Here is a 144,179-nt window from a genome sequence, read left to right on the forward strand (position 1 = left end):
GAATAGTAGAAATACTCACCTGAACCTAGTTACCAATCAGCTGCCTCCCCTGCGCCGCGTCACTTTTTCACTGGTGACGTCACCTCTGGAACTCCGCCGCTGGTCTCAGCGAGGGTCTCAGTGTAGGCCTCTCTGCTTTTAAACTTGGCGCCACTCTGGTGCTCCTCCCAGGTCCCCTCCCCGCCGGTTTTGGGGGCCTCTCCGCTTTTAAACTTGGCACCGCTCTGGTGCTCCTCCGAGGTCCGCTCCCCGCCAGTTCTGAATCTTAAACGTCTTTACATCTTTTTTGATCTCTTCTTCTAATGTCATGCCCACCATATTAGTCTCCCTGGTAAATACTGAGGTGAAGTAATTATTCAATATTTCTGCCATTTTGCTGTCATTGGCTGTGAGTTTATCTTGTGCATCCCTTAGTGGCCCTACCCTATCCTGATTTTTCTTTTTGTTTTTTATGGGCTCATTTTTATGGGGCAGTTGGGGGCATTGCAGAAATCCCTTTCAAGTTCGGAAACTGGCTCCAACCCGCTGACTTCCGAGTTTTCCAGGGACCCACCTGTGCGTGCGGGTGACCCGAAAACGGAAGTCCCGCCAGCAATTAAAGCCGGTGGGATGACAGTTAAAGAGCCAAATGTACCTCACTGAGGTACTTAAGGCACTTTACCTGTGACAGAGTAAGTGATTAGAACGATTTTTAACTTACCTGGGCAGCTTGCCCACCGCTTCTGATTCACGACTGGTGAAACCAGGTATGAATGGCCGGATCGGGAAAAAGAAACTAAAAAAAATTAAATAGAAGGAAGTTAAAACACAAAATGAACCCACGTTTGCACCTTGCTCCGATGTCCCCCTCTTCACCCCCCACAATGTCCCCCTCCAGCATCCCCCCGTGTCCCTCTCTTCACCCCCCCGATGTCTCACTCTTCACCCCCCCCAATGTACCCCTCTTCACCCCCCCTGATGTACCCCACTTCACCCCCCCGATGTACCCCACTTCACCCCCCCTGATGTTCCTCTCTTCACCCCCCCATGTCCCACTCTTAACCCCCCGCAATGTCCTCCCGATGTCCCCCTCACCTCCCCCCCCCCGATCTTCCCCTCTCCCCCACACCCCCCCGATCTTCCACTCTCCCCCCCCCACCCCAGTCTTCCATTCCAGCGCTGGATGACGCCTCGCTCTCTCTTTCTCTTCCCCCACCTCGTGTTGCATCTCCTGACCGCAGCCAGCCTGTCAATCAGGCTGGCTGCTGGGCGCGAAACCCAGAGAGGACATTAAGCATCAGCAATCAACATGCGATCGCGTCGGAAACGGTAAGTTTTGTTCATGCAGGCTTGCCACGCGCACCTTCACCACCCCCCCCCCCCCAACCGCTGCCAACGCGCCACCATGGCAAAATCGAGCCCTATGTGTATTTAGAATACTTTAGTTTTTTTTTATATTCCTTTATAATTTCATGGTTTCTTTTTGCCTTCTTAATTTTCTTTGACTTCCTAACCTTTTCATATTCCCTTTTCTCATCCTCTCCTTTGTTGTCGACATACTTAGTGTATGCCTTTTTCTTTAATTTTAATTATGCCTTTATTTCTTTACTCATCCATGGTGTGTCATTACTGGATAGTTTGTTCTTGCTTTTTAGTGGATATATTTCTCCTGGACTCTATTGATCAATGTTTTAAATGTTTCCCACTGCTGTTCTATTTTGTTGTGTCAGTAAATTTTTCCAGTTTATTTCCCTAGTTACATTCTCATTCCCTCAAAATCAGCTTTTTTCCAATTTATTACTTTGGTCTTTGTCTTACTTATGTCCTTCTCAATCTTTATCTTAAACCTTATTATGTTGTGATTGCTATTGCCTAGATGTTCCCCTATGCTTACTTCTCTTACTATTTACACTAGTAATATCAGTTCAATCCAGGCAGAATAGGCTGAACCAGCACAAAAGATCAGGGAATTTTAAATGTAAGTGAGATACACCCAAAAAACACTTATGTTCATGTTTTCTGCAATCTTTTAAAGCACCATAAAAAATGACTTTGTTCCTTGCAGTGCCAGAAAATCTGGTTGTAATTTGAAAAGACCCTCTGAGTAAATGTAATTGCAGGAAACCCACGTTTTTTTTTTATTCGTTCACGGGATGTGGGCGTCGCTGGTGAGGCCAGCATTTATTGCCCATCCCGAATTGCCCTTGAGAAGGTGGTGGTGAGCCGCCTTCTTGAACCGCTGCAGTCCGTGTGGTGACGGTTCTCCCACAGTGCTGTTAGGAAGGGAGTTCCAGGATTTTGACCCAGCGACAATGAAGGAACGGCGATATATTTCCAAGTCGGGATGGTGTGTGACTTGGAGGGGAACGTGCAAGTGGTGTTGTTCCCATGTGCCTGCTGCTCTTGTCCTTCGAGATGGTAGAGGTCGCGGGTTTGGGAGGTGCTGTCGAAGAAGCCTTGGCGAGTTGCTGCAGTGCATCCTGTGGATGGTACACACTGCAGCCACAGTGTGCCGGTGGTGAAGGGAGTGAATCTTTAGGGTGGTGGATGGGGTGCCAATCAAGCGGGCTGCTTTATCTTGGATGGTGTCGAGCTTCTTGAGTGTTGTTGGAGCTGCACTCATCCAAGCAAGTGGAGAGTATTCCATCACACTCCTGACTTGTGCCTTGTAGATGGTGGAAAGGCTTTGGGGAGTCAGGAGGTGAGTCACTCACCGCAGAATACCCAGCCTCTGACCTGCTCTCGTAGCCATAGTATTTATATGGCTGGTCCAGTTAAGTTTCTGGTCAATGGTGACCCCCAGGATGTTGATCGTGGGGGATTCGGCGATGGTAATGCCGTTGAATGTCAAGGGGAGGTGGTTAGACTCTCTCTTGTTGGAGATGGTCATTGCCTGGCACTTATCTGGCACGAATGTTACTTGCCACTTATGAGCCCAAGCCTGGATGTTGTCCAGGTCTTGCTGCATGCGGGCTCGGACTGCTTCATTATTTGAGGGGTTGCGAATGGAACTGAACACTGTGCAGTCATCAGCGAACATCCCCATTAATGACCTTATGATGGAGGGAAGGTCATTGATGAAGCAGCTGAAGATGGTTGGGCCTAGGACACTGCCCTGAGGAACTCCTGCAGCAATGTCCTGGAGCTGAGATGATTGGCCTCCAACAACCACTACCATCTTCCTTTGTGCTAGGTATGACTCCAGCCACTGGAGAGTTTTCCCCCTGATTCCCATTGACTTCAATTTTACTAGGGCTCCTTGGTGCCACGCTCGGTCAAATGCTGCCTTGATGTTAAGGGCAGTCACTCTCACCTCACCTCTGGAATTCAGCTCCTTTGTCCATGTTTGGACCAAGGCTGTAATGAGGTCTGGAGCCGAGTGGTCCTGGCAGAACCCAAACTGAGCATCGGTGAGCAGGTTATTGGTGAGTAAGTGCCGCTTGATAGCACTGTCGATGACACCTTCCATCACTTTGCTGATGATTGAGAGTAGACTGATGGGGCGGTAATTGGCCGGATTGGATTTGTCCTGCTTTTTGTGGACAGGACATACCTGGGCAATTTTCCACATTGTCGGGTAGATGCCAGTGTTGTAGCTGTACTGGAACAGCTTGGCGAGAGGCGCAGCCAGTTCTGGAGCACAAGTCTTCAGCACTACAGCTGGGATGTTGTCAGGGCCCATGGCCTTTGCTGTATCCAGTGCACTCAACCGTTTCTTGTTATCACGTGGAGTGAATCGAATTGACCGAAGACTGGCTTCCGTGATGGTGGGGATATCGGGAGGAGGCCGAGATGGATCATCCACTCGGCACTTCTGGCTGAAGATGGTTGCAAACGCTTCAGCCTTGTCTTTTGCACACACGTACTGGACTCCGCCGTCATTGAGGATGGGGATGTTTGCAGAGCCTCCTCCTCCCGTTAGTTGTTTAATTGTCCACCACCATTCACAACTGGATGTGGCAGGACTGCAGAGCTTTGATCTGATCCGTTGGTTGTGGAATCGCTTAGCTCTATCTATAACATGTTGCTTCCGCTGTTTAGCATGCATGTAGTCCTGAGTTGTAGCTTCACCAGGTTGGCACCTCATTTTTAGCTACGCCTGGTGCTGCTCCTGGCATGCTCTTCTACACTCCTCATTGAACCAGGGTTGATCCCCTGGCTTGTTGGTAATGGTAGAGTGAGGAATATGCCGGGCCATGAGGTTACAGATTGTGCTGGAATACAATTCTGCTGCTGCTGATGGCCCACAGCGCCTCATGGATGCCCAGTTTTGAGCTGCTAGATCTGTTCTGAATCTATCCCATTTAGCACGGTGGTAGTGCCACACAACACGTTGGGTGGTGTCCTCAGTGCGAAGACGGGACTTCATCTCCACGAGGACTGTGCGGTGGTCACTCCTACCAATAATGTCATGGACAGATGCATTTGCAACAGGTAGATTGGTGAGGACGCAGTCAAGTCAGTTTTTCCCTCGTGTTAGTTCGCTCACCACCTGCCGCAGGCCCAGTCTGGCAGCTATGTCCTTCAGGACTCGGCCAGCTCGGTCAGTACTGGTGCTACCGAGCCACTCTTGGTGATGGACATTGAAGTCCCCCACCCAGAGTACATTTTGTGCCCTTGCTACCCTCAGCGCTTCCTCCAAGTGGTGCTCAACATGGAGGAGGACTGATTCATCAGCCGAGGGAGGGCGGTAGGTGGTTATCAGCAGGAGGTTTCCTTGCCCATGTTTGACCTGATGCCATGAGATATCATGGGGTCCAGAGTCAATGTTGAGGACTCCCAGGGCCACTCCCTCCTGACTGTATATCACTGTACCGCCACCTCTGGTCGGTCTGTCCTGCCGGTGGGACAGGACATACCCAGGGATGGCGATGGAAGAGTCTGGGACATTGGCTGAAAGGTATGATTCTGTGAGTATGGCGATGTCAGGCTATTGCTTGACTCGTTTGTGGGACAGCTCTCCCAATTTTGGCACAAGTCCCCAGATGTTAGTAAGGAGGACCTCGCAGGGTTGACTGGGCTTGGTTTGCCGTTGTCGTGTCCGGTGCCTAGTGGTCCGATGCCGGGTGGTCCGTCCGGTTTTATTCTTATGACTTTTCGTAGCAAGATTTTACAACTGAGTGGCTTGCTAGACTCTTTAATTTGGGAGCGGGGCCATTAGAAAAGAGAAGGCTGAGGGGTGACCTAATGTGGAACTTGCTACCACAAGGAGCAGTTGAGGCGAATAGCACAGATGCATTTTAGGGGAAGCTAGATAAGCATATAAGGGAGAAAGGAACAGCAACAATAGCAACAACATGAACAACAATTTACACCAAGCCATATAAGGAATACTAGGCCAGGTGTCCAAAAGCTTGGTCAAAGAGGTAGGTTTTAATGAGCGTCTTAAAGGAAGAGAGAGGTAGAGAGGTGAAGAGCAGGTTATGATGAAAGGGTTAGATGAAGTAGGGTGGGATGAGGCTAGCGTGGAGCATAAACTCCGACACAGACCAGTTGGGCCGAGTGGTCTGTTTCTGTGCTGCAAATTCAATGTAATTGTTATGGTGGAAGCATTGGCTGAGTTTTGGGCATACCGTACTTAAGGGAAAGCTGGATAAGTACATTACGGTTACAGTAGCATCGTGGTAATGTTACTGGGCTTGTAATCCAGGGGCCTGGACTAATAATCCAGAGACATGAGTTCGAATCTTGCCACGGCAGCTGGGGAATTTAAATTCAGTTAATTAAAATAAAATCTGGAATAAAAAGCTAATTTCAGTAATGGTGACCACGAAACTACCGGATTGCCGTAAAAACCCATCTGGTTTACTAATATCCTTTAGGGAAGGAAACCTGCCGTCCTTACCTGGTCTGGCCTGTACGTGACTCCAGACCCACAGCAATGTGGTTGATTCTTAACTGCCCTCTGAAATGGCCTTGCAAGCCACTCAGTTATACAATCCCACTACAAAAAGTCACAATAAGAATGAAACCGACGGACCACCCGGCATCAGACACGACAAAGGCAAACCAAGCCCAGTCGACCCTGCAAAGTCCTCCTCACTAACATCTGGGGAATTGTGCCAAAATTGGGACTTGACCCCCAGACTAGTCAAGCAACAGCCTGACATAGTCACAGAATCATACTTTTCAGTCAACATCCCAGACTCCTCCATCACCATCCCTGGGTATGTCTTGTCCCACCGGCAGGACAGACCCACCAGAGGTGGCAACACAGAGTATCGAGTCACAAAGGAGTGGCCCTGGGAATCCTCAACATTGACTCGGGACCCTATGAAGTCTCATGGCATCAGGTCAAACATGGGCAAGAAAATCACCTGCTGATTACCACCTACCGTCTTCCCTCAGCTGATGAATTAATACTTCTCCATATTGAGCACCACTTGGAGGAAGCACTGAGAGTAGCAAGGGCACAGAATGTACTCTGAGTGGAGGACTTCAATGTTCATCACCAAGAATGGCTCGGTAGCACCACTACTGACCAAGCTGGCCGAGTCCTGGAGGATATAGCTGCCAGATTGGGCCTGCGGCAAGTGGTGAGCGAACCATCACGAGGGAAAAAATTACTTGACCTCGTCCTCACCAATCCACCTGTCGTAGATGTATCTGTCCATGACAGCATTGTTAGGAGTGACCGTCTCCACAAGGACTGTGCAGTGAAGTCCCGTCTTCACATTGAGGACACCACCGTGTTAATTGGATAGGTTTACAACAGATCTAGCAGCTCAAAACTGGGCATCCATGAGGCGCTGTGGGCCATCAGCAGGAGCAGAATTGTATTCCACCATAATCTATACCCTTATGGCCCGGAATATCCCTTATTCTACCATTACCATCAAGCCAGGGGATCAACCCTGGTTCAATGAGGAGTGTGGAAGAGCATGCCAGGAACAGCACCAGGCGTACCTAAAAATGAGGTGCCAACCTGGTGAAGCTACAACACAGGACTACACAGATGCTATAAACAGCAGAGGCAGCATGCTATAGACAGAGCTAAGCGATCCCACAACCAACGGATCAGATCAAAGCTCTGCAGTCCTGCCACATACAGTCATGAATGGTGGTGAACAATTAAACAAGGCATAGTGGTCTTAATGGGAGACTTTAACCTTCACATAGATTGGGAAAAGCAGACTAGCAACTGTCAGAAAGGTAGTGAATTTCTTGAGTGTGTCCGGGATAGTTTTCTACAGCAGTATGTCCTAGAGGCAACAAGGGGGCAAGCCATACTAGATTTAGTAATGAACCAGATTTAGTTAACAGCTTAACTGTGCATGAACATCTATCCAATAGCGATCATAACATGATCGAGTTCAATGTAGTGTTTGAAAGGGGAAAAAGTGAGTCAGCTGCTAAGATTCTAGACTTGGGTAAGGCCGACTTCAATGGGATGAGACAGAGACTGTCCACAGTAAACTGGGCAAATCTGTTAATGGGTAAAACGACTGATGATCAGTGGGAAATGTTTAAAGAAACATTTAACGAGATACAGAACTGGTTTATACCCGAGGGGCAAGAACTCTACTTGCCAAAAAAAACAGCCATGGACAACTAAAGAGGTGAGGGACAGTATAAAACGTAAGGAAAGGGCATACGAAAAGGCAAAAAATAGCACAGATTCTGGTGAATGGGAAAGATACAAAGATCAACAAAGGGTCACAAAACAGATAGTAAGAGCTACAAAAAGAGAGTATGAAAAGAAACTTGCAAGGGATATCAAAACCAATACAAAGAACTTTTATAGTTATATTAGGAAAAAGAGGGTGGTCAAGAGCAGTGTTGGCCCCTTAAAAACTGAAAGTGGGGATATTGTCATTGACAATGGGGAAATGGCGAACATGTTGAATAATTACTTTGCGTCAGTATTTACAGTAGAAAAAGAGGATAGCATGCCAGAAATCCCAAGAAAACTAATATCGAATCGGGGACAGGGACTCGATAAAATTAACATAAGTAAAGCAACAGTAATGAAGAAAATAATAACACTAAAGAGTGACAAATCCCCAGGAGCAGATGGTTTCCATCCCAGGGTTTTAAAGGAAGTTGGTGAGCAGATTGCAAATGCCCTAAGTATAATCTTTCAAAGTTCTCTAGATTCAGGAACAGTCCCTCTAGATTGGAAAATTGCACATGTCACTCCGCTTTTTAAGAAAGGAGAGAGAGGGAAACCGGGGAATTATAGACCAGTTAGCCTAACATCTGTTGTGGGGAAATTGCTGGAGTCTATAATTAAGGATAGGGTGACTGAACACCTCGAGAATTTTCAGTTAATCAGGGAGAGCCAGCATGGATTTGTGAAAGGTAGGTCGTGCCTGACAAACCGGATTGAATTTTTTGAAGAAGTGACTAAAGTAGTGGACAGGGGAATGTCAATGGACATTATTTATATGGATTTCCAGAAGGCATTTGATAAGGTCCCACATAAGAGACTATTAGCTAAGTTTGAAGCCCATGGAATCGAGGGAAAAGTATGGACTTGGTTAGGAAGTTGGCTGGGCGAAAGGCGACAGAGAGTAGAGTAAGTATTCACATTGGCAGGATGTGACTAGTGGAGTCCCGCAGGGATCTGTCTTGGGGCCTCAATTATTCACAATATTTATTAACGACTTAGATGAAGGCACAGTAAGTCTCATATCTAAGTTTGCCAATGACACAAAGATTGGTGGCATTGTCAGTAGTGCAGATGAAAACATAAAATTACAAAGGGATATTGATAGATTCGGTGAAAGGGCAAAATTGTGGCAAATGGAATTCAATGTTCCACTTTGGATCAAAAAAGGATAGAACAGGGTACTTTCTAAATGGTAAAAAGTTAAAAACTGTGGATGTCCAAAGGGACTTTGGGGTTCAGGTGCATAGATCATTGAAGTGTCATGAACAGGTGCAGAAAATAATCAAGAAGGCTAATGGAATGCTGGCCTTTATATCTAGAGGACTAGAGTTCAAGGGGGCAGAAGTTATGCTGCAGCTATACAAAACCCTGGTTAGACCACACCTGGAGTACTGTGAGCAGTTCTGGGCACCGCACCTTCGGAAAGACATACTGGCCTTGGAGGGAGTGCAGCGGAGGTTTACTGGAATGATACCCGGACTTCAAGGGTTAAGTTATGCGGAGTGATTACACAAATTGGGGTTGTATTCTCTGGAGTTTAGAAGGTTAAGGGGTGATCTGATCGAAGTTTATAAGATATTAAGGGGAACGGATAGGATGGATAGAGAGAAACTATTTCCGCTGGTTGGGGATTCTAGGAGTAGGGGGCACAGTCTCAAAATTAGAGCCAGACCTTTCAGGAGCGAGATTAGAAAACATTTCTACACACAAAGGGTGGTAGAAGTTTGGAACTCTCTTCCGCAAACGGCAATTGATACTAGCTCAATTGCTAAATTTAAATGTGAGATAGATAGCTTTTTGGCAACCAAAGGTATTAAGGGATATGGGCCAAAGGCAGGTATATAGAGCTAGATCACAGATCAGCCATGATCTTATCAAATGGCGGAGCAGGCACGAGAGGCTGAATGGTCTACTCCTGTTCCTATGTTCCTGTGTAACTAACGGGAAGAGGAGGCTCTGTGAGCATCCCCATCCTCAATGATGGCAGTGTCCAGCACATGAGTACAAAAGACAAGGCCGAAGCATTTGCGACCATCTTCAGCCAGAAGTGCCGAGTGAATGATCCATTTCGGCCTCCTCCCAATATCCCCACCATCACAGAAGCCAGTCTTCAGCCAATTTGATTCACTCCAGGTGATATCAAGAAATGGCAGAGTGCACTGGATACAGCAAAGGCTATGGGCCCCAACAACATCCCGGCTGTAGTGCTGAAGTCTTGTGCTCCAGAACTAACCGCACCTCTAGCCAAGATGTTCCAGTATAGCTACAACACTGGCATGTATCCTAGAAAGTGGAAAATTGCCCAGATATGTCCGATCCATAAAAAGCCGGACAAATCCAATCTGGCCAATTACCCCCAATCAGTCTACTCTCAATCATCAGCAAAGTGATGGAAGGTGTCGTGGACAGTGCTATCAAGCAGCACTTACTCACCAATAACCTGCTCACCAATGCTCAGTTTGGGTTCCGCCAGGATCACTCGGCTCCAGACCCCATCACAGTCTTGGTACAAACATGGACAAAAGAGCTGAATTCCAGGGGTGAGGTGAGAGTGACTGCCCCTGTCATCAAGGCAGCATTTGACCGAGTGTAGCATCGGTCAGGCTGAATATGCTGTAAATTCTACGTAATTATTATGGGCGGAGGGATGGACAGAATTGCACTTACAAAATTCCGCAATATTTTTGGCAGCGTATTTGATTTGCGCCCAGATTGCCAGTATCTCCGGGTGCAAATAGGCAGGAAATTCAAAGGCCATCGATATTTTTTACCCTGTCGACCCAGTCCAATAGCAAACATTATCCGTCAGAGGGCTCCCTACCGCATACGCTCCTTCGGGTTTCTGACAATGGTATTTTACACGGGCTCTCCTCTGGAAATACCGTAGTCCTTTGCACATTTGCCTGAGGAAGGAGAAAATCTCCGAAAGCTTGTGAATTTAAAATAAAATTGCTGGACTATAACTTGGTGTTGTAAAATTGTTTACTTTTGAGTCTAGTGTTACTCCCTGTGTAACAAGAGCCCGGTTGCTTTGTCTAAATATCGTTAATACTTGTGTCCCTATGTTGCAGATTTTTAAAACACAATTTTTAAATTACTATTGTGTTTACTCCGCGGACGGGCGTCAGTAACAAAGCTCAGATCATTCTCTGGGGTGGAGCGGACCCCCAACAACAACAAAAATAATAATCCTGCACCACACATCGCCAGACTCGAGCCGCTGTCACCCGGTAACACGAGCGAGGCGACAGGCTCCCTAAAGCAACCCATTCAGCCCCGGGGGATGAGGCTGGAGCCGCCGCTATAGTGACGGCCGACGTCGCATTCTAGCCGCCGCCTAGCAACGGTTCACCCGGCGTTCTACTCAAGTCGCCCCGCTTTCCACGCGCGGGTTTACTCTCCCCCACTCTCTCTCTCCATATATCGATGGTGTCTTGGGTTTCATTGGCCGAAGCTGCACCAAGCGCAGCGTGAGGGAGGGCTGGCGATGTTGGCAGTGACGCAGCCGGCAGCTGATGGAGTGCAGCCGGTGCCACCTTTGTAGACAATATAGAGAGAAATAAAAGGACGAGGGTCCCGAGTCTGGGTAAAAGAGACGGGAGAGAAAAAAAAACCACAGCCGCGATCTCGGACAGCTGAAGGCGAGTTTCTGCCTGGATAGGTTTTTACAACTGAACACTAACCAGAGACAAAGGTGGGTCCTGCGTGTCATTTTTTTTTAAAGTGAACCCTTTGTGCGTGTTGGGGTGATGAGCTCGGATGGGAATCTGAAGTAATCCACGGTTCGGATCCGCTCTGATTGCCCTTCATGCAATCAGCAACTTTAGAGTCGAAGCGGTCTGAAATGTGGCATCATTTTCACCACGGGGGCAGTAACGAATTAATATACCTAATGCATTGTATCCCCCCCCCCCCCCCCACTGGGACTTCGTCCAGCCGGTCGGAGCTGTCTTTGTAACACGTTAGTTCCTTTCATAGTATCGATACTTAGTTAATATTACTGTTAGAGGAACGTAGGCGAATTGGGCACAAAGGAAATGCTGCCCAAGATTTTAGCAGCAACCTTTTTTTTCAGTGTCCATTATTGTCTAACATTGGGAACTGCATCTCAATTGTAAGGTCTGCCGAATGACGGGTGGCGTGCATCAATGGTAACCCGATTATTTAATAAATTTCTCTTTAGGAGGGCTACATATTTCTGTTAAACAAATAAAACATTGCACTGAGTGGTCATATGCGGAAATGACTTTCCATTTTAAAATTGATTCAATTTTCAACCTTGCATTGCACGCAAAAATCAAGGTGCTTGGTGGTAAATCCTTGTTAAAATCAAGCCTTTAGATGGCATACTTGGTAGGTTTTGTCTCCGTTATCCTAATCGTAGGCGTTAGAGAAAATTGCTTTGCTAACTAATGCGTTTTTGATGTTTTCTTATTTCTGCTTAAACAAATGAATGAGTGAATCATGGAAAATATCGTGTCCTGTCGCTTCCTTTTTTGTGCAGACTACTAAATTATTGTATATGACTTGCAGATCATGGTGTATCTTGAGCTTAGAACAGTATCTACCGGGTATGTCTTTACAATTTAATACTGGCAAACCCATTTGCATAGAAGAAATGTGCATTTGGGAATATAGTTTGTAGTATTAAGCAAAATTTGCTTTTCAAGGAGAGGTAATTAATATTGACCACTGTTGCTATTTAATGGGCTGCAAATTGGTGTGAATTTTAATGCATAAATTCCCCAGAAAATCAATATAATACTTTATTTGCATTATTGCCATGCAAGTCTCACTTTTAGAAACAAAATCCCCAAAATGAACTGAATCATGCTGGGTTATGGTTCAACAGGCAGTGGCTATTGCTCTTCAGGTATGAGCCCAGACAGTAACAGCTTGCTTTTATGTATTTCCTTCAATGTAAAAAAAATCCCAATGTGTTTTGTAAATGGAAATATAGAAGAAACTCATTCATGGAGGGAAAAGTTAGAATGAGTGAAGGTGTGGTCAAAAAGATGGATTTTGAGAAGATTTTTGAAGTGGTGAGAGAAGTGGAAAGACTGCAGGGGTTCAGGTTGGGAGTTTGAGAGTAGGACCAAGGCTGAAGAAGGTTCTGCCACTGATGCTTGGGTGATTGCACAAGAGGCCAGAGTCAGAAAACTGAAAGGTGTGGGAAGAGATACAAAACTGGAGGAGTGTGGTGAGACTGTGGAGGGATTTGAAGTTGAGAATTTTAAATTTAACCGAATGGAAACAAACAACCAATGTAGATCAGTGAGTTCTGGAGCGATGGGCGAGTGGAACTTAGTGTGGGACAGGATATGTGCAGCTGATTTTGAATAGGTGAAATAGCCTGTTAATACTAAATGTAGCAGATTATTCAACAATGAGGGCAGCGTTACTTTCTATTTTCACTCAACACCCAGATATGAGGTATTTAGAAGGGTCATTGGGTGGTAATTAGCAGTGGCAATCTAGTATGATTTTTATTTTCCTTTCTTCCCCCTTCCATCCCCCCCCCCCCCCCAGTTCAGGAACTCTGAATTTTAGCATCCTCACTACAGCCCTGATTCAGATCAAGGATCAGCCCTGGGACTACTTCAGGCAGTGCTTCTGTCCATTGAGCTGTTAGATGAGTTGTCGAAGTCAAATATCTTTTAACCCCACATTTAGAGTTCTCCGATCGGGTTTGGTGTTACAAATTGCAGGATAATCCCATTTCTGACATTACCTTTTCATGGGATTGAAGGGTCAGTGGCTGCGTGGATATGTAATTGGCTAAGGGACAGAAAACAAGAGTTGTGGTGAGCAGTTGTTTTTCAGACTGGAGTCAAGTGCACAGTGGTGTCCCCCAGGGGTCAGTGTTGGGACCACTGCTCTTTTTGATATATATTCATGACCTGGACTTGGGTACAAAGGGCATAATTTCAAAGATCCACATGAAACTTGGAAATGAAGTAAACAGTAAGGAGGATAGTAACAGACTCCAGGAGGACATAGACAGACTGGTGAAATGGGCAGACACATGGCAGATGAAATTTAATACAGAGAAGAGTGAAGTGATGCATTTTGGTAGGAAGAATGAGAGGCAATATAAAATAAATGCTACAATTTTAAAGTGGGTGCAGGAACAGAGAGACCTGTGGGTATATGTGCACAAGTCTTTGAAAGTGGCAGGACAAGTTGAGAAGGTTGTTAAAAGGCATATGTGATCCTTTGCTTATAAATAGAGCACACAAGCAAGGAAGTTTATAAAACACTGGTTAGGCCCCAGTTGGAGTATTGTGGCCAATTCTGGGCAACACAGTTTAGGAAGGGTGTCAAGGCCTTTGAGAGGGTGCAGAGGAGATTTACTAGAATGGTACCAGGGTTGAAAGACTTCAATTACGTGAAGAGACTTGAGAAACTGCGGTTGTTCTCCTTAGAGCAGAGAAGGTTAAGGGGAGATTTGATAGAGGTGTTCAAAATGATGAAGGGTTTTGACAGAGTAAATAAGGAGAAACCGTTTCTCGGGGCAGAAAAGTTGGTAACCAGAGGACATCGATTTAAGGTGATTGGAGGGGGGAGAAAGCAGAGGCGACATGAGGGAAAAGATTTTTACACAGCGAGTTGTTATGATCTGGCTGAAAGGGTGGTGGAAGCAGATTCAATAATAACTTTCAAAAGGGAATGGGATAAAGACTTGAAGGGGGGAATTTGCAGGGCTATGGGGAATGTGCCGGGGAGTGGGACTAATTGGATAGCTCTTTCAAAGAGCCGGCACAGGCATGATGGATGGAATGGCCTCCTTCTGTTGTATCATTCTATGATTCTAATCTAAATTGTATTTTTGAATGTTGTAGTTTTCTAAGGATATCAAAGTTTTATCTAGTGTTTATATCTACTTACTTTACATCCACAGATAGATACTTGATGCTCAAATCTGGGTGGACTTTCCTTGTATGCATTTGATTCCCAAGTTGTATAAAATCACAATTATTTTCACTCCTAAAACTATTTGGCAGATCATAATTGTCATGCATCCTTTTGGAGTGACCTCTGTGTCTCCTACAAGTTCAGTGATGTAAGAAAATACTACCCATGATGTGGAGATGCCGGTGATGGATTGGGGTGGACAAATGTAAGGAATCTTACAACACCAGGTTATAGTCCAACAGTTTCATTTGAAAAGCTTGTGATTTTCAAATAAAACTGTTGGACTATAACCTGGTGTTGTAAGATTCCTTACATAAGAAAATACTGGTTGTGACAAGTGGGAGGATTTTGAACAGGTTTCAATTTCTTAGTGAGGTACCAGGTCAGTTACTATCTTGTAGATGCTAATACCCTTGTTAGTATTAGCTAGCATAGTAAAGTGTATTGAGTAATGCTCCCTCGATCGTGCCAAACAAGGATTTTCAGACTATACACAATCAGGTGCTCTGACTGATTTTGAAGCTCAGAGCACCACTCTGCTTTCACTAACAAATATGTCATGCATTATTAATTTGCAGTGGTGCTCTGAATTTTAGAGGAAGCCTGTGCAACTATTATAATTTGGCTATGCAAATATTATACCTAGCTACTGTCGCATTATTCAGTGAGCCTAACACTCGGAATTGTGCTGCTCGGAAGGTGTAAATGGCAACTTAAGTGAGCTCGTTGAGTTGTGTGGGATGTTGTTTGTACCAGGTGGCAGACTAGAGTTGGGCTGAATTGGTCTCAGTGGGCTCAACACTACCATTTAGATTTGGTGGTTCTGCAATGGCACTTTCTTGCTGCATTTACAGTGTTGTGATTGTAAACGTTGCCTGAAAATCCTAATATAACAAGAATGCAAACTGGATTGTAAAGCACCTTTACGTTATAAATTGTCTGAGATTTAAAATGTTGGGTCCCCGTCCCCAATTCAAAATTAGTTTCCTTGGGGTGTCTGGTGAGCTATCCTCTTCACTGTAAATACTGATGCAAAGTAATTTTTTAACATGTCTGTCATTTCCTTATTTTCATTTCATTTACAGTAACACCATTATCAGTTTTTAAGGGGCCCACCTTGCTCTTGACCACCCTTTTCTTTCCCAAATATAATTGTAAAAAAGTAGAGCTATTGCTTCTTAGGGGTATATGGGTTCTGTATCAAGTTAAATTCTTTTTTGAACACCTCCCCCTGATCTTCTGTCATTTTACCCATTAACAGATTTGCCCAGTTTACTGTGGACAGTCTCTGTCTCATCCCATTGAAGTCAGCTTTACCTAAATTTAGAATCTTAGTAGCTGATCAGGGTTTCTCCCTTTCAAACAGACCGTTGAACTCATCATATTATGATCGCTATTAGATAAATGTTCACGCACCATTAGGCTGTTTAACTAAATCTGGCTCATTACTCATTATTAAATCTAATATGGCCTTCCCCTTGTTGGTTCTAGGACATATTGTTGCAGAAAGCTATCCTGAGCACATTCGAACTTTGCTACCTTTCTGACACGAGCTCGTCTGCTTATCCCATTCAATATGAAAGTTAAAATCCCCCATTAAAACCACTCTGTCTTTGCTACATGCTTGTCTAATCTCTGCATTTATATATTCTGCCACTTCATAGCTGCTACCAGGGGGCCTATACACAACTCCCACTACAATCTTAAATCCTTTCCTATTTCTTAATTCTACCCATAAAGTTTCCTCTGTCTGCTTACCTCTATATATCCTCACATATAATTGGAGTAATTTCATCCTTAATCACTAAGGCTACTCCTCTACCAGTTTCCCTATCCTTTCTGTAGACCTTATAACCTGGTACATTCAGTTCCCAGTTCTGACCGTCTTGCAGCCATGTCTCATTAATATCTACTATGTCGTACCCTCTAAATTGAATTTATGCCTGCAATTCGTTCCATTTATTCCTTATATTCTGTGCGTTTGTATAAAGAATGTTTATTTGGGCCACAAACCCTAACCTGTCCTCCTGCTCTAATGTTGTTTTTCTAACATTTCTCTTTCCTAATGAATTGCTTTGCATCTTTTAGTTGTCCCTTTACCTGAAGCATAATTTCTGACTATCACTCCACTTTTTTGTTTGCTTTTAAAATTATTATTTATACTATCTTTTCCACCTGAGCCCTCTTCTCTCCCCGCCCCCGCCCCCACTCCAGTAATTTAAAGTCCTTGTCCCCACCCTATTTATCCTTTCCGCTAGGATCCTGGCCCCAGCCTGGTTGAGGTGGAGCCTATCCCAACGGTACAGTTCCTTCCTGTCCCGGTACTGGTGCCAGTCTCCCATGAAATGGAACCCCTCTTCCCCCACACCAATCCTTCAGCCATGTGTTCACCTCCCTAATCTGTTTATCCCTATACCAATTTGCATGTGGCTCAGGTAATAATCCAGAGATTATAACCCTTGAGGTCCTGTTTTTTAAAATTTAGCTCCTGGTACTCTCTGATCAGGACCTTTTGCCTACTCTTTCCTATGTTGTTGATCCCATCATGTACCGCAATGACTGTACCCTCCCCCTCCCTCAAATATCTTTTCAAGCCAGTTTGAGATGTCCTTCACCCTGGCACCAGGTAGGCAACATACCATGTGGGCCTCTCGATCCTGCTTACAAAGGATGCTATCTGTCCCCCTAATTATTGAATCCCCTACAACTGCCACATTACACTTCGCCTCATTCTCCTCCCTTTGGAAAGTCTCCTGCTCCAGGGTGCCATGGTCAGCATTCTGGCTGTCCTTCCGACAGTCTTTATCCTTATCTTCACAGGTAGCAAGTTCATTGTACATGTTGGATCGGATCAGTTTCTGCGGATCCTCGTCCTCTATCTCACCTGGGTTCCCCTTACTGTGTACATTATCTGTCACACCAACCCTGTTCTGATCCTGTACCTCTCTACGAGGTGTGACCGAGGTCTGGAGAAAACTGTCCAGATACTCCTCCCTCTCCCTTACATGTCGGAGTGTCTCCAACGCGCACCCCAGCCTAATGTCTGAGTTGGAGAGATTTGCAGATGTGTTCGCTCAGGACATTTTCAATATCCACAATCTCCCACATACTGCAGTCCAGACACACAACCTGCTCTGCCATATCTTAGTCTATATTTATTTATAGATAATTACTTTTTAGTCTGTTTTGGTGTTTTTTTTCACTTCTAAATTTAGCGCCAAGTTCTCAAGTTCCCACTCAGTTCATAATCCACTCTGTGCTTCAGCAGATAACCTTCTCTTAATACATCTTTTGAGAACAGCAGTAACAACTGCTGAATCAGCTTCCAGCTCACAGTAATTACCCTCTATTCAGGCAAATGCTTACAGCTATTAACTGCTACTGACTTGTAGTTTCTGTTAACTAACTTGCAGTTTCTTTTAAAGTTCTAAGTTAAATTTTAAACTAAATTTCAATTCACCCACTACTTTACCAGAGTCCCGCTCTCACCAGATTCTCAAGTTCCCGCTCAGTTCACGATCCATTCTCTTTGCAATGCCTGCTCTGTGCTTCAGCAGATAACCTTCTCTGATTTTTCAATCTCAGAATTTTAAAGCTGAGATTGATAGATTTTTGTTAAGCAAAGGTATTACGAGTATGGGGCTAAGGCGGGTGTACGGAGTGAGGTCAAAGATCAGCCATGATCTCATTGAATGGCGTAACAGGCTCGAGGGGCTAAATGGCCTACTCCTGTTCCTTTTAATGGAGTCTCAGGAGAGGGGCATTCAAGCAGACCTCTTGTGTATCATGCTCTCCTGTTCACATTAGCCACTGTAGCCATGTCAAATTAAAGCTTGTTGGAAACCATTTTTTTTAACAGACCCTCGTATCTGCAGTTTTTAAAGCTGTATGTATGAGGTGGTGTGGGGGGAGGTTGTGTCTATCTCGCAATACATTTAGTTTTGATATATTATCATAGAGAACAAATTATTGCTCCATTACACTTGGCCCATCCATATTCTCTTCAATTTTAACATCATTTGGTTTGTATCACTGAGTAATGCCACAGGAGATCGGCTAATATTATGTACTTCAGTTTTAAATAAACTGCATTATAACACAATTGAACATCATGACACCGTCCGCTGATGTGCCAAACTCACTTAGCACATTTAGTAGGCTAGGGACCAAGGTCAGACCACCAGCAGCAGAGCCTGAGCCCTAGGAAATTTTGGATCTTTACTGACATAGGCTGAACAGAGGCAAATAATTTATATTCTGAAGTGCATCGACTGTGCAAGACTTGTGCATCTGGAGTTGACACCAGCGCAACAATGTAAAAAGGCCTTCTATCTCTTGTATTGCCAACAGGACTGGCCTTCAGAGAGATGAAACAGGATGTCCGTGGGCTACTGTAATCCAATCAAAATGCTGAAAGGCACCAAAGTAGAAATGCAGTAGTATGTTAAATTCTTCTTCTTTCTCTTTCTCTTTTTCTCTTCTCTTCGCCCGCCACCACCCCCCCCCCCCCCCACCCCACCAGGATTTTGGTGATAGTGTGGATTGTTCTGCATTCTTTTTTCTTTACATATTGCACTAAATGGCATTTACAAATTGTATACATTAAGATATGTGCAGTAAATAGGGCCTGGTGCAACAGTAATTTTGCTGTTCAGTGGAACGTTTTTCTTCATTCATTGTGCATATGGAGAAAATTCCATCCCATGAACATAAAATGTGTTGCTTGTCAAATGTTAACGTATTTGTGTTTTGGCACTGTTCAGAATTTCTGTAACGTACCTAATTAGGGAGTAGAGTGTGCTGGAGTGTGTATGCAGGTGTGAGGGGGTTGACCAAGACAAGTGATTATTTTGACACAAGCCATAGCAGAGTATTTGGTACTTGAAAGTTAATACTTGACGTGACTACCTTTTACATGCCTTTGAGTTAATTATTGGAAATTGCAGGGTTTAAAAATTATTCTTGCACAGTAATGTTATATGAATGCAAGTGAAATAAATATTACCTCAAAACTTTCCCATTGGCATGATAGCAGCTCAGCTGAACTTTAAACAAAAGGGCGCATTAGGATCAGCGGGAGTATGAAACAAATTTCATTGAAAAGGAGTGCTAAGGCATTGAGCATTTCCGATGGGATATACCGAGGTCAGTATTCTGCTGTTTTAGCCATTCTCAGCGCTGAGACGGATCATCTAATTTGTCTTCCAGTTTTTCGAGCTTGTGGTGTTTTTGTACACCAGTTAATGTCTTAACCTTTCTTTGGTCTGTTCTCTCTTACTCACTTTCATTCCATATCTATTGTATTTTCTGTCTCTTTCTCTTAAACAAGAGGGGAAATAGAAATGTTTAATTAGGAAAAATGAAAAGTAACCTGGCCATTCTCCCCAGCCCCAAAATTGAGTGAGTGGAGGTTTTGAGTTTCAGATTCTCTTGCTATGGCCCTAACATAGTGATGCTTAATGTCCACTCTTTCCGGAGCTGGACTGTCCTCTTCCTAATAGGTTAAATACATATTGATGTGTACTAGTTGAATTTCATTTATTACCATCGTAATGTGAGCATAATGTATCAAAGGTCACCATGCATGTGACTGTATGAGTTTCTTTAATGAGTTGTACATGTACAAAGTCAAAATTGAATTAAGGGAATAAGAACATAAGAAATAGGAGCAGGAGTAGGCCAATCGGCCCCTCGAGCCTGCTCCGCCATTCAACAAGATCATGGCTGATCTGATCCTAACCTCAAATTTAAATTCATGTCCAATTTCCTGCCCGCTTCCCGTAACCCCTAATTCCTTCTTAATGTATCATTTAAAGGGTACTTAGAATTGTTTTGAAGCCACAGGTTTTATGTTATATTCCTTGGCACAATACTTCAAACCTGCTGAAATAGCTTTTGGTGCCTCAACTGAGGTTCTTGCAGACCTTAAATCCTACTCTGGCACAGTTTATACGTACCCTGTGACATCCTATAAAGCTACATTTTACCCCCCACCGCCCATTGTCCCACAATTATTTTGACTGAAACCAATATAACTGTCTGAAATAAAGTGCTGCTACAAAATTAGTGAATTAAACAGGTTTTGGTTTGAGATATCAAAATCCAATATTTAAATGTTCTCCTCCCTACACAGGCTGAATTGCAAGCACCAAAAACATACTAAATGTAATCTATTAATGTACTCGTGCTTCAGTGAAATGAAGAGACCTGACAATTGAACTAGGCAATTGGGATTGGTCTTGAGTTTTGCAAGAATTTGCATTTTAGGATCACGGAAGCTAAAAGTTACAGTTACTTATGTACAGGACTCTTGTCCCACAGTTAAAAATCTTATTACTGTTTGATCCTAAAACTTGTGCAAACCATCATCTGACACTTAATGCAGTGCTCCCCTATCATGATCGGACACTTTCTCCCTGCATTTTTGCTGTATTTCCTGTATGTACATGAACGCAAATACACACTGTGAAACTGTTTCCATTCTTTATTTTTGCTCATGTGCATACATGTTTAAATAGCCTAACATTTGTATAACTGACTGTTTCTGGATATATTCCTTCTCTCGCCTCTGCTTCTCTCAATACCTGCTTTTGCTAACTTTTTCTCCTGGTCTCTGTTTTTCTTTCTTTTTTGGCTTTTATCATGCTGTTTTTCTCTTTTTCCTGCTATTGTTTCCCTCCCAATCTTCACCTTGTTCTTACTTCCTGACTGCCCACTACCCTGAACCCCAAGGGAACTGGCATGCACTGCAATCCAGAGATTTTCTGACAACATACCCAGTCTTGTATATGTTCTGAGGATTTTGACAGCTGTTTTCTTAGGAGCCAGGAAAGATAGGGTAATCCTGTGTCTGTATTGCCAACAGGAATACAGTAAAATACAGGAATGCCCATTAGGATGGCAGCATTACTAATGTGTAAGAGATGTTGAACAGAACCAAAATACAGAAATCAAAGAACACCATTCAACTTATTGGAAAGACAAAAACTGATGTGCGGAAGGTAACACCAACCACAACAACTTGCGTTTGTATTAAACCTTTTAAGGTAGTAAAACGTCGCAAGGCGCTTCACAGAAGCGATTATCAGACAAAATTTGACACCGAGCCACATAAGGAGATAATAGGACAGGAAGAGGTAGGTTTTAACGAACGCCTTAAAGGAGGAGAGAGGGGCGGAGAGGTTTAGGGAGGGAATTCCAGAGCTTAAAGTCCAGGCAGCTGAATTAATAAAGGTAAATTAATAGAAGTCTGAAATTACGGCTTCTAGACAATTCACTAACATAACCAGCATGTGCTAAATGCCACTGCTTTCCAGTAAAACAACACCAGTCAACAAAAATACAAAACTGATAACAGGAAAGGGAATCCGTTCATGTAAAGCTGGAGGATATTGCTGAGACAGGAAGGGATAGGTAAGCATAAGGGTTTTTAAGTGAGAATAGGGATTTTGAATGTAAAGCTGAAATTATATTGCATCGAATCAAAAAAAAAACCTTGTATCTTGGGTAATAAAAATAGAAAATGCTGGAAACGCTCAGCAGGTCAGGCGGCATCTGTGGAGAGAGAAACAGTTAACATTTCAGGACGATTACCTTTCATCAGAAATGGAAAATATGAAAGATGAACAGCTTTTAGCAAATACAGAGGAAGGGGGAAGAGGAAAAGAACAAAAGGGAAAGGTCAGTGATAGGGTGGAAGGCAGGAGTGACTAAATGATGAAAGGGATGATCGTGCTAAAGGAAGTGATAATGAGACAACTATGGAAACAAAGTACAGGCCCAAAGGAGGTATAAATGGTTACAGCAAATATCTTGTATCTTGGGCTTGGCTCTGATGACCCCACAGTTAAACAGCCTAACACCATTTAGGCACATACATATAAGGGAGGTACCAGAGAGCTGCTACCATCCACGGACCATACCCCAGCAACAGCCGGTACCTTCAGGTGAGGAGGGGAGAAAGTAGTGGTGGGGAAATTGAGTACCTTTGCCATCAGCAGTAATGTTAAGTTTTCAGTCTGCACTCTTGTTCAATAAGTACGTTTTATTCCACATGGAACAAATTCTCTCCGTAACGCTACGGTTCTTGTGTTGCCTTGACCAAGAGTATTGTCATCTGTGGAATGAAACTGGTCAGAGTTGAATGATGTATTGTAAACAATTTTACAACACCAAGTTATAGTCCAGCAATTTTATTTTAAATTCACAAGCTTGTGAATTTAAAATAAAATTGCTGGACTATAACTTGGTGTTGTAAAATTGTTTACAATTGTCAACCCCAGTCCATCACCGGCATCTCCACATCTTGAATGATGTAGATTGATATCCTGAAGTTTTGTTACATTTACTTTAAAAGGAAGATTTGAGGGCTTTATTTTGCCTGTGGTTATTAATTTTCCTTACTCTTGCCTCAGGTCAAGTAAATTAGTTGAAGTCTAGCAACCCATCTGTTAAAAGAGAGGGTTAGTAAACCAAATGGCATTCTCATTCCATGCTTAAGTTCTTGTGTGTCTCTGAATGCTGTGTTTCACAGTCACTGACTCACCTGAGAGGAATTGTTTCAGTTTAGTCCTCTGATCTCAAATGCACCACTCAAGAAGACCCACTAATGGGGTGGGGTGGGGTGGTAAGAGACAGTATAATTTTCTGTTAGGACAGCAGTTACTGTAAAATATTTTGTATAAACTGCAGCTTCATGCACAGGCATGATGGGCTAAATGGCCTCCTTTTGTGCTATATCATTCTGTGATTCTATGTTTGATGGCCCCTGAATAGAGGTAGAAATTAAGATTTTTTTTTTCCTTTACTGCAATAGCAAAAATAAAATAGTAGAGTGAGAGGATACACTGAATGTCCAACAGTCATGACTGAAGACTGTGCATGATTTCAGTCAATGCTGCTGAGTTTCTGAATTTGGGGAGGAATGAAATCAAGCAACCCAAGCTTGAACTGAGGCCTATTAGCAAATTCATCTCCTCGGAGAGGGCTTTAGGATCGCTACTTCTTGCAAGCACAAAAGCAGAATTTGGTAACGACCCCAACTTCAGCTTCTCTATTAATGGCAAACTTATAAGAAGCTGCTGGAGATAAAAAATGTGTAGCAAGGAGCCTGAAAATTTCAAATCAGTGGCTGCCAATTGCAAACTGCGCCACCATAGGCTTTTGAGCGATCAGCAGCTTCTTTATCCTTACATACGCTGACACAAAGCTAAATGATGCTGGAACCAAAGATGCTCTGATTACATATAAATTATTCCTTAAAGTTACATAACAATTTTGCACACTGGTTTGAAACTGGATTGTTGACAACCTTGTACAGTCTGAGCACTTAAAAAACTAAAGTGTTTCTTACTAAAGTGAGTATGGGCTATCCTTAAAGAAGGGAGTGGGAATTGTCCACTGTTTGAGGGTTTACGTAATCTGGTGTGTGTATTACTGGACAAACTAACTTGTCCGTTCTGCAGGATGGATAGTCTCTCTTGCTTTTTTGTTAAATATATAAAAAAACTATTGTTCTGGGTCTAGCAGACACTCTATAGTTACAGACTATGATTAAGGCCAATATTTGATGCAGAGAAATTAAATATTGAATGACCCCAAAAAAAGGATAATGGGCCAGAATTTGCTGAAAAGATAATAGTGTGTGGACGTTGCACGCCGCTGTTAATGCACAGATCAGCCAGCAATTTGTAGGGAGGAAGAGATACCCTATGAATTGCAAATCGCCACAAGTTGCTGGCCAATTTGTGCCGCTCTGCTTTTAGCTTTGCCAAAACGGCATCTAGCACTTAACCTCTGTGATTTTCATGAAGTTGCTGCATTTGCACATTAATTGCCCATTAAACTTGCCACAGAAAGTTAAGTCTAGTAATTAACAGTGTAAGTACCCTTTTAACAACATGATAATTGTTCATTACTGCTAATCAATCTCTCTGGCACTGAAAATAAACTATTAAAAGTGTGGAGTCTCATTCCTTCAGTTATTAATTGTTAGAGATTTTAAAAATGTCATTTTAAATTTTACATTTTTTAAACTTTTTTTTTCTTTTTTATTTCTCTTAATCCAATCCCTCTTTCCCTCTTTCTCTTTCTGTAACTGATTTGACATTGAATTCACCCACTGTAATCCACCCTCTTTCTCAGTCCTTCCTCTTTATTCCTCAATCCTTAAATTTAATTGGTTAAAGAGATACATGGTTTGACCCCGTTGTTCACCAGGTCCCAGGTAACCTGTGACCTTTGCCGTGCCGTTATCAGCTCACACATCCGGCAACTTTGTGGGCAAAAATTTTTAAAACCTAAACATGCACGAACAAATCTAACTAACTAATGGGGCATGCCGTGAGATGCTCCGCTCCAGCAAAATCTGGCCCAATGTCACTGTTATGCAAAGGTGTCCTTTTGAAGGCCAAAATGAAAGCATACAATGTTATCTGAAGATTCCATTTAACACTTCAACTAAAAGTATCAATTCCAGACGTTCTGGATCCAAGCCAACATTTCCATATCTTTCTGCATATGGTGTTGTGGGTGAAGTTTTCATAAGCAGACCACAATAACTATCCTTTGAATTTGCCTTGATGATGAATATATGGATGGAGGGATTAGATTATGAGCATCGCTTATGTAAATTGGGCATGTTCTCACTAGAAAAGAGAATGTTGAGAGGTGATATGATTGCTGTTTTTAGGATTCTAAAGGGACTAGATCATTTAGACCATGACAAGCTATATTACCTTGGCCAGAACAGAAGAACCAGAGGACGTGGCCTGCGCTTGAAAAGGGCTAATTCAAAACTAAACTGCGGAAACAATATTTCAGTGAGCAAGTAGTCAATCTATGGAACAATCCCTAGGGAGACGATGGAAGCAGTTAGTGTTGATTCACCCAAATGCAAATTAGATACTTTCTGGAACAAAATCTAACGTTTTGGGATACAGTACATGAGTCATTTGAGACATGGCAAATGTAGCATGCGTGGGAGGAACAGATGACTTTGGTCCTACGGCTCCCAAAGCTCTCCACCATTGGTGGTTTCCTCATGTCATGTCTGGGTCTGTTGTAGACTAATTGATCGAGATTGATTGCTATGATTAGTCAACAAATCTTATCGGTGTATCATGTGACTTCCAGGATGGTAGCATATGAACTAGATCGACCTTGGTCTCTTTTCGTCCAGCAATTCCTATGTACATCACTTTGGAGTGCTTGATGCTGACACTGGGTATCTGAACTGGGAACAGTTCCATTTCCCATCACGAACATTCCTCACCTTAATGGGTACAAACATTTTTAAAAGGGGGGTGGGGGGGAAAGAAACATAGTTGTAGTTTGTATAACCATGATCTTTAAAAGTTAGAATGTTTGATGGGAGCTAATCCAAGGTGGGAGCTATGGCAAAAATTGTAACAATGGATAACATTAGAAACATTTGTATGGTGGAGAGATAGTTTATAACCGCACATTCTGTCTGGATGGTGGGATATGGATTCCCACCCATCAATCATGGAGAAATCCTGATCTCAGTCATACTGTCTAGAGTAAGGTGGGCGTGGTGGGGGGTGGGGGGTGGTGAACCAGAGAAAGTATAAATAATGATAGCAAGTTTGCGTATCTTCTAGTGCTTGGCTTGAGTACGTTGGCAGAGGCCTGGGTATAGGTTACTCCCCTCAGCAATTGAATGTTGATGGTAGGTAAGAGGAGAAAGGAACAAAAAGGGCACAAATTTTGTAATAATTAAATATGTAGTACAGTGTCCATAAAAGCATCATCTGGGAAGAGCTAAATTTAACTGGGAAGTTTGAGAACTAGCTGTTAATATTAGCACCTCAAGTAGATAAGCATTTAAAACAAGCCAATGGAATACTGGGTTATATGACAAGAGGTAAACAATATAAAAGTTGAGATGGAATGATGAATCTATATAAACACTTACCAAGGCGACAGTTGGATAACTGTCCAGTTTTGGGCTCCACGTTATAGGAAGGTGTTGAGGCAACAGAGTACAGTGGAGATTCACTAGGATGCTGTCTGTTATGAGGAAGTACAAATACGAAGAAAAACTTGAAAATGGGGTCTTTTTCTTTGTGACAGGACATTATGGGGTGATTTGATCGAGGTGTTTAAAATAATGAAATGATGAGACAGAGTAGAGAGAAACAGAATGCTTCCTGTAATTAAGGGGACATTGGTATAAGATAACATGGAAGAGATTTAGGACAGAGAGCAGGAGAAACAGGATTATGAAGTTGTGGAATGCACTACCAGAGTTAGTAATTGAAGCAGAGACCATGTTAGATATTCTTATCTCAGAATAGGTTAGATAAGTAGTTTAAGGAAAAAGAAACAAAGGGATATGGGAGCAATGCCGGCACATGGGATTAAGACTATTGCTTGTGTGGAGGGTAAACACCAACATGGACTGGTTGGGCTGAATGGCCTGTTTGTGTTTTAATTTCTATGTAGCTACTATATTTCCACTCAACTGAAAGCATAGTAAAGCTTCCCACAATTAAGAATCCTAAAATTTGATGTTTGTTAATTATCCCAGCTACAATCCTAACTTTTGAACATCTAATTGGTGGTTTAAGGGGCATTCAATATATAATTGTTTGTAGAACAGTTGAATAGTTTTTGTTATAACGTGGCAATAGTAATAACATTCTTCATTCACAGGAACTCTTTCTCGTATACCAAAGATTCAGCTATTCCCCCCCTACAGAGTAATACATCTGCAGAGCAAATTCACAGCAATTGCAGTTAATACTGTGTTGATTTATTCATTTTTAAAAAAAAACTGGATTAATATTATTTGGTTAGGTATGGGATTAAAGTACAGACAGATGATTGGATACTGGAATATCGATGGAGTACAATGATTCCTGTACTCCTGGCACTAATTGGCAATCTCATTCAAAGATGTGTCATCTGTGGAAAAGAATGGCCAGGGTTAAGGTATTAAAGAGTGATAGCTCGATGTACTGACATTTTGCTTAATTTATCTTTGGGAGAAATGTTGTAACATATTCTTGAAGGACATTAAGTGGGTTAGAGTCTAAGATAGTGGATCTGGTACATGATGGTCAGGAGTAGGTTTGACAGGCTGAATGGTCTTTTCTTCTCTACTGTATTTTCTTATATTTGTATTTCTCATGCAGCAGTGATTGAAAGATTCGTTTAAATAATTAAACAGTGCGTCAAAGGCTGTGTGAAATGGATCAGCCTGTGGGCCTCAAGCTGTGCGCCTCTGCCATATATTAGAAAGAAGTTATTCAGTAGAGAAATAAGATGGTAATGCTTCTTTTGACTTTTTTTAGCCTTGATTGTGAACTGCAGCGCTCTTCATTCAACGTAATCCACTTTGGATCCTTAGCCAGTTTACAGTGTGACAGTATGGTGACTTGTTTAGTTTAAATACTCTGCATTCTCCTTGTCCTTTGCAGCTTTCAAAATGTAAACATTTTTGATAACCCAGCATTTGTGGAACTGACTTCAGCTTCAATTCTAATAATGAGAATTGACAGAATCCATATGGACAGGTAAATCTTTACTCCCAATATTGAGAGGGAAAAAAAATGAACCTCCCTTTGCTTTTCATTTTGTTGCAGACGCGACTTTGTTTGCTGCAAGTGATTAAATTGCATAAAACTGTTCTAAAGTTGATGACTTTACTTCTATTATGGGTTTATAATTGAACATTCTACTAATAGCCTCTGGTTGCCGTGGACCAGAAAGATGAAATTTCATTATTGAAATCATATCTACAGTTCTTGGGACTCTTTTAAAGGTTAGGTAATTTTAGATCTGATCCTTGTATTAAATTCAAGGTTGGTTTGTCCAGAACAGCTGCCTGAAAATTAGCCTGCAGTTGAACAGCTGGCAAGAAAGTATTTTAAATTAGAGTGGGGGGAAGATATTATTGAAGAGGGAATGCAATGGCTTAATCTGCTTTAATCTGGAAGCATGCATGACTTCTGATTCTGGGCCGGTAAACAGAAGAGAAAGGATATGAAAAGAAAGAATGTGCATTTATTTCGTTCATTTCATGTCCGAAAGTGCTTTACAGCCAATGAATTAGTTTTGAAGAGTAGTCCCTATTGTGTAGGCACGTACTCTTTGTGATCCTTTCTTGATCATTGATTGACTTCAAAGTCTGTCTTTTATCGTATTTTTCCCAAGGGCAATTTATAAGTCAGTGCACATCTCCATCTCAGTTAGCGTATAGTAAGGAAACCCAGTTCATTGTAACTATTGTAGGGTATTTGTTTTACTCTCTTAACTCTTTAGGGTAATCAGAGGTGAGATTAACCAAGACTTTAAACTTTTCTAACTAATTAATTGTTTTATTAACATTAAAACTGTACAGGTTTACAGAGAGATGCACACACCTTTTAAATCAGTAGTACAATTCAAAACTTGAAATGGTCGGTTCTTCTGCTTTGTGTACACTGAAAGTTTAATTCTCTGCTGACATCCTGCGCCGTGTTCTTCTGGTCTGACTTGTGCACTGAGCACTAGTGGGTCTCGTGAACTATCTCTTATACCATTCTTGCTGACAAAAATAACCTCTTTCAGGAATGTTCCATTCTCTCTTTCCCATGGTTACACAGACTGATGCTACCAAACCAGTCCCTGGTGTTTACGGTGGTTTCCCACAATCTCTCAAGGCCTCCTAATCTGTAGCCTTCCCAGCATGCCCTCTTGAATAGTCAGTTTAACAGTTCTTTTAACCAAACTCTGCTTCTTTAGCAAGTAATTTTAATCCAGATAGTCCAAAGATCTTTCAGTTCCTCAAGAGAGTGTGAGAGATCAAACAACTCGCTTTAAGTCATTCTTTGACTCGGAGCTGTACTCGTGACGGATAGGGTGAAGCATAATCACCGTGACATTGTAAGCAAAAATTCTGTCAAATAATAAAAAAACAAACATGCTTAAATGTGTTTCCCTAAATCAACTCTGACTTGACTACATTATTCCCATTTAGACTGCTTCACCCTGTCAAATAGCAACCATCTTCTACTTTCCCAACAGTCTGTACTCCAACCTTCGTAATTCCCTTTTTATCCACTTCAGGGTACAGCGTAACCAGCAAGTAATAATTGGTAAGATTATAACAAGGCCTACCTGAAGAATAACAAAAGCTTTAAATCCGAATTCTGACCATGTTCTCAAATTAGCGTAATCTCTCATGGAGCAGCTCATTCAATCGTTGACCAGCTGTATGCATGTCATTTCTAATAAAAACTAGGTGTTTGTCTTTCCTTGCCAATAACGTATGTAAATCCAGCAAGAGGGGCTGAATAGGTATGTCGAAATTGGGGGTATACTCCCTAGAGTTGATGGGGTCCTCGCTATATGGGATGGTCTCTCTTTCATAGACTGGTATGAGGGTAATGACAACCTCCCTAATCATTACCTTGTGATGTGGTGTGAAACAAAACTTTGGCATTAGCACCAGGCAACTCATAGGGCCGTAGGCATAGGTCTTAACATTGGTTACTGCACAGTATTGCTCTTCCGCATTATAAGTGATCATAACCATTTCCTCTGGACATACTCAAGGTCTGGAGTACATACAACCCATAAGCAGTACAAATGGCAGTAGCTGCTAATTTCTGGTTTCTTGCTCTCTTTCAGTGTTACCTCATTGATTTTATTATGATTCATTGAACAAGTTAGCAATGTCATGCATGTTATACATCGTAAATCATTCTTCCTGTGCTAAGCCACTAATCCCTTGTAATATAGGCCTCGTGGCACTGTCGGCAAGGCCGTTCTCAAAATAGTATTGGTGTCTCTTTATGGTCTGTACGTCTGCCCAGTTCTAGATTGACATCCCTGTGCCAAATAATACCAACACAGCTCTTACTATCCCCGTTATATCCCTCTTCAACTGGTCTGATCTAAACACACACACCCTTGCTGCCCCCCCCCCCCCCCCCCTACTGTTGACCATCTTCCTTGGCCCAAAAGGGGATCCCTGTTTTTCTTGTAACTTCTCAACATATTAGGGACTTTAAATTACAGAAGTAATCCAAGAATATAGTTTCCTTTACTACTTCTCAGCCTTAATCTCCAACAGCCCCTGGTGACCCAGCAAGCGCCACCCCCCACCCCCCCTTGTGAGATCCAGGGGGCCTTATCTAAGCTCCTCAACTTGTTAGCATCACATATGTACCTCGAGCCATTTGATTTTCTAATCTTAAGTTTCATTTGGTTAATATTGCACATTATGATACAGATAAAGAAAATCCCAATATGGTACACTGTAGCTTTCTGAACAATGTATTATCAAGAAATCATGGACTTAAAAGATCCTCCAGCTCTCCTTTTTATCATTATCAATCTTGTGGATACTTCTGGCTAAGTATTATTTATACTTAGTTGTCCCAATTTCATTGTTAAATTCAGGGTTGGGTTCCTTTTGAATTTGGAAATTTAAAACTCTGTCCCTTTTTTACTTTAATTTCAAACCCTCTGCTGGGGACCAGTGTACTGTCCTCTATCCTGATTTATTTCATTTAAAAAGTCAGTTTCTCTGTCAGTGCCTTGATTTAAAATGTTTAAATCAGTAGTGATACAGTATATGTTCTCACTTTCCTGAGCCATTAACTATTTCATGTTGTGCTGTTGTCGATCTGAGGCGTTTTTCAGTGCATCTTCATCATGCATTCCGCATGCTAGTTGCCTCACCCACAACATATCATATTTCCACATACACGTCCCAACATCATGCCACACGTGACATCAGATTCAAGCTATCCCTGCACTTTCCGGTTATCTTATCAAAAGATCGGAGGATGTCTGGAGGTCTTTGCTTATCTCCCCCTGCACGGTCCCAATGTCTTGGTTAGTGGCCAGGTTATCAAATACACCTTTTTCTCATTGTTCAGAATGGACAAGGACACAAACATCTCCAAGGGAAAGCTATCAATTAACTATTTTCAACTACACTTTCCTGACTTTCATTAGATTGTGCATAGATACTGGATCGATATCTATCTTTTGGTGAATTGTGCCCAGGTGATTTATGTTTCTTATGGATTCACAGATCCGTTCCCTAACCCCTTTGATTTTGGTTCCTGAAATTCACCCATAATCACCTAGGGCAATTACCTTAGACCCCATTTAGTGGTGTAATGTTCCTGTTTCAATCTTGCACCCTCAGTCACTTCCTCATGTCCAATTTGCACAGCCCATTATATTATCATCTCATGTCATTCATGAGCCCTGGAGGAACCTTACTTTTCAATAAACTAAAAATAATTTTCCCTTAAAACATAGATTAAAAGTTCCCAACGTGGTCCAATTTATCAATACATTTTTGTTTATTTTACTTAAACTCTTCTTGCACCTTTTTTTTAATATCCTGCTATATTGTGCCTAAGTCCATTTTACCATTTCAAGATTATCCCAATTCCAGAGAGCAGTCCAGTTTGCAAGATGAAGGATGTTAGTTACCTTTAACAGAACAGTCTCCGCACTCCACCCCCCAATCCCACTGGACACCAAGGACAGTTCAGGCTTGTCTGGTATTGTTCAACTGACAGGACTTGTCAACGTTTTAATTTCAATTCCAAAAATAAAAACACTTTCTTTCTTAATGCACAGAATTGCGCAGGTACCACCTAGACCGGACTTTTTTAAAATCTAAAATAAAATTTGATTATCCCCTTAAGCTTTAGGTAAATTTTCCCTTCTCAAGTGCTTGAACAGCAACTCATATCAATATATCTTATCAATTTCAAGAACAATTAATGCCCAGGCTTGGTGGTTTTACATTAAGACAGCAAGGGATTCCACTCCCTCAATGTGCAGCTGGTGTGCGACCACACGCAGCGCATCATGCAGGTCAATGCCTGCTACCCTGGCAGCAGTCATGACACCTTCACTGTGCATCAGTCCAACATCCCAACTATCTTTAATCCGGCTCAGCAAACCAAAGGCGGGCTATTGGGTGACGAGAGCTATCCCCTCATGAGGTGGCTCATGGTTCTGGTCAGGCAGGCACGCATGAGAGCCATGTGACCACGTCATCAAGCACACTATCGGCATCCTAAAGCAACGCTTCCATTGCCTGGACCGTTCTGGTGGAGCCCCGCAGTACTCCACTGAGCAGGTGTCAAGATTTGTTGTTGCATGCTGCACAACCTCTCCCTTATGAGGGAACAGTCCTCGCCACTGCCTATCTGGCAAGACCCTGAGCCAGAGGCAGTGGAGGAAGACACAAGGTGGCAACAGGGTGCACAGACCCTGTGCCAGGGCTCTGTGAGCTCACTTTATTCATGAGTGATATCAGTAACCTCAACGACACCTCCCAAGTCACCATCACTCCCCATCCGCCCTCTCCCACATGACCCTCAAATCGCCCTTTGTATGATTACGCATTGCTTCCTCCTGCAGCTCATCGCATACATTAAAACCACCACCAGCTGCGACTTCAAACACATATTTATAACATAACACATTAACTCAAGTATACAACATTAGATTGTTCACCCTTGTGCATTCCCTTAGTGCCTGTCCTTCGTGTGCCTTTTCCTTTCATCGTGCTCCAATGAGGTGTATCCCCAGTGGCTGAAGCATGGGTGGTGGAAGGCTGGTGGCCTTGGAGGATGACCTCAAGCAGCCCTGAGCCAGGAGGCCCAACTTCAGACTGCACCATCTCGGCATGGGCTGGGGCTGAAGCAGTCTGGCCTGGCTGACAGGCAACAGCAAGGGCACTGGCGGAGTGGCAGGGATGGGAGCAGGAATGCGGTCATCCTGAGAGAGGACAGCAGGTTCAACTGCCATGGCGTCACTGCCACTCTCCTGGGGCGGCACCTCAGCAATCCTGGTGATCAGCTGGAGAATGGAGTGTTGAGACGCCCTGGAAGCCCCGTTCCACAGTGGTGCCCAGAGCCATGTCACCGGCAGTCTGAGCTTCAACTGAAGCATGCAGATCTTTGACAGCTTGTGCTGCAATGGAAGCTGAGACATCGATAATCAGATGCTACATCATGGTGGGTTCCACAGGTGTGCTGATGGAGGTGACCATCCATTCAATGTGGGAAAGGATGGGCTCAACACTTTGCGCAAAGCCCTGAGCCAAGTTGGAGCTGGACTCCTTCATGCCCCTAGTCATTGTGCGCAGGCTTTCCAGTGCACCAAGCATTTGGTGTACGCCCATCAGCCGCCTTCTGTAGCCTAGCCCACCAAAGTCATCATCTGACTCCTCGGCAGCAAAACAATTGTGTGACCTCACTCTCCAGCGAGCTGGCACCTGTGGTATCCATTCCCCCGCCCTGGCTCCTGCGCACTTGTTCCCGGTGTCTCACCACGTGCTGATCCCTCCTCTAACCTAGCCTCTAAAGTACATGCAGTATCCGTCTCTGAGCTGGTGGACACGAGTGTCAGATCAAGTGATTTGTGACTTCAGTGTCTGTGTTTTCCTCCACCTCGGACGGTGCCGGCTGCAGTTCGTGGGTATCTGCAGTGACAAAGGGAGACGGGTTGAGTTGTGAAGCAAGTAAGACGTGCGTGCTGACACCATCTGCAGCACGTAAGTCCGAAAAGATTGTGGGAAACTAGAAGGAGGATTAGGTATGCAGAGGCCCCTGTCTCAGAACCTCCAGCGCCGCCAGTGGCCATGACCTCAGTGATGGCCTGGCCAATGACCATAGAATCATAGAAAGGATACAGCACAGAAGGAGGCCATTTGGCCCATTGAATCCGCGCCGGCTCTATGCAAGAGCAATCCAGCTAGTCCCTCTCTCTGCCCTTTCCCCGTAGCCGTGCAAATTTTTTCCTTTCAAGTACTTATCCAGTTCCCTTTTGAAGGCCATGATTGAATCTGCCTCCAATACTCCCTCGGGCAGTGCATTCCACTCGCCTAATCACCTCCGCAGCACAGTCTTCTGGGGGGTGAGGACGTGTAGGCATGCCTGGCCTCCTGCGCCATCTTCTCCTGCAAGTCAGAGGGGAGGGTGTGAGGGTGTGAGGGTAGTAGGATGTGCCACTTGACACTTGAATTCACTTACCTTAACCACTCGTGTCAAATCATTGAACTTCTTTTGGCACTGCACCCACGTGCGTGGTGCAATACTCCTGCCGTTCATCTCTAGGGCCACTGCCTCTGCAGCTGGAGAGTCTCCTACCACCCTGCAGGTACAGGATGGCTCTCCGTTCGTCCACTCCCTCCAGTGCATTGTCGGAGAACCTCGGCGCACACACTCTTGCCAGTGCAGCCATTCTACCCGTCATCCTCCACTGCTTGCATTGACTGTGCACCTCCTTTTTTAAGAGGTGCTGGCCATACCCCATACTGGGCCTCCAGCTGGTGCGTGCAGCCACTCAACAGCGCGGGTAGCGCTGGCTGCACGTACAAATCATGACCCCAATCCACTCAAATTAAGAAACTTAAAATTTAATAATGCCTGATATATGTTTACATTCAGCAATGCAAAAGTTGTTGCAGAGTTAATCTGATACAATTTTTTTTTAAAACCAGCTACCTGTGGAAGGGGTTACATCGAGTCTATGGCACAGATCTCTGACCCCCCCCCCCAACCCCACGTGACCTCCGGCCCGCTGCCCCCAACCCGGCTGGCCTGTTGGGTGGGAAACCATCAAAAAAAAAGACATTGTTACGTCAAAATCGTAAGGACGTCCAGGAAACCCGTACTTCTGGTGGGTTTCTTGTCAGGAATTCTTTTCCCCCCCCCCGCCCCCGATTAAAATCATGCCCTTTGTGCAAGTTTCACTGTTAAAGACCCAAAGATCCTAACACGATTACATTCTGGCAACTAAATTTTACACAATCCAAAATTTGAGCTCGTGCATCTCATATTAAAAAGAGTAGATTCAAAGCATCCTACGCGCTCTCATCCCACAGACTCCCCACGTGGGAGACTTCTACTGCCTCCCAAAGATACACAAAGCCAACACACCCGGACGTCCTATCGTATCAGGCAACGGAACCCAGTGTGAGAACCTCTCTGGATACATCGAGGGCATCCTGAAACCCATCGTACAGGGAACCCCCAGCTTCTGTCGCGACACTACAGACTTCCTACAAAAACTCAGCACCCACGGACCAGTTGAACCAGGAACACTTCTCACCACGATGGACGTCTTGGCACTCTACACCAGTATCCCCCACAATGACGGCATCGCTGCAACAGCATCAGTACTCAACACCAACAACAGCCAATCTCCAGACGCCATCCTACAACTCATCCGCTTCATCCTGGATCACAATGTCTTCACCTTCCACAACCAGTTCTTTACCCAAACACACAGAACAGACACGGGGACCAAATTCGCACCCCAATACGCCAACATTTTCATGCACAAGTTCAAGCAGGACTTCTTCATTGCACAGGACCTCCAACCAACGCTATACACCAGATACATCGACGACATTTTCTTCCTATGGACCCACGGCGAAGAATCACTGTCTTTCAGCGTCTGTAGGTGTCCACCTGGTGGGTGGATGGTTCATACTCCTGTGACTCGGCCAACGTTGTCTACCTCATACGTTGCAGGAAAGGATGCCCCAGAGCATGGTACATTGGCGAGACCATGCAGACGCTGCGACAACGGATGAACGGACACCGCGCAACAATCGCCAAACAGGAGGGTTCCCTCCCAGTCGGGGAACACTTCAGCAGTCATGGACATTCATCCACCGACCTTCGGGTAAGCGTACTCCAAGGCGGCCTTCGAGACACACGACAACGCAAAATCGTCGAGCAGAAATTGATAGCCAAGTTCCGCACCCATGAGGACGGCCTCAACCGGGATCTTGGGTTCATGTCACGCTACACGTTACCCCACCAGCGAACAAATGTTATCTGTTTTTAATATAACGGGTCAGTTGCTGTCTTTTCTATGTTTCTACCTCTCTATCTCTTTTTTTTGTTTGTTGTTTTTTTTGGTGATTTGTATATTCTGAGACCTGGCAGGTAACACCTGTCTGTCTGCACACTGATTGCCTTGGCAACGGGCAGTTGAAAAAACTGTCTGTAATCACCAAGCATTGTTCTGTGAATTATAAATGCGATTTCATTTCGAGGATTTCATTTTCACATCGTTCACCTGAGGAAGGAGGTAGCCTCTGAAAGCTTGTGAATTTAAAATAAAATTGCTGGACTATAACTTGGTGTTGTAAAATTGTTTACAAGCTGCTGGAAATTTTGGTTTCCGACTCCCTCATTCAGTATTGAATAGGGTTTCCTATAACTTTCCCCCATGGCTTAGATGGTACATTACATAGAATTTACAGCACAGAAACAGGTCATTCGGCCCAGCTGGTCTCTGCTCCACACGAGCCTCCTCCCACCCTACTTCATCTAACCGTATCAGCGTATTCTTTTATTCCTATCTCCCTCATGTACTTATCTAGCTTCTCCTTAAATGCTTCTATGCTATTCACCTCAACTACATGTGGAAGCAAGTTCCACATTCTAAACACTCTCTAGGTGAAGAAGTTTGTCCTGAATTCCTTCTTGGATTTATTAGTGACTATCTTATATTTATGACCTCTAGTTTTGGACTCCCCCAAAAGTGGAAACATCTTCTCTGTCTACTATATCGAACTCCTTCATAATTTTGAAGACCTCTATCAAGTCACCTCTGTCTTCTCTTTTCTATAGAAAAGAGCCCCAGCCTGTACAGTCTTTCCTGACAGATGTACCTTCTCAGTTCTGGGAACATACTTGTAAATCTTTTTTGCACCTTCTCCGGTGCCTCTATGTCCTTTTTGTAACACTTCCTACCCAGCGTCATATACAGCAAATGTCTCAATTAGCACTGAGTTAGCTGATGTCTGTTGATGCACCGATAGGGATCCTACATACAATCGACATCCATGCCTATGGGCTAAAGAGCTTAAAAGCAGTACTGATTCCTAATCACTGTCTAATGACTCCTGTTAGAAAGTGCACTTGTGCATGAGGAAGAATTGGAATCAGTTGTGATGTGCTCCATGGTTGAATAGCCTGCAGCACTCTGTCTAGGTTCACTTGGGTTAGGTATCAGAGGGCTGTTAGTGCCTGTGGCATCTACCCCAGCAGGAGTTAGCATCTCCAGGACACCAGAGAATTAAATTGGGGAGAGGAAATTATAAAATATTGAAAGTGTTATGTTGCTGTTGAGAGTAATGTCTGAAGCACCTCTGAAACACTTTTTTTGTATGCTGACAAGTAGGCAAGAACATGGCCATCTCCTGTCTTGGCAGTTTGCCAGTATTTGCTGACTTTGCCACTTAACTGCTGAAGAAAATTTAAATTTTGAAAAAAAAATATTGCTTTGGATGTGTAACTTTTTTTTTTCTGTGTGCGTGTGGTGGCGGCCACATAGAGACAGGGTTTGCAACCCTCTCTTTTCCCCCCCGCCCCCCACCACCAGCCTATCTGTCCTCATCAAGGTAAACTGGGCAAAAATCAAATAGTATTTGGCCAAGGCAGGGAGGGAACATGTCAGGCTGTGGGATGGTGGCAGGCTCCAGTGGTTATGGTTTTTGGCGTCCAGGGTTCTGGTGTGAAACCTACATACCTTTTTAGTGGCCAGCAAACTTTCAGGAGTGAGAGGAACCACTGAAGCAGGTCTTGAGCAGCTTTTGAGCTTGGGTGTACTGGCTGACATTGGGTAGTTCCGTTTCCCAAAAGGACACTGGATTCACCAGATTAGTGTGCAAGTCTGATATCCTTTTGGAATGCTAAATGCAGCAGGGAGCGCTGTGTAGAAGAAGCTCTGAGAATAGAAGCAGCATTTTGTTTTTTGTGTACTGGAACATGCTTTGTAGTAAAAAAATTGTGGCGGTACAGTTATGTTTAGCAATAGGTGGAAGGAAGCTTCTTGGAAGTAATCCAGAAAATTAGAATCATAGAATGGCAACAGCACAGAAGGAGGCCATTCGGCCCACCGAGTCCATGCCAGCTCTCTGAAAGAGCAATCCAGCTAGTCCCGCTCTTTCCCCGTAGCCCTACAAATTTTTTTCCTTCAAGTACTTATCCAATTCCCTTTTTGAAGGCCACGATTGAATCCGCCTCCTCCACCCCCTCGGGCAGTGCATTCCAGATCCTAACCACTCAGTGTTTTAAAAAAAAATTAGGTATACTATTTTTTTTAAATGTTTCTGTGGTGAGTTTTTTTTTAAAGCCTGAATGATCACAAACATCTCCCCTTCCACTGTTATTTTGAACAGTTTCTCATTCAGAGCTATTCAGGGTAGCACTAAAAATATAATAAAACCTGTTAGAAACACATTTGTGTGTTTGCATATAATTAGGTTGTTACAAATGTTTTTTGGAATCCATTTATTTTCGTAGCAAGGAAGAGCAAAAGCCAGTGAAAAATAAATTGAATTAAAACATTTTTTTTATGTTCACTGCTGTTTGTGTAAGCAGAATCCTGTAATACTGTTATATAGCTGGAATCCCTGATTAATCGTTCATGGAAATCAGTTAAATTCCCTGCTCCTAGTGCCTCCGTAAACTTTATAATCTCTTTGAGCTCATATGATTTGGCACAAAACTGGCAAAGTCTTTAAATTGTGCTATAGTAATCTGTATAAACTGTGGATCTGCACAAGTGCTGATGCTACTGTCTTGATGCTGTCCTCTATAACAGAATATTATAAGCATCCTGTTCCTCTGCTAATGGGAGAGAAGGAAGGAGAGAGGAGCAAATAGATATATGGTTTAGGTGCCAGTTACTGCACTAAAATGTAGCACAATGGTAATTGTAAAATGCTGTGTGGAAAATAGAGCCTGCCCTGTGTACTTCCCTGGTCTGAATCCAGCACAATCCAGCAGAGCTACCTATTTGTGAAATCCAGTTTCCTGAGATTGACACTGGGTGCGCTCATTCTGTAACTAGCACAGTGCAAATTGGTTATGCTTCGTGACGACAGTGCAGCTATTGTGTAAATGCATCTGAATCTGGAGTTGGGATGGACAGAACACTGCAGTGAAGAGAAGTTAGATTCCCAGAAGGAGGGAATCTCGCTTTGCTTCGGAGTCAGTTTGAGCCTTGACATCTGAGCAACACTCCACAAACTTCGCATCAGTGCAAAGCGGAAATTGCTTCATACTGATTCTGAACTTCTAGCGTGAAAGCATTGTCTGAAGCCCATCAGCTTTCAGTCTCCTGTGTTGCAGCACAAGTTTCTATTGTAATCATTTGGGGCATCATTGGCTTGTGTTATAACCACAGTATCAGATAGATGCAATTGATTGCAGTATTAGTTGGTGCTTTGCCCTGCAAGCCATTTGTTTATTGTTCAGGCACCATTTTAGATGTATATTTTAAACCAGTTTGGCATACTCTGCATTAAGTCATTCGCTGCCTATTTCTCAAAGTCACTGCCCTTCAATTCCAGCTGTTAAAGTAGGTGCACAATTTAAGTAGTAAGCAGTCAATTTAGAAACTGCTGATTTCTCTCAACAGCATATGCAGAGCAGAAAGCCATTTGTCACAGAAATCTGAATAGTGTTGATAGAATAAGAGTAGCTCCCAAGATTAAAAAAGTAAGAAACTGATCTGTGGTAGCTAAAAGTTGACTATCCAGTCAACTTAATCTGGATAGATTTACAACAAAATACTTGAAATGTGCAGATGGGTGTTCATTGGTTGAGGAAGATAAGTTTTTTTTAAAAAAAAAACTTGGAAAATTCACTGAGCATATCCAGTCAGTATGAGGCCATTATGCTGCATTAAGCCAAGCTAATCAAGTCCTGAAGTGCAACTCGAGGCCATTTCATTATTCAGAATGGATTTGTTTAACTGGTATAACTCATTGGGACTGTCATGTTTGCAATATAATGTCTAATTTGGCACCCTACCTCCAAAGGTTTATTTAAAGGGAATTGAGTGCTATAGAGATATTTGAATCACATGGTTAAAAAGAGTAGAGATCTTGGATGGGGGCAGGGCAAATCTACGATTGAGGAAGTCATGCATGATCTGTGGAGGGGCGTGAGGAGGCTCGATGGGCCAAATAGCCTTTTATATTCCAAACTTTATGTTGAAGTGCTGGAGAAAGTTCAGAAACCATTATGATCCTAGAGCTTTTAAAAACTCTGGCCTAGAAATTGGGTGGTGAAGCGCCTGTTTTTCAGGCACTACCCGAACACCGAAGTGCCCAAAATGGCGGGGAGGAAGTGCGCCACCTGCTATATTGGGTAAGGACAAACAAGAGGTGTTCTTTACCCATGCCTGAAGCAGGTGTTAGTCTGTTTGCATATGCAAACAAAGGGCCTAACGCCTGCTTCAAGAAGATTTCAGTTGGTGCTGGGAAGTATTATTTTTCAGTCTTTGGGGTAAATATTAACATCTAGCCGAGAAGAGAGCGGCGTGGGGGGGTGGATTTCCGGATACAAAATCTGGAAGTATGGGTCTCCCGGAGGTCCTTATAATTTTGATGTAAGGATATCTTTTGATTTTTTTTTCCAGTAGTTTTCCCGCCCTCATCGGGGAGGATCACCAAGGTCAGGGCTTGTCGGGGAGTCATTGAATGAGGGGGGTGTCAGTCATCAGCGGCTCAGTCATTGGGGGGGGGAAAGGCGGTCGGCCGATCGCATGTGTGGGATCGCGGAAGGTAAGCTTGTTGGCCCGGGGGGGAAATAATCCTGCTCCTCCTGGCCCACTAACAGTGCAATAAAGGCGTGAAGCAGAAGGCCCGGGAATCCTGGCCCACAGGAGTTAAAAATAAAAATGCTGTCAAAATGGATGCAGCCTCCTTTAAAAGATTTTACTGACCGGCCCGCCTCCAAAGAACGGTTTGGTTGCCCCCCCCCACCCCCCCAACCCATCTCCATTAAAACTAGAAGTGGGCGGGTTAGGGTTGGGTTTTACTTTATTACAATTTTTAACTTCCCACCTGCCCCTAACCCACCCATTCTTGGGGTTAAAATTTACCCCCTTGTCTCTGGAACAGATTACTGGAGTGTGCGGTGAGAAGGGATTCTGCAGTAGGCACAGGCCGGTCGAGCCATTTAAATAAGGTGAGAGGGGGCAATCTCAGACTTTCCCCTCATTTACCTGGTTGCACGCCAGTTGGGAACCCAGAAAACACAGTGCTGTGGCCTTCCTGTGCCCCCTCCTCCAAATTCACTGCTCTCCAGTCCCTCTTATATCTCTTCCTCCATATAAACTTTTCTATCTTTATTCATGGCTGCCTTTTCAACTTTTCCATATCCCATGGCCTGTCCAGTCCAGTGGTCTTGGTCACTGACCAGGCTTTCTCCAACCACATCCTTGTGCATTTGCCCCAGAAAAAAACATTCCCTCAAGTCATTTATCACCACAATTCTGGACTTTGGTCTTCCAATCACTATGATACCTCAACACTGTTGATTCGTTAACTGTTCTCTCATTTCCATCTTTGTCATCAAAAGCTTCACCATTTCCCCTTCCAGCTGTTTTCCTTCTAGTACGGCCTCCACCTTTGCTCCATTAAGTCCAAGGGGCGTTAACTTGAGCATACCTGGCGTACAGTTGTCTTAGCCATCCATCGCCAGATCTGACCGTATCAAGTTCACCTGGGCCTTGCTCACTTCTGCCACAAGAACCTACTACTGTAGGATCATCTTGGAGGACCAAAAATAACTCCAAGTTTCTTTTGTCGATTATCAACTTTAAACCCACTTCCTCTACCCTTCCTCTAACAAGAAGTGTCAGGAGCTCATGGATTTCTTTGACTGACTCTGTTAGGGACTGTATATTTAGCTGTCTCTGCTGCTTTCCCCCTTCCCACTAAGTCAAATCTCCCTCCCCATTCTGCCTTCATTTTAGCCCTGAACCCCTGCCACTCACTAGTTTCACCGCCCCCTCACCCTCTCCAAACTCATCTCATCCGTGAAGCCTACCTCCCGCTCCTTTCACTCCATTCCCACTAATCTGATCATCCATCATCCCTTCCTGGCTACATTTTAGCTGATAGTGCCTCAGGAGAAGGAGCCATTTACAATATCACCCGACCTTCCAAAACTACCATCATCACCCAAAAAAAACATTCTTGGCCTCTCTTAAACTCCCTTTCATCTCCACAATCCTTCAATATGTTGTCACCTCCCAGATCTATGCCAAACTATTCCGTAAAACCCTGTTTGAATTCCTCCAATCAATGCCTTTGGTGGAGAGAGGGCAGGGGAAGAGGTGATGTTTTGTCAGTGTTGAATTTCTACTTTCTGGGACAAGTATCGTATGTTGTGTTGTATCCTACTGTTAACTTACATTCCCACATGTGAAAGGCATTCTAAATCTTAATGGAAATCAAGGTAAAGAATTGTGTCCGGAGTGGGAATCGCCATTTTAATGGTTATTGTACCCATCTACAGGATAGTGGAAGTGCATCTGAGATAAGCTTGGTGTGGTTAATAATGCAGTAACATCAACGCTGTGAAATGGCATCCAATTATTGTACAGTATTTGGATGATTACTAATTCATAACTTTGTGGTTTCATGATTTTAAAAAAAGGGAAGAATTGCTTTCCAATTTTCTCCCCTCCTCCCCTGAAGATATTGACTCGCATTGGAATACAGTTCAGTGAGCTTGTTAGTAAACTGTGCGTGGGATAATTTTATTTAGCAGTTTGCTGATACCAGATTTGAATGGTGATTTCAAAATGCAAGTAAGCACAAATAAAATTAAGGTTTTCCTTTCCCTATGAATCATGTATTGCACGCATGTATATATTTTTCATTTTACTTGTATTTTCCACAGAATTTGCATGTTTATAATTTATTGTAGCATTAACATTTAATATTACTTTTGAGCACCTCCACAGACTGTTGAGTATATCTTAGAGCAAAGTTTAGTAATTTTAGCTATAAATCACAAAGGGAAGGGGGCTATGCTTTGAACTTTGTATCCGGTCATCCCCAAATTGTAGTCCATCCTGTGCCCTTTCCCTTCACCATTCTGCATCCTCCAGCGCTGAACCAGTGAGTGGTGGGACTTGAAGCTCCACTTAAGATTCCTCACATGGTGAGCTTCTGACCTCACCTGTAGGAAGTTGTTCAGTGGAGGCCAGGCGATTTCCAGTAATTGGCTGTTGAGCTGCTTTGGCATAAGTCTTGAAGCAAATCTCCAGCTCATTCTCTCTGATACAGAAGGAGTACATGAGCGGAGGAGTAAGAACAGGGAAAAATAACTCGAGGGGGTGGGGGAGGAGAAGGTTGGATTTTCTGGCCTATGTTTGTTTATTAAAGAAAAATGCTGAATTTTTTTTTCATTTTGCCCTTTATGCCCTGAGCAATCTTTTTCTTCCATCTGCCAGAATATTGTTTTTATTATTGTTTGAAGACACGCATTTAAATTCGGCTGAAATTGTATGATGGACACTTATATTTGTCAGGATGGCTGCCATGGTGCATCGTTTCTATTGTGTGACAAAATTGCCACTGTATGAGGGAGTTGAAAGCAGCACTAGAAGAGTTTGTTACTGAAGAGCGGTTTAAAAAAACAAGCTTATTACTGTGATGTTGAAGCTTCATTAAATCTCAACAACACTTTCTTTGCATTGAGAGCCTTTATTTCATTAACCCCAAAACCATTGCATTTATTTAATAAATTAGTAACTTTGTGTAGCAATTTGTAATTTATATCATTTGATCAACCTTTTACTTGCTAGTTATAATGTATATATTTAATCCATTATATGTTTAAAAAAAAATGTTGAGTGGTTCACAACATTACATTTTAAATCCATTTTATGTGTCAACATAATGTTAGAATTCCTGACACTTAATGTTAGCAGCTATAAAAGGTAGTTGCAACTGTGCAGTGACAATTTGAGTCAGCAATGTACATCATATATTAACCACCCAATGGCTCAGCAACAACTTGTATGCTCTATTCTAGAGGGTTGTTACTGAGGTTGATTTTTTTTTCATTTTGTATTACAATTATTTATTGTATTATGCTAACATTGACTTTTTCTACACCTCAAACTTTAGTTTATCAGGCCTGTGGTTCTAGATCAAAGATCTGTCCACTTCGTGGCCCTCAGTTGTATTCTTGCTTGCTTGTCTGTCGATCATTAGTAATCTGTCTCTTAAATACCATGGGGGTTATATTGGCTAACGCCCGAAATCGGGCACGGGGGCCGTGGTGTGCGATTAACCCGTGCCCGGTCGTTGAGATGCAGACAGCATGTAATGTTGGTGCTGCCTGGTGATTTACCTGACTCCTGCGAGCAGCCAGGCCTACCTGCGCTGTTGAGTGGCTACTCACCAGCAGGGGGCCCAGATATCACGAGTGGCGAGCACCATTTAAAGGCAGCCTGCACCTCTAATTTGCAAAATATAAGATATGGGTCTGCATGGAGATCAGACATCGCACACGTAAAACAAACGCAAGTCCCGTCCCTATGTTTGCAAAGGGTATGGGAGCATGGTGGTTATGTTACTGGACTAGTAATCCAGAGGCTTGGACTAATAATCCAGAGACATGAGTTCAAATCCTGCCATGACAGCTGGGGAATTTAAATTCAATTAAATGAAAACTGGAATAAAAAAAAAACTAGTATCAGTAATGGTAGCCGTGAAACTACCGGATTGTCGTAAAAACCCATCCGGTTCACTAATGTCCTTTAGGGAAGGAAACCTCCTGTCCTTACCCAGTCTGGCCCAAATGTGACTCCAGACCCACAGCAATGTGGTTGATTCTTGATTGCCCTCTGAAATGGCCTAGCAAGCCATTCAGTTGCACTCAGACGGACCACCCGGCATCAAACTACTAGGCACCACACGTGACAAAGGCAAACCAAGCCCAGTTGACCCTGCAAAGTCCTCCTCACCAACATCTGGGGACTTGGACCAAAATTGGGAGAGCTGTCCCACAGATTAGTCAAGCAACAGCCTGACAAAGACATACTCACAGAATCATACCTTTTAGCCAATGTCCCAGACTCTTCCATTACCATCCCTGGGTATGTCCTGTCCCACTGGCAGGATAGACCCACCAGAGGTGGCGGTACAGTGGTAAACAGACAGGAGGGAATGGCCCTGGAAGTCCTCATTAACTCCAGACCCCATGAAATCTCATGGCATCAGGACAAATATGGGCTAAGAAACCTCCTGCTGATTTCCACCTACTAGCCTCCCTCAGCTGATGAATCAGTCCTCCTCCATGTTGAACACCACTTGGAGGAAGCACTGAGGGTAGCAAGGGCACAGAATGTACTCTGGGTGGGGGACTTCAATATCCATCAACAAGAATGGCTCGGTAGCACCACTACTGATCAAGCCCTGAAGGACATAGCTGCCAGACTGGGCCTGCAGCAGGTGGTGAGCAAACCAACACGAGGGAAAAACCTACTTGACCTCATTCGCACCATTCTACCTGTCGCAGATGCATCGGTCCACGACAGTATTGGTAGGAGTGACTACCTTGTCCTTGTGGAAACGAAGTCCTGTCTTCACACTGAGGACACCATCCAACATGTGTGGCACTACCACTGTGCTAAATGAGAGAGCTGCAGAACAGATCTAACAGTTCAAAACTAGGCATCCATGAGATGCTATGGGCCATCAGCAGCAGCAGAATTGTATTTCAGCACAATCTATTACCTCATGGCCCAGCATATTCCTCACTTTACCATTACCAACAAGCCAGGGGATCAACCCTGGTTCAATGAGGAGTGTAGAAGAGCATGCCAGGAGCAGCACCAGGCGTACCTAAAAATGAGGTGCCAACCTGGTGAAGCTACAACACATGAATGCTAAACAGTGGAAGCAACACGCTATAGACAGAGCTAAGCGATTCCACAACCAACGGATCAGATCAAAGCTCTGCAGTCCTGCCACATCCCGTCGTGAATGGTGGTGGACAATTAAACAGCTAACAGGAGGAGGAGGCTTGGTGAACATCCCCAGCCGCAATGATGGCGGAGTCCAGCACGTGAGTGCAAAAGACAAGGCTGAAGCGTTTGCAACCATCTTCAGCCAGAAGTGCCGAGTGGATGATCCATCTCGGCCTCCTCCAAATATCCCCACCATCACAGAAGCCAGTCTTCAGCCAATTCGATTCACTCCACATGATATGAAGAAACGGCTGAGTGCACTGGATACAACAAAGGCTATGGGCCCCGACAACATCCCGGCTGTAGTGGTGAAGACTTCTGCTCCAGAACTAGCCGCGCCTCTAGCCAAACTGTTCCAATACAGCTACAAAACTGGCATCTACCCGACAATGTGGAAAATTGCCCAGGTATGTCCTGTCTACAAAAAGCAGGACAAATCCAATCCGGCCAATTACTGCCCCATCAGTCCACTCTCAATCATCAGCAAAGTGATGAAGGTGTCGTCGACAGCGCTATCAAGTGGCACTTACTCACCAATAACCTGCTCACCGATGTTCAGTTTGGGTTCCACCAGGACCACTCTGCTCCAGACCTCATTGCAGACTTGGCCCAAACATGGGCAAAAGGGCTGAATTCCAGAGATGAGGTGACATCAAGGCAGCATTTGACCGAGTGTGGCACCAAGGAGCCCTCGTAAAATTGAAGTCAACGGGAATCAAGGGAAATCTCTCCAGTGACTGGAGTCACACCTAGCACAAAGGAAGATGGTAGTCGTTATTGGAGGCCAATCATCTCAGCCCCAGGACACTGCTGCAGGAGTTCCTCAAGGCAGTGTCCTAGGCCCAACCATCTTCAGCTGCTTCATCAATGACCGTCCCTCTGTCATAAGGTCAAAAACGGGGAAGTTCGCTGATGATTGCACAGTGTTCAGTTCCATTCACAACCCCACATATAACGAAGCAGTCCGTGCCTGCATGCAGCAAGACCTGAACAACATCCAGGCTTGGGCTGATAAGTGGCAGGTAACATTTGTGCCAGTCAAGTGCTAGGCGATGACCATCTCCAATAAGAGAGAGTCTAACCACCTCCCCTTGACATTCAACGGCATTACCATCACCGAATCCCCCACCATCAACATCCTGGGGGTCACCATTGACCAGAAACTTAACTGGACCAGCCACATAAATACTGTGACCTGCTCTTGTAGCCAGAGACTGGGTATTCTGCGGCGAGTGACTCACCTCCTAACTCCCCGAAGCCTTTCCACCATCTACAAGGCACAAGTCAGGAGTGTGATGGAATATTCTTCACTTGCCTGGATGAGTGCAGCTCCAACGACACTCAAGAAGCTCAACACCATCCAGGACAAAGCAGCCCGCTTGATTGGCACCCCATCCACCACCCTGAACATTCACTCCCTTCACCGCCGGTGCACCGTGGGTGCAGTGTGTACCATCCACAGGACGCACTGCAGCATCTCGCCAAGGCTTCTTCGACAGCACCTCCCAAACCTGCGACCTCTACCACCTAGAAGGACAAGGGCAGCAGGCACATGGGAACACCATCACCTGCACGTTCCCCTCCAAGTCACACACCATCCCGACTTGGAAATATATCGCCATTCCTTCATCGTCGCTGGGTCAAAATCCTGGAACTCCCTTCCTAACAGCACTGTGGGAGAACCTTCACCACACGGACTGCAGCGGTTCAAGGCGGCAGCTCACCGCCACCTTCTCGAGGGCAATTAGGGATGGGCAGTAAATGCCGGCCTCGCCAGCAACGCCCACATCTCATGAACGAATTTTTTTTTTAAACTGTTGAATTATCACAAAACTTTGAATAAAGGTCTGGACCCCACCAATCTGCTGATCTAAGTTTGTTCCGGGCCTGCGAGAGAGCGTGCACCAAGATTCTCTGCTGATGTGCTGGAGGCCTTGGTGCAAGAGGAGGGGCATCTTACATCCGCGGGGGGGAGGGGACAAGAGGCCCTCCAGATATATGCTCCAGAGGCAGTTGGAGACAAAGTCAATGCCAGGCGCATAGCACCAACAGGGATGCAGTGCAGGAAGAATACTTTGACACTAGGTATTCTGCGGCGAGTGACTCCCCGAAGCCTTTCCACCATCTACAATGCACAAATCAGGAGTGTGATGGAATACTCTCCACTTGCCTGGATGAGTGCAGCTCCAACAACACTCAAGAAGCTCGACACCATCCAGGATAAAGCTTTGAGTGGTCAAGGTGAGTGAGGTCAACTGTCAAGTGGCATTTCCTACCAACTGCACCACTTGCCGCATCCACTGCTCCACACACTACACCCCCCATCACCCACATACCACCAAACTCTTTCCATCAGTACTCAACTCTTCCAATCTGACGCTCCCTCTCACCCTCACACATTACCACTATTGCAAGTCGCACACTCACAACTCACAGGTCACACACACTGGCAGCTATTCAACCATGACAGGCATATCACCCAAACATCTTGCAGGACGTTCACTGACTCACGTCCCACTTTTTTGCAAGAGAAGGCGGCGCATAACAGGAGGCAACAAGTGGCAGTGGCTCCATGGAACATGAACAGCATTCGTGTCTCACTAACCCCACCCCTGCCACTCCATCAGTGCTCTTGCTGTTGCCTCTCAGCTAGCCACCCAATCCCTGCAGAGTATTGAAATTTTATTATAGGAACAGGAGTAGGCCATTTAGCCCCTCAAGCCTGTTCCGCCATTCAGTGAAATCATGGTGGACCTGTGACCTAACTCCATCTACCAGCCTTAGCCCCATATCCCTTAATACCTTGGTTAATAAAAATCTGTCAATTTCAGATTTAAAATTAACAATTGAGCTAGCATCAACTGCAGTTTGCGGAACAGCGTTCCAAACTTCTACCACCTTTGTGTGTGTGTGTGTGGGGAAGTGTTTCCTAACTTCACTCCTGCAGGTCCTGGCTCTAATTTTTAGGCTATGTCCCTTAGTCCTAGTATTCAAGTATAGGAGACCTCCAAAAACAGATACAAATGCATAATCAGCCAGAAGTAATAATCCAGCAAGTAATCTGTAACTTCTGCATGATGCCTTTAAATAGCGCCAGTGCGGTGGGGGGGGGGGTCCTCCATGCTGCTTAAATCCTGTTCAGCTGTGCGAGGTTAAGACAGTGCATTGGCTGGAGCATGGAGTTCCAAAATCGCACCTGTCCCTTTAAATCAGCGTTGCACACTGATCTACCACATATTCTCCCTACTCTACATGCTGCCGGTGTTCGTTATCTGCATGTGCGCAAACGCCTTTACCGATATGGCATCTGGCGCACTTCACGCTTGAAATGTATAGGTGCATTCCAAACACCATTATGGATCCTTAGGACTCCGTATGACGTCTAAATTGGGCCGTGTAGAGCCCCATTACTCCCAGCTTGGCAGATGTGTGAAAGGCGCTTAAGGGCAATGAATCTGACTGCTGGCCTGACTGATCACCTGATCAGAGCACACGCCAGCAGAAGTGGTGTCAAACGTAATATGGAGCTGTCCCCTCCCCCATACCTGCTGAGAATGCTTACAAGTTTAACTGGAGAAATACTCAAGACCTCCACACCCTACTCTCCCACTCCCCCAGATGAGAGTACATACCAGCATAATTAAATAGAAAGGCACTTAACAGTTAACAACCCCAACTCCTCCCAGCTGAGGGTGCTCACCAACACAATTAAATAAATTGGTACCTTGCTGTCTTCCTCCCTGTCCCACCCACATACCACTACCACTGAATGTGCCCCCCAATCCCTGTTGAGTGGTTTGCAGACTAAACCCCCTGATCTCCTTCCCTCATCCCCCCTCTTCCCCCCCCCCCCCCCCACAACCCAGCTGACAAAATTTGCCCACAAATTCCCTCATCCTCACTGAGATGGATTGCTGATCCTGACTCTCTACCCTCTCCCCCACCCCCCACCCCCCCATCACTGATAGGGTTTACTTGCCTCCTCACCAAGAATTAACAGCGCTGACTATTATCCCTCCTGATCTTTTTTAACACCTAAATCTCACTTTTTCCCCACCCTGCCCCATGGTATAGCTTGCTGACACCCGCCCTCCCTGCTGAGACTGCTTCCTCCCCTGCACCTCAGCCTGAGAGCATCTTACTGAGTTTCTTCCCACTGGGACTGATTTCTGTCCTTGCTGCCCAGCCCCTCCCCATGTTAAGATTCTTCTTCTGCTCCTGCTCTTCTCATTTATGAACTATAGTGTGCCTTTTTATAAACCCAATATCTGGTAAAGTAACGAGCTCAGGGGTCAACCAGAAACCTTTGTTGATATTTTTGGCTTACTGGATATGTCACAAGCCCTCTTGTGATCTCCTATATACTACCGAACAAGACTCACTTATTCTGGACCTGAGAGAGCAGCCTTTTTAAAAAAAAACCTTTCTGTGGTTCTTAATCCATGCCCACATATTTGCGATATAAATATTGCAGGGGATTTATTCTTTGTAATTGTGATTTATAAAAATTAAAGCCTAGACCCTTTATGGAGTTGCTGCCTTGATAGTCTCTATAAAGAACCGGGGAAATAGAAGGACACTCTGTGATGTACCCTTTGAAATTAAAAATGTATGGTTCATAAACCAAATAAAGCTGTCAATCATTCATATACTTAGACATGAGTATTTTTGCAGTTTGTAGGGGCTATCCCCTGGAGCGACAGTAGTGTCCATCTAATAAGTGTCAGATTAAAATCTATTTGTCATCTGAATGCAAATTCCTTTTGTCATAACGGAACATTTGCAGATCAGAGCAAACCCTCGTGCCAAATAGTTCTCAATTGAAGTTTATCTGTTCTTAACAAGTTTTGCAAACAAAATGTATTTATATGGGACAAATGTTCTGTCTAATTGAACATAGATGATCTCAACTGCATTGACAGCTGAACAATGGCTGTAGCAATGACACATTTACAGTACCTGCCAGTTTTCTATAAGTATATATTTAAAGTATGCAGACTTGCTTATGAGAATTGTGGCCGAACCTCCTTACGCATCACAGCTAGTAGCGGCTACATTGGAAAAGTATATCAGTGTACAGGGTTGGCTTAGTTTCAGATGGTTTTGGATTGAAACCTCACCTTTGTAGAAGCCAACTTTTTTTTGAAGGTGAGAGTATTTGGCTTAATCTTGCCTCAACAAACTTATACTTAAGTTTGTTTTTCCTATTCCTCCTGTAGTTACAGCCCCTCAGAGGCATCATTCATAGGCATGGAGTCAGCTCAATGCTGGATGTGGAGTTTTGGATGATGACAGAGGACAGGGCTAAATGTCATCAGCGTCCATTTGGAAGACGACTCCATGCGTATGGATGACATTGCCATGGGTCAGCAAGTAGATAAAGAATAGGAATAACAAATTTAAATATAGGTTTGCAACAGTCAAATACCTGAGCAAGATTAAGCCGACCAACAGTCCGTACAAACTAAGGTGAGAGGTATTGCGAACCTGAACAAGACGCAAGTTAAGGAGATGCATATGAGGCCTTTTCAGGCCTTTATATGGGCATGGTTGGTTGGGAGCAGAATGGCTTGTTATGAAGTTTATACCAGGAAAGGTTTTGGCTTGATAAGGTTTTGAACCATTATTTGACGAGGGATTACGTATTTGGGTTATCCCAGTGGTCATCGTGCCCACGGAGCGATAACATTCGAGGATAATAGGCAAGCAACAATATAGTGTGAAGAAAGGGCACATGTCGCTGGGCCAGTGCTTGACACAGGAAACCACGCCTGCCCTCCTCTTTCCCCCCACCCCCATCCCAGTATGTAAACTGCGTAGGGATGTTGGACAAGAAAGCCCTACAGACCTAACAACACCAGGGAGACCTTATCCTTTCTCATAAACAATAATTCACAAAGGAACAAAGTATACTAATACAAGAAAGTAATACATAATTGTCTTTGAGCCATCTTCCAAATTGCTCTCTTTCTGCTGCGTAACTGACTCCAGTTACACCACCCATACTGCGGCTGAGATTGGCTAACTCAGCACAGACCAGAGATTGAATGTGGTCTGTATGGCTCAGCTATTTGCTGGATAATATAGCTAAGCCTCCAGAGGGAGGAGGAAACCTTCCTGATTTAATGTTAACGAACAGAAAATTATCAGGAAATTAATTTCTTTTTAAACTCATGGCAAAAAAGGATGCTGTATATGCATAGATGATGGGTAAGGGCAGAATTGGATTTGACCATGATGTTCTCTGTGATTAAATTTGCTGCACCACTGAGGCTCTCGCATGCTAAAATGATCATTTGAACAAGGTACCAGAGCATGATCACAAGTAAGGATATATATATACAAATGCAAAGTACAGTCAGCTGGAAACAGGAGTATTTCAAAAGGCAAAATCAAGTACAGGATATTACTTGCCTTGTGTCAGGTTTTTTTTTAAAAGATTAACATTTAAAATTAACACTAACTTCTTTTAAGATCTGGTTATTGTTTCATATTTCTTGGTAGACCAGTTTTGTGTAAGTTAGGTATTTGATAATAGAACAATTACAAGCTCTGTCAGGTCCACAGACTCATTTGAATCTATTGTTCGTTAGGTTGAGCTCTGCAATGATCCAAATCCAACAGCGTACGTTTGGTTGCTGTGCCAAGCTCTGCCAAATCCAGAGTTGTTCCCAGTCTACTATTTAGTAGCGATGAGGTCAGAAATGGTTTCAAAATCTGAAATATTCTTATTCAGCTCAATTTAAATTCTCCGATTTTTATTTTCACCCAGTTTGGATCATTTTGGATTTGAGTACTATCTCAATTCGGTGGATCTGGGAATATACGATGAACCCAAACTGTTAATGAATCCGAACCATCCCAAAGGCTCAGATGTAATATTTCTGGGGGTAGATTTAACCTAATCCGCTTGGCACAAATTGACTGGATTGGATTGACTGCTCGTTTTACACCCCGCCCGATTTTATTTGCTATGGGATTGGGCAGCCGATCCAATCCCATCAGTTTCTCGCTGAATGGACCAGGTTAAAGTTACCCCCTCAGTGTCTGAGTCATACAGACCAAGAAGGTCCCAGGTTCCATTGGTAATCTGTGTTGTTAACTGGTCTCAGTAAGAGTGTTACAATTGGCTGCAGGGCCCTGGGTTAAGGAAGAGGAAAATCAGCCAGGGTTCTGAGTCGAGAGGTACTGGAGATTCTCAGTTCCTGCTTGTTGATGACCAACTTCCAATGGAAGTAAGTGTGTGTGTGTGTGTGTGTAGGTTGGAATCAGGCCCAGGGTTGAACTACACTGAGGAAGTGAATACCTTCAGGAGAGATGGGTATTAATTGTATCAATATGATTTATATCAATTAGTGTTAATTGTACTCAGGTGATGCATATCAATTGGGGACTCTCGTATCCATTTGTATGAGAGCTTCTCGAGTGTGTGGAGGGGGTAATGTGGATCTCTGTGACCAAAGGCTTGGAAGCAACTGAAGATCAAGCTCTAGTATTCTAAACGTCATCACCCGGCTATCCAATTTGTTACAATGGGGAGGAAATTTGGAGTGGGGAAAAATGAAATCTATATCTTGGATTTCTGAATAATGGAAATTGCATTTCAACCAACTGTACTAAGCCTATTTAGTATGATTGTGTTTGATATTTGTTTGGTTCATTTATAATAAGAAATATAATTATTTATTAAATTGATAGCTATACAGTTGTCCTTTTTGTCATTCTTGATTATAAACCATGAAGTTCTATGAATTCTGTCTACTAATAATTCAGTTGAGTTTTTTCACTGAAAAAAGTAGAATTTGGTAATTCAAATTCAGCAATGGAAAAAACTCTGCAAAGTGGGAAACTAGTGCTTAAAAATATTGAATTATTGAATAGATTGTAAATAGGTAGCATCTCCTTTTGTTTGCTATTTACCATAGTCTGTAATGTTTACAGAAATTAATTTTCTTGGTACTTTTAAAGCATGTTCATTCTGCACAAAAACATTTGGCAATCATAATGATTAAGCCACTGTATATATGAGTAATAGCAGCTCAGACTTTGGAGGAACGGAGACTCTCCAGAACATTTTGACTTAGATAAACCACAATGTGATCATTGTAGTGTGACCTTGAAAGGCTTCAAAACTGCTTTTTACAACGCTCTACGTGTCAATTTCCGGTCAGTTTTATGATACGTTTAAGATCAGCCACCAATGACCTCTTTGTTCTCAGGCTTGTTTGGAACTCAGCCCATCAGTAAGTAGATTACTGCAGCTAAATTCGTATAAATGGTAAAAAGAATTTCTATATGAGTAAAAATTATTCACTTAACGATTTAATGGACTTTAAAATGGTCTAGGGAAGGGCATTCAGCAACTTCCTTCTTCAGTAATCAGTAATTTGGAGAAGCAAGCAGTTGGCTGAGGCTGTAATGGTCGTTAATTGCAAGTGCTGTTGGAAAGGAATGTAGATAATAGACTCGTTTACCTCCGAGAGGTCAGGATGTTAATATACAGAGCTTAATACTTTTTTAAAAAAAGGTTTGTTAAAATGTGTTGTATTAGTATTTCCAAGATAAACTTAAATATTTTGTGGCATTTTAATTGGACATGGTTTTTACTGTGCAGCAATTGATTTGTCTTCTGATTTCCCATTTGCTGAAGTAAAAAGACTTGACTGCTATAAATAATAGAGTACTTTTACTGGAAATTGACTAATTCGAAGTGATACTGTGAACGATAAAAGATGGAAGAGACAGAGGTGTAGCTCGTGAGATCAGCAGATTTTAATGGGTTGCTAATAATGCATTTTTATTTTGTTTCCTAATCAATTTGAATTTTTGCCTCTGAATAATCATGTAAAGAACAGATTTTTGTAAATATGGCTGTTTAGCAGTGAAAAGGAGTACAGTAAGTAAAAAGAACACAAACATTGTGTTGAATTTTTTTGCACAAGGGGAGGATGTTGTTGCTATGGAATGTAATACCTAGTACTGATGGGTCAGGTATAGTGCAGTTAGCTGCACTTTTCTTTTGAAACGTCAATGATGCATTTTCATTTCACTTGATTGGAGTACAATCCCATAAACACTTACTTTGTCTCAGTCATACGCCAGGGGTTTCTTCAGACCTGTTCCCACTCTGCTGTCATAACTTCGGCAAGGGTTTGACAGAAACCCCATTTACATGCTAAACAGGACTTCCGCTGAAGTTTCGCTAACTCACCAGCAGTGGAAATACTTTTTCCCAATTTCACTTTCTCAAAACTCATAACTTTGAACACATTTTGTTTCCTCCACCTTATCTGGGATAGTGTGGCTAATTGTAATACCCCTCCTCTCATTGCCATCCCTTCTGAGATAAGTGAGTTTTGCATAGACTAGCAATTGAACCTGGGACCTTCCGTGGAAGGGAGTCAAGAAATGTCTGTTTGTAATCTTCCATACAGGGATGTTGCTTGCCTAACTACACTATGAAATTCTAGCACACCAACAAATTGGTTGAAATAACCAATTTCTTTTTGGCAATGGGAATATTTAGCTCTAAATAAGCAGGTAAAACAATGCTTGCAGGGGTTGATAGGTGTAGTATGCAAACTACCAAAGAATAAATTTAGCATTTATCTGGCACAATTGAACTGTAAATGCTTTCAAATGAGGCAATGGCTGTCAGTTTGATGGATGATCATCAGACTGTCAATATCTCATCAATTACTTAGCTTTAGTCTTGTTAGTGTTGTGCTTTTCTTTCATAATTGACAATAGCTTTCCACTACCAAAGGATTAAATTGTTACAGTTGCAGATAATTCTTTTTTCCTCTTTTCTTCCAGATTCAGCTTAGAATGACGATGGCACGATATAGGCCTACTTGGGACCTGGCACTGGATCCCCTCGTGTCTTGTAAACTGTGTCTTGGGGAATATCCTTTAGAGCAAATGACTACATTATCGCAGTGCCAGTGCATATTCTGTACCCTGGTTGGTATGATTATTTTGCTGTGTAACTGGTTGTTGGACCTTTTTAAACAATTTTACAAAGCTTGCGATGCCCCAATATATTACAGATTTGATATTGAGATTGCCCTGTGTATCATGTCAAATCAATCAAGTTTGATTTAAAAACACTACATCAAGCCATATCCTTCATTGCTGATATTTGCAGACTCTGCATGTCTTCCTGTCCATTAAAAAAACACAAAACATGGGAACTGCTTTGGACCCAAAAAATGGGAAGATTAGCTTAAAATTTTAATTTTCCATTTTGATAATTCAGTAGTTATTTTGTTTCAGATTCCCTCCAAAGAGATACCCACCTGTCTCTTTGTCTGTTTTGTATTCACCGAGAATTGCTTTTCATTTCACCAATGTAAAAGTTTTTTGTAGTCCTGGACCTTACGCGATATAATGGATCCACATGCCAGGATAGTTTTATTTTTGAAATGTACAGTTGCTCACATTTTTACTATTAATAATGCATCAACTTACATCATCTAATTCAAAATGTAAACTCATTTTCTCTTTGTATGGATTTTTCTTTCAAAACCAACCAGCTACTCCAGGTGAAATTCAAGACTACTGTCTTCCCATTTCATGTGATTTCGGTAACTGAATACATTTTTTTTAAACTGACTTTCACAAAATCTTGCTTATTAATATATCTGATCATTGTATGGCTCACTTTTGAAAACTGCTTAAACTTAAAATGATGGCTTCCGGCATCCTGTGTTTTCAGTGTGATTTACACTGAAAATCATTCTCTGGCCTTTTGTAATTTTATACATTTCATTCAGAACAGCTCTTTTGAGATTGAAGGTTGCCACCTCTTCCATTCCTGATTTTAGGTGTCACCTCAGCAACGGGAAGAGTTTTGACAGATCGCTGCGATTGCTCTACTAGCTTTTTGTAACTGCTGTGGTGGTAAAATGTTTTCAGTGCTGGTTTTCATTCTATTTTTAAAAAAAACAATTGCTCCGTTAGTTTGTAAGACACACACAGAGTAGAGATCCTGGCCTGTAACTGGAAAGCTCCCTGACATCTTTACCTGACTTTTTTTTCTTTTTTAAAAAAAAGCAGTAAGTTTGGCACAGTGCCATTTTTTGGAAAGCAGTCTACTTCTGTTCGTTCAAAGTTGTTTTTGTTTGGAAAAAAATTAATTATTTAATAGCTCAAGATAAGCAATTTTAATAAGTAACACAGGAAGTGTTTTTGCACGATTTCAATTTTATCTTAATGCAACTTTGAATTAATAAGTATACTGTACAGGATCTTTCAAAACATTGTTTTAAGGAATCTAGAAGAATTCAGGATGGATGTTATTGGGTCCGGCAACCTTACCAAACTTTAGACGGTCAAGTGAGGATTCAAATTCTGATTGAGTAATGGGGTGTGCTGATCAGTTAAATCAAGCCCAGTTTGAAAAATTTGCAGAATGCCTTCTTGATTAACCTCTCTGATGATCTTTCTGATCCAATGTAGGTCCATTTGGAGGAGTCTTGCTGCTATTGTATCTGCTTTCATGAGACAGAGTTTAACAATGTGATTTCTCAGCAAGTTTTGGGAAACCTGTGTACCTTTCTACTGGGATTATAAACAGTTACAGAGGGCGAGAAATTCGATAGGGCACATTTTCAAGCACGAATAGCGCGATCCGCTATTACCCCGTACCGGATAGCCCCAACGCAGGCAGCACGTGAATTTAGAGCTGCCTACTACTTACCATGATATCTCTGAGCAGCCGGCGCTACCCATGCTGCTGAGAGGCTGCACACAGAATGAGGAAGCCGGAAATGGGGCGTGCTCAGCGCACGTCATCAGCAGCCTGCAGGTGCACATTTTAAATGGGACATGCACAGTTCACTAGGAGGAGGGAAAGATGGCCGCAAGAATGGCAGGATCGGCGTGAGAGAGGGCCCCACGCTTCTCGGATGATGCAGTGGAGGCCCTGGTGGAAGTTTGATGGGCCAGACTACAGAAGACGGCTGATGAGTGTACACCACCAAATGCTCGGGGCACTGGAAAGCTTGCCAGAAATCCTGCGCACGATGACCAGGGGCATGGAGGAGTCCAGCTCCAACTTGGCACAGGGCTTTGTGCAGAGCTTGGAACCCATCGTTTGCAACATGAACAGGTGGTCACCTCCATCAGCGCACCTGTGGAACCCACCATGAGGCAGCGTCTGATGGCAAATGTCACGGCTTCCATTGCAGCACAAACTGATGTCATCAAAGGTCTGCAAGATACGGTTGCAGCTCAGACTGCTGCTATGGAAGCTCAGACTGCTGCTATCGTGGCTCTGGGGAAGACTGTTGAACGGGGCTTCCAGGACATCACAGTACTCCAGCAATCCGTTCTCCAGCTGATCACCAGGATTCCTGAGGTGCAGCCCCAGGAGAGTGGCAGTGGCGCCATGGCAGTCGAACCTTCTGTCCTCTCTCAGGATGACAGCATTCCTGCTCCCACTCCAGTGCCCCTGTTGTTGCCTATCAGCCAGCCAGGCCAGACTGCTGCAGCCCACGCTGAGATGGTGCAGTCTGAAGCCGGGCCCTCCCGGCCCAGAGCTGCTCATGGTCATCCTCCAAGGCCATCTGCAAGCTCCTCCAATGAAGGCCAACAGCTTCCCCCCCACCCATGCTCCAAGCACTATGATAGGTAAAGGCACACTAACAACAGGCACTAAGGGAATGCACAAAAGAGAATAGTTCTGTTTCCATAATTTCATTTATTCATTGATAAATGTGACTTTGAATTTGCATTTGGTGGTGATTTTTATTTGTGCAATGAGCTGAGGGGGAAACCAATGTGCAATCAGATGGAGGGTGATTTGATTGTCTTGTGGGAGCGGAAAGTTAGGGAGTGTAGGACTGTTGGGGGATGTAGTTGACATCATTGATAGAGGGCACGGATCAGGCGAGCACGCAGAGCCCTTGCAGACAAGGCGTGTGGTCCCTGCTGCACCCTTGCGACTTCCTCCACTTCCTCTTCTGGCTCTACACCCCCCCCCCCTTCCTCCTTCCTCCTTCGGCTCAGGGCCTTCTCTGATCATTGGTGGCAAAGGCTGGTCCCTCGTGATGGAGAGGTTGTGCAGCATGCAGCAGACCACCACAAATCTGCCCCTGCTCAACGGAGTGCTGCAGGGCTCCTCCAGACCGGTGTTCCAGGCAGCGGAAGCGTTTGAGGAGGCCTATGGTGTGCTCCATGTTGCGTGTGGCAGAATGGCTCTTATTATAGGCTTGCTGTGCACGCTTGCGTGGGTTCCTGACTGGAGTCATGAGCCATAGCGTGAGGGGATAGCCCTTGTCACCCAGTTGCCGGCCTTTGATTTGCCGAGGCGGGTGAAAGATAGCTGGCACGTTGGACTGCCGCGTGACGAAGGCGTCGTGACTGCTCCCAGGGTAGCGGGCATCGACCTCCATGATTCGATGCATGTGGTCACAAACCAGCCGCACGTTGAAGGAGCGAAAGCCCTTTCGGTTGACGAAGACGGCCGAGTTGATATGCGGGGCATGCAGGGCAATGTGCATGCGGTCAATGGCACCCTGCACCATGGGGAAGCCAGCAATGCGAACAAACCCCCGTGCTCACTCGTTCTGCTTGTCTCTGTCAAGAGGGAAAGTGATGAACCTGTTCTTCATCTTGTACAGTGCATCTGTGACCTCCCTTATGCACCAGTGCACTGCATACTGCGAGATGTTGCACATGTCCCCAGCAGAGGCCTGAAATGATCCTGAGCTGTAGAAATTCAGCACCACGGTGACCTTCACAGCTGCAGGCAACGCTGCCTTGCCCTGCTCTGAGGCTGCAGTTGTGGCCGCACCAGTTGACAGATCTTGGTCACTGCTTCCTTGGTGAACCTCAGGCATCAGATGCAATCCTCCTTGGTCATGTTGAGGTAAGAGAGTTGGTCCCAGAAGGCCCTCATTGGATACGGCCTCCTGCTCAGTGCCCTGAGCCTCCTCGTCCTCCCTCTTCTCGCAGCTTGACCCACTGTGCGTGGCCTTTCTGCATACTCCCAGTCGTGCTCAATGCCCAGCGGGAGCCCTAGCAGACCATCCATGGTTACCAGGAATGTTGTTCAACCACGGTTGTAACTTTCCGAACCGTAAGGCAGTACCTGCCAAACCACTCTCAAATGTACTCTAGGAACTCTCAGTAAGTATAGGGAACTTCAAAAAACACTTCCTATTCCACCAGCAGCCAGAAGCAATAATCCAGCAACTAACCTGTAAATCCTGCATGATCCCTTTAACTAGCGCGAGCGGGGTGTCCTAAGACACATTCAGGTGTGCGTGGTTAAAACTGTGTTGAGTTGAGCGTTAAGGGTCCAAAATGGTGTCTTTCACTTTGAATCAGTGTTGCACACTAATTGCACACATTTTCACCTTACTTTACATGCTTCCGGCGTTCAATATTTGCGCATGCGCTAACTCCTATACTAAGATGGCGTCCGCCGCACGTCACGTTGGAAATGTGCTTGCGCAGCCAAGACTCCATCTTGGATGTTCAAGAGGCCGCGTAGCGTTGAAGCAACGGGCTCGACACGGCCCAATTTAGTACCCATACAGTCCTCAGCACAGTAACGGGCCATTTGGCCCAATTGATCTATGCTGGCATTTATGCTCCGAACGAGCCTCCTCCCATCCCTCTTCATCTAACCCTGTCAGCATATCTATCTATTCCTTTCTCCCTCATGTGCTTATATAGCTTCCCCTTAAATGCATCTATGCTATTCGCCTCAACTACTTCTTGTGGTTGCGCATTCCACATCCTAACCACTTTCTGGGTAAAGAAGTTTCTCCTGAATTCTCTATTGAATTTATTATTGACTATTTTATATTTATGGCTCCTAGTTCTGGTCTCCCCCACAAGTGAAAACATTTTCTCTACGTCTATCCTATCAAACCCTTTCATAATCTTAAAGATCTCTATTAGGTCACCCCTCAGTCTTCTCTTTTCTAGAGAAAAGTCCCAGTCTTTCCTGATAAGTATATCCTCTCAGTTCTGGTATCATCCTTGTGAACCTTCTTCGCACCTTTTCTAGTGCCTTGATATCCTTTTTATAATATGGAGACCAGAACTGTGCACAGTACTCCAAGTGGGCTAACCAAGGTTCTATACAAGTTTCACATAACTTGTCTGCTTTTCAATTCTATCCCTCTAGAAATGAACCGTAGTGCTGGGTTTGCTTTTTTATGGCCTTTTTAACCTGGGTCGCGACTTTGTAATTTGTGTATCTGTACCCATAGACCCCTTTGCTCCTCTACCCCATTTAGACTCTTATTATCCAAGCAGTATGGGGCCTCCTTATTCTTCCTACTAAAATGCACCACCTCACACTTATCTGTATTGAAATTCATTTGCCAATTACGCTTCCATTCTGCAAGTTTATTAATGTCATCTTGTATTTTGTCACAGTCCTCCTCAGTGTTAACTATAACCCCCAATTTGGTGTCTGCAAATTTTGAAATTGTACTTCCGATTCCCGAGCCCAAATCATTTATTTAAATCAACAACTGTGGTTCCAGCACCGATCCCTGAGGAACACCACTTCCCATCTTTTGCCAGTCTGAGTAGCTATCCTTAACCCCTACTCTCCTCTTTCTTTTTTGTTTTGTAGCCAGCTTGATATCCATTCTGCTACTTGTCCCCTAACTCCACATGCTCTGACCTTAGTCATGAGACCACGAGATGGTACCTTATCTAAGGCATTTTGAAAAATGAAATATATTTCAACTACATGAATAACAGCAGTTATTTCTATGAGATTGCGCCAGCCTGTTTTTCTTTATCTATTCAGCAAAAAGAACATCTGCCTACTGTTCATGGATCTTGGGTGATATCGTATCTCTGAATTCTGTATTGAGGTCTCTGTCTGTGCTGACCATTGTAAACAATTTTACAACACCAAGTTATAGTCCAACAATTTGATTTTAAAATTCACAAGCTTTCGGAGGCTTCCTCCTTCCTCAGGTGAATGTCAAGAAATCCTCGAACCTCTCGCATTTATAAATCACAGAACAATACCTGGTGATTACAGATAGTCTTTTCGACTGCCCGTTGCCAAGGCAACCAAAGTGTTCAGACAGATAGGTGTTACCTACAGGGCCACCGAATTTTCCAAACGGCCAGAACAACAAAAAAAACAGAGAGAGAGAGAGAGGCAGAAACATCCGGAAGGAAAAGACAGCAATTGACCCGTTATATTAAAAACAGTTAACTTTTGTTCGCTGGTGGGGTTACGTGTAGCGTGACATGAACCCATGATCCCGGTTGAGGCCGTCCTCATGGGTGCGGAACTTGGCTATCAATTTCGGCTCGACAATTTTGCGTTGTCATGTGTCTCGAAGGCCGCCTCGGAGTACGCTTACCCGAAGGTCGGTGGCTGAATGTCCTTGACTACTGAAGTGTTCCCCGACTGGGAGGGAACCCTCCTGTCTGGCGATTGTTGCGCGGTGTCCATCCGTTGTCGCAGCATCTACTTGGTCTCGCCAATGTACCATGCTTTGGGGCATCCTTTCCTGCAACGTATGAGGTAGACAACGTTGGCCGAGTCACAGGAGTATGAACCATGCATCTGGTGGGTGGTGTCCTCTCATGTGATGGTGGTATCCGTGTCGATGATCTGGCATGTCTTGCAGAGGTTACCGTGGCAGGGTTGTGTGGTGTCGTGGACGCTGTTCTCCTGAAAGCTGGGTAATTTGCTGCGAACGATGGTCTGTTTGAGGTTGGGTGGCTGTTTAAAGGCGAGTAGTGGAGGTGTGGGGATGGCCATAGCGAGGTGTTCGTCGTCATTGATGACATGTTGAAGGCTGCGGAGAACATGGCGTAGTTTCTCCGCTCCGGGGAAGTACTGGACGAGGAAGGGTACTCTGTTGGTTGCGTCCCGTGTTAGTCTTCTGAGGAGGTCTATGCGATTTTTCGCTGTGGCCCGTCGGAACTGTCGATCGATGAGTCAAGCGTCATATCCCGTTCTTACTAGGGCGTCTTTCAGCGTCTGTAGGTGTCCATCGCATTCCTCCTCGTCTGAGCAGACCCTGTGTATTCGCAGGGCCTGTCCATAGGGGATGGCCTCTTTGACGTGGTTAGGGTAGAAGCTGGAAAAGTGGAGCATCGTGAGGTTGTCCGTGGGCTTGCGGTAGAGTGAGGTGCTGAGGTGCCCGTCTTTGATGGAGATTCGTGTGTCCAAGAAAGAAACTGATTCTGAGGAGTAGTCCATGGTGAGCTTGATGGTGGGATGGAACTTGTTAATGTTATCGTGTAGTCTCTTTAGTGATTCCTTGCCGTGGGTCCATAGAAAGAAAATGTTGTCTATGTATCTGGTGTATAGCTTTGGTTGGAGGTCCTGTGCAGTGAAGAAGTCCTGCTCGAACTTGTGCATGAAAATGTTGGCGTATTGGGGTGCGAATTTGGTCCCCATGACTGTGCCATGTGTTTGGGTAAAGAACTGGTTATCGAAGGTGAAGACATTGTGATCCAGGATAAAGCGGATGAGTTGTAGGATGGCGTCTGGAGATTGGCTGTTGTTGGTGTTGAGTATTGATGCTGTCGCAGTCGGGGAACACTTCAGCAGTCAAGGACATTCAGCCACCGACCTTCGGGTAAGCGTACTCCAAGGCAGCCTTTGAGACACACGACAACGCAAAATCGTCGAGCAGAAATTGATAGCCAAGTTCCGCACCCATGAGGACGGCCTCAACCGGGATCTTGGGTTCATGTCACGCTACACGTAACCCCACCAACGAACAAAAGTTAACTTTTTAATATAACTGGTCAATTGCTGTCTTTTCCTTCCGGATGTTTCTATGTTTCTGCCTCTTTTTTTTGTTGTTCTGGCCGTTTGTATATTCGGTGGCCCTGTAGGTAACACCTATCTGTCTGAACACTTTGGTTGCCTTGGCAACGGGCAGTTGAAAAGACTATCTGTAATCACCAGGTATTGTTGTGTGATTTTTTAATGCGAGAGGTTCGAGGATTTCTTGACATTTACCTGAGGAAGGAGGAAGCCTCCAAAAGCTTGTGAATTTTAAAATAAAATTGTTGGACTATAACTTGGTGTTGTAAAATTGTTTACAATTGTCAACCCCAGTCCATCACCGGCATCTCCACATCATGTGCTGACCATCACAGTTTTATGGGTTTGCAGTATTCTCTAGGAATCTCAAGTTGTGGATCTTGGGATGCTTTTACTGAAATCCTCCTAGGCATAATTAAAACTACAATTTTGGTCACCAAACAGGATGTGCATACATTGGAGAGGGAAGTGTGAAGGAGATGTGTAATGAGGAAAGATTAAGGAAGCTGTCTAGAGAGAAGGCGGCAATGGGAGGAAAATATCATCAAGATATTACTTCAAGCTAAGCCAGGCCAATATAAATTTAAATTGGTGAAAAATAAATTTAAAACAGATATTGGAAGAAAAAAATCTTCACTCAAAAGAGTGATAAACATTTGGAATAATCTATCAGATAATGTTAGAGTCCAAGACATTAGGATGTTCAAAATGCAATTGGATGCTAGGCTGGTGAGTTTGAGCATTGGAGGGATGAACTGCAATGGGCCAAAAACCTTATTCTCCTTTACTCTGATTACTTCCTTGTCTCAGTTTGTAATCAGAATTTCAGGTACTGCATGGTCTGTTAGATGTGAATAATCATTTGAGTGAGTTTTTCTAAAGCTCCAACAACGTTTCTGTTTGCATAGTGCTGGGTAAATTGTAAACCCAGTTGTTAGACAGAAATATGTAGAAAGTAAGGAAAAAATCTTAAATTATCATATGGATAAGCAAAAGAAATCCATCACAACAAAGGACACAGACCTGATCATTGATAGATGCCATGCAGTAAAATACTTAAACTATTTACTATCCAAATACAATGAAGTATTAATCTCCCAACTGAGAAAAAACAAATAGAGCATTTCATACTTGCATTTTGCCCAAACTATTGCAACTCCAGAAGAAGTCTTGGGACCAACCATTCCCCATTTTAAAATTCTGGATTGCTTCAAGGTGGGAAAATGAGAGGATTTAAATTCACCCGTAAAGTCAGGGCAACCTGACTAAATAAGGACAGTTGGCCTATATGGAATTGAAGGTTACAAATGGAGCTGAAATTCAATGTTAAAAATAAATTAATAAAAGGAATACTTTTCGTATTCTCGTTGCATCAACCATATTGGTTTTTAGTGCTCCTCCTCCTCAGTACTTATAAAATCATACTTAAAGGTATTTATTCTGTTGAATCATATTTTGTGTTATGATGCATCATGTCCTTTGAGCCAAACCAGTGCAACTCAAGTATTTAAATGCAACTGCAACAAAACTAAATTCAGTACTCTACATATTGATGTCTAACAGACATCATAAGAAAGTTATGACCCTTCTATAACAAAATTCCCATTCACAATGCACAAATACCCTCTTCACACCACAGGGTGGCCTCCAATAGCAGGAGTTCTTTGAGGCACCCCTGTAGTATAACAATTCAATGCTCATATCATTGATGGCATTGAAAGTTTCCTGAACTAGAGTTCTCACCTGATGCCATCAACATAAGCTATCATAGTCAGAAAATTCAAAAAATGCGTGTTGGTGGAATTTGCCATTTGGTTACCATTTTGGTCTGGTTGTGGGTTGGCTGACCTTCAACATACCCATGCAGGATAATGATGTGCGTTCGGTATTGCTGGCCTATACAGAACTTCCCCTGACTTCAGCAAATGACGTAAAAGCATTTTGATAAGTTTCTGACTATTGAGCAACTGCACAAGCAGTTTCCTGTTGCTAAACTGACCCTACAGGGCAGTTTTACCAACAGAAACTAATACACATTGGAAATAGTTCAGTGATAAACAATAACATTAGACTGTACATAAAATGACAGATAATGTAAAGTGTAAGCATAGGTTGAATAAGCTTGTCTCAATTGTCTTTGGATCCACTAACTGGGGCTGTACAGTCTCAATCATCTGAGTGCTGTAGCCTCAGATGTGTGATCTAAGGGATTACCTATTTATAAAGCTAGATTACCGAGTTGTAGCAGATGATCTAAATCTAATTTTTAACTGAAATTCACGAGGTCAATTGATCAAATAATTCATTTAAATCTATTTGAATCTGTTGTATTTCTGAATCGCGGCAATTATTTTCTTCTGATTTTTGTCCTGTCCCGAGAGCAGTGACTCATATTGGAGTCCAGTTCCACAGGTACTGTCAGCTCTCCAGTACGATACCCAAGTGGCTAATCTTCATATGTGAACTTAGACGGGTGAGTGTTAGCAGGCTAGTGGGCTAAGGGGCTCATCACAGCCGAGCCCAAGCAAGTGCATTTTATGCAGCAGCTGCTGGATAACAATCAGGAGTGGGATCCCTGGCCGTTTTCATCTTTTTTCTTTCCTATCTCCTATCCTCTCTCTGACAATAAGGCTAATGTTAGGAAGCCCATTATTACCCCTGATGAGGTCAGGTAACTCAGCAAACATCAGGTATTGTAGCTGAACCTTCCTTGTCTGTATGGCTCAGTAGTGGAGGGAGCTAAGCAGTACAGTTATTATTAAGATAAGATTTAACACCTCAACCACGTGTGCCAACACAATGGAGAACACAAATTTAAATGAATGAAGTAGTGGTGAGGCGAAGATGTCCCTTCCCTGAGTAAATTACTGTCAGCCCTAATAGAATGGATAGGTACATATCCCAGCCTTTCCGCTTCAACCCCTGCCTTAGTCTGTAAAATGCACCTCGAGTCTACAACCCTCATACTCTGATCCTGAATTCCTTTGGGAGAACCCTTTAATTTGCATCTTACTGTGAAACAGATGAACCTTCTGACTATTATTCTTCAGGATCCTGTCCACAAAAAAAAATTAAAATGTGACATTTCTTTGTAAATGGACAGGACATCCATTTGCTGTGAATTCCTCATTTTCATTTTGCTTTCTAGCCAAATAAAAATTGTTCTTGGGGGACTTGGTGATACTTAAACCTATTATTACTTTGTTACTTCAGAGTTCTTGTTTTTATAGAATCATAGAATGTTACAGCATAGAAGGAGGCCATTTGGCTCGGCCCGCCGTGCCTGGGCCGGCTCTTAGCAAGAGCTGTCCAATTTAGTCCCACACCCCAACTTTTTTCCCATAACCCTGCAAATTAGTCCTCTTGAAGTACATGTCCAATTGTCTTTTGAAAGTTCCGATGGAATCTGCTTCCACCACCCTTTCAGGTAGTGCGTTCCAGATCTTAACCCTCTGAAAAAATGTCTCCTCATTTCCCCTCGAGTTCTTTTGCCAATTATTTAAAATCTATGACCTCTGACTACCAATCCACTTGCCAGAGGAAACAGTTTTTCCCTGCTTGCTCCATCAAAACCCCTCATAACTTTGAATACAGTGAAACCTGCAAATTAGGCACACCTAAGGGACTTGCATCAGGTGTCCTTATCTTCAAAATGGTCATTGTATGTACAATAAACTGGATGAGCCAAATATCCTGGGATTGGCTGTATTTCCTGCAGCGTTCCTTTTTTTTCGTCCTCACCTGGGATCATGCCTAATTCTGGAGCCCTGCAAGCGAGATATGATTTCATTTCATTTTCAGTTCATTGAGTTTTCCAGTTCATTGCCAATCTGGGGTCCTTTTCCGTTGAGGGAGGAATGTCCTGATCCTGGGATCTGCCACGTTGGTAGCCTGCACAGGGGGAGGTGACTGCTGTAGGGCCGGAGTGCCTGGGAGATCCCAGCCAAATTGGGGGGATTAATGTCCAGGACCCCCTTCCTCTGTGTGCTGTAGCTGTTAATGTTTCAAGGGCTGAGGGATGGGTAGGGTTGCCAACTCTGGTTGGAGGCATTCCTGGAGATTTGATCACATGACATTGTGATCATGACATCTGACCATGTGATGTCTGATCACATGATCAAATATTTATCCCATTCCCTTTGAAATGAAGTTTGAGTCTCTACCTCAGTAGCCACATGTGGTGAAGGATCCCACAGTCAAATAGCCCTCTGTACAAGAACTTTTATCCTTCCTTCCCCTTTGTTTCTTCCAGTGAGAATCCTTGGTTTCCGTTCCCTAGATCCCCATTCAGCCACCAGTGCAAATAATCTTTCACTGTTTGCCCACAGTAAGATCCCCTAATTTCACTTATCCCTTTACTGGCTACTGCTCTCAGTGCTGCTCCCACTCACCACCTGCTGCAGCTCATGGCTCCATGGGAAATGCTGGGCCCCACGCTCACCCCATCCCACCCCCCCCCCCCATCCTCCATTCCCCTCCCCCACCCAGTCTTCCCCACATTCTCGAGCCCCCCCCCCCCCACCCTGATTTCAGTGTCCCCCTCCCTGCCCAAGCTGGTTGTGGCTCTCTGTGGGTGCCGGCTCTGAGTAGCAGCCAGTGACAAGCTCTGTGGAAAAGGCCGGGGATGATTCTGCTTAAAATTAATGCAGTTTAACCTCATTCTGACTCCCAACACCAGGCCAACAGTTAATAATTATTTACAGTCCCTCACATAAGTGATTGTTGTTCATCTGAGCGTATTGCAGCGGGAAATTTAAATGGTTGTTGGAGGCAGCGCTTGGGATAGGAACCGGTCATTCCGGGAGGGTTGGGAACCTTATGGCGCTGTTATCAGCTCATCAGTACCTGATGTACTGATGGAGTGAGATGTGATGTTGCTCGGTGCAGTTCCTGGCTTTTGTGGAATGGAGAGCTTTTTACCCAGCATCCATAGCAGCAGAGAAACCACTGTATCCCCGGTACACAGTCATGTAAGCATTCAATCCCAGAGATCGAGAGGCTTCTCTGACTATCTCCATTCCACAAAATTCATTTATTTTACCTACTGCCGCCTCTCACTTACGTATTTTAAGTTGTAAATGGACTTGGTGCATAGAAGGCTGTCCGTGGTTCGTAATTTGCAAGTGTCCATGGTTTCAAGATGCAGCTTTTATTAATTACAATGTAAGGACTGTCAATAAGTGTCTTGTTTTTTGCAGGTATTTGGGGGTATCAGTTTGTACAGGTTTTACTGTACCTCTCTTGGGTCTCCCCTTAACCTTCTCTGCTCTAAGGAGAACAATCCCAGCTCTCCAATCTCCCCACATAACTGAAGTCCCTCATCCCTGGTAAACCTCCTGTGTACCCTCTCCAAGGCCTTGACATCCTTTCTAAAGTGTGGTGCTCAGAATTGTACACAATACTCAAGCTGAAGCCTAACCAGTGATTTGTAAAGGTTCAGCATGGCTTCCTTCATTTTCTGCCAATTTCCTCCCCTTGCGGAGTTGTGATATCACTGGTGCCAGTTGCACTCCCGATACCTTGTCCGCGTGGTCATCCTCATGTGTGAGCGGGGCTTGCTTAATCGAGACTAGAAATGGGAATTCTGGCTGATTTCAGTTTCTCCCCCCCCACCCCCCTTCTCTTGGGGTGCTGAGGCCAATTGTAAAACATCTATTTCACCTCAGTTGAGAGAATAGGCAGGGACGTGGGATTGAATACGGGAACCTTACTTAGTCACTGATTGCCTTATCCAGCTGAACCTTCAGGGAATCTGGTCCATAGCTGTTAATGATCCGGTCTGTCTTCCTGTCATGTTCAGTTAATCACACTAGCCTTCCTTTCTGCCCTTTTTAATAAGTATAATCGCAGTAGTTAGCACCACAGTCCACTGACACTTTTGAATGCTGCCTAACAAACTTCTTCAATTCCAGCACCTAATTAAACATTTTCCCTTTATTCAGTTGAAAGTTTAATGGCCATTAGAAACCTTGTATGCTCCTCCAAGAAAATGTAATATTCAATTATTTGCTGACTACATCAAAGGCTGTATCAATCACAAAGGAAATCTAAAAGAGCTAAACCTCCTATGACAAAAACAGAGAATGGTAGCCTTCCGGATGTTTCTGCCTCTCTCTTTTTTTTCCTGTTTGTTTTTTTGTTGAATGTGTATTCGGGGGTTCTGCAGGTGACACCTCTCTGTCTGAACACGGTGATTGCCTTGGCAACGGGCAGTTGCAGGGGCATTCTGTAAACACCATGTATTGTTCTATATGTATAAATGCGTAGGCTTCAAGGAGCTCCTGAACATTTACCTGAGGAAGGAGGAAGCCTCCGAAAGCTTGTGAATTTAAAATAAAATTGCTGGACTATAACTTGGTGTTGTAAAATTGTTTACAAAAACAGAGAAAGTAGACTCTGTGTATTCTCAGTTATTTCTTGGAGACTGGCCTATCTGTTAAAGTGCTAGTCCACCAATTGGCATTATTTCAAGAAGCCCCTTGTCTGTGGGATAAAGTAGATCGGCTTCCTCAATGTGTACCCATAATTTTTCTCTATAATATAAACCACACTAGTTTATACTTTTCTTTTTATAGCCTTTCTCTTGAATCAGCTTTTGGTGAAATTGCTTCCATTAGCTTTTTTAGAGGCTTGCGAAATATGTTGTATCTCTGTATTTTCAAACACCAACTATCTTTATGAATAGCTGTAGATCTGAGAAATACAACAACCCAAAGGATTAGCTGCAGGGATTTTTTTGAGCCATCGGTTTTCAGCTTTACAGTCTTATGAGAAAGCCCATTTCTATTAATGATACCTCAGTTGAAAAACCTAACTGTTGTGGAATTTCTGTAAGCACAACATAGGCTGCCCTGTACATCTGTGCTATCCTTTTGTTGCCACTGTGTGAGACGAATTTTCTTTTAATTTTTAGATAGATGATATCCTACACTATTTCTTCCAACCCATCCTCTGTTTGAAACTGTGTTCTACTGTGATGCTTAGACCAATATTATTGGAGCAGAGAACCCCGGTACCATTTAGTTTGTTCATTGAGTCCTCCCTCATCGCTATACAGTTACCATATCTGGCTCCAACCTATTTCTCCTGGACTAGAATACGCCCAGGGTTATAGGTGGGGTAATACTTCCTCAGACTCGTATTTTTTTTTTAAAAAAAACAAATGTCACCAGCATTTGCTGTTCTTAGTTTAACATCTAAAGTCTGAGCTAAAATACAGTCAAGTTTAAGAGGCACTTGGGTGAAGTATAAAGGACATAGCATCAGGAGCTCTAATTGGCTGCGATCAGTCGAGATTTATCACATTCTGAAAGGAATCATTGCATTTTCACCAATGTCAGTATGTAGCTGGGTATAATTACTTTTGACAGCTATACCAATTTGAAGGAATTAACATTATCTCTTTAACATCCAGAAGATTTAAAAAGAAGTCATACACGAAGTAAAACCTTCCTATCTACTTCAGTTTTGGAAGTCAAAAGCTGACTGACTACTGCATAGAGTTTTTATCTCCTTTCTTCCCCCCCCCCCCCCCCACCTCCCCGACTTTATCTCGTTCTGAAGGTGCTGTTGGGATGCAATTCCTCAGGCACCAAAAGCCCACTTGTCCTTTGTCAAAGTAGCCATTCTTCATCTGAGTCTAAACAGTGAATGATGGTAGGCTAGATAGTGATAGAGCAGCAATCCTGGCTTTTATCCTGCCTTCCTCAGCTCAAAGGATGCTGAGACCATTTGTAGCACCCTATAGCTCCATGATTAAGATCAGTTCATTTGTCAAAGACGAGATCAAATCTGGGATGACTTTGGTTTGTCTGGCTCAGTTTCACACCATGAGTCATCAGAGAGCAGGGCATTTCTAATTAAATTACTTGACTAATGATGTACCTTTAGCCCACTTGTTTCCTTTAATTGGGCACATTGCAGAACTGTGTCATGTACGAAATAATGAAAATGGGTCCAGTTACTATTACTGTTGCATCAATTACCAGAAGTTTCACTGATTATTGCTGATGAATGTTCTCCTGTCTTTGCTCATGTTGCCTTCTGACTTACAGAATATGGGAACATACTTTCCTTAAAAATCTTGTGCAGAAAGCTAGTTGGTGTGATCAGTTTGACATTGGGCTTTCGCCATTGTCCTGGGTAAATCCAGCCCAGACCGTTGGGATAAATTTCTCTTCTCCCTGCTGGCAGTAAGGGTCTTTGGGCAGTTTTAATTCAGCTCCTGGTGAACATGAGCCCCACAGTACAAAGCTGCTCGTATTCTGTTCCTAATTGTTTCAAGTGAGATTGCCAGTCACACGATAGCTCAGGTGTCACATGGCACTCTACTGATTAAGACTGAGTTGGGGCAGAATACCAGAAGCTTTACTTTGAATCTGGTAAACCCTCACCAGGGGGTGGGCACAAAGTGTTATTAATTTTAGAATTTTAAATCATGGTAATTTCAACCTTTTTGACATCTTTCAGTGCAGTGAACTTCCACCTGCACAGTGGGGAAAAATACATAATGCATAGGACAGAAGAGTTTTCTAATTTTTCCCTGGTGTGCCAACAGTGTCTGAAGCAATACGTGGAACTTTTAATTAAAGAGGGCCTGGAAACTGCAATTAGCTGTCCTGATGCTGCTTGCCCAAAGAGAGGTCATCTCCAGGAAAATGAGGTATTTTGTTTTCTAAGTGTTGTATAAAGCCATGATGTTAGCGCAAACCTTTTATTCCTTGTTTCTTTCTTTCTTTCTTTCTCTCTCCATTCCTGGAAACAATACTTGGCATTGGTTGGTTATAATCCAGTGGGCTTTATCATTATAAATGTATTCTGGATGTAACACTGAAATTATATGAATGTTTTGAATAACTTGCTCATTCAAGCATTGCTGATTCCTTTCAGTGATGTAGCTTGAAAAAATGATTTTTTTTTTTGCAGTTCTTAACAGTATTTCACTGTTCATGTTTTGAATAGATCGAATGTGTCGTTACAGCAGGACTTATGCAGCGATATAAAAGATTGCAGTTTGAAAAAGGCAAGTAAATGATATAAATAACTGAAAATGCTTTCGTTTTTTAATTATTCATTATCCAAAACTAGGGGGCATAAATATAAGCTAGTCGCTAATAATAAATCCAATAAGGAATTCAGGAGAAACTTCTTTACCCGGAGAGTGGTTAGAATGTGGAACTTGTTACCGTATCGAGTAGTTGAGGTGAATAGCGTAGATGCATTTAAGGGAGAGCATGAGGGAGAAGGAATAGAAGGTTATGCTGATACGGTTAGATGAAGTAGCGTGTGTGGAGCATAAACACCAGCATAGACCTGCTAGGCTGAATGGCCTGTTTCTGTGCTGTAAATTCTATGTAAAAGTGCCCCTTTTTCCAAAGGAACTTGCCAGTTCGAGTAACGAATACACTTTGAAGCTTTCAAAGAAACAATGACAAATTTCTGAATTCAGCAGGAAGATGTGGGCTTGGCACAACGTTAAGAAACAGATTTAAAAAAATGCTCAGATCATGAAACAGGACCCAAGCAACTAGACAAGCCACAAGGGCTTTACTTGCTCATCCTATTTATGTTTTTATGCTACTATGGGCTATATTTTCCTCTTTGTTCAAAAATGGGTTAATCTCCCCTTTTATAAACTGTTATTTAAATGGTGGGTGTGCGTGTTTTTTTTAGAACGGCAGTCTCGTAGAATAGTTTGTTAACAAGAACAACAAAAAAAGCCAATTATAAAACATATGTAATTATGATCCTTTAACACTCCTCCATCAGTTAACGATCCACTCAACAGATATAAATTACAAGGTTTGTGAGTCCACTTGTACAGCGCTCAATACCTGTGCAAATTGACTGAGCAGCAAATTGATGCAGCATGTTTCATTGGATCAGGCCCTGACTAGCCTGGTCAGCTGTAATGGCAAAAGGATGGGGAAGAACAGCTCCCAGCAAAATACAGAGGCAAGATACATGCAGATAGATAACAGAACATCGTTTGGAAGACCTGATAGGAGGCCCAGAAAAAGTAGCACAACTTGAGAAAAAGAATATTAATTCTAGTAGCAACAGAGTGCCTATCTTAGGCATGAAGGAAAGTGAGATAGTTAGAGATAAGCAAAAATTGCTATCGTTGCACAGAGAAATATTAATAAGGATGCAGCAAGGAGGATAGTAACAGTGAGGACAAGCTTATGAAAATTACAGTACATATGCTGCGATAGTAAAGAGAATGTAATGTAAATCATTCTGTATTAAGATCTTTTTTTAATCTTTATATCCTCAATAGGAGAGTGACCTCTGTGTGCCGCTTTTCCCTGATTAAATTTGCCATCGGGTGCTAGTCTCCATAGACCTGCTAAGCTCCATGGAATAACATGGAGCTTTGATTGCAGAGTGCACTGGATTGGCTCCCTTTGTTTAGCTTGCACGACAAGAGGCACTTGACCTGATGGAGGGAATTCATAGACCCACACTTTTGTGTCATAAAATGACTGTCCTTGTCACCTTTTGCATTTGCTGCTTTTCTGCCAAATCTTACAGGCTTTGAGATTAACCACTCCTTTCCTTACAAAACAATGGAAAGTTCACAAAAACTTCAGAGAGGAAATTGCACTACCACAGAAGAATGGCTGGCATCAGTGCTGTGAGGTTGCATACACTTTTACCACAATTCTTTGTGATGTAAATCAGAAGTGTAAGCTACATGGCAAAAATTGGACTATTTTCTGTCATGCAAAGAATTTGGGGTAAGGTATGGGAAGAGTTTTTCCTGAGTTAGTGGGGGGGGAGGGAGGAGGAGGGGGCACAAATTACAAGTGTTTATTATTTTCATCCATGTTCTCCATGCGCCATAGGAGTCTGCCGTCTTCTGACCAGTTCCTGGGCAACACATGCTCAGCATGCAAGATAAGTAGCAACATCGTTTGTACTGGTGATGACATGTGCCCTGTTTTTTCCTAGTCCTTGTAAAAGTAGTCAAGTTATTCTGCTGTTTTTTGCTGCTCCTGCCATTATTCACTTCCATGATTCTTGGATCTGGCTGCAAGAGGTAGAAATATGAACTTCCTCATTTCATGGAACATTGAATTTCAAAGAAAATTTGGTGTACCCTGTTCTTTTTGGTGAGGGAGGAGGGAGACTCTTTAAATACATACATTCTTTACATGTAATCAGAGGTAGACTATGTTTAATATTGTTTGGAATTTTGTATAAAAGACATATGAGAAATACATTGCAGAAATGGGAGGCATTTTTAGTGAGGGAGGAGCTGATGTGTATTTTAATTACCTAATTTAACCTCTGACAAAAGGAGTTCTGTCAGTTTGAGTGGAGGTGTGTGACAAAGAAAATAAATGCTGTCGTTGAGAATTGTTAAAGAATACTCAAGGCAAAGATGAAATTTGATGACCAATTTTTAGCAAATAGGAGTTCTTTGAGAAAAGGAAAAGTGATAATTATGCATGATGTTAATGACCTGAAATTAGGTTGGGAATCCTTCTGGAGGGAGGTAAATTCATGGATCTGATGATGTAGGACTGATTCTTCACCTGTTATGTTAAAAGGGAGGGACCAGTTGACTGATCTAATATTTATTACTGAACCTAAAATCAATCCTGGCCTCTCTGCTAGGGATGTGAATTTAGAATAGCAAAATAAAAGAAAAATTATAAGATTATATCCTGAGATTTGTGCAGAGTGGGGCAAGCTAGAAGGTCACCTCTGCGGTAATCTGATAGGGGATAAATACTTGAAGGGAAAAAATTTGCGGGGGCCACGGGGAAAAAGTGGGAGAATGGGACTAACTGGATTATTGCTCTTACAAAGAGCCGGCATGGGCTGAATGGCCTCCTTCTGTGCTGTAACCATTCTATGATTCTAAGTCTTTAAGATTATAATAAGGTTCGATAGGGTAGGCGTAGAGAAGATGTTTCCACTTGTGGTAGAGTCCAAAACTAGGGGCCAGAAATATAAGATAGTCACTAATAAATCCAATAAGGAATTCAGGACAAACTTCTTTACTCGAGAGTGGTGATAATGTGGAACTCACTACCACATGGAGTGGTTGAGGCAAATAGCATAGATGCATTTAAGGGGAAGCTAGATAAGTACACGAGGGAGAAAGGAATAGAAGAATATGGTGATAGGGTGAGACGAAGTAAAGTGGAAGGAGGCTCATGTGGAGCTTAAACACTGGCATCGACCTGTTGGGCTGAATGGCCTGTTTCTGTGCTGTAAAATTCTATATAATTGTAACCCCACTTTCATCCCCTTGCTACAGTGGAACTTCTTACTCACCATTAGCAATGCTGTGGGAGAGCTGTTGGTTATTTAGTGAACACAAAAGCTTTACAGAGGCTACAAATGAGCAAAAATCTTTCATTTTACCAGAGTAATTACATTTTTTTGCTTGTTTGCAGTTTATTTGTTTAGATTGAAAATGTTCAGTCTAGGGACTAATACAAGACCACTGCACAATTCACAGGTACACATGCAAAGAGAACGAGTATACCAGAAGATTGTGGGGGTGTATATTAGAATTTAAGCCGAAAGAATTATTGCAGAATTGATTATGTAGCTATTTGTTTTTCAGAAGTGCTTTTGGATCCATGCCGAACTTGGTGCCCATCCTCTGCTTGCCAGTCTGTCTGCCAAGTGAAGGAGGTGGAGTTACTGCAACCCCAGCTGGTACAGTGTGCAGCCTGTAACTTGGAGTTTTGCTCTCTCTGCAAAGCAAACTGGCATGCAGGGCAGGCTTGTCAAGAAAACCTGCCCGTTACCTCATTCCTTCCTGGAGAAACAAGGTACTCACCTGCTAAGTGGCAATAGATCCTGCTTTTGCTGTTCTTTATTCCTGTTACACTACTCTGGGAGTGCTGTCACACTCGTATTTTGTAAAGTCATTCCCGGATGTGTAGTGCAGCATCCCCCGTGCCACTCTGGATTTTTAGAACAACTGCAAACAAGACTAGGGGAGTGGGACTAGCTGGATTACTCTTGCAGAGAGCTGACACGGACTTGACGGGCCGAATGGCCTTTTTCCGTGCTGTAATCATTCTATTCTATGATTCAATGCCTTCAAGGGATGGTCTTGCAGCAGTATAAGCATTTGCTAAGTGCAGTGGAACTGCTAGGCGACATTGCCCTGTTTTTCAGAACGAAAATGTAATTATTTGATTATAACTAGAGCAAGATAATTTTACTGCTGTTTTCTTTACATCAATATAAAGTAAAATATGCAGCAATTGTAGTAATTTGCATGTTTAATTAAATTAGGCTTTACCATCTTAAAATGTCATTTTGGTAAAGACCTCCCTTCCAAAAGAAAAGACACGGGAGATGTTCAAATGTAATCATTTGAGCATAAATTAGATTCATCCATACTCCAAGACAAGGCAGCAAATGTTCATGTGCAGAGCTCTGTGACTGGCCACTAATACTGGTCGAAGACCACTCTGAATTCAAAGCTCAAAGCTGATATTAAATTAGTATTGTAGGTACAGTGATGTCAAACTTACTGTATTTTGTGATTAGCCTCGATGGGCAAAAGTTGTAGTAACACCCTGGTTATTCATTTAGATTCCAATTTAGTCAGTACAGTAAATTCAGCTCCATTTTTCTGTTTTACAAATGGTGGTGGAAAAAGGCTAACAGGTGTATATTTTGGCGGAAAGCAAGATCATAATTTTAAGCAGTTATTGTAAAGAGGTGTATATTTAAATGCCTTCCATTCAGTGTCTTTGTTACAGCTCAATATTTCACCGACATCAACATATCATAGGTGTGAGGGAGTGCTTTATATGTAAAGTACACTCCCATTTTCATTCAGCCACATTTTTTCTATTTTACTTGTTACACTTGTTCCCATGCTCTTTCACTTCTCTCACTTTCTTGAAGATCTGAGATTTCAGGCCTTTTTGAGTTTCATTTTGTTTGGAAGCTGGAATTGCCCATTGCTTGGCCTCTGGTGAATCAGCAGGACTTATAATTTTTTTTAAATAGTTCTTGAAGCTATTTTGTAATTCGGTATCTGTTGAATACAGTGACAGATTAACATCCAGGAATGAAAAGGATTGTTGCTGGTATAATTCCAGTCCAGTAGTTCTACACCAATAGAGTCAACTATTACATAGAATTACATGGAATCTACAGCACTGAAACAGGCCATTCGACCCAACTGGTCTACGCCAATTTTATCCTCCACTTGATCCGCCTCGCAGTCGAATGACCTTTTCCCACCCTGCCCCCATATACCTCCATTCTCCCTCATGCATGCATCAAGCTTCCCCTTAAATGTGTCATAAGAAATAGGAGCAGGAGTAGGCCATACAGCCCCTCGAGCTCTGCCATTCAATAAGATCGTGGCTGATCTTCTACCTCATCTCCACTTTCCCACCCTATCCCCATATCCCTTGATTCCCTTAGTGTCCAAATATCCACCAATCTCAGTCTTGAATATACACAATGACTGAGCATCCACAGCCCTCTGGGGTAGAGAATTCCAAAGATTCACAACCCTCCTGAGTGAAGAAATTGTTCCTCATCTCGGTCTGAAGTGGCTGACCTCTTATCTTGAGACCATGCCTCCTAGTTCTAGACTCTCTAGCCAGGGGAAACGGCCTCTCAGCATCTACCCCGTCAAGCCCTCTAAGAATTTTATATGTTTCAATCAGATCACCTCTCATTCTTCTAAACTCCAGAAAATATAGGTCCATTCTGCTCAATCTCTCCTCATTGGACAACCCTCTCATCCCAGGAATCAATCTAGTGAACCTTTGTTGCACCCCCTCTAAGGCAAGTATATCTTTCCTTTAGGTAAGGAGACCAAAACTGTACACAGTACTCCAGGTGTGGTCTCACCAGAGCCCTATATGATTGCAGCAAGACCCTTAAACTCCAACCCCCTGCAATAAAGGCTAACATACCATTTGCCTTCCTAATTGCTTGCTGTACCTGTTTGCTAACTTTCTGTGATTCATGTACAAGGACAACCAAATCCCTCTGGACGGCAACATTTCTTAGTTTCTCACCTTTTAAAAAATATTCTGCTTTTCTATTCTTATCAAAATGGATAATTTCACATTTCCCCACATTATAATCCATCTGCCACCTTCGCACCCACTCACTTAACCTGTCTATATCCTTTTGCAGCCTCTTTACATCCTCCTCACAGCTTACTTTCGCACCTAGTTTTGTATCATCAGCAAACTTGGATACGTTACATTCGGTCCCCTTATCTAAGTCATTGATATAGATTGTAAACAGCTGAAGCCCAAGCACTGATCCTTGTGGCATTCCACTTGTTGCAAACTGCCAACCCGAAAATGACCCGTTTATTCCTACTCTCTGCTTTCTGTCCGTTAACCAATCCTCAATCCACGCTAATATATTACCCAATCCCATGAGCCCTAATCTTGTATAACAACCTCTTGTGGGTATTTTATATGCGTTCATGGGATGTGGGTGTTGCTGGCAAGGCCAGCATTTATTGCCCATCCCTAATTTCCCTTGAGAAGGTGGTGGTGAGATGCCTTCTTGAACCGCTGCAGACCATGTGGTGAAGGTTCTCCCACAGTGCTGTTAGGTAGGGAGTTCCAGGATTTTGACCCAGCGACAAGTCAGGATGGTGTGTGACTTGGAGGGGAATGTGCAGGTGGTGTTGTTCCCATGTGCCTGCTGCCCTTGTCCTTCGAGGTGGTAGAGGTCGCGGGTTTGGGAGGTGCTGTCGAAGAAGCCTTGGCGAGTTGCTGCAGTGCATCCTGTGGATGGTACACACTGCAGCCACTGTGCGCCGGTGGTGAAGGGAGTGAATGTTTAGGGTGGTAGATGGGGTGCCAATCAAGTGGGCCGCTTTGTCCTGGATGGTGTCGAGCTTCTTGAGTGTTGTTGGAGCTGCACTCATCCAGGCAAGTGGAGAGTATTCCATCACACTCCTGACTTGTGCCTTGTAGATGGTAGAAAGGCTTCGGGGAGTCAGGAGGTCAGTCGCTCGCCGCAGAATACCCAGCCTCTGACCTGCTCTTGCAGCCACAGTATTTATGTGGCTGGTCCAGTTAAGTTTCTGGTCAATGGTGACCCCCAGGATGTTGATGATGGGGGATTCAGCGATGGTTGAATGTCATGGGGAGGTGGTTAGACTCTCTCTTGTTGGAGATGGTCATTGCCTGGCACTTGTCTGGCACGAATGTTACTTGCCACTTATCAGCCCAAGCCTGGATGTTGTCCAGGTCTTGCTGCATGCAGGCACGGACTGCTTCATTATCTGAGGGGTTGCGAATGGAACTGAACGCTGTGCAATCATCATCAAATATCCCCATTTTTGACCTTATGATGGAGGGAAGGTCATTGATGAAGCAGCTGAAGATGGTTGGGCCAAGGACACTGCCCTGAGGAACTCCTGCAGCAATGTCCTGGGGCTGAGATGATTGGCCTCCAACAACCACTACCATCTTCGTTTGTGCTAGGTATGACTACAGCCACTGGAGAGCTTTCCCCCTGATTCCCATTGACTTCAATTTTACTAAGGCTCCTTGATGCCACACTCTGTCAAATGCTGCCTTGATGTCAAGGGCAGTTACTCTCACCTCACCTCTGGAATTCAACTCTTTTGTCCATGTTTGGACCAAGGCTGTAATGAGGTCTGGAGCTGAGCGGTCCTGGCGGAACCCAAACTGAGCATCGATGAGCAGATTATTGGTGAGTAAATGCCACTTGATAGCACTGTCAACGACACCTTCCATCACTTTGCTGATGATTAATGTGTGGCACTTTATCGAATGCCTTTTGAAAATCCAAATATACTGGATCCACTGGTTCCTCCTTATCCACCCTGCTAGTTACACCCTCAAAAAAAAACTCTAATAGAAATAGATTCTAGCATTTTTCCGACTACTGATGTCAGGCTAGCAAGCCTATAGTTCCCTGCTTTCTGTGTCTCCTTTCTTGAATAGCGGGGTTACATTTACTACCTTCCAATCCACGGGGACCGTTCTAGAATCTAGGGAATTCTGGAAGATCAAAACCAATGCATCCACTCTTTCTGCAGCCACCTCTTTAAAAACCCTAGGATGTAGGCCATCAAGTCCGGGGGATTTGTTGGCTTTTAGTCCCATTAATTTCTCCAGTACTTTTTCTTTACTAATCTTAATTGCTTTAAGTTCCTCACTCTCATTAGACCCTTGCTTCCCCACTATTTCTGGTATGTTTTTTGTGTCTTCTACTGTGAAGACAGATACAAAATATTTGTTTAACATCTCAGCCATTTCTTTATTCCCCATTATAATGTCTGTGCCTCTAAGGGATCCACGTTTACTTTTGCTAATCTCTTTTTTTTTTACACACTTGTACGAGCTCTTACAATCTGTTCTTATATTTCTTGCTCGTTTACTCTTGTATTCAATTTTCTCCCTCTATCAATTTCTTGGTCATCTGTTGCTGATTTTCTAAAACCCTCCCAATCCTCAAGCCTACTATTCTTTTTGGCAACAATGTAAGCCTCTTCTTTTAATCTAATACTGTCCTTAACTTCAATTGTTAGCCATGGTTGGATCATTAGTTAACTGGATGTCTAGTTAGCCACTGTGTCAATGAATAATACTCGTAAACATCGAGGGAACCAGACCAGCAAGTCGCAGGTTCAATTCCTGGTCAATGCTGAATTAGCCAGTCTCAGGAATGTTGTAATTGGTTTCTGTCCTCCCGCCCCCCAGGCTAGGCAAGTGAGAAAACCTGCCAGGATTCCAAATCCTGATTGCGTTCTAGTGCGCGCTTCTGGAAAGTGCACACGTGTGAACATAATGCTTGGCTCTATCACCCCATATAATTGCCATAAATCATTATGGGGGCTCACACTTTTAAGGATGTACCCATGGAAGTGTACTTTAGCAGGAGTCAGTTCCGCAAGGGGAAAAAAAGCTCGGTGAGTAACTGGGAAAATTGGGGAGAAAAACTATTGAACATAAATTTTAAAAAGAAATAGGATGAGGAAAGTAGAAAACAAAGGAAAAATATGTTGCTGGGACATTTAAAATCCCATTTACTGGGCTTCCACTTTGAGCACTTTATTCATCATCCCTTTCTCAGTGCCTGCTGAAGTGGATAATTAAATAACTGAACTGTGTTTCAGAGAAAATGCACAACTGGTAATGACATTGGTAACACAGATAACTGGCTGCAAAGACATGTATAACAGCAACGTTATACATCACCAGTAATGCCAATGTGATATGTGGATCTAAAATTAAATGTTCCAGCATTCACTAAAGTGAGGACTGTCCCATTGACGACCTTTCCTGAGTAAAGAAGAAACAAAGACTTGCATTTGTCTAGTGCAACATCACATCCTCAGGCAAACCCAAAATGCTTTACAGCCAATGAATTACTTTTGAAACATACTCACCGTTGTGTCGATAAAGTTAACTGCCACATTACACATAGAAACATCCCACAAACAGCAAATGAATAAATGAATGGCCAGATAAACTGTTAATGTGGTGTTGGTTGAGCGGAAACCAGGCAGGCGAACAGTTAAAATGGAGTGGGTGAAATGCCACTCCATTCACATTCTGTTCCCATTTTCGAATCCCTTATTTTTAAGGTGTATGAGATGCCTGCCTGAGTCAAGTGGGAGCGTCATACATTTATGCAAATCGGGGTCCTATTACATTAATAGGAGCCCAACACCATCTTAACCGGGACGAAAGCGGGAGGTTTGCAGCGGCCACCTCGGCAGCTACAACCAGGTGTGAAGACTAAAGATGCCTTTCCAAGTAAGTTTACCCAGAAAGTAAATGTAGGCTTCCCCCACCACCCCTCATCGCGAACCACTGACCACCCTGAAATCCCCATCGAATTTACCTAGAGTTCACCCGACTTTCCACCGCTTCGCGCAGACTTCCCGACTTTTTTTTTATTCGTTCACGGGATGTGGGCGTCGCTGGCAAGGCCGGCATTTATTGCCCATCCCTGTTTTGGGTGGGTAGTTGGCTAGTGGCATGTTAATGAGGCCTGGCCATTAAGATCAGCTGGGCCTTCTGCTACTAATCCCAGACAGACTGACCGCTCGCTAGGCCTTTTCCCACCCAGGAGTTAAAATTTGCACTGGTATCTCTGACAACACAGCACTTCCTCATTACTGCATTGAAGTGTCGGCTAGATTATGTGCCCAGGTCAGTGATGGGATTTGAATCCACAGCCTTTTGACTCAGAGGCAAGACTCAGCCAAGTTGACACTTAAATAATAATCAGAAATGTGCATCAATTCTTTGAACAATTTAATTAGATAATTTTTATTTCCTCCAAATATGCAAGATTTGTTCAAAATTAAATGAACTAAATGTTTTACAGGCGCTCTTTTTTTTGATGGATGACTATATTTGGATGCAGATAGCAAATGAAATTCATTGTTTCAATAGAAACCTGTTGCTGGGTTCCAGAGTAATTATGTGCAACAGGTTCCTTCCTGCTCTGTTTCTTGAGATATCAGAACCAGGTCTATTTTTTGAAAGTGATTGTTTGTTTTTGTTTTTTCCACCCAGCTCATTCTTTGAAAATGAGGAGGAAGAGGATGATGTTCCAATCAAACGTTGCCCAAAATGCAAAGTCTATATCGAAAGAGATGAAGGCTGTGCACAAATGATGTGTAAAAACTGCAAGCATGCCTTTTGCTGGTACTGCCTGGAATCACTTGATGTAAGTGAATGAGTACTTGTTTTTTAAAAAAAATAAGTAAGGGAATGTATATTGAGACATACCGTGTTATATTTCCACATACCACACTGTGAGGATCCCATATAGAAGTCTTGCACACAATTCAAATTTCATAGAATTATATGGAAGGTACAGCACAGAAGCAGGCCATTCGGCCCAACTGGTCCACGTTGGTGTTTATGCGAGCCTCCTCCCACCCCTTTTCATCTAACCCTATCAGCATAACTTTCTATTCCTTTCTCCCTCCTGTGTTTATCTAGCTTCCCCTTAAATGCATCTATGCTATTCGCCTCAATTACTTATGGTAGCAAGTTCCATGTTCTAACCATACTCTGTGTAAAGAAGTTTTTCCTGAATTCCCTATTGGATTTATTAGTGACTATCTTTTATTTATGGCCCCTAGTTTTGGTCTCGCCCACAATTGGAAACATCTTCTCTATGTCTTTCATAATCTTAAAGACCTCTATCAAGTCTCTCCTCAGCCTTCTCTTTCTAAAGAAAAGAGCCCCAGCATGTTCAATCTTTCCTGATCTAACCTCAGTTTTGGTATCATCCTTGCTAATCCTTTTTGCACCTTCTCCAGTGCCTCTATATACTTTTCATAATATGGAGACCAGAACTGTGCACAGTATTCCAAGTGTGGTCTAACCAAGGTTCTATACAAGTTTAACATAACTTCTCTGCTTTACAATTCGATCCCTCAAGAAACGAACCCAAGTGCTTTGTTTCCTTTATATGCCCTTATTAATCTGCGTTGCTACTTTTAGTGATTTGTGTATCTGTATCTCTGGATCCCCTTGCTCCTCTACCCCATTTAGACTCTTATTTTCCGAGGAGTATGTGGCCTCCTTATTCTTCCTACCAAAATGTACCATCTCACACTTACCAATATTGAAATTCATTTGCCAATTACACTCCTATTCTGCAAGTTTATTAATGTCGTCTTGTATTTTGTTGCAGTCCTCCTCAGTATTAAATATATCCCCCAATTTGATGTCGTCCACAAATTTTGAAATTGTACTTCCAATTCCCAAGTCGAAATCGTTAATGTAAACTATGAACAACAGTGGTCCCAGCACCAATCCTTACTTCGCACCTTCAGCCAGTCTGAGTAACTACCTTTGACCCCTACTCTGGTTTCTATTTTGTAGCCAGTTTGCCATCCATTCTGCTACGTGTCCCCTGATTCCACATGCTCTGACCTTAGTTATGAGTGTACTATGCAATACCTTATCGAAGGCCTTTTGAAAATCCAAATATATTACATCCACTGCATTACCCTTGTCTACCTTTTCTGTTACTTCTTCAAAGGTTGGTCAAGCATGACCTTCCCTTTTGAAATCCGTGCTGACTATTCTTTATTATATTTTAAGTTTCTAGATGTTTTTCTATTACATCTTTGAGTAAAGATTCCATTATCTTTCCTACCACCGACGTTAAGCTAACTGGTCTATAGTTCCCTGGACTTCTTCTACCGCCCTTTTTTAAATATAGGAATCACATTAGCTGTCCGCCAGTCCTCTGGCACTATTCCCTTTTCTAATGAATTTTTATGTACATGTAATAGTGCCTCTGCTATCTGTTCCCTAACTTCTTTTAATATTCGCCACAGCATGTTGGATTTGAACCTTGACCACAGTGATAGTGTTCAGGCGTGTTTCTTTGATTGTTGAAAGGTTTGAGTTTAGGATTTTGTCTGCCAAATGCAAATTTGTTCAGCTACATAGCTATTGATTTAAAGGACCTTTGCTGGGAGTTGCACGAATAGTTAATGCGAGGGATGCAATCATTGGTTTTGTTCACGTGGGAGGAAAAATGGGCATTGCACATTTGTAGCCAGGACTGAAAGGGGCAAGGGTCTATGTTGCTATTTAAAATCGCCACGTGTAGCCTTTATAAATAGTTTGAGTTCCAGACAATGAGGTCATTGTGCACAGAATATTCTGAAGACTGTTTCTAAATTTGTTTATTAGCTGCATGATGTCATCCATCAAAGGAAGATAATGAATTCATATCTAGCCTGCAGTTATCTTAACAGGATTATTATTAGAACAGAGTGCATCACTCAGAAATGACTTCTTTCTAATCTGTGAAATGCAATTTTTGTGATTATTTTAATACACAGCATCTTAGCATCCACACTTCAGATTTTAGTCCTCGATAGTGTTCCATCCAGCTTATAAGAGAATTTATTGACTCACCCAGAATTTTTATTCTGACTGCAATGCTTTTTATTAAGTGTGTTGCTGAAATCAGTTTGGGATTGTGGACAGCTAATGGTATTTGAGGCATGCAATTTGGAAATATCAATTTGGAAAAATAATCCTTAAATTATGACAAAGTAGTTCCTCAGATCTCTGACTTTTGTAAATTAGTAACAACCCAAAAAAGATTTAGCTTTAAACCCAAAATGATTCTATTAATATGAAGGTCACAGATATTAGAAAATTAAACTATAATTTATTTTCATTCTACTTTGGTTGTACCCTATACCATGATGACAAGAGTCAGGTCATCATTAGCATCAAAACTTAACCAACATTTGGACACGGGGCCCCAAGTTACTCGAAGCCAGCGATGGTGTCAAAACATTGCCTGCAGTTTTTTGGTGCTATAGCTTTTACAAGATTCCGGCATTTAACAGAAAAACCGTGTTGATCGTTGCTCCTTTGGCCAGGAAAATGGTACATAATGTTAAATGTAGAATTTTGCACTGAAGTTCAGCCTGCTTTTAAAATAGGTGTTGATTTTTAGATAATCTTGGTCATTTCAAAATAACTCTTGGATACAGGACACTTAAGCTAATGGTGATATTGGCATGGTCAACTTGTTTGCAGCCCCTTACCAATGAATCAACCTGTAGGATCAGTATCCTGTTGGGTGCTGAAAGTCTAGAACAGTTGGAAGAGGTGTGGTAGTTGCAGGAAGGCATAAGGGAGGAAAAAGTTATAAATCTTACACAATAAACTTGGATTCAAAATATCTTGGCTTAGTTGTTTCCATACTAGTGTTTGCAGTAGTGTATGCAAATGGAGGATACTGGATGGTTCGCAGTGGATTACAATGCTTTGATCCAATTAAAATGTTCAGGTGATGTCGTCATCATCAACAACAACTTGCATTTATATAGCGACTTTAACATCCCAAGGCATTTCACGGCAGTGTAATCAGTCAAAAATTAGCACTGAGCCAAAGAAGGAGATATTAGGAGAGGTGATTAAAAGCTTGGTCAAAGAGTAGGTTTTGGGGAGAGTTTTAAAGGAGGATAGAGAGATGGAGTGGCAGAGAGGGAACTCAAGAGCCTAATGGGGCCTGGACAGCTGAAGGCACAGCCACCAATTGTGGTGCGAAGGGATTGAGGGATGCATAAGCGGCCAGAGTTGGAGGAACGCAGAGTTCTCGCAGGGTTGTATGGCTGAATACAGAGATGGGGAGGGGTAAGGACATCGAGATTTGAACACTAGGATGATAATTTTAAGTTGGAGGCATTTGGTCGATCGGGAGCAGGTCAGCGAGCCCAGGTGTGATGGATGAGTGGGTATTGGTATGAATTACGATATGAGCAGTAGAGTTGGTTGAACTTAAGTTCATGCAAGGTGGAGGATGGGTAGCACAAATCCATGAGTGAAATTTGCGAGGTTTGCTTGTCAAGTGATTCTTGAGATTATATTACAGTCTGAAATCCTTTGACAAATATCTGGTATTGTTTATATTTGGTGTGGTTCTAGTAATTCTTTGACAACAACTACTTTTCATATAGTGGATTAATGCTAAATGTTGTAAGGCCTCATCATATTGGATGACTTTGGTCAATTCTTCTTCTCTATTTCATCATCCAGTCTCTGTATAACACAATAAAATGCACTAGAAAATCAGCAAGAAAATCTCGGAACTGCAGGTGCTGAAAGGGTTAAAGGCCTGATAAATGACGTCAATGAACTTTTCAAACACTGGAAAACCATTCAAAAGCAACCCTTGGTGAGACACTGTAGTACTCTTAACACGCTTTAAGAGTTGGCTGGGGCTGGCCTTCCGGCTTAACTGTCGATCTTTCCCAGTTCTAAGACGTATCATGTGTTAGGGAAATCTGCCAAATCTTCCTAATTATATTGTTTGGTTCCTGAGGATCTCTGTGCCTTTCTTCGCCGTCCCCCACCACCACCTACAGTTAGAATATGGCAGTGTTCTTTGTTTCTCGAGCTACTGTAAATATGAATGTTTCAGTCTCTTTTGCTCCTATTGTCATTCTAGCATTTGTCACTTTTTTTTTAACAGAGCATCATTTCAGAAAATTGTAATTTTTACAAACTTCTCATCATAATACAAAGAAGCTAACAAAAAGCCATTCTCATCTATTTTAAATCAGTGCCTCTTGCAAAAGCCTGGCTTTGTGATCCTTTTGTCTTTTGTTTATTTCAGTAGGGCTTTTATGTTAATTGTGACTATTGTTGATCTCATCAGAAGAACTGACTTAAATGAATTACTGAGCCCAGCAGTGCAATGAGAGAGAATTAAAATTACGTGATTACAACGTGCAGATAGCTGTAGTGCCCCGAGGTTGAACATAATGTCCGCACGTGCATGCATCTTCTAGCAAATGGACAGCAGTTAAGACTAAGAGCCATGCCTGGTTTGATTCCTTTCCTGGCTAAGAGGAGCTGTGGGGTGACCACATGTGCCCGTACTGTTTGTCTCAGCTGAGATTAGAGAACGTCAATACAAACCAGGAGCTGAACACAAGGCTTTCCTGGTCTGTGTGGCTTAGGTCCACGCTTGACAGTACATTTACCAACTGAACAGTCAGCGGGAGCCCATGTTAATCTAACCACTTTTACCAGGCTCTCACGCGAGGCCCTGTGGGCACCTGCTTTATCACTTAATAGAGTGGATGTGCAGTACAAGGATCCTCTTTGCAACACTAAGCGTGCAGCCTATATATTGTTGACAGTCCACAGTTGCCTTTTGGGGACCTTTTTTTCCCCCTCTCTTGTGCCCAGTGAGTATTTGTTATGCTATAACAAATTCTCAGTGGCAAATGGTTTAAAAAAACAGGAGCCAGTATTTTTAAAAACAGCAGGGAAAAAAACTGCAGCATGAGACTTGTTTTTGTGAATAAAACCATGGGCTCGAATTTAGCAGGCCTGCGGGTTCCCAGCGGGTGGTCCTCCGGGAGCGTCGAAAACGCGGACGGGTAATTGTTCGCGTCCCCCACGCGATCGCGGGATAATTGGACCCATTAAGGCCTGCTTCCGGGTTCTGCGCTCCCCAGCTGCGTGCCGGCCGGCTGCGCATGCGCAGTACCGTCGACGCGATGTAGGAGCTCCAGTTAAAGGGGCAGTCTCCCAAAGCCCCTCCTGCTGCAAGCAAGAGGTCTGGGAGAATGGCTCAACAAAGGGGAAAGGCTGCGCCCCGTTTTTCAGATCTGGCACTGCAGCTGATGCTGGAGGGCGTGAGGAGGAGGAGGGAAACACTCTTCCCTGAGGATGGGCGCAAGTTCCCTGCCGCCGCAACCAGGAAGGCATGGGCAGAGGTGGCGGCGGAGGTGAGCAGCAGGGGCAACACCCCAAGGACTTGGGAGCAGTGCCGCAAGCGCTTCAATGACCTGACTAGGTCTGGCAAGGTGAGTACACCAACGCACCCTCCCACATCCCGTCCCCACCATCACGCCAAGCAGATCACAACCCCCTCCTGCACAGCCACCACTGCGCTCCATCAGCAATCCTCACAGCCACTCATTCACCATCCTCGCCGTGCACGCAAGTACCCACCGTCCCTGACCCCACCCGAACACTACCACACACCCCAATCCCCATGCAATGGGATGGGCACGTGGCCCACACTTCCTCCCATCCGTTCCGCGCCACGCTCAACCCAACCACACCGATGCTCGATGCGTCTCACGATGCAAGACGCACCCACTCACACATCTGTGTTTTGCCTTCACAGGAGAAGAGGAGCAAGAACAACCGCGAAAGGGCACGCACCGGAGGTGGGCCGCCGCAAGTGGTGGAGCTCACCGACGCAGAGGTGGAGGCGCTCGACCTCGCCCGCACGCGACATTGCCTGTCGGTGGCCGATGGCGAGTGTGTCGCTGCCGAAATGGGCGGTAAGGGAAAGCTGACACTCAACACCCATGATCGCGAGTGACCGTATCATCACCTGCCATCAGGCGCACTGTCAAGTTGGTCCACATGCCTCAAAGTGCCCTCTGTTCTCTTGCAGGTGCGTCTTTGGATCAAGCGAGCATGGAGGGCGATTCCTCAGAGGACATGGCGGTCTCTGAGGGTGCATCGTCACATCAGAGCCAACCATCCACCAGCGCAGAGACACGCACCTCGGTGGGTCCCCCTCGCCAACTAGTTGGGGTAGCACTTGGTGAGTCACTGCGCACGAGTGAGCATGAGCAGACCCTGGTGGCAGGGGCAGCCGCGGAGGGTCCGCGACGGAGGGAGCACTCATCTCCAGGCTCTGCTCAGCCGGACCCAGATGCTGAACCCAGGGGGCCACCAGAGAAAAGGAGAGTCGTCGAGGGCCACCAGCTAATTGCTGAGGTGCTGGCAGAGGTGCCGCGCGCATTGTCCACAATAGCGCAGGCGATGGAGGAGTCCACCTCCTGCATGTGGGCATTGGTGGCGCAGGCACAGGAGGGTACCGACGACACAGTGTCGCAGGTAGGTGCGGGACTGTCTGCGGTGGAGGACAGGCTGGCCTCCCTCGAGCGTCACGCACAGCTCCACTTCGAGTCCTTGCAGGCCCTCACAACGTCTGTACGGATTCAGGGTGAGCAACATTCCGACGCCACCAACAGGCTGAGGGATACACTAGGGGTGGCCTTGCAAGGCCTCACACATGCCATCCAAACTGCCGTCCAGCAGGGTGGAAGGGGTGATGTGGGCCGAGGCCAAGAGAGGGATGATGGTGACCGGGGACATGGAAGAGGCGTCCCCACGTCCCACCCGTCGCCCACCTCTCAACCAGCACCCGCAATGGTGCCTCCTCTCCAGGTGGCCGAGTCTGCCCCTGCCCCGGTGCAGGAGGAGCAGTCTGTGGAGGTGCCCTCACGGGCACCGAAACCCAGGGGCCGTCCGCCAAAAGCATCTACCCGGTCAAGGCAAGAAGACGAGCAACCTGCCACTACCTCTGCTGGAGCCACAGGGGTAGCACCACGTAGGGGTTCCCGGAGAAGAATTCCAAAGGCCTTATAATCACAAAGGGAATACACCAGGGTGTTTATTATTTTGTACTTTGTTTCTTAAATGATGTCACATTCCACATATTAAATAGTCTATTCTCACCACTCCTGCCACCTCTCGTCCATTCTTCCGCGGCTTGTGCAGTAGTTGCGTTCCATGGAGGCCATCATGACGGTGAACACCTGCTGCCACCCATTGGGCACACTGCTGTGGGTGCAGGATTACTGGCAGCACTCTTCAGTGGAGGGGGCTGGTATGGCCGCTCGCATGTGCAGGTGAGGAGATGCGAGCGCCTCGCAGTGTCTGACTCTAGGAGAACCGTTGACGTATGAGTGCGTCCCTGGCCCGGCGACCATCCCGGTGAGTCGCGGCTCGGCGCATGGGTCGTCCAACATCCTCGGGCGCGTCCTCCTCCTCCTCCTCCGCCTCCGCCTCCTCCTCCTCCTCCTCCTCCTCCTCCTCCTCCTCGCCTTCCTCAATGTGGGTGGCGGGTGTGGATGGGGCCTCCTCCAGCGGCACCCCTCTCTGTTGGGCCATGTTGTGCAGGGCACAGCAGACAACTATGATTCGTCCCACTCTGAATGGTGTGTATTGGAGCGCTCCCCCAGAACGATCAAGGCACCTGAAGCGCATCTTGAGAAGCCCTATGGTCTGCTCAATTGTAGACCTGGTAGCAGTGTGGCTGTCATTGTACCGACGCTCCGGCTCGGTGATGGGGTTCCTCAGAGGTGTCATGAGCCACGTGTGGAGGGGATACCCCTTGTCGTCGAGGAGCCAGCCGTTGCCGGCGTTGGGTGCCTGCAGGATGGGCGGGACGGCGGACTCCCTGAGGACGAAGGCATCGTGGCAGCTGCCGGGGTATCTGGCGCACACGTGTAGGAATCTCTGGCGGTGGTCACAGATGAGCTGGTCGTTCATGGAGTGATACCCCTTCCTGTTGATGAACAGCCCTGGCTCATGCGGAGGTGCCCGTATTGCGATGTGGGTGCAGTCGATTACACCCTGCACCCGTGGGAAGCCGGCCATGGCATGGAATCCAACCGCCCTCTCCATCTGGCTGCGCTCGTCCATGGCGAAGTTGATGTAGTGGGAGGCCCTGCGGAACAACCCATCGGTGACCTGCCTTATGCACTTGTGTGCAGAGGACTGACAGACCCCGGTGATGTCCCCGGTGGCACCCTGGAAGGAACCGGATGCGAAGAAGTTGAGGGCAGTGGTGACTTTGACGGCGACAGGTAAGAAGATGCTGCTTGGTCCATCAGGGAGCAGCTCGTCGTTAAGGAGGCTGCAGATGTCGGCGACTACCTGGCGATTGACTCTGAGCCTCCGTATGCACTGCTCCTCGGAGAGGTCCATGAAGCTGAGCCTCGCTCTGTACACCCTGTGCGGAGGGTAGTGCCTCCTGCGACGCATCTCTCTCTGCGGTTGCCCTCCCTCCTGCTGTGCAGGTGGGTGTGCCGCAGCACCGTGTTGGGGGGCCCCACCTCTCCGAGGCGGACGGCGTGGACTGTGAGGCTGCTGGGGCTGGTCATCCTGTTCGTCCTCCGACGATGTCAACGCACCACCCATCTGGCAGGTGTTGGTGTGAGGGGTTGTGCAGGGTAGGTGGGTGGGTCCTCGGACTGGGGCTGCGGTTTCGTGTCGGTCTGTCCTCTGGCTTGGCGGGGGTTGGTGGAGGGCAGGGGTTGCCCTATGTGACGCGGTGGCCTCCTGCGTGGGTGAGGGCGCTCCCCCGTGGAGCGCACCTTGGCACCTGGCACAGGCTGCTGGCTGCAACACGCCTGGTTTGAAGGGTCCTGTTTCCCCCAGTGTGGGAAACTGACTGCTTTGACCGTAAAATCCCACACTTCCTCTTTTGACAGCTGCTTCAGCTCATTAACTGACCACAACAAGCAAGTTAAGTGCTCTCAAGTGGAACCCCGCTGGCTTTAATTGCCTGCGGGATTCCCACCAGCGGGGCTTGCGCGCGCAGCCCCGCACGTCAGCGCGGTACCCGGAAGTGGCCGGGATTTCGTCCGAATCCGGTCACGTGATCGGAGATCGGGATTTTCGGGGCCCCCCCGCTGGAAACCCGCAGGTAACCCGACCCTAAAATCGAGCCCCATGTGTTGTATTTACCCACCCACCAAGATTAAGGTTTCCCTTCAGTTTGTTGGAAGAGATGATAGTCCTTGTTTAAAGTTAATAAATGAATTTCAAACGCTATCTTTTAGATGAGATTTAGGAGAACGTTAAATGGACTTTGCTTGGGTGAGACAATATTAATCTCTTGAAATTGTTCCTTTTTCAAACAGGACGACTTTCTTTTAATTCACTATGATAAAGGGCCTTGCCGAAACAAGCTTGGCCACACTCGTGCCTCTGTCATCTGGCACAGAACCCAGGTGAGTAGAAAAAATTCTATTTCCATTCCTGTCACTCTAAGCTATCAATCCTTATCATTACCCAATGGTGTCAGTGACTATGTATTTCTGACTGATTTGGGAACAGTTTTTAGCTGCATGAAAAGATTCTGTTGACCCCAGAGAGATTTCAGTATCTGACACCCTTGTGACTCCTTTGCTGCATGTTCTTAAGAAATGCTTGGCACTTTTAGCCAGCAAGGGAATCTCAAGAGTATGAGCTCAAAATGGAAACAAGTATTGCACCAGCAGTGAAGCTTATAAACTTATTGCTTTTTCTGCCAGTACTATTCTCAGGAACCACTGGAAATATTTCAAGAAGAGTAGGTGTAATGGGCAACAATTTCATCATAAACGACTCTCCTCCTATCCCCTCTCCTTCCCCAAAAAAATCAAAATCCAGGTAATGTGGAAAAATGGTAATATTACTCATCAGTTAGAGGTATTCATAATTTTATTCTTGGTTTCTCTTTCCCTGGACACTTAACATTTCAGGTCTCTCCTCTCTCTTGAGGGAGCTGCTGAGTTACAAGCTAGCTACAGGAATCCAGATGATAAGCATCCTTTCCCACCCTGCATGTTGAATGGGAGCGGAAAAAAATCAGCTAAGTACATAGTTTTGGTCAACTGGTACAAATTTTTCTCTATCTCTACCTTCTGATCGGAATCCAGAAAACCATGAAGAATATGACTTTGTAGAATTAAGTATGGAGCCACTCACTGTACTCGCCATATTGGACAACAGCTAAGTAACTCCCTGCAGGAGGGAGAACAAAGTGGTGGATTTCAGGGATTGGAAACTATGAATACTTCCTATGAGATTGGAGGCTTATTTCTTAAAATCAATTTTCCACATTAGCTAGATGAGGGGTGGAGTAACTTTATAATCAAATAAATCTTCCTCCACACTTTCCTTTATCTTTGATGTGATGAGACATTAAAACTGTAGAATTAGGTTCATGCATATTTTGTTTAAAAAGTATTCCAGTGCACACCGACAGTATGGCCCATTCTGAAGGAAAGTGCCACCTGCAGGATCCCAGAGTCTGTAAGATTAGTAAAATGATAAACCTGTGAATTCGGGAAAGTATATAGTAGCACATGGTGAGGGCAGTCACCGCAAATCAGCTGGAACATTAGCTGCTGTTGGCTTCAATGCCTGCGCTTTGTTGCTAAGTGAATATAAATAGGGATTTTAGAGGGTTACCTCTGCTCTGCTCCATCTTTGTACTTCCTACTGAATGTTACTGCTGTTGTGTAAGTCAGGCTTGAAGTCCCATTTCCCCTCTGCTCTTTCCCCACAGCCCCAATGGAGACTTATTGTGGTAGTTGTTGCTGTTGTAATTTGAATATAAAATGGTCACTAATAAATTCAATAGGGAATTCAGGAGAAACAACTTTACCCTGTTGGGCCTAATGGCCTGTTTCTGTGCTGTACATTCTATGTAAAATATATATGATATACACATATATCATAGTAGGTACAGCACAGGAGGAGGCCTTTCTAATATAACTTTGGTGAAAATGGCAGTAACCATGGCTGTTATAACTGTACAAGGAATGGAAAAACACGTGTTTGACAAGCCAGAATTTGACTGGCTTTCTGGTGCAATTTCAGGAGGGAATGGTTTTGAGGTCAGTTAAACAGCAGGTTACCTTAGTTGCTGTGTGAAAATATTATCCGCTCAATTCAGAAATTAAGCAAATCATTATGAAGGTGAGTTAATGTGGAAAAGGTCTATGTTGACTGCTAAACCAAAAGTATACTGTTATGAAAATTGCCAGTTATATAGGGGGGAGATTTCCACTCCTCATTATAGCAAAATTGTAAAAACAAATATACATGTATCTCACATATGTTCCCCCATAGTGTCTGTCTATTGAGCTGCTTGATGTAATCATATAGTCATTAGCATTTGTCTCCATGTTCCTTTTTGTTCTTGTTAAAATGGATACATTTGTGCAACATCCGGACAATAAAGAAATCTTTTGTCCCAACTGGTAAATATTTTAAGATTATAATTGACTAATCAGTTTTAGGTAATAACTTTCTTCAATGAGAGTTTAGTTTTTTTTCATCATTACATGATGCAGTAATCATGTTTTTTTTTCTTCTTCTTCCCCTGTTTAGGTCGTTGGAATATTTGCAGGCTTTGGCTTGCTGCTGTTAGTAGCATCACCTTTCCTCCTGCTTGCCACACCATTTGTCCTCTGCTGCAAGTGCAAATGTAACAAAGGAGATGATGATCCTTTACCCACATAATCCTGTGCCCAGAAACAGAAAAAAAGGATGACTGCATTTTAAGAACATTCTTTCCTATTTTACTTATCATTTTAAACTGCCTTATTTTGACCCACCATATTTCCCAGTGCCAAAATTTGCTTTCCCGATTTGCACATCAATATCACAATCTAGGGTCTGTGAGAATGCAGTAAATTTTTTTTAAAGTTTGTGACCAGAAGAAATCTGGATGCCCAAGAGACAGTTTATTCAGAGAAAATGAACAGGAATATGCTACTCTGCACAAAAGCTCTGGAATGCAGGTAGCAAGCTTTAAAAAGTACTTGTTTAAATGGTTCCAAAAGAAGCAATATTCTTGACAATGTACAGCTGTGCATTTAAATACAAAATATATGTAGGTTGAATAAGATTATATGAAGAGAGGAAAAAATGCAATTTTGTAACAAAAAGCTGAAAATGCAGAGCAGATTCTTCAGCACCTGTAAAGAGAAAAGACAGGTTAACATTTTAGGCGTAGATCCTCTGTCAGAACAGAAGGTTGTAATAGGTAACATTATGATAGGTCATCTATTAAAATATGAGAGCTGTTTTAATGCAAAAAATCCACATCCCTGTCTCTAAAGGGTGAAAAATCAATTTTACTGTATAAAAGCTTTTAAAGGGCATTTTTATTGATTTTTGAATTGGGCATTTAAAGGTTTTATAATTACTAGACGGCGTGACTTCCACGCTGTTTATCTGTATCTGTCTACAATATAATATCTCCATGTTTTTCTGTCTTTATTGTAAGTTTTCCAATGTATAAAGATGCACTGGGGGGAAAATTGGATCGGGGCCGTTTTTGGGCACAGGTAACGTGATGCGCTATCGCCCCGCGCCCAATGACCTCTGCGCAAGCAGGACTCAAGTTTCAGCCCACCCGAGGACTTAGCTGCAATCAGCGTTCCATTCCAGGCCTTGCACATGGAATCAATGCAATTCCCACTTTCCACCACCAAGGGGAGCTCAATCTCTTCAAGGGAGGATGTTTCTTAGAAATCTCTTAAAGGTAGCTTGTACCTGTTATTTGCTGAAAATAACAGTCCACTGTCTGCACAGAGTCTGAACGGAGATCAGACATCGCACACGTAAAACACAGGTGCAGGTCCCATCCCTATGTTTACACACTGAGTTATGTTAAAACATTGAATAAAAGTTGCACACTACTAAATCCCACATCCTCCAATCTGCACGCCAGACCTCACCAATCTGCCGATCTGAGTTGGTACCAGGCATGGATGCAGTGCAGGAAGAAGTTCAATGCTTTGACATGAGTGGTTAAGGTGAGTGAGGTCAACTGTCAAGTGGCATCTCCTACCAACTGCACCACGCACTACACCCTCATCCCCCACATACCAACAAACTCTTTCCATCAGTACCCAACTCTTCCAACCAGATGCTTCCTCTCACCCTTGCACATTACCACTGTTTCAAGCCGCCCATCCACAACTCACAGGCCACACACACTGGCAGCTATTCAACCATGACAGGCACGTCACCCAGACACACGTCCCGCTTTCTTGCAGGAAAAGGTGGCGCATATCAGGAGGCGGCAAATGGCAGTGGCATTTAGCCCCTCGAGCCTATTCCACCATTCAGTGAGATCATGGTGGACCTGTGACCTAATTCCATATACCCGTCTTAGCCCCATATCCCTTAATACCCTTGGTTCACAGAAATCTATCAATCTCAGATTTAACATTCACAAGTGAGCTAGCATCAACTGCCGTTTGCAGAAGAGCGTTCCAAACGTCTCCCACCCTTTGCGTGTAGAAGCATTTCCTAACTTCACTCCTGCACGTCCTGGCTCTAAATATTAGGCTATGTCCCCATGTCCTAATATTCAAGTCTAGGATACCTCCAAAAACGGTTGCAAATGTCTCTGCAGCCAGAAGCAATAATCCAGCCACTAACCTGTAAATTCTGCATGGCTCCTTTAAATAGCGCTTGGGGGGGGTGGGGGTGGGGGGGAAGTCCTCCAGGCACTCTAAGACACGTTCAGATGGTCGGGGTTAAGACTGTGTGTTGTGTTGAGTTGAGCGTTAAGTCCCAAAATAGTGTTATCACTTTAAATCAGCTTTGCACATTGAAGCCATTTTCTCCCTGCTTTACATAATTCCAGCATTCGTTATCTGCGCCTGCGCTAACCCCTATACCAAGATGGCATTTGGCGCACGTCACGCATGCGCATCCAAGACGCCATCTTGGATGTCGGAGAAGCCATGTAGTGCCAAAACAACTGGCGCTACATGGCCCAATTTAGCGCCCACTGTCTCTTAATAGATATCTGCAATAATATTTGTCATTTTGACTGCAGATGTGCAGCTGATCACGGACTGGGACTGTGAACATGTCGTGTACCCGGGCAAATCTTGCAACATGCTCAATGGCAGAACTGGTATTTATTGAAATTGGTCCTGATAACCATTTCTTAAAAGCTGCAGTGGTTTTAGGGGTTGTTGTCCATGAAGATGAGCACAACACATCTGAATTTTCACTCTTTAGGTTTTTTGACTTGAACAAAAACCTTATTAACATCCCTTTTTACTTTCAAGGGGTCTAATACTGTACCACAGTTTCCCTTAAAAGTGAGTGTAAATGAGGATATTGTTCATTGTTGCAACTTCTCTCTGTCGAGTCCATTTCATGTTCTGTTCCACAGTGTTAATTGGAAAGACATGAAGGGTCACAATAGGTCAGTTTTTGAAAGCCTTATTCATTATTTCAGGTTTGGCGTGACCAGAATTAATTTATGTCCTGTCGCATTTATATTATGGTTCCATAACTGTTCCAATATCTGTTAATGCCAAATTGCCCCATTTATACTGCACATGCAAAGTTGCTTAGAAGCCACAATTTCATTCGCAACTTGATCATTTTTACCTGTACTCTTCCCCCAGATTAAATTGCATTCAAATCAGCAATGGCTAAAGCACGCTGCATGCTTCAGGCTTACACAAGCAAGCTGAGAGGTGTGCCTGCCAACAACCAGAACCAAGATATCTGACCCATTGCAACTGACACTCTCTGGAACCGGGCTTTTGCTGTTGGAGGAACCTAATGATCCCTCCTCATGAGCATGGATTTGGCACCTCTACTGCTACCATGATTTTGTTCATATTGCCATGTTATCTATCATAATTCTCTTGCTGTTAGAGGCATGCTCTAGCATAAAGGGGGTATCTGTGGCTTTGGTTACTTCCTACTTCCATATTTACTCCCACTTTCTCTTATTTCCTCAGTGGTTTAATCTGATGATTTTGAACCTTCACCTCTTCTGACCCTGTTCCTGTAATTACTTCTTGGTCTGTGGGCTTAAGAGATGAATGACCAGTACTTGGAAGCACTAACTAAGGGAGAGGAGAGTGAAGAAGACAGGAAGCCTAAGGGTTCAAAATTGGTTATGAATGAACAAAAATTCTGAAGCAAAAGTATGGATAATAAGGAATAGAGGAAGTAGGGTCATGAAAACAATTGCATTGAAGAACAAAGCCAAGTCATATCAGTGAGCTCTGTGTTCATGCCAGTTTGGATGTCCTGTATCAAGTTCTCACAGTACTTACAGTGCATTGTTGAGTGTACATGTGCTCTGTCTCTACCTTAATTTCAAGACCTTTTATTCTTTAATGTCCTAAAATAATTTTTCTATAATTATGGAGAATTTCTTTAGTGTTATCAGCTACAATAACCAGCAAGGAAAAAGTAGAAGGCTTTTGTTTTTATTAAGTAAGGTGCAAAGGGCTGCTGGAACATATCATTTCTGTGCCTTTGTTTTATACTTTTCATTTCAGGTAAATGTGATGATTTTATCTGTTATCTTTTTGGGGGGTCGGTGGGGGAACACAGACAGTTCATTTCTGAGGAAATACAAATTAAGCAGAGCACACACAAGGACAAGCAGCACAAAAAATAAAGGAGGTGAGGCAGATTAACAAAGTAGAGTTTACAAGAAACAGAAATGGATATTAGAAATTCTTCAGGAACTTCTTCAGTTTTTTGGGGGGAGGAGGGAGGGAGGATGAACCTCTAATTGCGTTGTCCTTGCACCTCAGTTACTTTTAAAGTGGTTCGGTGGCAATAGTGAAATGTTTCAGGCTTTTTAAAAACCTGCCTTCACCTCATGCCAAAACAACTACGGCATATAAATATGGTTTCTTAATTAGTAATGCTCAATTTATCATTCAGAGCTGTTGACAATTTGCAGATAGCAGTCAGATTGTGAAAGAACATTACTGTTACATTTTTTTTTCACTCTCTCTTACTCCTAGATTTTTTTTGGGGGTTCAATGTTATTGACCACTCCCACAGGTGAGTGTACACTCCATATGTCCCAGAGATTGCTTGTACTTGGTCAGACAGCAAGGTCAATTTGTTGCATTCCCAGGGATTGAACGGAGAACCCTCTTCACTTTGTTTCAGCTTACTGGTTTTTTGCCATGGCAGAGTGATGCTATACTAGACTGGGACTTGGCCTTTAATTGCCAATCAAATTTATTAAACAGTAAAAGACTGTACAATCGCAATGACACAACTTAGATTTTACAATAGTTATTAAACTTAACTGTCGTCTTGTCTGAGCAGAAGATAGATAATGATTATCACTACTATGCGAAACTATGTATTCTTATGTGGCGTACTTTTCCTTTTCTCACCGTCCACAGAAACTAACTAGCCTGGCTACTCTCAAGGCTTCACACAGACTGTCTGATTTGAGCCGGCCAGGCTAAGAAATACTTTCCAGTAAATGACCAGGACCAAACACATTTAAATAATTCTCTATTAAATCTAAAAAAACAAGCTGCCAAACGAGCACAATTCAAACCAATCCCGCAAGACACCTGACTTCTATTGTGTCAAAACTATCCTAGGGCATGTTTTCTGTGAGTGAAGCTGTGTTTTAATCCCTTTATGTACCAAGACAGAATTAAGGAAGTCAATACCATGCTAAGTCTTAGACAAAGTATTTTATTTTTGCCATAATTGCATTTACCAAAATGTACTGATTGCTACTAATGGTATGACCACCTCCATTGTATTAAAGAAACAAAATGATTCTCTATGCAGCATCTTTACACAAGAATTAAGGTTAATACTACACAATGACGCAAATCAATGCAGCACTTCTTCATTGGACACCAACAAGCCAAAAAATAATTTATTAAAGGAGCAAGATAGCATAGAGCTGGAGATTCCAAACTATTTGGGGGAGAAATTCAACTCGTGCTGGCTTCCGGTGTGAAATGAGCGGTGCAATCTAAACATGCGGCCGCGTTTTTGGGAAATTGGCAAGCTGCAGACACCAATCGGTTGCCCCAATGCAGCTCACCGGTCGTGGCCTGCTGGGGAGGTAGCAAAACGGAGGGGAGTCCAGCCCAGCTAGCAGCAGCCCTCGGTATTTTTGTGGAGCCAGGAGAGCACTGCGGTCCCTTTAAGGACCGCTGGTTAGGCCACTGAAGAACCAGGACAACTGGGTAGAGCATGCATGGTGCAAACTCCGCCCAGTTGATGACCGGGGGTCCTACAAACAGCAACAGGACCCCGATTTGCATATGCAAGGCACCTAACAGCAGTTTCAGGTGAATGCCCTACACATCTGGAAGTAGCTGGCTTCCAACTTGGCAGCTTGTGGCACTTCCGGGGGAGATTGTGCACAGAAGATCATCACCCAAAATTCGTCCCTCCAACCTTGATTCTTCACCCAAAAAACAGGCACAACATTGTTCAATTTCCTCCCTCCCCCCGCCTTGTCTCCGCAAGCTATATAGTTGGATACCATGGAGCTTTGGGGGCCACATAAAATTTTAATCCATGATCCCATTAATTTCTGTCTATCTCAAGTTGCTAATACTTAACAGATATTGGCGAATTTATCTGCCAATGAGCAAAAAGTGCTAAGAACAGTCCTTTCCAAACCTCCAGGATCACACAATTCAAACAGGACAAACTACTGAAGAGCAAATATAAGTGCCAATAGCTGCCTGTGCTTTGAGGGCAGGATTGTCAGGGCTCTGGGGCTACTGTTCGGATACCCCAACCCAGAGTAAGCTAACATCAGTAATAAAAGAACAGTGAAAAAATTCTTTTGGCCTGTAATTTTGATTTAGTTCAGTACCAGAGAGCTCTCCTTCCAACAGGGCACTGCGCTACTTGTGTTAGTTCTGTACACCTCAGAAAGTGGCCCATTCCCATCCCAGAGTGGGAACTAACTGATGCAGATCTGTTAGCGCTGGCTGTGTATTCCTGTTTTATTCCTCTTGATAACATCAGTGGAACATCTTTCTGGTGTGAGGAGAGCTCTGAAATAGAGAATCTCAATCACAAAATGGAGGATACATCCAGTCATGTTCATTGTTAATCACTTTTTTACGATTACATACATAGGTGGAAAGTACTTTACATTAAAATCACTCCCTCCACATTTCTGAATGTTGCCTTTTTGTTACTTATGGTCTGTGTGAGGGTGTGGATGGATACTTGAAAATAGTGTTTTAAATGTTTATCTACGCATATGATTTTGATCTATATTTTTAAGTACTTGTGGTTGAATGTGTTTTGGGGGTTTTCCCAGTTGTCTGCCATAACTTTGATGGAAGATCCCCGGAAACCCCATAGAAATGGCATTTCTCCACAATTCTACACATCTTTTTCTGGCAGAAGATCGGGAGATCCTGGCGAAATGCAACCCCTTAATGTTTCCAGTGACTTTTTAAATATAGCACAGAACCAGGGTTAAGTAGCATTTATTATTTTTATTCTTTTTTTGTAGCTGTTACTCTGAAATTGGAATCCCAGACTGATGGACATTCAGACTCCAGTTATCCTTCATGGTTATTATTGGTCTTGAATGCATTACTAAGTAGAATTTAGCATACAAATACGACACAGGTTTTTAATATTTGTCAAGCTCAAAATGCGTGCTACTTCAATGAGTAGCAGGCAACCAAAGCCGCTCAGCAGCATTAGTCAAACAGCTGGTCCACGTCATCATCTTGAGGTGAGAGCAATTTGGAGAGAGATCTTTTGTTCCAAATGAACGTGCCTGATGAGAGCTTCTAGCCACAGATGTTCGCAGTTTAGACTTTGCCCTCCAGTATTTGAGAGCAGCAATGAGGAGACAGGAAAGCAGTAGATTAAGTTGCTGTCCTTTGCTTAAAGAAAAATAAACAAAACTTGATCAGAAGGCTAAAATATATGTGAAAGAAATGACCAGATTGTTTCTCTGAGACTACTGGAAATCACAGTGAAATGTTTTAATTAAATTATTACTGGTGTTAAAATAGTGCCAATCTGAAAATCCATCACTGTGGGAGGGGGACGGTGGAAATGGAGAAATGGGGTTTAAGAAATGTTCAAGTCCTCGGACTTTTATTCAGTATTGTCTTTGAAATCAAACTGTCAAGGTTTTGATTCACCCTCATTCAGCATCACTGAAAACAATCCCCTTTTATCTGTTACCTGAATGAATGAAAGAAAATATTACACTAGAATTATTGTTAGTTACCACTAATCAGGACAGATACAGTGACTCATCTGGTAGGTTTCCCTGGACCATTCTAATTGTTAAAGCTTTTAGAATTTGAGATGTCTCGCTCAATGCAGGAACCTATAGATGATCCCAGAAGCTTGCATATATTGACTGCTGGAAGGTCTTATTTTGAAAGGGACACATGATCCAGGAAATCACTGGCCTTTTTTTTACTTTTGTAATTCAATTTAAAAATAAGTTCTTGGTGTCAGTGATTTTTTTTGCCCTTACACATACTTTGCATGTTTTCTGTACACTTACATTTTATGCTAAACAATTTTGGTTTGTCATGGAAAATATTTTTTGGTCACAATCTAATATAAATATTGTTTTAGGCAAAATATTTCAAGAGTAAATGCAAAGGTTTTTTGTCACAAACCACATAATTTAGTCTTAAAATACTTAATTTTTTAACGTTAAAGTATCTTGCATTGTATCCTTCCCCGTTCTTTCAATTCTCTATAATAATTACAGTAGAGTAGTACTACTTGTCTTGAGAACATTTAATGGTTTCTTTCTAGCCTGTGTTCTTATGCAGAATTGTTGCAAAAAAAAGTTTTTTGTGTATTTCTTTTTTATATTAACAATAAGGAATGTATAAATAATATCAGCTTTATTTTTCCTCCGTTTCTCTACAAAATGTTGCCACGTGATTTGAACCCAATCTCCCATTCCAATTTTGTAATCTATGTGTTGTGCTAAAGGGGTCAGTTTTATGCCTTAAAATGCTTCTGTGAGCCCAGTTGACATTAAAGGAGATGGCCTGTAGATAAACCCTAGAATGCTAATACAGAATATTTGCATAATCTCATATAAATGTGTGAAAATCTCATTATCTCCACTCCGTGTATTGCTAAGCATGGATGAATCTTGTATGTAAATAACTAAATGTACTCCTGTGTTTAAAAAGTATATATATATAATTGGTATCTCTTTTTTTAAAATAAAAGAATGTAAGTATCCATCATTCTTTTGTGCTGCCAAAATTGAATAGCGTCGTATACCTTTTGGAGTATTTTAAATTTGACCGAATTGTTATGGAGAGGTTTTCACTACATAGAAACGGTACCTCTTCCAGCTCTAGAACAAGGTCTTATTGACATTTGGCTGTTCAATTCGGCTCCAGCTGAACAATAATGGAATTCCATTTCAGTGAATCCCCAGACTTCCAGTCATAGAAAAGCTGCATACTTTGCAAAAATCAAAAGCAGTACAATAAAGGAAGGTATTCAGTGTCATCCCAATACTGTTATTAAGATATCTTTTCTCTTGTGTTTAAATAAACAAGCAATTAATATCTTTCAGGTTCAGAAGTCCAGGTCAAAACCAAATAAACTTGGAAGACACTTAAGGGCAGCTCATAATGATAATACCCAGTGTTGAAGAAGTGTACTGTAAAAGTCATGTTGCACAAGACAATTATTTTATATTTGTTTTAAAGACTTTTGAGAAATCATTTTACTGGTGGCGGTGAAATAACATCGGGACCACATCTGCTTTCTTGTCCACAATCTCAGTATCTCTGACTGCCTTTTAACAAATCCCAGAATCTGCAACCCATGTCAAATAGGTTTGTTGTTGGAGCCCTGGAGCCGTGGAGCCAATGAATTGGTTTAGCTTTGTGACTGGAAAATGCTTCAATCCAATTCACCCCTCCTCCGCGTGCACACGCTGTGCTCCCTGCCTCACTTGGGTTGGTGTGCGGATGCCAGATATTTTTCCAGAAGTAACGGAGGAAGAAAGCTTAAAGAACAAGAGTCCAGAAATTGTGCAAGGTTATAAGTAACGGGCACAAGGCAGATCTGCCAGGTTTCTGACCATTTTTAAGTAGACCAGAAATCCTGAACTTGCTGGGGCCGATTAGAGTTGGCAACTATGATTGGACGTATTCCTGGCGGTGTCATCACATGACCCCCTGCCTCCAACTGACCCGCCCCCATAGTCCTGCCATTGGTCGCTCAACATATCCATGCTCACGGTGCACCGCCTTCCCACACCAATTGAAAAGCGAATAGACTTTTCATTATCCGATTGGATGATTCTTGACTGTCAGTCAATCAGCCTTTTTCCCCATGTCCAATATTTTTCGAGTAAACAAAGTGTTCAAAGAAAATGTTTTAATGCCCCTATGATTTTTCTCCTGGGTTGCTTGCAGCAGTGTCCTGGAGATTAGTCTTTAATTCCTGGCAACTCCGGGGGTAATCCTGGAGGGTTGGTGGCCCTAGGGCCAATGCTTTTTCTGCCAACCCCAGTTACACCTACAGTTTGGGGGGATGACAGTGGGTGTTCTTGGCTACCCTGGGAAGCCAACCAGATGTGCCCCTGATAGGCCCATGGGACTGCTGTCTGTTGTGAGCATACGTAGGTTCTGATCTGGGCCTAGTGAAGCATTCAACAGTAGTCAACTCCAGAGGGAACAATTGCTGTTGCAGAGTGAACCTTCTATCAGTATTAAAAAAGTTTTAAAATGTTGGCCGACCTTTCTCTTCCAGCCTCAGGCTCTCCCTCTCAGAGGGGCAGGATGCTGCTCCACTGTTACAATATTTCCATGAGATGGGTGCCTGCCGCTGTTATTAAAGTGACCTCATGCCCGGTATTTGGATGGGTTGCCGCAGGCACGAGTTCTGTTCAGAATATGAATATCGCCAGCCACGCTGGACACTTTTTGTGAAACTAAGACTAAGTCTATTCATGGTAGAGTTATTCACAGAAGCAGCGGTTCAAATGACAGCTTGGCTCAGTTGGTGGCACTCTTGCATCTGAGTCAAACGTTTTAAGTCACTCCAGGACTTGGCTAGCACTACAGTGGAGTGCTGTACTGTTGCAGATGTCACCCTTTGGATGAGACATTAAATCAATGCTCCATCTGTTTTATTCAGGTGGATGTAAAAGATCTCTTCAAAGATGAGCAGAAGTTTTCCCGATGTGCTGGCGAACATTCTCCCTTCAGAAAGGAAGGAGAGAGAAAACAGGGAACTATAGGCCAGTTAGCCTGACACAGTCATTGGGAAAATGCTGGAATACATTATTAAGGAAGTGGTAACCGGGCACTTGGAACATCACATTATGATTAGGCAGTCAACATGGTTTTATGAAAGGGAAATCGGGATTGACAAATTTATTAGAGTATTTTTAAGAAGTAAGTAGCAGGGTAGATAAAGGAGAACCAGTGGATGTAGTATATTTGGATCTTCAAAAGGCATTCGATAAGGTGCCAAGTAAAAGGTTGTTATGCAAGATGGGGTTGGGGGTAACATATTAGCATGGATAGAGGATTGGTTAACCGACAGAAAACATAGAGAAGGGATAAACGGGTCATTTTCAGATTGGCAGGCTGTAACTAGTGGGGTGCTGCAAGGATCGGTGCTTGGGCCTCAGCTATTTACAATCTATATTAATGACTTAAGTGAAGGGACTGAGTGTAATGTATCCAAGTTTGCTGACGATACAGAACAAGGTGGGAAAATAAGCTGCGAGGAGGACACAAAAAAAGTCTGCAAAGGGATATAGACAGGTTAAGTGAATGGGCAAGAAGGTGGCAGATGGAGTATAATGTGGGGAAGTGTGAGGTTATTCACTTGGTAGGAAGAATAGAAAAACAGAATATTTTTTAAATGGTGAGAAACTATTAAATGTTGGTGTTCAGAGGGATTTGGGTGTCCTCGTACAAAAAACACAAAAAGTTAGCATGACGGTACAGCAGGCAATTAGGAAAGCAAATGACATGTTGGCCTTTATTGCAAGGGGGTTGGAGTACAAGAGTAAGGAAGTCTTACTACAATTGTTCAGGGCTTTGGTGAGACCTCACCTGGAGTACTGTGTACAGTTTTGGTCTCCTTATCTAAGGAAGGATATACTTGCCTTAGAGGCGGTGGAACAAAGGTTCACTAGATTAATTCCTGGGATGAGAGGGTTGTCCTATGAGGAGAGATTGGGTAGAATGGACCTATACTCTCTGGAATTTAGAAGAATGAGAGGTGATCTCATTGAAACATATAAGATTCTGAGGGGGCTTGACTGGGTAGATGCTGAGAGGTTGTTTCCCCTGGCGGGAGAGTCTAGAACTAGGGGGCGTAGTTGCAGGATAAGCGTCGGCCATTTAAGACTGAGATGTGGAGGAATTTCTTCACACAGAGGGTTGTGAATCTTTGGAATTCCCTACCCCAGAGGGCTGTGGATGCTGAATCATTGAATATGTTCATGGCTGAGATCGATAGATTTTTGGACTCTAGAGGAATCAAGGGATATGGGGATCTAGTGGGAAAATGGAGTTTAGGTCAAAGATCAGCCATGATCTTGTTGAATGGCGGAGCAGGCTCGAGGGGACGTATGGCCTACCCCTGCTCCTATTATGTTCAGCAAAAACATTTATTTGTTGTTAGTGGGATCTTGCTGCCTGCAGAGTGACTGCACTTCAAAAGTCATTCCATTGGCTATGAAGTGCTTTGGGACATATTGAAGCGGTGTTGAGGCACTATATAAATACAAGTTCATTTGTTCTCCTCCAGAAGTGAATCAGCTCAAATACAACAGTCTGGAGACAGTTCACAGAGATTAGAGACAAAGCAATCAGATGAAAACTTCCTTGCAGAACTTGGGATAAGATAAATGCTTTTCAGAGACAGATAACAGTCTGACTCTTTATGAACCCACAGTGAGATGGCAGTAATGTACTGGAACAATGACCACAATCTATACAAACTCTAAACACAAAGGCAATACAATGCTGCCTTGTCTGTGTTTTACAGGTCTCATCAGCATTTGGTTCAAAGCATCATCAATGCATTTGACAAAGAATAAAATACTGCAGATGATGTAAATGTGAAACAAAACCAGAAAAATGCAGGAAACACTCAGCAAGTCAGGCAGCATTTGTGGAAAAAAGAAAAAAGTTAAGATTTCAGGTGTAACCCTTTGTCGTAACATTAACTCAATTGACCCATTTTGGATCATGACATTAGTAGTCTCCTTGACTGGATTACCATGATTGATTCAAGTGGTACATTCAGTCCTGATGAGTTTTTTCAATGAAAACATGCACATGTTAAGGACGTTTTTGTTCAGTTACTACAGCCATTTTAGGGGAGAAATTCAACTTCAGCGGGGACACAAAAAGGGCAGTAGCGGATTGGTCATTCGTTATACACCCTGACTGGTTTTCTTTTCCATTCCCACCAAAGTTGCATTTCACCCCAATTCATTCTCCAGCCCATTGGTATCCATTTTTCTTTTACTTTGAGGGATGCATATGTGCGTACCACAGAGTTTGAAGGGCCACGTTTGGGGGGTGTCATGTTACTATTTGGCGATAGTGTAAAACAGGTGATGTTGGATTGACCGCCTGTTAGAAACTGAAAATCGAGAGTGGTGTATAATGGGTGAACGATCTGATATCATCCATTTTATGCTATCGACAAATATTAAAATTACCCCTCCTAAAATTTAAAACCATCTTCTATTAATTTGCATATATCTCAAGTTGCTAACAATTAACAGATCTTGAAACAACAGCGCTAAAAATAACCATTTCCAAATCTCCAGCCCTATAAAATTCAAACAGAGCAAATCAGCAAATACAAAAAATAAGCACAGTTTGGACTGAGTTGCCTTGGTTTCAAGGTTGGAATGCCCAGGGCACTGCTGTTGGACAATGCTGCTTTAGCCAATATGTTGGCTTTGAAATAGTTTTAAAACTTTTTGAACTAGGAGACATAGTAAAAAAGAGTAAGAAGCCATGAAAAAAAAAATTCCTTTTTGTCACAAAATGTTGGATTGAAATTCCTTGCTCTGTTTTAATGGAAATGTTAACCTATTTAAAATGAATGGGCTAATTTCTCCTTTAAAATAGCAGCCAGAAGAATTTCATACAACCACATCAAGCATCAAACACTAATGTTGCGTGGTATAATTTGAAAGCTGAAGCTTTTAATGAAAATATCAATAAAAATTATATAATTATTCTCAAACATGCAGTATCAATTTGAATAATAAGTACTTGCCCTGCATTTGCCTTCCCCCACTATATATTTAAAGAATTTCTTGGGGAGCTGAGCTGAGCTTCCAGTGTGATTTCTTTCCATCCCCTTTTCCCCCTAGGATTTTCCCCCTAGGACTGTGCAATACAATACCTTAATGGTGTGATAGGCACATGCCATTGTTCAGTATATGGCCTTGTTTCAAAGCTATGTTTATGGGTATCTAGCTTCCTCTCAAACTGCTCTGAAGTTCCTGAGGGCTTTCTCCTCTCCTACTCTGTTCTTCCAACCTATAAGTGACTTTCTCCACTTATCCTACTCTATCCACTCTTGCTGATGATTCCACTCAACATTCATCAATGTCCTTCAGATTGCACACCCTCAGTGCATATAACCACCAGTCTCCTTGAGAGTGCAATAATTGAATCATAATACCAGGCCCTTCAACAGGCTAATAAAAATATTTCTATTCATTTAATTTTTCAAATGCATGGTTTCCAAACAACATCTAGCACATCTCTAAGAAGCTTGGTTCCCTTTTTCATGTAAAACACTCCTTTTTTTTCTTGTAACAACTCAACTGTATAAAATCCCAGTCGATACAAGGTTTGAATACTGCTGTCATATTTGGGAAGGCTCTTTTAACATTTGCACTTTTGCACAGGATACAAAAAAAGAATTTTTCACTTCTAGCCTTCTTGTCTCTCACTATTTTATCACTACTACTATGGTCAGTGCTCCTTGCATTTGCCTTCCCAGCAATATATTTCATCCCGCTCCCTTATTTTCTTTTGTTCTGTCTGAACTGTAAATGTGCCAACCTATTCAAACTTCCTACTCCCTACATCTTCATTGTGTGGAAATCACGATTCATCACTAAGTCTCCTACTACAGCTGTTTTTTTCCCCCAACACCTCAAAAAAAAATTCATGACCTCCCTCAGTCTTTCCTTACTGCTATAATCTTCAGGCTTTTAAAACCTAAGCTGACTGCGACTAATCACCATTTCCTGTCAGCTTCATTCGGTTCAACTTTGCTGGCAAGGTCCTGCACCGTGGACCTTGGCCCTTCACCTTGGTCTTGCAATGTAAAAACATTATGGTGACTTCCTATTTAAAAATGAAGGACCTAAACTTTGACAAGTGCTCCCTCTAGTGTTTGTATAATTGCAAAATATCCCCCTTCAAAGAAACAATGCTGGTGTCTTGAGCTTTTCCTGATAACATACGTTTGAGTATATGAAAATGAGAGGCAGGAAAAGACTAGCTGGTTCATTAAGCCTGCCCCTAATGATGGCTGGAGCACTATGACTAGAATCTTCTAACCCACTCTCCCCCACAGCTATGTAAGTTCCTGGGATGGGCAAAAAAAAGAGGAACCCATAACCAATAGAATCATAGAAGTTTACAACATGGAAACAGGCCCTTCGGCCCAACATGTCCATGTCGCCCAGTTTATACCACTAAGCTAGTCCCAGTTGCCTGCACTTGGAGAAAAAATACTCTCAAAAATTCCTCTCCGACCCCCTGCCCACCCCACTCAGGCGATCAAAACCAGTCCAGGATACCACATGAACCATGTGTTATCTGCAACCACTTACCTTCTATATGATGCGATCTCTGCCCCAGTCAAGAACCAGTCCAGCTCCTTTTTGAAGGCATAAAAAGGATAAGGATTGTGCTGCTAGGAATATGGCTTTAACTCAAAATCAATAACATGTGGAGCATTAGTTAATTTCAGGACTAAAGTTGCCATTTTGGTGGTCTTTCCTCTGCAAGCTCTTTTTCTAAAAAGGTATCAAGTAGAACCTAATAGTGTTGAAGAGCAAAACCAGCAAGGTACAGAGCTCATTTGTACTCCAGAACTCTGTACTTTTCTGGTTATGCCTTGCAACTGGTGAGGCAGCGCAGCCTAAAATATAGGGTGATTTCATCAACAGTGCTGACACCACTGTGGAACAAATAAAGGAAAAGTTTATTCTCACCACTAGGAAGTGGGAGGACAATATTCATCTAACACTTTGCCTGGAATGTGCAATTTGATCCCGTCTGCTGTAGGCTCATTCAAGTTCCCTACAATATGTAATAAAAACAGAAAATGCTGGAGAAGCTGAGCAAGTCAGGCAGCATCTGTGGAGAAAGAAACAGTGTTAACGTTTCAGGTCGAAGACACAGAGGTCAGAGTAGGAGTGGGATGGGGAATTAAAATGGCAAGTGACCGGCAAGTCAGGGTCACACTTGCGGACAGAACGGAGGTGTTCAGCAAAGCAATCACCCAGTCTACACTTGGTCTCCCCAATGTGGAGGAGACTGCATCATGAGCAGCGGATACAGTATACTAAATTGTAAGAAGTACAAGTAAACCGCTGTTTCACCTGGAAGGAGTGTTTGGGGCCCTGGAAGATGGGAAGGGAGGAGGTGAAAGGGCAGGTGTTGCATCTCCTACGCTCGCATGGGAAGGTGCTGTGGGGAGGACAGCAGGTAATAGGGGTGATGGAAGAGTGGACCAGGGTGTTGCGGAGGGTGCGGTCCCTTTAGAATGCTGAAAGGGGAGGGGAGGGGAAGATGTGTTTGGTGGTGGGATCACGCTGGAGGTGGCGGAAATGACGGAGGATGATACGTTGAATATGGAGGCTGGTGGGGTGGAAGGTGAGGACAAGGGGAACCCTATCATGGTTCCGCCACCTCCAGTGCTCTCCTCCACACGGCACCTTCCTGTGCGAGCACCTTCCTTTTTCCATTGCAGCATTGTAGCAAAACCGTCAGAGTGGCAGCATTTTAAAAAGGGCGGGAGAACTGGCAGAATCTAAAACGTAGGGAAAATATCTTAAAAAGTGAAGTCATCGTCAGCACAGAAGGAGGAGCGGCAGAGTCTGAGGAATTTGAGCTCAGTATAAATCAATCTATCAATTTAGTTAAATAAGTAAATCATTAAATATTCAGAGTAATTAGTTACTAATTACTTTGAAATCAAGCTAAAATCCATCTACTAAATACAATCTAGACCTCAAGTGAGTCTATTAGTTCTAGAAATAAATTACTGCAAACTAAGAAAGAAAGAAAGAATAGTAATGGCAGCACAGGCAGTGTGTTGGGACTGCTGTATGTGGGAGTTTGTGGACAGTAAGACTGTCCTGGATTCCCACACCTACAGGAAATGTCTTTGCCTTGAGTCACTCCAGCTCAGAGTCGTTGAGCTAGAGTGCGAGTTAAAGACACTCCGACACATAAGGAAGGGGGAGGAATATCTGAATAGTTTTCTCCAGAGTACAGTCACACCTCAGAGGAAAGCACAGGTGCAGGAAGGCGAGAGTGTGATTGCCAGTCAGCAGGGTAGGAGGAACCTAGCGGAGGTAGAGAAGGAGGTCCCGCAGACACTGGTCCTAGTCAACAGGTACAAGGTACTTTCTACCTGTGAGGATAAGGAGAAAGGCTGTGGGAAGGACAGCCACAAAGCTGACCAAGGCACCATGGAGCAGAAGGCAGTCCAAAGTGGGGAGGAGCAGGAAAGAAACATGGTAATTATCAGGAATACACACAAAGAGAGTCCCGAAAGGTGTGTTTCCCAGCTGGTGCCAAGGTCAGGGATATCTGGAAACGGCTTGAAAAGAACATAGAAAGGGAGGGGAAAGATCCAGTTGTCATGGCCTGTGTCAGGACAAACGATGTAGGAAAGAACAGGGAGAAGGACCTACTGAGGGAGAATCAGGAGCCAGGAGCTAAATGAAAAGGCAGGACTCCGAGGGTAATAAATTACCCAAGCCACATGCAAACTGGCAGAGGGACAGATTAGGAAAGTAAACACTTGGCTGAAGGATTGGTGTGGGAAAGAGGGGTTCCATTTCATGGGATACTGGCACCAGTACTGGGACAGGAAGGAACTGTACCGTTGGGACGGGCTGCACCTGAACTAGGCTGGGGCCAAATCCTACCTGAAAAGTTAAACATGGCTTAGAAAAGACGTTAAACCAATAAAGTGCGGGGGGGGGAGGGGGTGCGAGGGCTCAGGCAGAAATTAAAATAAAAGTGAAAATAGCCTAAAGATAAGAACAAGGGATGGGAGAGAAGTCCAGCTATGTTTCCACTGACCAGCCTCAGAGTTATATTGAGTTAGTTCTGGCAAAGGAATTTGCAAGCTTGCCCCTGAGTAAAAAAAAATCACTTTTGTTGCAGGTTAAATTTTGGTCCATATTTTGAAGTTGAATCATGCAAAACACCGAACTTTGTTACCCCAAAATGCCTTGCAAACGTAATTGTCCACTCTTTTCTGGTTATAGTGCCAGTGATGTCAGGAATGCGCATGGTCTATTAAACTAATTTAAGAATTCTATTTCCATTAAAATATTTCAGATTTTAGAAATTGCATCAACTTTCATTCTAATAAAATATCCCACTGACCCCCAATAGGTATGCAGCACTTTAACCTGCTTTGCAGTAATGAGTGTACATATTGAATAAAAGTTATCTCACTGTATTGAGTACTTCTGTTTTGTGTAATCATCCTGTAGTCTGATTATATTTTGTAATGAATAAACTTAAAATACATCAATCTAACCTTTATTTGTGCATCAATTTCTTTGTATGGAGATCTCTGAAATTAAAAAAAAGTGTTCAATCTACGTTGACCCAGGAACTGATTTTTGTTTTGTTTTTGGGCAAGGTAGTATTTATCCCTTGTTTCCCTCAGGGCATCAGGAATCAACCACATAGTGTGGGACTTGAGTCATATATAGATCAGACCAGGTGGGCATGTGGCATGTCCCTTCCCTGAAAGACATGTTCTTCAATGGAAAGGAAAATCAGGTCAGGTGTAAAAAGGGCGGCCAATCTGTTATCACCATTTTGTGCCCCCGTCGAAAAGCTCCAGCGATTCTCTCTGCTTCAACAATACTTGTAAGTGTTTCATGTCTCTTACATTCATCAGTGTGCCTGCACTGCTCAATATCTAATTATACAACAGCAGGCATAATAATAGGACCCCCTTGCAAACTTAACTTGATATTGTGTCTTTCGTTTGTGCCCTCATATGTGCTTCAATATTTCAGTATGCTGACTGAAAACACTTTAGTGAGATAAAGCCTGATGTGAATCGTTAAGGTGCCTTCAATTTTATGGACAGTAGGTGAACATACAGAGTAACAGTTTACAATTAAATTTCACCTTAATCCAGGCTCCCCTCCCAGATCTAACTGAACTGATTGACTTTCACAAATGTCTCCATCCCTTTTCTCCATGTTCAAAGGAAGCGAGAGAGCTGACCCCCAGACTACTTCCTTGTTCAGGGTTTTGCCCGAAGTCCTGTCAATATATTTTTCTTGCCGCTCACTTGCCTTGGATTCCCAGAAACCTAGTGTCAAAATGAACAGGGGCCATCCTGATTTAGTGAATTTGGGACAAGTCATTTGACTCTAATCTCAGTTTGAAATAATCAGTGAGTGGCGACATACCACAAACTGGTCCTTTAAGTTTTAATCAACATCTTCAATGCTTGGTCCTTTAACAAATAAATTGCCCTTTGTCTCAGTAGCTGCAGTATGTGGCTGTGAAAGAAACTTTTAAGCCCACATGAATCCACTTTGATTTAAAACACACCACTTAAATGTTTCTGTGGAAAAATGATTTTTTAAAAAATCCTCCCAGGTACAGCACAGGAAGGCCACAATAACTTGCATTCATATAGTGTTGCTTGCATGCAGCAAGATGTCCCAGAATGCTACAAAGAAGGGCTGGGGAATTCAAAATAGAACAGCACCAACAAACCTGATTAATCTTTGTCAGGTTTGGCATGTTCATTTTTCTTTGCTGCAGGATAGGCCCTTACCATAGCAGATTACCACAGAATACTGCAGTTTGAGCCCATGTGATTAAGTCTATATATTTTTTCTTCAGTTGAATGAAAAAACTAAGGCAAAAGGTTATAGTAACAGATGCGATCTATGAGAGTGCCACTTCATCACAGGTGGAATCACTTTGCAATCCTTTGCACACACAAGGGACTTGCCAGGTAACTTGACTTTGACAACTTGGCCCTGAATTGCTGTGAGGGCTGTCCTGATTTCCTGCCATAACTTCAGCAGGAAATTGATGGAACCCCTGGAGAAATGGCAAAAACTGCAACACATCTTCAAACAGATGAGGGTGTGACACAGGAAGCGTCTCTTAAGTTAACGTTACAGTGACTATGTTCAAACAGGACAGAATTCACAGTGCTGAGTATTCTGGACTTACCACCGTGCTGTCCCATAAAGTGTGCGTTCAGAATTCCCTACATATTGAGTTCCTAATCTCAACTGTGTTGTCAAGGAGGGCTGGGAGGGAGAGATCGTGGGCCATGGAGGACTTCAATCAGAATGAGTCAAACTTTGGTCACTACCAGACATCTAGTAGCTGACTCAAGAGCTTCAATGCCAAAGGTCTGGGAGTAGGTTGCTTCCCTGCCATCTTGTCTGGAACATGGTGTGTGGTGTAAGGGAAATTTAAGGGGTGAACAAGAATATAAACATAAAAATAAAGAGGAAATAAACAAACCAAAGTACATGTTATGGCTGAGACTTTTTTTTCAAGTGTGTCTTATTACAAACTAAAGACTCTTGCTACAAGCTAGATATATGCAGCTTGTATAAAATAACAAGCATTACACATACTAATTACATTCCTGTTTAAAACAGGGAATATATATTGTGATAAATTAAACATATCCTTGGTGCTTTCAAGCGTTCCAGAGAGATTTAAAACACTGCACTAATTTATTTTAAAAAGCTATGTAATTTTATCAAGGTATAGCAATAAATTACAGTATGCAAGTTAACAAAGCTATAAATGCAGAAGTTTGAGTAATATGGCACAGTGCCTTCCTTAAATAACACATAAGAATCCATATTTTTCCTCCAATCCCGTCCATTTGAAAGTATAATAAGCAATGATGTGGCACACATGAGATCAGTAAGCATAATACTTTAACTTCCAGTTACATTAGTATCTATTCTAACAGAAAATCAGCCTGCAAGATTATTTCTTTGGCTTACAATTGTTACACAATTAAATAGAACAAGATAAAATGGTGCCTTTTGTACACTATCAATACATTGTCACCATTGGAACAAATTTGGATTTTTAATAACAATTCCTAACTAAAAGTGCTCCAGGGTTTTTAAATAGTTCTGCACGATTTTGATACTGTAAAAAGACACAATAAATCTATGCTGCAGTATACAAAACCCAGTAGAGTGGATCACTGCCCTGGGCATGGAAACTGCAGGTTGGATTACTCTTGCTGCTGTGAGGTGGCTGCAAATGAAGGCCAGCCACCTTCTCACCTGTGGTGGGGGGACAGGAGAGGGGAGGGGAGGGGGAGGAGGCAAATCATTCTGAATGCTGTTGTACACCTGTTACTGATCACCTCAGGATAGCACTGGTGCCTTGTGGTCACAAGGAATCCATAGCACAGAGACACCATGGGGACAGGGGAAAAAATTTAAGGGATTGGATATCCTCAACTTTAAAAAAAATCCTACAAAATCCTAAAGGATTTCACGGGACTAGACAAGAATATTTTCAAGAACTGTTGAAAACTTTCTAATTTTGCCAATGGGATCAGCCACATTTATTGGCAGTATTGTACTAAACAACCGCACGTGCCAAGCTCTTTTCTACAGCTGTCTCCTTTGTTAATAGGAGACGTGAGAAAAGCTCAGTCAATATACCACCATGTTGTTCCCCATGATGCATTAAAATACTCTACAACTGTAATGTCATCAGAACGACATACAGATTAACTTCACTATAATGAACCCTGCGTATAATGAACACCCAGTTTTAATGATCCAAATGGCAGGACGCCATTTTTACAATGGGAATCAGCTCCACTACAGGATCGACCCAGAAACAACGATGGAATTCAAGCTGAGTCTAATTGAAAGATAACAAAATGGAGTGTGAATCTTGCATGATTTATGCCTGATAAGATGGCCCGCACACAAACTGAAACAAGGCAAATGGAGTGGAGAGGCGACTGCAACGAGGAAACAGACATGTACATGCGTGAAGATGGTGATTAAGAGATCTCCTTTATCCCTGAAAACAAAACTTCAAATCATTGATGATTTGGACCATAAAGGAAAATCGCAAGCCACAATTTGCAAAGAACTCGGCTTAGCAAAGAGCAATGTTGCAACTGTGTGGGCCCACAGACTCTGCTCTTGTTGAAGATGAAACGCCAATCCAGAGAAAACAAATCCATACTGTGACTGATGAAGATCTTGATGAAGGAGTATATCACTCATTTAAAACATGATGTGGAGATGCCGGTGATGGACTGGGGTTGACAATTGTAAACAATTTTACAACACCAAGTTATAGTCCAGCAATTTTATTTTAAATTCACAAGCTTTCGGAGGCTACCTCCTTCCTCAGGTGAACGATGTGGAAATATACTAGAATCCACATCGTTCACCTGAGGAAGGAGGTAGCCTCCGAAAGCTTGTGAATTTAAAATAAAATTGCTGGACTATAACTTGGTGTTGTAAAATTGTTTACATTTAAAACAGTCAGAGAGAGTAACATTCCAGTGTCAGGATATGTATTACGTGCATTTGCCTGTTAATAGCAATGCAAAGAGGAATTACAAAATGAAATTATCAAAGAATATAAAATGAAATAGTAAATTATTCTACTGACACATAAATAAGAAAGGGAAAATTAAGATAGGGATAGAGCCACTATGGGATATACAAGATAAACTCACAGGTAATGACAGTGAAATGGCAGGAATATTGAAGAGTTACTATGCCTCAGTTTTTACCAAGGCGACTAACAAGGGTACATGACATTAGAAGAAAAAGATCAAAAAGGATATCAAGACATTTAAGATAAAATGGAGGAAGATAATTTATAACCTCGCCGAAAACTGCAGGTCCGGATGGATTGCATCCGGGCATACTCAAAGAAACTAGGGAGGAGATAGCAGAGGTTCTAGTATATCTATCTATATATATATAAATATAGATAGATATTCCATCTATCTACTACATGTGTGTATATATATATATATATATATATATATATACATTATGTATAAATAAAAAATCAATAGAAAAGGGAATAGTGCCAGAGCACTGGTGAACAGCTAATGATATTCCTATATTTAAAAAGAGAGCTAGAATAAGTATAGACCAATTAGCTTAATGTCAATGGTAGGAAAGATATTGGAATCTTTACTCAAAGGTGTAATAGAAAAACATCCAGAAACTGAAAATATAATAAAGGATAGTTAGCACAGATTTCAAAAGGGAAGGTCATGCTTGATCAACCTTATTGAAATCTTTAAAAAAAAGTAACAGAAAGGGTAGACAAGGGTAATGCAGTGGATGTGATATACATGGACTTTCTAAAGGCCTTCAATTCGGTAACGCGTAGTAGAATCATGACTAAGGTCAGAGCATGTGGGGTCAGAGGACAAGTAGCAGAATGGACAGCAAACTGGCTACGAAACAGAGAGTAGGGGTTAAAGGTAGTTAATCAGACTGGCGGAACGTGGGAAGTGATGTTCCACAGGGATCAGTTAGACTCAGGAATTGGAAGTACAATATCAAAATTTGCCGATGACACCAAATTGGGGGGGTGTGTAGGTAATACAGGAGGACTGTGACAAAATATAAGATGTCAACAAGCTTGCATAATAGGCGTGTAAATGGCCAATTAATTTCAATGTAGATAAGTGTGAGTTGGTGTAGTTTGGTAGGAGGAATGAGGAGGCCACCTACTCCTTGGAAAATAAGAGTCTAAATGAGGTAGAGACGCAAAGGCATCTAGGGGTACAGATACACAAATCATCAAAAGTAGCAATGTAGGTTAACAAAGCCATAAAATATGCAAACAAAACACTGGGGTTTCTAGTGGAATAGAATTCAAATGCAGAGAAGTTATGTTAAACTTATGTAGCACTTTGGTTGGACGATACATAGGGCAAGGCAAACTCGAATAATAAAATCTTACCGTTCTCATTGAAACATACAAAATTCTTACAGGGCTCATAAGGGTAGATGCAGGGAGGATGTTTCCCCTGGCTGGGCAGTCTAGAATCAGGGGTCACAGTCTCAGAATAAGGGGTAGACCATTTAGGACTGAAATGAGGAGAAATTTCTTCACTCAAAGGGTGGCGAATCTTTGGAATTCTCTACCCCAGAGGGCTGTAGAGGCTCAGTCATTGAGAACATTCAAAACAGAGATCGATAGATTTCTAGATATTAAAGGCATCAAGGAATATGGGGATAGAGCAGGAAAATGGCATTGAGGTAGAAGAACAGCCATGATCTTGTTGAATGGAGGAGCAGGCTCGAGGGGCTGGATGGCCTACTCCTGCTCCTATTTCTTATGTTCTTATGTTCCCCACGCGATCATGACTTAATTGGTGCCCCATAACATTGTTTCTGGGTTTGCCATCTGAAAGCTGCATAGTGGGCGAACTGCTGTCAGCTGGAGTGTCTGTACTTAAAGGGCCATTGTACCATTGGCTTTTGCTGGAGCAAGGAGCAAGCACGCAGAATGGAGCAGCAGAGGGGCAAGCCAACTCCAAGATTCAGCGACGCCTCACTTGAGGTGCTGCTGGCCAGAGGTAAGGAAGAGCAGGGAACTATTTTACCCAGCCGACAGAAGGAAGCGCCCTGCCTCTGTCACCAAGAAGGCCTGGCTCGAGATGGCAGAGGAGGTCACCAGCAGCAGCAACATATCCCGCACCTGGGTCCAGTGCAGAAAGCGTTTCAATGACCTAACCAGGTCAGCAAAAGTGAGTACACTTACTCATTCTCCTGCATTCCATGGTGCACATCGCCCCCCACCCCCACCTCACATCATTCTGCACTGCCAAAACTACTCCATCACATCACTCCTCACACCCACTTAAGGCTCATCCTCAACCTACCTTCACTTCCTGAGCACTTCCTCACCTCCCCATTGGTGAACCCACCACCACCACTTACCCCAATTCTGATCCATTGTGATATCTCTGTCTGATATTCACCCTCTGATGCACCTCTTTCACAGTCAGCCTCACCCAAAGCTCCTCATTCCTCCTCATCGGCTGACCACTTCACCCTCACTCACTGGCACGTCTGTACTTTCTCTCCTTGCAGGAGAAGAGAGAGCGAAATGCACACGAAAGGGTGAGGGCTGGGGCGGGGGGAGAGCCACAACAAATATTAGTCCTCATAGAGGTGAAGGAGGAGGCCCTGGAGATCAGCCGCGCCCTCGAGTGCCCGTCATCGGGGATGCCGAGACTAGCACCCCACAAACGTCTGGTGACACAACTTTAACATTCATCACACACAACATGAATTGATATTAACAATGATTGGCATGTTGAACACCTCATTATGCTCATCGCAACAATACACATCTGTGACGATATTTAATATTGCATTCTGTTCTCTTCCAGACCCTGCAACGACCGAATTGATGGCAGAGGGTGATTCCTCAGAGGAGCTCCCGGCCTCTGAGGGTGCACTGTCACATCTTAGCGAGCCATCCACCAGCGCAGATACTCACACCTCAGTGGGTCCTAATAGTCAGTTAGTTGGGTTGGCACCTGATGAGTCACCACACACAAGTGAGCACGAGCAGACACTGGTGGCAGGGGCAGCATTGGTGGGCGCACTCCTCTCCAGGCTCTGCTCAGCTGGACACAGATGCTGAACCCCGGGGGCCATCCTTTAAAAGGAGAATGATCGAGCGACAGCAGCACATTTGCGAGGTACTGAAACAGATGCCACGCACACTCTCCACAATAGCGCAGAGGATGGAGGAGTCCATCTCCTGCATTAGTGGACTGGTGGTATAGGTAAGTGCAGGAATGTCTGCGATGGAGGGAAGGCTAGCTTCCATTGAGCTTCAAGCACGGCTCACAAATGAATCCATTCAGGCCCTGACAACTGCCGTTTAGACTCAGGGTGAACAACATTCTGCTGCTTTAAACAGGCAGACTGATACATTAGCACTGGCCTTACAAGGCATCACACATGTCCTCCAAACTGTTGTCCAGCAGAGTGGTAGGAGTGATGTGGGCCTGGCCCAGGAGAGGGATGATGGCGAAAGGGGACATGGAAGTGGGGACATGGAAGTGGGGACACCACTCAAAGTGCTCCCATGTCTCACCTGTTGCCCCCCTCTCAACCAGTACCCGCAATGTTGCCTCCTGTCTAAGTGGCTGAGTCTGCCCCTGCACAGGTGCAGGTGGAGCAGTCTTTGGAGGGGCCCTCACGGGCTTCAAAATCCAAAGGGCATAAGCCCAAAGCATCTGATCAGTCAGGGAATGAACGTGAGCAACCTGCCACTATCTCTGCTGCAGTCACAGGGGATGCACCACGTAAAAGTAATAGGAAGAGAAAGGCTAAGGTTTAGTGATCACGAAGGGTACGCACAAGGGTGTTTAATAGACTATCATGTTTTTCATTTATATTTGGTTTTTGTTTAAATTCACATTAATTGTTATGATTCTCACCACCACTGCACGTCTTGCCCATTCTTAATTGGCTTTTGTGAAAGCACCCTTTCATGTGCTTCATCATGAACAGTGAGACTTGATGTTACCCAATGGGTGAGTTTACAGTGGGTGTATGTGTAGTTGTAGGACTGTTTTTTGCAGGGTAGTGAGGGGGGGAGGTGGGTGGTGCTGGTGTTAGCACTGCTATTTCCAGGTGGTCTGAGGACTGGATTATTCTCCCCTTATGAGAATCGATCAAATATTAGTGACTCCCTGGCCTCATGAGCAGCCAAGTGAGCCGCTGCTCTGCTGATGGGTTCCTCCTCCTCCTCCTCAGACTCCTCCTCCTCAGACTCCTCCTCCTGATCCTCCTCAATGCTGGATGAGGACATCTCTGTTGCGCCATGTTGTGCAGGACACAACAGACGACGATAATTCGACCCACTCTCGATGGTGTGTATTGAAGCACTCCCCCAGACCGATCCAGGCACCGAAATCGCATCTTCAACAATCCAATCGTATATTCAATGACAGACCTGGTGGTGATGTAACTATAGTTGTATCAACGCTGTGCCTCGCCGTGTCATGAGCCACGTGTGCAGGGGATATCCCTTGTCTCCGAGGAGCCAGCCCTTAAGGGTATTTGGTGCGTGGAAGAGGGGCGGGATGTTGGATTCCCTTAGAATGAATGAATCATGGCAACTGCCAGGGAATCTGGCACACATGTGAAGAAAGCTTTTCCGGTGGTCGCAAACAAGCTGAGCATTGATGGAGTGATACCCCTTTCTGTTGATGAACAGTCCTGGCTCGTGTGGAGGTGCTCAGATTGCCTGGAGCCGAGTCCTGGCGGAACCCAAACTGAGCATCGGTGAGCAGGTTATTGGTGAGGAAGTGCCGCTTGATAGCACTGTCGACGACACCTTCCATCACTTTGCTGATGATTGAGAGTAGACTGATGGGGCGGTAATTGGCCAAATTGGATCTGTCCTGCTTTTTGTGGACAGGACATACCTGAGCAATTTTTCACATTGTCGGGTAGATGCCAGTGTTGTAGCTGTACTGGAGGTGCTGCTGGTTCTGAAGCACAAGTCTCCAGCACTACAGCCAGGATGTTGTCGGGGCCCATAGCCTTTGCTGGAAATTGAATGATTGTTGTTATTTACTCCAGATTGAAAGATGGTGTTATTGGTTGAACAACCAAAATTAAAATTTGAAACTAAATTAGCAGAAAATTGGAAACCAGGCCTTTGCCTTATTTCAAGCTTTAATCCAGAAAATGCCATTATGCAAAAACACTCCTATTAGGTTATTTGTAGATTTAATTCATTTTCAAAACATTATTTAAACATATTTGAATATTTTAAACCAATTAGATAAACATATTTCAGCATGTAATAAACAGAAAAGTTATATGTGTCTATGGTTAATAACGTTATCATAATGAAAGAAAGAACTTGCATTTACATAGCGCCTTTCAGGACATCCCAAAGCACTTTACACCAATGAAGTACTTTTGAAGTGCAGTCACTGTTGTAATGTAGGAAAGGCAGCAGTCGATTTGCACACAGCAAGGTCCCACAAACAGCAATGTGATAATGACCAGATAACCTGCTTTCAGCATTGGTAACCATGCATAATCCTGCTGTGGTGAACTATGTCAAACTTACATTCGCAACTTACATTATGAATCAAAAGCTGGAATTACCCACAAGGTATGCACAAAAAATATATCATGAGATTCTGTATCTTTGTATTCTATCACTGATAATGTAATGTCCCTAAAATTGGCATTGTAATGTACCCATCATTAGCCTGATGGAACCTACTCCTGTTTATTACGATAGAATTTTTGGGTTCTTCAACCAATAAAGATATTGTATCTTAAATTGAAAAAAGCAAATAATTTTTTGTGATTTTATAAGCAGTGTCCAATGTATCCCAGTTAGCAAGGCTATTTCTTTAAAATCCAGATCGAAGCAAAATTATACTTTAAAGGGAACACTTCCGCGTGGAGGTAGCTTTTTATTAAAAGTAACAAATCTGGTAACTTCTCTGTGCTCGGTTTCCTTTCATTACAAAGAAGACATTTTCTAAAATGCGTCATGAAGTGAATATTACCATTAAAGGGGAAAAGTCCAGCGGAGTACTTTCGTTCAAAATACAACCCCCCAGCTCAGTTCTACAGAGGTATATAACAAATAGATATATTACACTTTATAAAATACTGAATTTATTGCCACTGAAAGCCGTACCTTTCTGTCATAATAGTGGAAAGAAAAAGCAGTACTGTCCAGATACAGCTACTTACTCAGGTGGCAGAGAGCTTTCATCCATCAGGTGGCTTTAGACTGGTTCCTAGAACAGTCCCAAATATCATTCAAGTGATGGGTTGTTCCAAGACACAGATGTCCCCTTCCCAGTAAACACCACAATAGGTGGCAGAGAAGGAAAGGAGACCCTGCTCCTTTAAATCTACATCAGCTGCCAGTACCTTGTAATGGCTTCCCTGACAATGAGAAATGGGGCAAGCGAACACAATGGGCTCGAATTTACCACCCGCTATCGGGTGCGTTCTCGGCGGGGGGGCCCCGAAAATCGCGAAATCCAGGAGCAGGACCGGATCGCGCCTCGATCCCGCCCACTTCCAGGTTCCCCGCTGACGCGCCGGCGTGCGCGCGCAGCCCCCGCTGGTGGGAATCCCGCAGGCAATTAAAGCCAGCGGGATGCCACTTGACAATATTTAGTTTGGTATTTCAGGTCATTAACTGACCTGATTAAGGGAGTGTGTGTGATTTTTGATCAACATGGGACTGTTTCCCACACTGGGGGAAACACTCCCATCTCGAATGGACGTGTTGCAGCTGTCAGCCTGTGGCAGCTGCAAAGGTTCATTTGACAGGTGTGGGGGGAGACCCTCACCCATTGCAGGAGGCCACTCTGTCACTTGGGACAAAGTTTGGCCTCTACCACCCTCCTCCTGACGGTCAAAGTCACCAACCTGCACACTTACCCTGGGGTCCGGAGACATGTACCTACCTTGCGGACCCCCTCAGATGTACATCTTGCGGATGGGGGCCGCCGTAGCTGCAGTCATGACCTCCTCGGAGGGCGAACAGTATCACCAGCCTCACCAGCCTCGCCATCCATGCCGTCCACCTCTGACACGTGGAGCTCCACAACAGAGTGCTGTGACGCATCCACCTGCACAGCAGGAGGGAGGGCTACCGCAGAGAGAGATGCGTCGCAGAGGGCACTACCCTCGCCACAGGTTCCACAGAACGAGGCTCAGCCTCCTGGACCTCTCTGAGCAGCAGTGCACACGGTGGCTCAGAGTCACTCGACATGTAGCCGTGGACATCTGCAGCCTCTTTCATGCCGAGCTGCTCCTGGCTGGTCCGTGCACCATCTTCCTACCTGTCGCTATCAAAGTCACCACTGCCCTCAACAACTTCCCCTCCACAGCCTTCCAGGGTGCAACCGGGGACATCGCCGATGTCTCTCAGTCGTCTGCGCAGAAGAGCCCTGCAAATACACCTACACCCCACTCTGCAGTGACACAATGGGTGGCATCAGTGGTGGGTCTTCTTTGTGATACCCAGGAGCGGGCATTATTGCACAAACCGGACAGGATTCGCGAAGACATGGCAGTAGTGGTGCCAATATAATGTGTGATGTGAGTTGTTCTGGAATTCAATATAAGTAACAACCATGACAATCCCTCAAACACCCTTGTGCACCCCCTTCATGCTCACGACACGTTTGCCTTACGCTGCCCACTGCACATATGTGATGCATGCCCTGTGGCTGCAGCACAGGTGGTGGCAGGTTGAGTGAGGCTGGCCGTCAGAGAGATGCACGAGAGGGTGAGTATGGGATAGAGCCATGAGATTGGATGAGGATTGGGTTGCGTGGTAGTGGCGGGGTGAGGACTGGCGAGGTGAGTAGGTGCAGGTAAGATGAGGATGGGGTTTGAGTGGGTATGAGGGGTGATGTGACAGAGTAGTGTTGGCAGTGCCAAAGGAGATGTGGGGTGGGGGCAGTGATGTGGCAGACGGAGTGCAGGGGAAAGACTACGTGTACTCACTTTGGCTGACCTACTGAGGTCATTGGATCGCCTCCTGCACTGTGTGCAGGTGGGCGATATGTTGGTGGCGCAAGTGACCCCCTCTGCCACCTCGAGCCAGGCCTTCCTGGTGGCGGAGGCGGGCCGCTTCCTCCCGCCCGCCGGGTGGAAGATCTCTGTCCTCCCCCTCCTCCTCACCCCATGTATTGATACCTGGGGTGAGGCATCATTAAACTGGGAGCAGCCTTCCCCCTGGGCTGCTCCATGCAGTCATCTTTGCTATTGGTTGCAGCATCTGTCAGTGGAGGACTGCCCCTTTAAATAGAGCGCCTCCAGCTGACAGATCTTACTGCGCATGCGCAGCCCGCCCGACGCGCAGATCAGCAGCGGGGAACCCGGAGGAGCAAGTAAGTGAATCCAATTAGTGGGTTGCCTGCTACGATCGCGCAGGAAACCCACTAATTTCACTGGGCGCGTTACCAACGCGCCCGCTTGCCCATCCGCCGAGAACCCGCATCCCTGCTAAAATCGGGCCCAATATGTTGGCATGACTCTGGCAGCCATTTTCAGTTTGATAGGATAACATTAATCCACTAATGATGAGTTGCAGAATGGAGAGTCATTTCTGGTGGCAAAGAAGAAACTAAACATGTGGGGAGTGAAATTCTTTCAGTCAATTAAAAATAAAGTCAACTTTTTTGCCAAAATCAAATTGATGGGAGGAATTTCACCCACATGGTTATTGCCAGACTCATTACTGGGAAGCCCTGTTTTATTAAATTTAAGCCTTTAACCTTAAATATTCTTTTAAGTGTTTCTGGGATTTTTTCTGAACTTACAACATAGTTAAGACAAGGGATTGAAAGAATCCCCACAGAAATTCTACTCCAAAATGTTTAAGAAAAGCTACTTGCCACAAAATTATCAAAACTTTTACAGCACAGTTCATACCAGTGAATGGAAATGATGAAGGATTCCCAGTGATGCCAGTGTTAGCCACTCCAGTGTTAAATGGGCTACCAGTCAAAGCTGAGCCTGTCGGTCCAAAGACAGGAGGGAAGGTGCCAGAGGTGACAATGGATCTATACATTCCAGAACTAATGGTGCCGTTGCCTGTTTCATTAATGTGCCGATAGAGAAAAGGCAGGGTCTGAAATGGTGCACTGGAGACGGTTGTTGTGGCCACGTCTGACCTGGTTGATGCAGGGAAATTAAACGCAGGTAGTACTATAGTGCTGCTTGTCATGTGGACAGGAGACAGGCCAAAAACACACAGGAAAGATATGGAAGCCAATGAATCTTGGATTCTGAAGGACTTTTTTACTACAAGTTCATCTGCACAAGATGGGGAAATTCTTATTTTTTAAATAAATTCATAAATTATTGATGGACAGAAAATAATTATTTTCAGAGCCTAGGTAAAGTAACAACTTCACAGGGCTTGACAAGAATTACAAAACAGGAAAGATAATGAAGTTATAAAGTTAGATTCTAATTGAAAGACCAGCTTCAAAATGTTACCTCAGTTCCTATCTTATGAGTTACATATTACACTATTTATTTTCTCTTTTTGTAGCTTGCATGCAACAATTATAGTTTTTTTTTAAACTGAGATTTTGATTTGATTCCCATCTGAGCCACAAGAGCTCGATCCTTGTTTAAAAGGATGTCCAATTTTTTTTTGGAGCCTGTATATGGAGGAGCACTCCTACTCCTCCTGGCCCACAAGGAAACCATAGACAAAAATAACAAAAGAAAACTTACCTTCCAGGGCCTCTTCTCACCCCAAACCCTCTTTGCTGCCAAGTTTATTTGGAGGCTCTGGCAGTGGTTGAGACACACACCACTGAGAGTTAAAATAGGGACCGTGTCCTGCTTGCATCATCGTACCCCAACTTTTGCATTTCTATGAGGTCCTTTGCCTGCCTGCGGCCAGCGCCTCCGACATCTCCCGAAACTCAGGAGTTAAACTGGTGGCGGAGGGGAGAGTGCGGTGTGAACAGGGAGGCAAGTACTCTGCCCCCATTTAAACTCCCCGGATGCCCCGTTTTCATCAGGGCACAAAGTGGAGATTAAAGTTGGGAGTTTCGAGTAGCAAATGTTGAGAGCATTGTTGTTAAGCATTTATAACTTACAATTCAAAGCAAAACTGCAATATTTAATCAAATTAATCAGCACCAAGATGGTAGCAGGTAGAATTCAATGGAACTGGTCAACAAAACTGTTATTATGGTTTAAACAATTAACAGACGCAGGTTTTATATGAAAATTGTACAATTTAAATTCTGAAATGAAATGAATGTTAATGAAAAATCCCAGTGAACATGCAGTTGGTTTCTATTATGGAAAGTAGTTCGGCAGGCAATCTCCAACTGTTACCACAGCTTCTCCCCTTTCAATTTCTCCAGTAGGCCAACAATAGCCATTTAAGGGGAACTGCTGAATTTCTGTTTAATAGTGAACTCTTAGAAGAACAAAAATTAATTATTAATCATCACCATTATTTGAAATAGAGCTGAGTCATGAAATAGAATTTCACACACCTGGATCTCGGGAATCGCTATCCTCTCTGACACGTTTCCTTTCTTCCCTCCTTCCCGAGGGGACACCCTCTTGTGTGGATTTTGCAGGAGATGATATAGCACCAGCCAAGTTTTCATCAGATCCAGTTCCAGTGGACACAGATGACAACCAGAGAGTAGGGTTTATTTCAGTGAGTTGGAAGAAGTCCCATTGTCATTCTCTCTTCTGTACTAATGCTTGAAGTACCAGCTGGACAGAGCAAATTACATCAGTCATGTGAGAAGCAGAGGAGGTCACCAAGGATGAAAAAGGAGAAAAAGTACTTGAGAAACCAATGGCTCTAAAAGCCAATAAATCCCATGGAACTGATGGCCTACATCCGAGGGTTCTAAAAGAAGTGGCTGCAGAGATAGAATGCATTGGTTATGATCTTCCAAAATTTCCTTGATTCTAGAATGGCCCCAATGGATTAGAAGGTAGCAAATTTAACCCCGCTATTCAAGAAAGGAGGGAAGAGAGAAAACAGAGTTAGCCTGACATCAGTCGTCAGAAAAATGCTGGAATCCATTATTAAAGAAGTGGTAACAGGGCACTTAGAATATCATAATATGATTAGGCAGAGTCAAAATGGTTTTATGAAAGGGAAATTGTGTTTGACAAATGTATGAGAGTTTTTTGAGGATGTAACTAGCAGGGTAGATAAAGGGGATCCAGTGGATGTAGTATATTTGGATTTTCAAAAGGCATTTGATAAGGTGCCACAGAAAAGATTGTTACTCAAGATAAGGGCTCATGGGATTGGGGGTAACATATTAGCATGGATAGAGGATTGGTTAGCGGACAGAAAACAGAGAATAGGGCTAAACGAGTCATTTTCAAGTTGGCAGGCTGTAACGAGTGGGGTACCACAAGGATCAGTGCTTGTGCCTCAGCTATTTATAATCTATCTTAATAACTTGGATGAAGGGACCAAGTGCAATGTATCCAAGTTTGCTGATGATACAAAGCTAGGTGGGAAAGTAAGCTGTGAGGAGCACACAAAGAATCTGCAAAGGGATATAGGAACATAGGAACACAGGAATAGAGGAACAGGAGTAGGCCATTCAGCCCCTCGTGCCTGCTCCACCATTTGATAAGATCATGGCTGATCTGTGATCTAACTCCATATACCTGCCTTTGGTCCATATCCCTTAATACCTTTGGTTCGCAAAAAGCTATCTATCTCAGATTTAAATTTAGCAATTGAGCTAGTATCAATTGCCGTTTACGGAAGAGAGTTCCAAACTTCTACCATCCTTTGTGTGTAGAAATGTTTTCTAATCTCACTCCTGAAAGGTCTGGCTCTAATTTTTAGACTGTGCCTCCTACTCCTAGAATCCCCAACCAGCGGAAATAGTTTCTCTCTATCCACCCTATCTGTTCCCCATAATATCTTATAAATTTCAATCAGATCACCCCTTAACCGTCTAAACTCGAGAGAATACAACCCCAATTTGTGTAATCTATCCTCGTAACTTAACCCTTGAAGTCCTGGTATCATTCTAGTAAACCTACGCTGCACTCCCTCCAAGGCCAATATGTCCTTCCGAAGGCGTGGTGCCCAGAACTGCTCACAGTACTCCAGGTGTGGTCTAACCAGGGTTTTTTACAGCTGCAGCATAACTTCTGCCCCCTTGTACTCTAGTCCTTGAGATGTAAAGGCCAGTATTCCATTAGCCTTATTGATTATTTGATTATTTTCTGCACATGTTCATGACACTTCAATGATCCATGTACCTGAACCCCTAAGTCCCTTTGGACATCCACTGTTTTTAACTTTTTACCATTTAGAAAGTACCCTGTTCTATCCTTTTTTGATCCAAAGTGGATGACCTCACATTTGCCTACATTGAATTCCATTTGCCACAGTTTTGCCCTTTCACCTAATCTATCAATATCGCTTTGTATTTTATGTTTTCATCTACACTGCTTACAAATGCCACCAATCTTTGTCATGATGTGGAGATGCCGGTGATGGACTGGGGTTGACAATTGTAAACAATTTTACAACACCAAGTTATAGTCCAGCAATTTTATTTTAAATTCACAAGCTTTCGGAGATTTTCTCCTTCCTCAGGCAAATGTTTCAAGATCTCCTTGAAGCCTACGCATTTATACATATTGAACAATAAAACATGGTGTTTACAGACTGCCCCTGCAACTGCCCGTTGCCAAGGCAATCACCGTGTTCAGACAGAGAGGTGTTACCTGCAGAACCTCCGAATACACATTCAACAAAAAAACAAACAGGGAAAAAAAACAGAGAAAAAAAAACACAGAGAGAGGCAGAAACATCCGGAAGGCAGAGAGAGCCAGCAAATGACCCATTATATTAAAAACAGATAACATTTGTTCGCTGGTGGGGTAACGTGTAGCGTGACATGAACCCAAGATCCCGGTTGAGGCCGTCCTCATGGGTGCGGAACTTGGCTATCAATTTCGGCTCGACAATTTTGCGTTGTCGTGTGTCTCGAAGGCCGCCTTGGAGTACGCTTACCCGAAGGTCGGTGGATGAATGTCCATGACTGCTGAAGTGTTCCCCGACTGGGAGGGAACCCTCCTGTTTGGCGATTGTTGCGCGGTGTCCGTTCATCCGTTGTCGCAGCGTCTGCATGGTCTCGCCAATGTACCATGCTCTGGGGCATCCTTTCCTGCAACGTATGAGGTAGACAACGTTGGCTGAGTCACAGGAGTATGAACCATGCACCTGGTGGGTGGTGTCATCTCGTGTGATGGTGGTATCTGTGTCGATGATCTGGCATGTCTTGCAGAGGTTACCGTGGCAGGGTTGTGTGGCGTCGTGGACGCTGTTCTCTTGAAAGCTAGGTAGTTTGCTGCGAACGATGGTCTGTTTGAGGTTGGGTGGCTGTTTAAAGGCGAGTAGTGGAGGTGTGGGGATGGCCATAGCGAGGTGTTTGTCCTCATTGATGACATGTTGAAGGCTGCGGAGAACATGGCGTAGTTTCTCCGCTCCGGGGAAGTACTGGACGACAAAGGGTACTCTGTTGGTTGCGTCCCGTGTTAGTCTCCTGAGGAGGTCTATGCGATTTTTTGCTGTGGCCCGTCGGAACTGTCGATCGATGAGTCGAGCGTCATATCCCGTTCTTACTAGGGCGTCTTTCAGCGTCTGTAGGTGTCCATCGCGTTCCTCCTCGTCTGAGCAGACCCTGTGTATTCGCAGGGCCTGTCCATAGGGGATGGCCTCTTTGACGTGGTTAGGGTGGAAGCTGGAAAAGTGGAGCATCGTGAGGTTGTCCGTGGGCTTGCGGTAGAGTGAGGTGCTGAGGTGCCCGTCTTTGATGGAGATTCGTGTGTCCAAGAAAGAAACTGATTCTGAGGAGTAGTCCATGGTGAGCTTGATGGTGGGATGGAACTTGTTGATGTTATCGTGTAGTCTCTTTAGTGATTCCTTGCCGTGGGTCCATAGAAAGAAAATGTCGTCGATGTATCTGGTGTATAGTGTTGGTTGGAGGTCTTGTGCAGTGAAGAAGTCCTGCTCGAACTTGTGCATGAAAATGTTGGCGTATTGGGGTGCGAATTTCGTCCCCATGGCTGTTCCGTGTGTTTGGGTAAAGAACTGGTTATCGAAGGTGAAGACATTGTGATCCAGGATGAAGCGGATGAGTTGTAGGATGGCTTCCGGAGATTGGCTGTTGTTGGTGTTGAGTATTGATGCTGTCGCAGCGATGCCGTCATCGTGGGGGATACTGGTGTATAGTGCCGAGACGTCCATCGTGGTGAGAAGTGTTCCTGGTTCAACTGGTCCGTGGGTACTGAGTTTTTGTAGGAAGTCTGTAGTGTCACGACAGAAGCTGGGGGTTCCCTGTACGATGGGTTTCAGGATGCCCTCGATGTATCCAGAGAGGTTCTCACACAGGGTTCCGTTGCCTGATACGATGGGACGTCCGGGTGTGTTGGCTTTGTGTATCTTTGGGAGGCAGTAGAAGTCTCCCACGCGGGGATTACGTGGGATGAGAATGCGTAGGATGCTTTGAAGGTCTGGATCGAAGGTCTTGATCAGTTTGTTGAGCTGGTGGGTGTGTTCTTTGGTCGGATCTGCGGGTAACCGTCTGTAGTGTTCCTGGTTGTCCAGTTGTCGGTATGCTTCTTTGCAATAGTCTGTTCTGTTCTGTATGACTATGGCTCCTCCTTTGTCCGCTGGTTTGATGACGATGTTGCGGTTGGTCTTGAGAGCGTTGATGGCGTTGCGTTGTGCTCGGGTGACATTCTGGACTGTCTTCTGAGTGCGGCTGATGAATCTGGCATTGACGCATTTCCTGACAGCTTGAGCATACATGTCCAGCTGAGGGCAGCGACCCTCCGGAGGAGTCCAGTTTGACTCTTTCCTCTTCGGTTGCTGTACCGCGGATCCCTCTGTCTGCTGTTCCGGATCGTCGATTGTCTCATTGGGTTCGCTGCTGAAATCTTGGGGTTTGTGGTAGAATTCCCGGAGCCTCATTCTCCTGATGAATTCCTCTGTGTCCGCCGCGAGACTAGTGGGGTCCATTTTGGTAGTGGGGCAGAAATTGAGCCCTCGGCTGAGAACTTCGATTTCGTCTGGTTGAAGGGTGTGGTCGGATAAATTGACAATAGACTTCCCTGTGGTTGCAACCGTGGTACCAGGGGAAGCTTGGTCGTTGCTGGTGGTGATGCCGAGTTTCTCAAGCTTCCTGCTCTTGGTTTTCATGTAGGCAGCGTAGTTCCGTTTGTCTGAACACGGTGATTGCCTTGGCAACGGGCAGTTGCAGGGGCAGTCTGTAAACACCATGTTTTATTGTTCAATATGTATAAATGCGTAGGCTTCAAGGAGATCTTGAAACATTTGCCTGAGGAAGGAGAAAATCTCCGAAAGCTTGTGAATTTAAAATAAAATTGCTGGACTATAACTTGGTGTTGTAAAATTGTTTACAACCAATCTTTGTGTCATCGGCAAACTTAGATATGAGACTTTCGATGCCTTCATCTAAGTCGTTAATAAATATTGTGAATAATTGAGGCCCCAAGACAGATCCCTGCGGGACTCCACTAGACACATCCTGCCAATGTGAGTACCTACCCATTATCCCCACTCTCTGGCCTTTCGCTCAGCCAACTTCCTAACCAAGTCCATACTTTTCCCTCGATTCCATGGGCTTCTATCTTAGCTAACAGTCTCTTATGTGGGACCTTATCAAATGCCTTCTGGAAGTCCATATAAATAATATCCATTGACATTCCCCTGTCCACTACTTTAGTCACCTCTTCAAAAAATTCAATCAGGTTTGTCAGGCATGACCTACCTTTTACAAATCCATGCTGGCTCTCTCTGATTAACTGAAAATTCTCGAGGTGTTCAGTCACCCTATCCTTAATTATAGACTCCAGCATTTTCCCCACAACAGATGTTACGCTGACTGGTCTATAATTCCCTGGTTTCCCTCTCTCTCCTTTTTTCAAAAGCGGAGTGACATGTGCAATTTTCCAATCTAGAGGGACAGTTCCTGAATCGAGAGAACTTTGAAAGATTATAGTTAGGACATCTGCAATATGCTCACCTACTTCCTTTAAAACCCTGGGATGGAAACCATCTGGTCTTGGGGATTTGTCACTCTTTAGTGCTATTATTTTCTTCATTACTGTAGTTTTACTTATGATTACTGTTGTTTTACTTGTGATTACTGTTGTTTTACTTAGATAGGTTAAGTGAGCAGGCAAGAAGGTGGCAGATGGAGTATAATATTGGGAAATGTGAGGTTTTTTACTTTGGTAGGGAGAATAGAAAAACAGATTTTTTTTTAAATGGTGAGACAGACTTGGGTATCCTCGTACAAAAAACACAAAAAGTTAGCATGCAGGTACAGCAGGCGATTAGGAAAGTAAACGGCATGTTGGCCTTTATTGCAAAGGGGTTGGAGTACAAGAGTAAGGAAGTCTTACTACAATTGTATAGGGGTTTGATGAGACCTCACATGGAGTACTGCGTACAGTTTTGATCTCCTTATCTAAGAAAGAATATACTTGCCTTAGAGGCGGTCAACAAAGGTTCACTAGATTAATTCCTGGGATGAGAGGGTTTTCCTATGAGGAGAGGTTGAGTAGAATGGGCCTATTGTCTCTGGAGTTTAGAAGAATGAGAGGTGATCTCCTTGAAACATATAAGATTCTGAGGGGGCTTGACAGAGTAGACGCTGAGATTGCTTCCCCTGGCTGGAGAGTCTAGAACTGGGGAGCATAGTCGCAGGATAAGGGGTCAACCAATTAAGACTGAGATGAGGAATTTCTTCACTCAAGCTTGTGAATCTTTGGAATTCTCTACCCCAGAGGGCTATGGATGCTCAGTCGTTGAATATATTCAAGGTTGAGATAGATAGATTTTTGGACTCTGGGAGATTCAAGGGATATAGGGTCCGGGTGTGAAAGTGGAGCTGAGGTCGAAGATCAACAATGATCTGATTGAATGGCGAAGCAGGCTTGAGGGGCCATATGGCCTACTCGTGCTCCTATTTCTTATGTTATTATGGTCTTAAACAGGCCATTCGGCCCAACTAGCCTCTGCTGGCGTTTATGCTCCACACAAGACTCCTCCCTCCCTATTTCATCTAACCCTATCAGGAATCCCTTCTATTCCTTTCTCCCTCATGTGCTTATCAGGATTCCCCTTAAATGTGTCTATGCTATTTACCTCAACTAGTCAAACATATTACTGGAGCTCAATTTGTCCATTTCCTTAAGGATCTTGAATACCTCCGCAGAGGCTTCTCTTCTCCAGAAAAAAACAATCCCAGGCTCTTCAACCATTTCTCACAGCTCACATACCTTAAGCCAGGTATCAGCTTGATTGCCCTTATCCGTGCTGCCTCCAATGCCTGGATACCCTTGTAATGATCAGAATTGTACAAAATATTCCAGGTATGGCCATACCACGTGCTTGCATGGCTCATTATCACCTCCTGGGATTTGTGCTCTATCCCTCTGACTATACATCCAGTTAGCTTTCCTTATTGCTGCTGCACTCTGTGCTGTTGGTTTCAGTCAGCTATCCATCAATATGCCCAAATCTCTCTCCTGTGTTTTGTCCTGAAGCCTAGAGCTATGTTTACTTTCCTTCACTAGTTTCAAAACTTTGTATTGATTTAAATTAAATGGCATTTGTCACTCATCAGTCCATCTTCCCAACCTTTTATATTTTGCTTGTCTCTCATCCCCAAATTTGGTGCCACCTGCAAATTTCGACAGCTATTCCTGGCTCCAAATCTTCTATATACATTGTAAACAGCAATAGCCCCAGCAATGAGCCCCCTTTGGCACCTCACCAGTGACCCCTTGCCCTGCTAATCCAGTTCTACTCACAACCACCCTTTGCTTTCTCTGGTTTAACCAACTTTCAAATTCACCTCGAAAGCTTGCTTTAGATTCTATGATTTGCTACCTTGTGGATTATTCGCTTGAGTGAGATGACATCAAAAGTCTTGGTGGCTCATTTCAAAAATATATTATATATCATTTATAAGGCTGATAAATTAGCAACATTAAAGTAGAAAGGCATGTCTATTAACTCCACTACTTGAGGAGTCCATATTTTTGATGAGTTGGGAGGGTGTTTTCAGCACAGTTATTGGATCCTCTGGGGAAACTGGTCTCAGGCGTGCTGGCCTGCCTTTCATTGGAGTGAAAATAAAATGAAGTCCTTGGGCTCGTTTTAGAGTTCGTCCTCATCCAGGTTGCAAAGTGCTTACACTTTTTGTTGCTCTGGTTCGCTCTAAATGGGGTGATGGTATACTTGTTCTTTTGGTTTACAGGGTTATTGCTGGAATTCTGGCAACTTCGTGATGACTTTGGTGCTAAAAAAGAGAGAACAATGGGTTTCAAAACATCCTCGATTCAAAGTTAGAAGAAGCGTTTAATAACAGACATTAATAGGTTTTTAATATGGTCACTGTCAAGACACAAATATATATCTTCACACAAGGCGCAGAGGTCCTGCCGAACTTAACAGCAGGATGTCAATATTGTTTTATTGTTACGTTTTCTGCCTGGCAGATGGTCAAATTCGACGTCAAAGTTAATATCAATTAAGATGCAAATCCCACAATGAACCTTTTCTGCAGTTAGTAAGCATTTACTAGTGAATCTAACTACCATTAGCTTATCATCCCCCAGGATTGTAAAAAGACCAAAAACCTCAAGAAATAACCAAGATTTGAACAATGGGATACCTAAGATTCTGAACTGCAAAATATTAAACATTACTAGTGGTTAGAAAATGGCTTCAGCCAAACAATTCAGGCTTGAAAGGTAACAACAAAAAATAAAGCACTGGATGGCAAAAGCATCTTAAAAAAAAATACCAATACTTAGTGATATGGATAGATTAATAAACTCCTTTGGAAAAATATAAGCATAAAAGGAATGAAGTGGTAAAACCGATACAGTCCATCTAGCTCGACCCATCGATGAGGTCCAAATACTGGATCCAGCTGGAGCATTTTCATCTCTCTCCTGCCTCTATCCCAAGTAACTGTTACCAGGACGTTGTATAAAAACCTGTTACCTTTGGAACAACGAAGTTGCAGGCAGATTAATAAAGTTACTATTCCACACCATCACTCCTCTGCTGGTCAGCCCATACTTTACTTTCAGACACTTTACAAAGCAAGTTATCTTGCAATAAACTTTTAATGATACAGTTGGAATGCATTAAAGACAGCAACCCAAAACAATTCAACTGTGGTCCAGGAATGCATATACAAATGAACATTCCAGATTGCCAGACCCTTATCTCCATTAAGTATGAAGCTTATAAACACTCTGACATTTCACAAAGTAATTTAGTTAACTTAACCTTTTTGGCAAGATGTTCGAACAAATTGGCCATCTGTAGACTGGGATCGCATTTTACAATTTGCCTCAATATGTGAAACACTAACTGAAAGTTTACCCTGGAAGAAATATTTAAATGAAACCTGCTATTCCTTAAAAAATGACAATTGTAAACAATTTTACAACACCAAGTTATAGTCCAGCAATTTTATTTTAAATTCACAAGCTTTCGGAGGCTACCTCCTTCCTCAGGTGAACGATGTGAAAAAATGTCATTAAAAAATGACAGCAGGACTGTTGATAAAAACAAATATATGAATATTTTAAAATACTTTTCAATTCATTTAAAAATGTTCCCGTTTTCCTTTTTAAAATGATTTATTCATCCAAATTGAATGTATTTTTCCTCTCCGAAAACCTTTTCAAAATATTGATGTATTTGATTGTTTTTATCAACACTTCCTTTCCCATTTAAGGAATAGCAGGTTTTCATTTAAACATTCCTTCTCGAGTAAACTTTCAGTTAGTATTATGCATATTGAGGCAAACTGTAAAATGAGACCCAAGTCTGCAAATGTCCTCTTAAAATTGTTCATGCTATGCACCATAATATCCATAAGGAAGGACTGCCTTTGCTCTGCTACCCAGGAATATCCCTTAACCCATCCTGGCTTTTTTTTATTTACCACATCAACTAATCGCATGGATTTTTTGAGGTTTTTTTATAATTCAATTTGGGATGTGGTCATCGCTGGCAAAAATGGCATTGGTTGCCCATCCCTAGTTGCCCTTGAGAAGGTGGTGGTGGGCCTTCTTCTTAAACCACTGCAGTCCATGTGGTGAAGGTACTCCCACCATGCTGTTTGATAGGGAGTTCCATGATTTTGACTCAGCTCCGATGAAGGAACGGTGATAAATGTCCAACTCAGGACGATGCGTGACTTGGAGGGAAACTTGGAGGTGACGGTGTTCCCATGCACCTGCTGTCCTTGTCCTTCCAGGTGTTGGAGATCGCTGGTTTGGGAGGTCCTGCCGAAGAAGCCTTGTTGACTTGCTACAGTGCATCTATAATTAATACACACTGCAGCCTTCAGTATTCAAAATCATGAAGGCTCTAGACAGAGTAAATAGAGAGAAACTGTTCCAGTTGGTGGAAGGGTCAAGAACCAGAGGACATAGATTTAAGGTGATTGGTAAAAAGAACCAAACGTAACATGAGAAAAAACTTTTTTACAGAGCGAGTGATTAGGATCTGGAATGGACTGTCAGAGGGTATGGTTGAGGCAAACCTGGCCTTCAAAAGGGAACTGGATAAGTTCTTGAAAGGAAAAGAATTGCAGGGCTACGGGGATAGGGCAGTGGAGTGGAACTAGCTGAATTGCTCTTGCAAAGAGCCGGCACGGACTCGATGGGCCAAATGGCCTCCTTTCGTGCTGTAGCCTTTCTATGATTCTATGATTCTATGCAGCCACGGTTTGCCAGTGGTGAAGGGAGTGGATGTTTAAGCTGGTGGATGGTGTGCCGAAGGAACATACTACTTTGTCCTGGATGGTGTCGAGCTTCTTGAGTGTTGTTGCAGTTGCACCCATCCAGGCAAGTGGAGTAAGTGGTGGAAAGGCTTTGGGGAGTCAGGAAGTGAGCCACTCATCATAGAATACTCACCCCCTGACCTGCCCCAGTAGCCACGGAATTTATGTGGCTGGTCCAGTGAAATTCCTCGGCTTACTGCCAATCACAACAGAACTAAAGGTAATTTTTTTGTTTTTGGACTTGTCATTGGAGAAAATGTAACCTTGATATATGAGTTGGGTAAAATCCTTATATTTAAACAGTATGGGATTTGAAACATTTGTACTCAAACTAGAATTTGCAGCAAGTTAAGGAACAAAGCTTTATGTAAATTAAAAGAATGTTTGTAATTTTTCTTTTTGAAATTTTTTTTTCGAAACTTTCTCTCCTCCCCCTCCTCTCTCCAAGGCGCTGCCTTCCTCACTGGTGTACGTTACATGGGCAGTGATGACCCTCCAATACTTTGCCCAACTAAACTTTATTCATGTGTGAGCTTTGACAGCAAGTACCAGCTAGCTATGTATCTGTGGAGAGCAGCACAGTTCTGCCTAATCCAGTCCTCACTTGACATCCCCCTCCCCCTCAGCATCCACACCTCTTAGGGTTGTGCTTTACCACGACAAGAATGAATTAAAGCCGGCGGGGTGCCACTTAAAGTATTTATTTAGGTATTTCAGGTCGTTTACAGACCTGATTAAGGAGATATTTCAGGAGGGTTGGGATTTTACAAACAACTGGGATTGTTTCCCGTACTGGGGGAAACACTCCCAGTTCAAATGGACGTGTTGCAGCCATCAGCCGGTGGCAGCTGCAAAGGTCCATTTGACAGGTGAGGGGGGGTAGACCCTCACTCATTGCAGGAGGCCACTCTGTCACTTTGGACAAAGTTTGGCCTCCACCACCCTCCTCCTAACACTAAAATTCACCAACTTGCACACTTACCCCGGTGTCCAGACACATGTACCTACCTTGCCGACCCCCTCAGATGTACATCTTCTGGATGGGGGCTGCCGTAGCTGCAGTCATGACCTCCTTGGAGGGCGAACAGCATCACCAGCCTCGCCATCCACGACGTCCATCTCTAACACGTGGAGCTCCACAACACAGTGCTGTGACACATCCACCTGCACAGTAGGAGGGAGGGCAATCGCAGAGAGAGATGCGTCGCAGAGGACACTACCCTCGCCATTGGGTCCACAGACCGAGGCTCAGCTTCCTGGACCTCTCTGAGCAGCAGTGCACATGGGGGCTCAGAGTCACTCGACATGTAGTCGTGGACATCTGCAGCCTCCTTCATGCCGAGCTGCTCCCGGCTGGCCCGAGCACCAATTTCTTACCTGTTGCTGTCAAAGTCACCACTGCCCTCAACAACTTCTCCTCCGCATCCTTCCAGGGTGCCACCAGGGACATCGCCGACATCTCTCAGTCATCTGCACAAAAGAGCCCTGCAAATACACCTACACCCACTCTGCAGTGACACAGTGGGTGGCATCAGTTGTGGGTCTTCATTGTGATCCTCAGGAAAGGGCATTATTGCACAAACCAGACAAGATTCGCAAAGACGTGGCAGTAGTGGTTGCAATATATGTAATGTGAGTTGATCAGAAATTATATATAAGTAAAAACCATGACAAACACCCTTGTGCATCCCCTTCATGCTCATGACACGTTTGCCTTACGATGCCTACTGCACATATGTGATGCATGCCCTGTGGCTGCAGCACAGATAGTGGCAGGTTGAGTGAGGCTGACCATGAAAGAGATGCATCAGAGGGTGAGTATGAGATGAAGCCATGAGATTATATGAGGATTGGGTTGAGTGGTAGTGGCGGGATGAGTACTGGCGAGGTGAGTTAGTGCAGGTAAGATGAGGATGAGCTTTGAGTGGGTGTGAGGAGTGATGTGACAGAGTAGTGTTGGCAGTGCAGAAGGAGATGTGGGGTGGGGGTGGTGATGTGGCAGATGGAGTGTAGGGCAATGACTAAGTATACTCACTTTGGCTGACCTACTTAGGTCATTGCAGCGCCTCCTGCACTGTATGCAGGTGCGCAATGTGTTGGTGGTGCAGGTGACCTCCTCTGCCACCTCGAGCCAGGCCTTCTTGGTTGCAGAGTCAGGCCGCTTCCTCCCGCCTGCCAGGGGGAAGATCTCTGTCCTCCCCCTCCTCCTCACCCCATCCAATGATACCTGGAGTGAGGCATCATTAAACCTGGGAGCAGCCTTCCCCCTGGGCTGCTCCATGCTGTAATTTTTCCTATTCCTTGCCGCATCAGTCAGTGGAGGACTGCCCCTTTAAATAGAGCTCCTCCAGCTGACAGACCTTACTGTGCATGCGCAGTCCGCCCACCACGCAGCTCAGCAGTGGGGAACCCGGAAGACCAGGTAAGTGGATCCAATCAGCCTGCGATCGCACGCGGGGCAGACTGATTTCACCGGGCGCATTACCCACGCACCCAATCACCCCCCCCACCGCGAACCCGCCGTCCTGGTAATATCAGGCCCCTTATGTCCTCTTCGCAACTTACTTTCCTACCTACCTTTGTGTCATCCGCAAATTTAGCAACCATACATTCGGTCCCTTCATCCAAGTCATTGATATAGATTGTAAATAGCTGAGGCCCAAGCACTGATCCCTGTGGCATTCCACTCGTTACATCTTGCCAACCTGAAAATGACCCATTTATGCCTACTCTCAGTTTCCTGTTAGCTAACCAATCCTTTATCCATGCTAATATGTTACCCCCTACACCATGAGCTCTTATTTTGTACAGTAGCCTTTGATGTGGCACCTTGTCAAAAGCCTTCTGGAAATCCAAGTACACCACATCCACAGGATCCCCTTTATCCACGTTGCTTGTTACTTCCTCAAAGAACTCTAATAAATTAGTCAAACACGATTTCCCTTTCACAAAGCTGTGTTGACTCTGCCTGAATGCATTGAGATTTTCTAAGTGCCCTGCTATAACCTCCTTAATAATAGATTCTATCATTTTCCCCATGACAGATGTTAAGCTAACTGGCCTGTCGTTTCCTGCTTTCTGTCTCCCTCCTTTCTTGAATAGAGGAGTTACATTCCTTATTTTCCAATCCAATGGGACCCTTCCTGAATCTAGGGAGTTTTGGAAAATTAACACCAATGCATCTACTATCTCTGCAGCCACTTCTTTTAAGACCCTAGGATGAAGTCCGTGAGGACCTGGCGACTTGTCAGCTTTTAGTTCTAATAATTTTTTCAGAACCCTTTCCCTGGTGATTGTAGATGTTTTAAGTTCTGCCATTTCCTCATTCTCCATTATTAATTCCCCAGACTCACTCTCTAGAGGACCAATGCTCACTTTACTTACTCTTTTCCTTTGTAAATATCTGTAGAAACTCTGACTATCTGTTTTTATTTTTCTAGCTAACTTTCTCTCATACTCTAATTTCTCCCTCCTTATCATTCTTTGCTGTTTTTTATATTCTGTCCAATCTTCTGATCAGCCACTAATCTTCGCGGAATTGTATGCTTTTTCTTTCAATTTGATACTGTCTTTAACTTCCTTAGTTAGCCACGGATGGTACGTCCTTCCCCTAGAGACTTTCTTTCTCACCGGAATGTATCTTTGCTGAGTGTTATGAAATATCTCATCAAATGTCAGCTACTGCATCTCTACTGACATATCCCTTAACCTAATTTCCCATTTCACTTTAGCCAGCTCTGTCTTCATGCCCTCATAGTTGCCCTTATTTAAGTTTAAAACACTAGTCTTAGACTTACTCTTCTCTCCCTCAAACTGAATGCAAAATTCAATCATATTGTGATCACTGCTGCCGAGAGAATCCTTTACAATGAGGTCATTAATTAATCCTGTCTCAATACATATTACCAGATCTCGAATAGCCTGCTCTCTGGTTAGCACCAGGTCATGCTGCTCTAAGAAACTGTCCCAAAAGCACTCTATGAACTCATCTTCCAGGCTACCTTTGCCAATCAGATTCATCCAATCTATATAGAATCATAGAATCATAGAATCATAGAAGTTACAACATGGAAACAGGCCCTTCGGCCCAACATGTCCATGTCGCCCAGTTTATACCACTAAGCTAGTCCCAATTGCCTGCACTTGGCCCATATCCCTCGATACCCATCTTCCCCATGTAACTGTCCAAATGCTTTTTAAAAGACAAAATTGTACCCGCCTCTACTACTGCCTCTGGCAGCTCGTTCCAGACACTCACCACCCTTTGAGTGAAAAAATTGCCCCTCTGGATCCTTTTGTATCTCTCCCCTCTCACCTTAAATCTGTGCCCCCTCGTTATAGACTCCCCTACCTTTGGGAAAAGATTTTGACTATCGACCTTATCTATGCCCCTCATTATTTTATAGACTTCTATAAGATCACCCCTTAACCTCCTACTCTCCAGGGAATAAAGTCCCAGTCTGTCTAACCTCTCCCTGTAAGTCAAACCATCAAGTCCCGGTAGCATCCTAGTAAATCTTTTCTGCACTCTTTCTAGTTTAATAATATCCTTTCTATAATAGGGTGACCAGAACTGTACACAGTACTCCAAGTGTGGCCTCACCAATGCCCTGTACAACTTCAACAAGACATCCCAACTCCTGCATTCAATGTTCTGACCAATGAAACCAAGCATGCTGAATGCCTTCTTCACCACCCTATCCACCTGTGACTCCACTTTCAAGGAGCTATGAATCTGTACTCCTAGATCTCTTTGTTCTATAACTCTCCCCAACGCCCTACCATTAACGGAGTAGGTCCTGGCCCGATTCGATCTACCAAAATGCATCACCTCACATTTATCTAAATTAAACTCCATCTGCCATTCATCGGCCCACTGGCCCAATTTATCAAGATCCCGTTGCAATCCTAGATAACCTTCTTCACTGTCCACAATGCCACCAATCTTGGTGTCATCTGCAAACTTACTAACCATGCCTCCTAAATTCTCATCCAAATCATTAATATAAATAACAAATAACAGCGGACCCAGCACCGATCCCTGAGGCTCACCGCTGGACACAGGCATCCAGTTTGAAAAACAACCCTCCACAACCACCCTCTGTCTTCTGTCGTCAAGCCAATTTTGTATCCAATTGGCTACCTCACCTTGGATCCCATGAGATTTAACCTTATGTAACAACCTACCATGCGGTACCTTGTCAAATGCTTTGCTGAAGTCCATGTAGACCACGTCTACTGCACAGCCCTCATCTATCTTCTTGGTTACCCCTTCAAAAAACTCAATCAAATTCGTGAGACATGATTTTCCTCTCACAAAACCATGCTGACTGTTCCTAATTAGTCCCTGCCTCTCCAAATGCCTGTAGATTCTGTCCCTCAGAATACCCTCTAACAACTTACCCACTACAGATGTCAGGCTCACTGGTCTGTAGTTCCCAGGCTTTTCCCTGCCGCCCTTCTTAAACAAAGGCACAACATTTGCTACCCTCCAATCTTCAGGCACCTCACCTGTAGCGGTGGATGATTCAAATATCTCTGCTAGGGGACCCGCAATTTCCTCCCTAACCTCCCATAACGTCCTGGGATACATTTCATCAGGTCCCGG

At 43.6% G+C, this 144,179-nt stretch overlaps 1 protein-coding gene across 1 annotated transcript; it reads left to right on the forward strand.

Annotated features, from left to right (window-relative positions):
• The first annotated feature begins 11,049 nt into the window (after nt 1-11,049).
• On the forward strand, nt 11,050-97,585 carry LOC137321355 (probable E3 ubiquitin-protein ligase RNF144A-A). The gene is made up of 8 exons (XM_067983741.1): nt 11,050-11,285; nt 56,114-56,260; nt 72,628-72,732; nt 73,032-73,092; nt 76,654-76,864; nt 83,597-83,750; nt 93,256-93,345; nt 95,495-97,585. The coding sequence occupies exons 2-8, from the start codon at nt 56,126-56,128 to the stop codon at nt 95,624-95,626; spliced, it is 888 nt and encodes a 295-aa protein (XP_067839842.1). The 5' UTR covers nt 11,050-11,285; nt 56,114-56,125; the 3' UTR covers nt 95,627-97,585.
• Nucleotides 97,586-144,179: the final 46,594 nt, after the last annotated feature.

This window comes from Heptranchias perlo, chromosome 5 (genome assembly GCF_035084215.1).
Source record: "Heptranchias perlo isolate sHepPer1 chromosome 5, sHepPer1.hap1, whole genome shotgun sequence".
Lineage (NCBI taxonomy): Eukaryota > Metazoa > Chordata > Chondrichthyes > Hexanchiformes > Hexanchidae > Heptranchias > Heptranchias perlo.

Coding starts and splice junctions, on each gene's coding strand:
- LOC137321355 (XM_067983741.1), top strand. CDS start 56,126: ATGACGATGGCACGATATAGGCCTACTTGGGACCTGGCACTGGATCCC. Junction 72,733..73,031: donor GTCATCTCCAGGAAAATGAG/GTATTTTGTTTT, acceptor TGTTTTGAATAG/ATCGAATGTGTCGTTACAGC. Junction 83,751..93,255: donor ACTGCCTGGAATCACTTGAT/GTAAGTGAATGA, acceptor TTTTTCAAACAG/GACGACTTTCTTTTAATTCA.